Here is a 125,014-nt window from a genome sequence, read left to right as displayed (position 1 = left end):
ATAAAGTCAGGAAAAAAAACCCTAGTCAATTTAAAATAATTTGACAAACTTATAGCATGTAATATGAGATCAAGATAAATAAAAAAAATTCAAAATAATTATCTAGTAAAAAAAAAAAAACCAAAGTTCAATAAAAAAAAATTAAAAAAAAAAAACACAAGCTAGCTCGAGTTAAATTTACCATCCCACTTTCGGAATAACCATATAGAAAGAAAAGTAAAAAAATAACAAAACTCAAGGGCAAATAATTTAATGTAAAATGATAAAATTAAAAAAAAATTCATAAAAAATTAAGGAAAAAAAATATGAGTTAATCTGGTTTGGCTATATTAATCCGTCACCCATGACATGAGATCGGAATTAAAAAAAAAAAAAAACTTCCAAAAAAAGAACCTAACAAAAAAGACCCAAGTTAAAAAAAAAAAAATTATGAAAGAAAATGCAAGTTGACCCAAATTAGCTTAATTATCCTGCTCTTGAAATAACAAAATAGAAAAGAAGTGGAAAAATGACAAAGCTCAAGCACAAATAATTTAATGTAAAATGATGAAATTGAAAAACAAAATTAAAGTCAAAAAAAAATTTAAGAAAACAAAATGAGTTAGCCTAAGTTAAGTCAACTAACTCACCACTCACAATATGAGATCGTTATAAAAAATACATATACTTCCAAAAAAAGGACCTAGCAAAAAACCTAAAGTTAAATAAACAACATCAAGTAAGAAAATGCTAGCTAACCCAAGATAACTTGACTAACATGTATCCAGGATAACTCAATAGAAAGAAAATTGAAAAATCACATAGCTCAAGGGCCTATAATTTAATACCAAAGTATGAAAATGTAAAAAAAAATAATAATCAATTTTATACAAAAAACTAAGAAAACAAATATATAAAGAAGTCATGGTTAACTTGACTAACCTATTACCTGATATATGAAATCAGGATAACTCAATAAAAAAAAAGTGCAACAAACAATAAAGCTAAGGGTTTAATAACCAAATGTCAAATGATGAATTTGAAAAAAAAAATCAATTTTCAATAAAGGATTGCCCTGTTGAAAGGCAACCACGAAAAAATAATAAAGTAAAATATCTAACCATAAAATAATTTAAAATCCAAACAATGCATACCAAATATGCTATAAAAACAAAATAAAAGAAAATAATTAGGGCCTAAATTGCAAAAAAAAAAAAAAAAAAAAAAGATTAAAAAAATAATTGAAAGAATAAAACCAAAATTGAATAAAAAAAAATGAAATTATTAAGGGACAAAAAATAATTGAAAATGGCCGAAGCCAACCCAGTTAAACCTTTAAAACTTTTGACACAAACTACGAGGTTGAATCACATAATAAAAGGAAAACCCAAAAAAATAATAATGCAAAGTTCTCAACCAACTACAATAATTAGGGATAAACTTAATAAAATTTTAAAAAAATGATTTAAAAAATGTAGATTTCAAAAAGAAAGATAACCAAATTTGACACAAAAAAAAATAAAACCAAATCATAGTGGATGAAATTGAAAAACAATTCCAATTAATAAAATGATAAGAACAACTAAAAATAACAATGAAAAAAAAAAGAGTATCACATTTGATATAAAAATCAAATATTAATGAATGAAATTGAAAGACAAATTAATTTAATAAAGGATTCAAGACTAATTATAATTAAAAAAAAAAATCAAATCTAAAATAAAAATCAAATGTCAATGGATGAAATTAAAAAAAAAATAACTCAATAAATGTTTGAAGATCAAATACATTGCAATTAAAAGAATTAACATCAAATCTAATATAAAAATCAAATGTTGAATGATGAAATTAAAAAAAAAAAATTAATTCAATAAATGATTCAAGACCAAATACTTTATAATCAAAAGAATTGGGACAAACAAATAGCTAGACTTTAATGTTTTTTTTGTGTGCAATGGCCAACACATTTTTCTAGGAGGGAGGAAGGGAAAAACTTTTTGTCGAAGCTCCGCCAAGTTCTGGATGTGAAAACATGCCTCAACACCGTTGTTACTACCTAATTTTTGACCCAATATTGTCGGGAAAAAATAAAAACAAATAGCAAAAACCTAAAAAAAATATGTTCTTGATATATTTGCGTCGTTTTTAGCATTTTTAGCGTCGTCTCAAAATAATTTAATTTTTCAAAGGTCTTTTAAACGCGTTTGACTTTTAACGCACTATTTTTTAAAATAATTGATTTTCCTCATTGAGTAGATGTTGATATTGCTCATTTAAAAAAAAATCAAAATACAAATAAAATAAGAAAAATCAAAGTTTGCAAAAAAAAAAAAAAACAAAGAAAATTGAGGGATCAAGTTTGAGAACCTGACAACATTTTTAACTAATAAATAAAGGTCACAACACCTATGAACGAGAGGGCAATTTTGGGCACAAAATTAGGTAACCATAAAAAACCCTAAAAAAAACAATCTTTTTTAGAAGGTGTCGCCCCCTTTGGCTTTTGATTTTTGGCCTCATCGCTTCACTCCCTCACTCTCCTCTCTCAGACGCCCTTCTCTTCCAAAACTAGTGCCCCCTTCCCTTTAGGCCAAAACCAGATGGGCCCTTCACCTTCTTTACTAAGAACCGCTCACATACCTCTTTCTCCCTCTTTGGTTTACCCCAATTTCCCTTTGTCCCAGCCTCACCAGACCCTCCCTCTCATGGCTAATCACAACCATTTCCATCTTCACCCCCACTCTAATCTCCTGACCAACAAGAGGCCATACATTGCCCTCTTCTCTTCTTCAGCCATCCATGTCATTACCATAACCTCTTAAACCAATCGTCTTTCCCTTATCTTCCCTGATCAGACAACACAAAGCCTTCCCCCCCCCCACAGACCCAACATTCATTCTTCCCTTTACTTGTGCAATAACGCCGTCCTCACCAGATATCTAACAAGCCACGACCCTTCACCTTTTTATAATCAACTTTGGCATAGCACAACAGCGTCCACAATCATCTTAGAGCCATCAGCCACCAAAAACATGAAGAAAAATAAAGGAAAATAGACTCGAAAGAACCATATATGAAAAGGAGAAAAATAAAAACAATTGCTTGTGTTTCTCTTGTTGTAATTAGATTTTTTATTGCCATGGCTATTTTGAACAAAAAAAGGTGAAATTGATGGTCATAAAGTTTACGGAGTATGTATTGATTTGATGAGATCAGATTGTAATCAGGAGGAAGAGGAATGAGGAGCGATTCGTTCAAACTTGGAGGGAGATGAAAGTCTTGACGAGGAGACGATTTATGCCAAACCACTATTATATAGACTTATATATGAAGCTACAAGATTTGATTCAATGTTATAAGTCAGTAGATGAATATCATAAAGAGATGGAGATGATAATGGTTTGAGCCAATGTTGTTGAGGATAGAGAAGCCATCATGACTAGATTTTTTAATGGGTTAAATTAGGATATTACCAATATTGTTGAGCTACAACACTATATGGAGCTAGAGGATATGGTTCATATGGCTATAAAGGTGGGGAGACAACTTAGGAAGGGACATATTAGGCCAACGTTTAATTCGGGTTCTTCATCATCTTGGAATTTGAATATAAGGAGATAGGGTATTGTTCGGTCGAGGTCCTTTGTTCCTTCCAAAGCTAAACTAGTAAAGGCTAAAGTTGATGCCCTTACTAATGTCAAAGATAAATTTAAAAATCAACCTAAACATACTCATGATGTTAAAAGTTACAGGTGTCAATGACATGGACATTATGTTTTGGAGTGTCCAAACAAAAGAATCATGATGATTAGAGATAATGGTGATATTGAATTTGAAAGTGAAAAATATGATTGTGAAGGCATGCCACCATTAAAGGATAGTGATAGGGATGAGTTAGCATTACCGGTTGAGGAGTCCTTGGTTATAAGGCGAACAATCCAAGTATAAATCAAGAAAGATGAAACTAATAAATAAAAAGAGAACATCTTCTATACATGTTGCTATGTATAAACTAAGGTGTGTAGTTTAATTATAGATAGTGGAAGTTATGTTAATTTTTGTAGTACCACCCTTGTTAGTAAACTAAATTTGAATGTTGTTAAGCATGCTAAACCATATAGATTACAATGGCTGAATGATAATGGTGAAATGAAAGTGACTAAACGAGTTACGGTTCCATTTTTTATTGGGAAGTGTGTTGATGAAGTTTTGTGCAATATGGTACCAATGCAAGAAAGTCACATCTTGTTAGGGAAACCATTACAATATGATAGGAAGACAATTCATGATGGAGTTAAAAATAAGTATACCACTGTAAGAGATGGTAAAACCATCACTCTTGTACCTCTTATACCCAAACAGGTGTATGATGATCAAATAAAGTTAAAAAGTGAGCATGAGGCTATGGGGAGAGAAAATCAAGATGAGGAATAAGGGGAGAAAAGACCATCAGATTTGGCCAGGACCCAAAATACCACTACAACCCATTTGACCACCTATCTATTTACAAACAAATATTTAGCCAACACTTTAAACAAATCAGACCATCTAGCCACTATTCAAAAACACCCAAATATAGTCGAGAGTGGAGGTAAGATAAGAGGAGTTAAGAAAGTCAGGAAGGGTGATAAGAATTGTGTGGAAAAATTAAAGAAACAATCCAATTTTTATGCTATAGAGGACAAGGTCAGATCTATATTTTTCACTAACAAGCCAATGATTTTACTTGTGTACAAAAAGGCTTACTATAATATTAGCGATCTTGATCATATTATGTTTAGTGTTGCTTTTTATTTGTTGCAGGAGTTTGATAATTTGTTCCCCAATGATATTCATAACGAATTACCACCATTGAAGGGGATAAAACATTAGATTGATTTTGTACTTGGAGCTTTAATTCCTAATCGACTAGCCTATAGAAGCAATTATGAGGAGATGAAGGAGCTTCATAGGCAAGTTGGTGAGTTGATGGAAAAGGGGTACATTCGTGAGAGTATAAGCCCATGTGTTATACCCATGATACTTGTGCCTAAAAAGAATGGAACATGAAGGATGTGTGTTGATTGTCGAGCCATTAATAACATAATGGTAAATTATAGACATTATATTTATAAGCTTGATGACATGTTAGATGAGTTACATGGATCCTGTATTCTCTATAAAATTGACTTGAAAAGTAGGTACCATTAAATTAGGATGAAAGAATATGATGAATGGAAAACAACATTTAAGATGAAACATGGTTTGTATGAATGGTTAGTAATGTTGTTTGGACTTACAAATACACATAGTACGTTTATGTGTTTAATGAATCATGTGTTGCGTACATTCATAGGTAAGTTTGTGGCTATGTATTTTGATGACATTTTGATCTATAGCAAGAACTTAACTGAGCATCTTGATCATTTATGTAATGTACTTAGTGTGTTGCGTAGTGAAAAATTATATGCTAATCTTAAAAAATATACCTTTTGTATAGAGAAGATTGTGTTTCTTGGTTATGTTGTAACTACATAGGATATCGAAATGGATGAAAAGAAGGTTAATGCCATTTAAGATTGACAAGCACCCAAATCAATAAGTGAGGTAAGGAGTTTTCACGGGTTGGTTAATCTTTATAGGCATTTTATGAAAGATTTCAGTACAATGGTTGTACCCTTGAATGAAATTGTTAAAAAGTCAATCGGGTTTAAATGGAGGAGGAACAAGAATTGACTTTTGTTTTTTTAAAAGAGAAATTATGCTCTGCACCTGTTTTGACTTTACCTGACTTTACGAAAGCATTTGAAATATAATGTGATGCACCTGGAATAGGAATATGAGCTATTTTGATGAAGGATCGGAGACCTATTATGTATTTCTATGAGAAGTTAAGCGAAGCAACCTTGAACTATCCCACTTATGATAAAGAACTCTATGTGCTGGTAAGAGCACTTGAGACATTGCAACATTACTTATGACCAAATGAGTTTATAATCCATTCAGATCATGAGTCTTTGAAGCATTTCAAAATATAAGGTAAGTTGAATAAAAGACATGCAAAATGGGTTGAATTCATTGAAACTTTTCCTTACATAATCAAGTACAAGCAAGGTAAAGTGAACATATTAGCTGATGTACTTTAGTGTAGGCATGTTCTTCTAAACACCATGAATTGCTTGTTCGTGAAACACATAGGGGTGGTTTAATGGGTCACTTTGGGGTTGTGAAAATCTTATATGTATTGCATGAGCAATTCTATTGGCCAAAGATGAAAAATGATGTGCAACGATTCTGTGAATAGTGCAATGCTTGTAGAAAGGTAAAATCTAAAGTACATCTGTATGGATTGTATACACCATTGTTTGTGCCTACTGAACCTTAGGTAGATAGATATCTATATGGACTTTGTTTTAGATTTACCTAGGTAAGAGAAAGGTAAAGACTCTATTTTTGTTGTGGTTTGAGGTTTTTTAAAATGATGCATTTAATTGCAAGCCATGAAATAAATGATGCATCTTATATCACAAACTTGTTCTTTAGGGAGATTGTACATTTGCATGGCATTTTTAGGAGTATAATGTCAGATCATAATATTAAGTTCCTTAGTTACTTTTGAAAGACTTTATAGGGAAAGTTGGGAACTAAACTCTTATTTTTGACAACATGTCATCCTTAAACAAATGGATAAATTGAGGTAGTGAATATAACTTTATCCCAACTTTTACGTGTTGTTATTAACAAGAATCTAAAAAGTTAGGGAGAATGTTTGCTTTTGTTGAGTTTGCTTATAATAGAACTATGCATTCGACCACTAGCTTTTCTCTTTTTAAAATAATTTATGAGTTTAACCATTAACTTCTATGGATTTAATTCCTTTGCCTTTTGAAAAAAAGGTTAGATGGTGAAAAGAAGGCAAATATGGTAAGATAACTCCATGAGAGAGTTCGACTGCAAATAGAGAAAAAGAATAGAGAGTTCAACTGCAAATAAAGAAAAAGAACAAATTGTACGCTTCTAAAGCAAATAAAAGGTGTAAATAGGTTGTTTTCCAACCCGGTGATTGGGCTTGGGTGCACATGCGTAAGGAATGATTTTCTAATTGAAGGAAATCAAAGTTACAACCTCGTGGTGATGGTCTATTTCAGGTTTTAGAGAGGATCAATGATAGCGCATACAAAATTGATCTTTCAGGTGAGTATGATATTAGTGCTACGTTTAATGTTGTTACTCTTACTTTGTTTGATAGAGGTTTTGATTCGAAGTCGAATCTTTTAAAGGAGAGAGGGGATGATGTGGATTAACCTAGAAACACTAGCAAAAACCCATTACATGTTCCAAACGATTAAGAACCCGTTTGGCTACGTGGTAGCTTCCAAGTTTCATGCAGTTTCATTTTACAAGCTATTTGGTTAATTAACAAACGCTTGTTGTTGTTCATGGGTCCCACGGTCTGCTGCATTTGAAATGCAAGAAAAAGGGAAGCAGCTAGGAGCTGCTTCATGCGCAGACAAAATCCTGAACCGTGCTCTACTGTTTAGTAAATGGTGGAGCATGACTCCACTCTTCACTAAACATTTTTTTTTTTTTGAAAAACTAATGTAGTTAATTGATTTTACTCGCACTATACACGTGAACGTGAACAATATTTTAAAAAAAAAAAATTAGTTTAAGGTGAATTCAATTTACTCGTACTGTAATCTTAATTTTATTCCTGATAATATTTTATCTAATTTTGTAGTTCTTGTCGGATGAATTTTGTACGTAATGGAATTGTAGAAAGTTTTTTGTTAAAGTAATTATATATATATATAAAGTATGATTTGTTTCATAATATAATAGCAATAGTTAAATACACAATATTTAAATTAAAAACCATCAATATTAATATATATTTTTTAAAAATTATTTTATAATCTCAATTTCAAAAGCATTCTTAACCAAACACATTAAGCTATCTTTTCTTCAACCTCAATTTCAACCACAGTTTTAACGAAACACCTATTTTTTTCAAAACAACCTCAACTAAAAGTATTTTTTACAAAATAATTTTGTTCAAACCACAACCACAACAACTACTGCAATACCAAACACACTCTAAATGACTCAATCCAAGTTAAAGGCATTAAAAGAGGCATTTAATGCATTGGTTTTGAAGGTTTTTGTAATATCCCACATCGAGGGGTGAGGCCTTGGGGGAATGCCTTATAAGACGTGTTTTGGAGCCATGCGTGGCTGTCAAGAACAAATATGTGAGGCTCATGGGTCAAAGCGGACAATATCTTACTAGTAGGGTGGGGTGTTATATTTGGTATCAGAGCCCGGCTCATTGGTTGTTCGATGGTGTTAATAGGGTCGTCGGACTCCTTAAGGGGGTGGATTGTAATATCTCACATCAGCAGGTGAGGACTTGGGGGAGAGCCTTATATGAGCATACTCACCTTGACTAATAAAACGTGTTTTAGAGCCATATGTGGCTATCAAGAACAAATTCGTGAGGCCCGCGAGCCAAAGCGAACAATATCTTGCTAGTAGAGTTCAAGTTAAATTTGAAGGGTCCATTGGAGTATCAAGAAGAGGCCTTAATATATTTTATTTATGTGCAAGAGGGGCCTAATCCAACTTTATTTGGGCCATAAGGTGAGGACAACAAACACAAAAGAATTCTACTACAATTTGGAAACAACATGGGTGACTACCTTTTCCTTTTGTTTCTAGGATTAAAGAGTTGCATGGAAGGCTATAAATAAGCCTTGAATCAGTTCTGTAATATTTTATTTATTTTTCTTCTTCTCATGCTAGAACATGGATTTAATATTATGGACTTTATTTTTATTTTTATTAGTTACAACTCAAGGCTTGTTTGGGCTTAATTAATACTTTGTTTTTAGTTAGGACCCAAGGCTTGTTTGGATCAGGATATGACTTTTCAGTTTAGAGTTTTTGAGTCAGTTTTGTATATAGGTCAATTCAACCCACAAGGGTAGATCCATTAGGGTTCATTTTTAAGAATTATTTAAACAAATGTAACCAAAATTTTGGTAGTCATTGATGAATATTACTTTTGAATTTTTTTGGTTTTAACGTATGAGTGATTATTACATTCTTCAGTTCTTGAACGAATTGAATTTGACTTATCGAAGATTAACTAACTTCTTGGGGTCATTCTACTTCATTTCAATAGTGTTGGTACCTCGAGGTAGATTTTCATTGTGTCACACTTCTATTAGGCCTATTTCGGCTTTCCAAGATTATATCTCAATCTTGATTGTGGGTTGCGTGATTATGAGGTTTGCACCAAGTTAGGTATGATATTTGCTCCATATTACCATGGAGAATCTGAACTAAGTGATGACAAAAATTACCATCACATTTATAGAGTTGAGGTTAAAATTAAAGATAAAAAATATAGGAAAAATAAGGATGCTCAGTTAGTTGAGTTTGTTGATCAATATATGTCACCTCATGTTCCTAAAACATGGATTATGTGAAATTTGTTGATTATTCCTACTCCAACCTATAGTACAAAAATGCATATAGTCTTTATTTTCAATCATTGTTTAATATGCCATTGTGACCTGCATATACTAGTCTAGATGTAAATAGATATCCAACTAGATGGTGAGTAGATAAGGCTAAAAAAAAATTCACTCATCTACATAACAAAATGGATGCTAGAAAGGGGCACTCATTGGATAAATATGGTATATGTGGTTAAAGAGGTCATAATAGGAAAACTTGAAACTAAACAACATATGTTAGTTGTTGTATTTGTTCTAAATTATGTAAACATCAATTATTGCTTTTAATTCAACTATATAGATGTTCAATATTATAATGGCTAATAATTTTTTGATATATAACCTTGAAGGAGGCGTGGTTTTGACTAGAGAAGGTTCTATTGCTTCTAGGAATGTAAACAAATATTACCACTTAGTTGTTAAGACAAGTCTTAATGATAGGTTGGTTCTATATATACAGGATCAACATCGATCCAATAATATATAGAGCAAAGAGGTTTGATCTCTAAATTAATAATATTTTTAAATAACTATTTGAATTAACTAAATTGCTTGATTTTCAGTATAGTGATCTTGTAACACCTCGATGGTATACATTAATAGAGTTGCATGAGCATGTTCATATATCTGTCAACGAGGCAATTTTTTATGAGATCATTCAGCTATATAGCATACATCTTGACCACATATTAATTGCAACTTTGATTGAGTGATGGAGGCACGATACACACACACACACACCTTCCATCTACGTTGTGTTGAGATGACAACCACACTGCAGGATGTAACCATATTGACTAGCCTTCTGATATATGAAGCTCTTATGATAGGACATGGATGGTTAGTTGATAAAGATGCTTTATGTGATCATTTATTAGGAGGGGTGCCTACAACCAATCTTATATAGGTAACTGCATCAAATTAACATGGTTGGACATAAATTTTAAGACCCCTAGTAGATGTGATGAAGGACTAGTTGGTTATGTATGATCAGACATCGTATTACATATCTTATTTTCACGAGTATTGTAGATAATGCAATACCAATGTTTTTTTTTACACAGGTTGAGGACTTCTATGCCATTTCCAATTATAGTTAGTGGATCATGCTTGCATATCCATACCAGCAACTATGTGATACATGCTAGAAAAGAGAAGACAAATTATTGGGTACTACTATTTCTCTAGGTATGATTATTTTAAAAAAATTTATTGTTAAAATTTATGGGATTTTAAATACCAACTTAAAATTGTCAATGTTTATTAATATAGCTCTAGTCATTAAAGCATACTCATAAAGAGTTAGAGTAATAATATGTTAGACATTGTCACTTAGAGGCTAACATTCATTGGTTTTATGTAATAATAAAATAAAATAAATTCTAATCAACAGGTTATATATATAACGAGTTCTACCAGTATGAGTTGAATGTATGAAAACCACATTAGGTATGAGTTACAAATGTATTATATTTTTTTTTTGTTATTTGAACGTCAATTATTTAGCTTGGTACTTTAAACTTCGCCTATATGCCGCAAAGGATCTCTAACCTTTGACTAGCACGAGTCTCGTTGCACTACTTCGACATTGCTGCCATGTATTGCCTAGATTGAATAATGTGACGGTTTGTACTATCTTAGAATATACCAGATTATGTTGATATTAATGATAAGTTGCATAATATTAGTTGTCAAAGTAAACATAAGGGGAATTGGTTTCATACATCCTACTTAAATCTTTGGGATGCTATGAAAAATTATGTTTTTTAGGAGCGATATTCGATGATTGATGTAGATACCTACATGAGATGGTATCTGGCCATTACATGTCATTTTATTACACCTACCTAGTCACATTTTTTGAGGCATCCACACAATTTAATGTATTATGTCCCTCGATATTTGAGACATAATTGTTTGATATGCAATATTGTTTTACATATAACATTTATTGAATATTTTTAATGTTATTATATATAATGAGTACTTTTTACTTTTTTAATGTAAGTATATAGATTCATTACTTAGTACGAGGAGCTCAAAAGCAACAACAACTATTCGTGAAGACGTCAATAAGATGGAACGTATTATGGTTAATACTACACTTAATTTGTGTTGTGGCGAACTTTAAGAGGTCGAGGAGGTTGACCGTTTTGAAGCGACATTAACATAAGATAAGATTGCTTATTATGAAAGTGTTGGGAATGGTGGCCGGTCCATAAGCATATCAGGACCGTTCATAAGTTAGGGTGATATTGGTGTTGACACCTACACAGATCTGTCTTCGAGTTGGACTAGTTGGGGTGGTGGTGCAAGTATTTTCATGAGTGTCCTAAATCTGTCTACGAGCTTGGGTGATATTGGTCATCTTTACCTTTACATGAATGTTACAAACCCATCTTCGAGTTGGATGATTTATGGTGGTGCTCTGGACCCCTTCCATAAGTGCTCTAGGCCCTTTCATGAGTTGTGACTATTATTAGATATAATAACATGTTAGGAGAATTATAAATAGATGCATAGTTAATTATGTTTTAATAAAATATTATGTTATATTAATGATCGGTCTAATTTTATTAATTATTATTAAAGATGTTATGTGTTGTTTATATGAATTGTGTTTTGAAATTGAAAAATTAATTATTTGAATTATGGTTTTTTTAGATAAAAAGTCAATAATTGAAGAAACCGTGATGTGATTGTGTTTCTTTATTGACTCACAAATGTTATACACACAAGTCTTAAATGTTGTCAACAATTCTTTTTATTATTATTATTATTATTATTATTATTATTATTATTAGTGTCTGAGCCAGCTTGCATGCATCTCAACTAATCCTAATAGCTCTAAAGTTAACGATCATATAAGCCTCCAGTGGTCATGAGGTTTATGAGAGTCGAACCAGTGATCTCTAGGGAACAAATCTAGAGATTAACCAATTAAGCTACACCCTAAATTGATTAAGGGGGTATTTGAGAGTGAGATAACTGTTGTTTTTAAAGTTTTTTTTTGCTCGAAAATAAATTAAAATAATTTTTTTTTTATTTTTAATACCGGCACATTAAAAAAATATATATTTATAAAAAATGATTTTTTAAAAATTTACCCATCCCCGTTTAAAACAAAATACCAAATAATAGCTAAATATACAAGATTCCTAAATATTTTGGAGGTTTTTGTTTTCCTGCTAAGTTTCCGTGAAACTCCAGCAAAAACATAAGCAAGAAAAGACAAATAACAGAATCGTATACCATTCCACGTCATCCCCTCTTTCCAACAGAAAAAATCGTCATTAACAGCTATCAAAAGCATGCTGGCAGGTAAAAAATGCATACGTATCACCCCCTAACCTCTCTTCGACGCATCACCCACTCCACTCTCTCCTTCCCTCCTCGAGCATTCTAGGATTCCTCACCGCTCAAAAGAAAAAGGAAATAAAAAAAATTCCCTCCTAACGTGTTTTTTTCTCGGAATCCAAACACTCTCTCTCGCACTGAACTCTCACGTTAGAAACTACCCTCAGATCTGGATCAGAACAAGCAGAGCTCGCTGGAGTCTGTTGCGGCGATGGCGGAGTCACGGCGACGGAGCTCGTCTTCTTCTTCTTCCTATTCGTCTGTGAGAATCGAAGGCGAAATCGGCGTTGTTGACGAATCGGAGAGCAGAGAGGCAGCTGGTGTTGCTTCAGTTAGTAACGGTAATCCGAGTTTAAACCGGTTTGTTTTAACTGTGTTCGTTTCTGATTCCGTTAACATTGTTGAGCATGGTGTGAAAAAAGCTGTTGGTTTTATGAGCTTATAGATTTCTTTGTTAGGAATCAGAGGGGGCGACACTACGGCGGAACCAACTCCGAGTCAGCTCTCCAAGGTAGAAAGATCCAAAATCAAAACGAAGGGGCAAAGACATCAAAATATACTTCCTGAGGAGGCTGCGCAAATTTGCAACGACAAGATTCCTGTTCGGCAGAAGGTATTGATCTTGACTCTGCTTGAGCTCTTCATTTTCCTAATTACGATGAATATTCTAAATATCGCTAGTGTATTTAGCAAGCTTTGAGGCACCGGATTCGAACTTTAAGTGGTACTATTACTAGATGTGTATATAATTTTAAGTTAAATTTCTTCGTTATAACTTAAATTTTTGGAGAGTGATTAGTTTTTCCTAGTTGGTTTAGGATTTTATGTCCTAAAACTGCGGTGTTTAGGTTGTTGAAGATGATGGAGCTTTGCTTAGTGTTTTTATTTGATTTTTTAAAACCATGCAGCGTAAATTGTTGAAAAGAATAGCTAGTGTCAAACATGATGGAACTGTAGAATTTGAGGTTCCAGGGGATGTAGAACCCCAAGCTCCTGGTGTTGGATATGATGATGTATATAATACAGTAGTTGATGATGAGCCTCTTGATGCAACGGACCTTCAATATATACCACCACTGCAAATAGTAATGCTTATTGTTGGCACACGAGGAGATGTGCAACCGTTTATTGCAATTGGTAAACGTCTACAGGTTAGTTGTGATGCTTATTTTCTATTTTCAGCTTTTCATTCTGAGCTCTATCCATGAACATGTGTTTGAATGTTTGATCTTCAAATTTAATCATGTGTAAGATGTTTGCTATTTGTTCGGCAGAAGCTTTGAATAAAATATGAAGGATGATACAATTTCACCGTTGACCACTCTGTTGCTGCAGTTTGTCACCCTCATCATTTTTTGCTTACCTTTCTAATTGTCCTACTTATTTACAGTGCCTCGTTGTGTGCTTTCTCAAGTATTAGTTGTAGAAAAAGCTTGCTTCTTGTTTTGTTATGTAAACAAGAAAATCTGAAGTTACATTTTCTTTGTTAACACCATGATTATTTACGATGAAAGTTTGTATATATAAGGCTGAATTGTTGCAGAATATATTTTTAGGACTTTTCGTTTGCAAATATTGGTTCATTAACGAGCACTTTTTGCGCAGGATTATGGCCATCGTGTTAGACTAGCAACTCATTCAAATTTCAAAGAATTTGTCGAGACAGCTGGGTTGGAGTTTTTTCCTTTAGGTGGAGATCCTAAAGTTCTTGCTGGTTGTATGTATCAAGAAATGCCACTTTCTTTTAAAATTTATTAGTCCTCTCTCTCTCTCTCTCTCTAATCTTTATGTTTTAGTCTATTGAAATGGTTCCTTATTTCTTATGTCATCGATAGAGTTCTTGCAAAATGGTTTGCATTAATCACGTTGCAGCCTGTCAATGGTACTTTTGGGGCAAATATGCATTGCTGATTCACTATAACAAATCGAAATTTGTGTAATCTTTTGCCGAAGTTATAGAATTCTATTTGTGAATTAATCAGCATGGACAAAAAAGTTTAAGTTATACTAAAACAATAGTAGTAACCCAGCACCACTGGCGACAGATAATGCATGCTTTTGTTTTTGTATTCATTTCTGTATATATTATGAAAGAGTGCAGACAAATTTTTTGTTGCAAGAGTTTGACTGGAGAATCTTGGGGATTTATCTGAAATATCTTTTTTTTTTTAACTAGACAGCTTTCTAGCCACTGTAAGTTGCTTTGAGCACAAGCCTCTGTTAAGAATTTCTTAAAGTATATTTGAGACTGTAATTGTCCAAAAAATAACTTTGTTGATATGCAAGTCTGATTTGCTAGAGTTTATGCTTTATTGGATCTTTTCAAATTCAGATTATAAGCTCCTTCAGTAACTTTCATTGTTTTTCTTTGGCTTTAATGAGCAGACATGGTAAAAAATAAAGGCTTCTTGCCATCAGGGCCTTCTGAGATATCCGTTCAGCGAAATCAAATAAAAGAAATTATATACTCATTGCTACCTGCTTGCAAGGAACCTGATATTGATTCAGGCGTCCCTTTTAAGGCAGATGCCATCATTGCCAATCCTCCAGCATATGGTAAGAGACTTCTTACTTTGAATCTGCCATATGTTTTGTGCTTCAGTTGTAATCTGCTGTAATGTTCTTGCGTCAACTGGGATCATGATTTCCAAATGTTGCTGTCACTGTACCTCTGGATAAATTACTCCATTTTCCTTCCTTTGTTTATTCAACCTCAAATTTTCTCCATTCTTAAACTGTAAAAACCAATATAACTCCGCCTTTACCATCAAATTAAACCATTCAAGAGTTCTTAAACTATATTGTTGCCAGTCTAATTTGTAGTCTGCAAGTGCCCAAGGAAACTTATTCCTTTCAATCCTAGTTTACAAGACGCCCAGACTTTCATTACTTTAAATCCAAATTTTCTCAACTTTGAAGTACCTATCCCGCTACAAACACTGCTTGGAGGGTGACTTTTTGTAGCTTTATTGTAATTCTTCCTGGATAATTCTCTGCAACATCTCAAATGACTGTCTCACCTAATAGATTTTTCCACAGAATGCTGGTCATCTTCCTTGTAGATGTTTGAAATGTTGCTTCTATGATAATTTTGAGTTCTTTTTAATGATTTTAAAGAAGTTGTTCTTTGGTAGTGATTTTCGGTTTCATATCTAGCATTTAACTTGAATGTCTAAAATTGCTTTCCCTTCCCTTTTTTTTTTTTTTTTTTTTTTTTTTTGAGAAGTCCTTTCCTAATGCATGAAGATCAAGATATTGATAGCTCCCTCACTTGGCATTGTTCTCCCTTTTCTTTTGAAGTGGGGTTGAGGAAAGGAAGCGTTTTTTTATATCTGTAAATGACTTATATTTCTCTCTGTTTGCATATTTTTGTTCTATGGGAAAGACAATCTGCAATCCTCTTGCTCTTGTTCCTCCTGTAGTAATTATTTGTAAATTCCTTGGATGTGCATCCCCCCCTCTCAGTTTTCTTCAAGTTTTAGCCATTACATTACTATTCTTTATTGTTTTGCGTTGTTTTCTCTTCCATCTCTTCATCTCCCTTGTGTGTCTGCTCTCACCAAATTATCCACATTGTACCATGTTGTTTTTCTTTAGTATGCAAACCCCATTTGAATTGGGGTTGAGGAAAGGAAGTTTTTTTTATATTTGTAAATGACTTATATTTCTCTCTGTTTTCTCATTTTTGTTTTATGGGAAAGACAATCTGCAATCCTCTTGCTCTTGTTCCTCCTGTAGTAATTATTTGTAAATTCCTTGATGTGCATCCCCCCTCTCAGTTTTCTTCAAGTTTTAGCCATTACATTACTATTCTTTATTGTTTTGCGTTGTTTTCTCTTCCATCTCTTCATCTCCCTCGTGTGTCTGCTCTCACCAAATTATCCACATTGTACCATGTTGTTTTTCTTTAGTATGCGAACATACCTGGCTGTTTCTTGCGTGGAGATTTTCAACCTGTAAGGATATTTTCATGTTTGATACTATACAACTTACCCTTCAAATGTTTCTTCAGGGCATACTCATGTGGCAGAGGCACTAAAAGTTCCGCTTCATATATTTTTCACCATGCCGTGGACGTAAGTCTCCCCTGGGTAATGGAATCTTGCTGAGTTGAATTTTCATTGTTACTGTTCATCATATTTTCTTTTTCTCCCTGTTTCTATCAGTGTTTACTTCTATACATCATTTGACGGGTAAATCCTAAACTGTTTTAAGCAATTTTTTATCTTCTCTTGCCAGGCCAACTAGTGAATTTCCACATCCCTTGTCCCGTGTCAAGCAACCGGCTGGATATCGAGTGAGGCATTGAATTTTTCCCTTTTGGTTCTTGTTGTAGCTTTGATTCCTTTAGAATATCTTGGTTATTTCTGACTTACTCTGTCCATGTTCAATTTCTGTAGCTTTCATATCAAATAGTTGATTCGTTGATTTGGCTTGGAATACGGGACATGATAAATGATCTTAGGAAAAAAAAGTTGAAGCTACGACCTGTCACGTATCTCAGTGGTTCACAGGGATCGGACTCTGATGTCCCACATGGATACTTATGGAGTCCTCACCTTGTCCCTAAACCAAAAGGTGCTGCATACTGTGAGAATGTCAAAATCTTATATTATAGCTTACCGGCTTGTGCTGTTCTTCTGCAATACTAAGTAATTACAGCTATCATTCATAATGTTATCCTCTTCATATTGGGTGGTTGTCCTGATGCAGGACAACTCTAGGAGAATGTTTGTAGCTGACTGTTTAGTTTAGTTTTGTAGAATATGAAGTTTTAGGACTTTTAGGAATTGAAAAACAGAATAGATAGTAGAGAAATTGAGGGGAAAAAGAAAAAAAACTTCTACCCTCACACTAAATTTATTCAATAAAAACATTTCTCCCAAAAAATCTTCTAGTGGACTCACTCCTAGACTGAAAGCCATATTAGAAAAAGCTGCAATTTATTCAATAAAAAATTTCTCTACTAGAAATCAAAATACTACAAGCATATTTATAATGCTTGAGTGACTCCTAATCCTAATAGGACATGAATTCTTATATATGAAAACACAAGGATTTCAGCATCTGAATAGGAAAATATGTTAGACTCCTATTGAAATTTCAGCAACCCTACAATTCTGATACAGCTCTGCTGGAACTAAACAGCGGTAAAAACTCAAACGAACTTCTACTAGGAGTCTTCCTCTCCTTTATCCCGTTGAATTAAGGCTTGTGGCTTGAATATCTCTCTCTTCTTATCCCTTTAGTAGACCATAAACTGTTTTCTACCATGTCCACTTGTATGTCTTTCTTAATATTACACAATCAGGGTTATTGTTCTAGACAGAAGGATGATTAATTGACAGCACTGGAACCTTAAAATGTTTTGTTTGTTGCAGTTAATTCTATCCCCTTAGGTAATTGAACTAGAGTGCTTATGGCTAGCTAGCTTCTACTTCCTTCACTATGCTTTGAGCTTCCAGTGTCTTGATAAGCTTGAACATATTTCTTGTAATGATCTCTTTTTTCATCACTAAATGCTTTGCCTTTTATAAATTTTTGAAAAAAAAAAAAAAACGTTCTATTATCCAAGCTATAAGGTACCATTTTTTCTTGGCAAGGCTGTGAACAGAGTCAAGCTTCAGGCAGCTCGCACTTGGTTTGGTAAACTTTTTATCAAGTTTGAGCTTGAACCTCTCCACTTGAGTTTCCAAGAGCTGACCCAAGTTCATTCTATTTGAAATAATCTATAATTTAATAGCTAAGCTCAAACTCGTACATGCTTATTAAATAGTTAGGAGTCGTGAACTCTAAAATAGAAGACTTGCATATGCAGCTACCTAATATAACAAATCATAGAATGTTTCGAGGATGGTTCCTTCTGCAGTGCTGACTTTGTCCTTGTTCTGGTTTTGGCTCAAAGGGGTGTAATGGATATAAATAAGATAAATCAAAGTTCAAACAGCAATCTGTAAAATGAGCCTGATATGGACCATATAGTTCGTTTCTGATCCTTGCTATATAAATCAGTAGAGAGCTTGGTCTTATCCTAGCTTGGTTCCTTTACTGAATGAGTTTGTGGTCAAGTTTGAGTTAGTTTGTTAATATTCGTAAGTGACCACAAACAAACTTTTATCAGCCATGATTCATGATGTTTACAGATGGTTTGTTCATATTATGTACAAATTCTCTGCTTATCTCTCATCCCTTTTTGGTAAAGAAAGTGTAGTTTTACTATGTTATATGAAACAACCTGGTATTCGAGCAGGCATGACTTTTATTGGAAGGATGCTAATCCTAGTTTGTGTTTTTTTTTCTTGGTGAGCAGATTGGGGGCCTAAAATTGATGTGGTTGGCTTCTGCTTTCTTGATCTAGCATCAAATTATGAACCTCCGGAATCACTTTTGAAATGGCTTGAGGCTGGTCAGAAACCTATTTATATTGGATTTGGTAGCCTTGTGAGTTCATTTCCTCTTTCTTTCTTTGATTTTTTGTTTGGTTATTTAAAGGAAATATAAGGTCTGTAATTGATTGAAGCTTACTTTAGAATTGTAAATGTATGTTCTGAACGTGGGCATTATGGAATCTTGAACATAATTGTTATATATTCCTCTTATGCTGTTTTGTCAGGGGTATGATAGAGATTCTTGAACACGAAAGAGTACCTATGTGTTTGCTGGCTAAGATTATACTTTTTCATTTATATTTGGTTTGTTTGAAGTGAATAATGCAAGTTTAAGCAACTGCAGTTCAATAAAGATCACCAATGGAGAAACCTTTTCCTGGTCAGATAATCCTGTTTGATGTAATCTGTTGGGCGTCTCATGCGATAGAAGTAGTACATATTGTTGTTATAGGACTTGAAATGTGTTGTTTCCTCCCAGGGTTTTTAATTAAATGACCTTATGTGCAATAGTTTGTCCGTACTTAGGTCTCCATTATGTGTGGACTAGTATGTGGCTTGAAATGTAAATTGTATTTGTGTATTCGGTCTACATCGAAGCCAGTACCAATAATTGAGTCTTGAATTGATACCAAGAAGGTTGACTGTATATAAAAGGATTTCACTTGTTGAAACCAACCCCCCCGCCCCCACGATTATTCTCTCTATCTGTTTAGATGATTTCTTTCTCCTCACATTCTCTGTATTCATGTCAGCCTGTGGAAGAACCAGAAAAAATGACCCAAACAATTGTTGAAGCGGTGGAACAAACTGGGCAGAGGGGCATCATTAATAAAGGCTGGGGCGGCCTGGGTAACTGTAAGTTTCTGGTCCCCCCTTTAAACTTTTGTATGTTCACTAAAAATTCTTGCTATTTCCTTTTCATGTTGTATTCTGTGCACGGTATATGCATCTTCAGGGTCTTGCATGCCATCTATTTAGCTTATTTTGGTTCCTCTTTAGTGGCAGAGCCGAAGGACTTTATATACTTACTGGATAACTGCCCTCATGATTGGCTATTCTTGCAATGCAAGGCAGTGGTAAGGCTTAATTTTATAGCTTTGTCAGTGGGATATAATGCTTGAGAAACAACTGCCACTTCATCAAAATCCATAAAACATGAAAGATTTGGAAGTGGAAAAGTTGGAGTAATTGTTGATGATGTTGATTGAGTGTATTATTTGTTCTTCAATTTTTGTGTGTTCTTTTCGAACTTGGTGTCCCATTGTTACTAGTTTGCACTTTACTGTCAGGTTCATCATGGAGGTGCTGGAACAACAGCTGCTGGTCTTAAAGCTGCGGTAATAGCTGCAGCTTGTTTTTGCCATATATTTCCGTGTGATGTCCTGTCCATCCTTTTTCTTTATCCTTCTTCTGTGATGTAGTGCCCTACAACCATCGTGCCTTTCTTTGGCGACCAACCTTTCTGGGGCGAGCGGGTGCATGCGAGAGGAGTAGGTCCTCCGCCCATACCTGTTGGCGAGTTCTCCCGTACCAAGCTAGTTGATGCAATAAACTTCATGCTAGATCCCAAGGTAATGTCAAATCACCCAATCATGCTAGATCCCAAGTTAATGTCAAATCACTCGATATATATTAGCTGAGGATAACAAAAAAAAATAATGTCAAAATCTACAATCCACATGCAGTCTGCTACTTTTCCTTTCTGGCACGACGTCCTGTATGGACATTAAGAGGGTTCGAACTTGGGCTTATCTCCTAGCAGTCAGCTAGACTATATATTCTGTTTAGATCCCCTAACCTAGAATTAAAACTCAGTAGTTCATTATTATAGATTTCTAAATCCACAAACCAGCAGTGATCTTTCTAGTTTTGGCCGAATGCTACAGTTTGTGGGTTCTGGCACCAAGGAGCTAAAGCTTCGATGTGCATTATTTGGAGAGGAACCAATGAGTTTAAAAACATTAATAGTTATCTTCAGGTGAAAAGCAAACAGTAAAGCTTCTCAAAAAAATGTTGGAACTTTGCATCTACATTGATTCCAGTGGCTACGATATGATAATCACTATCATCAAGAACTAAAATAAACTTGTATTATTTGCAACAAATTCTGGGCCTAGAATTTACCCGATGAACTTTTAACATTTTAGGTCAAGGAGCGTGCCGTGGATCTCGCTAAGGCCATGGAGAATGAGGATGGTGCCACCGGAGCAGTAAAAGCATTCTTTAAGCATCTCCCTCCAAAAAAGCCCGAGCCCGAGCCGTCACCAGCACCATCAAGTTTTTCCTGCTACCGTAAATGCTTTGGTTGCGCCTGAATCTCAGCCGGGTCCATTTGCTATTTGTGGCGGTGTGCTCATCTAGCTGTATAGCATGATCATATTCCTCGGTAGTGGTGTGCCCACCGAGTACTAACCGGAGTATATACGTACCTGTTGTATGAACTTGCATTCTATATTTTGGGTCGCGGTAGACCCTAGATCGTGTGCGATCAATATGCTAATTCTGCTTTACCAAAATTTTGATAGCTTGCCCGTTCTTTGCTATGGGCTGGGTTGATTGTTCAAGTGTAAAAAAAACATGATTGAACGTTTTGAGTGTATTTTAAAAAAAAATAACAGAGAATTGAAAATAATAATCAATCCTCAAGAATTACAGAATTACAATGATAAAAGATAAAATAAAATAAAAATATCATTGAATAAAAAAAGTTAAAAATAAATACCCTGGTAAAATTTGATAAAGAGGTAAAAATCAAAATATTGAGAGTTAAAATTTTAAATATCATTAAATATTGAATTGAAAAGGAAAATTAAAAATTTTTAAGTCAATAAATTCTTAAAAGAATCCAAATAAAAAATAAAAAGTGTCAACAACTAAAATAAAAATTATGAGTGATGATCAAATTATAAAAAAATAAAATTAAAATACATCATTTGATGTTACAAGTGCTTGGACCTTATAGGTTGAGTAGTGATTCAGGGAATCCAAGGTCTAAGCCAGCTCAAGTTTCAAAAATAACTGAAACAAAGCATGGGAAAAACTTGATGCTTATATTTAATTTAAAAGCAAAAATTTCCCATAAAAAAAAAAAAAACTAAATTGAACAAAGTTTAGAAAAATACTTAAGGTGATAAGGTAACACATGTTTTTTTCAAAATAAATAGAAAATTCCATAAGAAATGAAAAAAAAAAGTAAAAAAAACATTTGAGGAAGAAACAAAACAAATGAGCTAAAATGGGGGGGTATAGGTAAAAGTTTTAAACCTAGGTTAGTCTCTTAAAATCACAAACCATTAAATTCCAAACCTAAACTTAATTAAAAAGCTCAATATAAAATAAATTCAATGATGAAGGGTGAGATAAATCAATTTAATTATATATTTTTTTTTATATAAAAAACAAGATCTAACAAAAAGCACCAAAAAAACCAGGGGGGCCAAGCGAATATGGCTTAACTTTTTAAACCCAGGTTAGTTGCAAACCATTAAATTCCAAACCTAAACTTAATTAAGAAGCTAAATTCAATGATGAAGAGTGAAAATAAATCAATTTAATTATTTTTTTTATATAAAAAAACAAGATTTAACAAAAAGCATCAAAAAAACCGAGGCAATGTCATACCAATTTAATATTGAAGCGTAAAATAAATTAATTTTGTTTAATTAAAAAAATTCATTCTAAAATAGATAGATCTAGCAAAGATAAAACAAAAGACTTGAGGCAACCCATTTTACTCTAAAAAAGTCAAACTAGTCCTATCAAAAGTGAAACAAATGGGAATAGCAAAACAAATTAATGCAAAGGATAAAAAATAGCAATAAAAAAAATGAACACTAAGTTGAATACAAAAATTAAATGAAATAAATACAAAGAGATGAAATTGAAACAAAAACAATTTAAGAAGCACTAAAATCAAAACAAATAGATATTAAAAAAATGATACCGACTTAAAACAAATATAAATCAAAGGATATAACTGAATTTTAAAGGCTTGATGCAAATATCAAAACTTAGGAGAGAGAGAAAAAAAAAAAAGAAAAAACTTTCATCGCCTTCAGTTTAATAGACTAAAACACAACTTCAATAGTTATGTCGCGATTTGACAAGGGTCGAATGAAATAGGATTTGATAGGTTTTGATCATCAGAACACCCCATATGCCTTCAGTTTGGCACAAGAGATGATGATATGCTAGTACGTGCGCGCATAGCATACACTAACATTTTATATTGATTTATTAATATTTTATTAAATTTAAATTACTAAAAAGCATTTAAGGGTATCATTATCTTTTTAACTATATAAATAAAATTAAAAACACATAAAAATCTCTTAATAAAAAGCTAATTATTAACTTTTAATGATAATAAAATAATTCTATTGTTTATAAAAAATATTAAAGGATAAAATTATCCCTTATAAATGATATTTTATACCCCTGCTGGTAAAAGTAGATGTTCGGTACAGTGAAGTACAAAAAGATCAATACATTATCTGAATTCACAGCATCACATGTAATCACTGAACCATTTAGTTTTTTTTTTTTTTTTCTTGTAATGATCTGAATCGAAGCTTTTAATGGTTGCCACGTGTGCTAAACCCAGCCCATGCATTGGTGGCAAGCATTGGGTTGTCTCTGGTCGGGGCATGACAAAGAGGTTTCAGTGCATGAGAGGAATGGGCGCAGAAGTGACAAATTGCATGGAATTGGCGGTGGAGAACGCTGGACTGGTGGCTGTGAGCCCATAACTATTTATAGAAGGCAGAGGAACGCGGCAGAAAAGACAGCCGTTTGCATGGACAGAGGGGCAGAGAGAGCTGACACAACCACCTACTGTGCTTCAGACCATGTGGGGACTGCTTTTAGCTTTCAAGACACCCAATCCTTCCACATTGGCCATTGAAGATCACAAACCTCATCGTCTAAGCTTAGCTTCTCTGACAAATCTGATTTCCCTCTCTGTTCACCTCTCTTGCTCACTTCAATTTTTTATTTTAAAATAGCATCTCTCTTTATTGAAAGCTCCTTATTGGAGGGTATTGGGGTCAAATGTTGAGAATAAAAATAATATATATATTTTTTAATTTTTTAAAATTTATTTTTGATGTTAGTATATTAAAATAAATTAAAAAATTAAAAAAATAATTTTAAATAATTTCTCTTAAAAAAATTAACAAAACACTATTTAAAACATAATTACAAACAACATGTAACTTTTACTTGACGGGGAGTGTTGAAATTCTGAATTCATGAGGGATTGATAAAATTGTTTTATATTGTTAGAGTTATATTATCAATATCTACTTGATAGTAAAAAGATTAAAAAGAAGAAGAAGAAGAAAGAATCAAATCTAGTCCTTTTTATTTCTATTTTTCTTTATTAAATTAGTTATATAATTATGATTGAATATCATAAAATTTATAAAGCTAAACAACTTGGATTAAAAAGTTTTTGAGATTGTAATAAAAATTGCTTTTTAAATTAATTTTTATTTGAAAATATATTAAAATAATATATATTTTTTAAAAAATTATTTTTTATATCAACACATCAAAATCATTCAAAAACACTAAAAATGACTAAATTTAAAAAAAAATCATTTTTTTTTAAAAGTATATGGATTGCAAAAACAAACACAATCCAAGAGCATATTTGAAAGTATAATAAAAGTTATTTTTTATAATATTATTTACTTAAAAATATATTAAAATAAATTTTTATTTTTTAAAATTTTATTTTTAATATTAATATATCAAAAAAAAAATTAAAAAAAAATAATCAATTTTTTTTTTAAAATCATGAGTAGAAGACAGTGCCAGAGGCCAAACAGAGGCTAAGCATAAATCAACGGGCTTCAGTTATGACAAGAAACTTCGTACCCATTTGCCCATGAAACTGATATTTGTCAGAAACAGAGTTTTCACTTCCCAATCCAAGCTTTGCTTTCCACCGATAACTGTCTTCACTCTTCACCTTAGCAACGCAGAAGCTTCTCCACCTCTCTCTCTCTCTCTCTCTCTCTTATCTCCTCTGTTCCCAAGCCCATACAGCACCTTGTGTCAAGACCCCTATTTAATAATGTTACAGAGACTCTTCACATTTTCCAACTCTTCTGAACTCTCTTTTCTACTGTTATCAAAGTATCAAACACCAACAAGTCAGCACATTTGGGCACTTAATTCATCCTGTTTCTCTACTTCTGCCATTCTTTTCAAGCATTTTATCTCCTAGCAGACATGGAACCTGCAGAAAAGGTTTCTCCGATCCATGCAGAAGAAGACACCACGGCGAGGGTATTTCCTTGTTTATTCTGTTCACGAAAGTTCTACAGTTCTCAAGCCTTAGGAGGCCACCAAAATGCTCACAAGAAGGAGAGAAATGCGGCGAGGAAGACAAGAAGAGTATCTGAATATGCACCATCCCCGCCACCAACATTTCCAGTTATTTTTTCCCCAAGTCATCATTTAGGCCTGTTGCACCCTTCAATGTACATAAGTACTGCTCATGCAGCCAACCGCCACTGTCATCCTACTCATGATCAGTTCTCTGACCGTCTTGGATCCGGTGGTGCAGCCAGGTTTGACAGTGGGGTACTGTTTTATGGCGGGAGTTGTTCAAGCGATAGGTATGATCATCACCAATATGACCAAGAAGATGAGCAGAGTTTGTTGAGTTGGCAAAGGAGCATAAGATGCCCTGGTTTCAATGGAGGCGGTCTCTTTCAATGGCGAATGGCAATCACAATATGGAGATCAGGAACGATAAAGATCAGAAACTTGATTTGTCTCTCCATTTATGAAGAAAAATATGGTGAGAGAATAGTCTTGATTTGAGAGAGGGAGGGAGGGGGTGTTTTACAAAATTACATGTCTTCTTGTACAATAAAAGATCTCCAATGGCCTAAAGGTTGAATTATTAACTTCAGAGTATTGAAGGAACAATTATATATCATGATTATTTTTATAGGTGAGAGGTAGATAAAGAAGAAATAGAATTATGAGAAATAAAAATTAAAAATAATTTTCAAGTTTACAATCAAGGATATATATATATGGAGTGATCATTTCAGGGTGCAAGAATGTTTCTAATTTGAATCTTACCTCTCCATATTTTCAATCCACGCACAAATGCACGCAAATATGTTTATTGATAAATCTCGAGTTGATAGACTCTCCTTGAGTTTATTTTAAAGTATTGTTGTAGTTATTTTTTAAAATATTTTTTATTTAAAAATATATTAAAATAATATATTTTTTTGTATTTTCAAATTATTTTGAAGTAAAAAAAAAAAAAAAATTTCAAATTTTTTTTAAAATTACTTTTAAAACATAAAAATAAATAGATCTTTAGCTTTTAAAAGTGATTGTATATATGTGGATGATGTTTAGAAGCGTGTCCAAAAAAAAAAATTAAATTTAAATGAAATATTAGAAATGATTTTTTTTTGTGTACTTCTCTTTAAAATGGATATATAAAATAACTATTAGTAGATATTAATTACTTGAATACTTAAAAATTATTGAAATAAAAATTGATAAAAACACTTTGCTACTTTTTAAGTATCATTATCATTTATTTCTTCATGTATATGGTGAAAGTCAAGGTAGGATTTTGACCCCGAGAGTGTAGACATTTTGACCTTGATGTATTATGTTTGTTTGAAAATGTGGTTACGATTGTTTTTAAAATATTTTTTACTTGAAATTGTATTAAAATAATATTTTTTTTAAAAAAGATTTTTTTTTATATAATCGCATCAAAATGATATGAAAACATTAAAAAATATTGATTTAAAGAAAAAAAAAAAAAAAATTTTAAATTTTTTAAAAACACTTTTAAAATACAAAAACAAATAACTACTGCCTTTTATTTTTATTTTTCTTCTATCCATCCTCTTTTAAAGAGAAATCAAATTAAAAACTAGGGTATCCAAAAGAAAAACCTTTCTCTGTTATTTTCAACCCATATATATTTTTTTTATCATGATAAATATATCATTCTTTAATATGTGTATAATATTGATGAATAAGAAAAGATTCTTAAACTTGAATAAGTTTAGGCATATAAAAAAAAGGAAAAAAGAATCGAATTTATTAATTGAGCATTTTATTTAATTCATAATCTAAGCCTAATGCTTGGTGCTTACATTCATGATTTATTCTCTTATCATTTTATTTCTTAATTAAGAAAGAAAAATTTACGATGCCAAAAATTTATAAAAGCTGTCTTTGGTTGAGCTTTTTATGTAAACAAAATTTGGCAATCTCTATTTTTAATCCTGCTTGTATTTTTGGCGAATATGATATGTCATAGATTTTTAGTAAAAAGGAGCTATTTGTTTTGATATTTAATGCTTTCTATGATTTATTTATAATTGAAGAAACATATAAGAAGGGCGTTTATATATATATATATATATATATATATATATTATATATATATATATAAAATAATCGAATTTATTAATTGAGCATTTTTCTCAACAAAAAGATAAACCGTTGAAGAAAATTCAATTCCAATAATATGAAAATGAAGTTGGTCGGGCATAGCAGGGCTGAAAAATTCAATGGGCTCAGCTTAAAAGGCCGTCTCATCAAGTTGCTTGTTTTGATATATATATTCTGTTTCGAAAAAATTGATTAAATTAAAATATCGTTAAAATTTTATTAACTTAACAATTATAAAAGGAATTTTAAAATTTCTACTTATGAACTTAATAGTTAAATTAATTAAATAAAATAGAAACTTTGATACCTGTTTTAATACCTTTTCCATATTAAAGATATTAACTTTGTTACACCCTGAAATTGCAACAACCTTAAAAATTTTCTTGATTATGAAAAAAAAACAGATGTTTGGCATTCTATTTTATTAGAAAAAAAGTGTTGTTCAAAGAGTCACTATCTAATATTATGATTACTAAAAACCTTAATTGGTCAACAGAGATCCTATAGTTTGAGACTGGTTACGCAAAAGAGAAAATATTATCATCCCTTAAAATTTCTGCCTAAGGTACAGACTTGTACATTGTTGATTTTGTCTTAAATTGCTAAACGTTTATTAGTTTATGCTATGATAGTTTGCTTATAATATTTCCGACTCTAGCGTTAGTGAATATTCAACTACGAATATTTCCAACTCTTGCGTTAATAAATATTACGTAGTTATAAAATAAATTTAGATCAATATTTTTATTGTTGACTCTAGTGTCAGTAAATAAAAAAATAAAATAAATTTATTTTTTTACACATGCGCATATATTTTTTTTAGCAAAATAAAATAAAATAAAATAAAAATTTAAATTTAAATCAATATTTTTATTCCTAACTTTGGTGTCAGTTAATAAACCAATAAAATAAATTTATATTATTTTTATTCATGTATACACTTATTTTTATTATTTTATTTTATTTTGGGCTAAATTCAGCCAGTCCGGTCCGGTTGCTAGCCTAAGCCAGTGACCTGGCTAATCCATAGAGGACGCACGTGATTTGCATCATGGGTGTACAATTAGGCGGAGAAGTTAACTTAGAATGCACTGAGTTATAATCTCAAAATGAACAATAAATTGTGAATTAAAATGAAATGCAGAGAACGAAAAGTCTACTTACCTAGTAACTTTGAAAAAGAAAATGTAAGGGAAGACTGGCCTGCTGAACACTTTTCTCCTTCTTTCTTCTTCGTTCTTGTTATTCTGTGAATGGTTGTATACTTCTATCCCTTTCTTTTGCTCTCTATTCTCTCTCAGCTTTCCATCCCCTGTCTTTGTTTTTTATCTCTGGTGCTGGAGATGAAGAAGGCAATGGTCCCTTTTCCTCTGTGGCTTTCTCTGGCTTTTATAAAGCCAGAGGATGGCCTCTATTTCTTTGAGAAAAAACAAGGGAACGAAAAGTCTGCTACCTGGTTTCTCTCGGCTCCCCCTACTCAGGATAAAGAAGATGGTAATAAAGGCATGATGTGCTGTTGGTTAAAAGGAAGCTCTCTCCTTTGTGTTTTCTCGTTTTCGTCTCTGTGTTAGGCTTGATTGTTGAAGCCCTGGTTCTGTTTTTCTTTCCCCGTCCTTTTCGTTTGTTTTTTTTAGCTTTTCCCCCCTTTTAGCGAACAATCATTCTTTGTCTTTTATAGCCAGAGAACAACGTCGTTTCTTCCAGCCATAGAGTGTGTTAATTGTAGGTGTAATGGTGGGAGCAGCGGTGGGCGTCGGTTTCAATCGTGAGGAAGATGAACAGTAATGGGAACCAGCGCCTTTTTTGTGCTAAATGGCTATTTGCATTTTGGCCCTTGCATTTTTTAAAGTTTTGTAATTAAACCCCTAGTTAAATTGTAATTGGACCCCTGTATTTCGACGCATTTTAAAAGGTAGTTCTTGCACTTTAATATATTGCAATTGTGCCCCCAATTAACCCCAAACTTTGGTATTTTTTTAATTAAGTCCCTGATTTTATTATTTAAATTAATTTCAAGCTCAATTAAGTCTCAAAACTTATCAATTCTCCAATTAAGCTCTTGATTTGATTAATAAAACTAATCCGAAGTTTATTTGAATACCAAAACTTCCAATCATGTTGCCCTTAACCCAAATTTTAATTCCTTCTTCAATTATTTCATCATTTTATTTTTTCCATCATCATTTTTTCTTTTTCTTTTTTTTTCCTTTTTTTTTGTTATCATTTTTTTAGGAAATAAAATAATAATAATTAAAATAAAAGGGTCAATTTAATTATTACCAAAATAATAAGTTTAATATTAAATTGTGATATTTTTTTTTCCATTTTCTTCTCTTGCTATTCACAATTATTCTCTCCCTGTATATAAAGTCTTATTCAATTTCAATGAAACTAAAGTGGTAATTCTCAATTTAACTAAAAACGAGTAATTATTTTTTTTCTTAGCAATCGTTTTATTACAAGGAGTTGTTTTAATTCTACGAGTTAATAAATTCTTTTATTATATAGAACATAACCTTTTCTATTTCCAATCTTTTTTTTTTACTTATTTTTTTTTTTAAAAGAATTAGATATTTGGTTGTATCACTAAAGTGTTCCTGTTTTGTGAAATAAATAAATATTTTTTTTAAAAAAAAAAACTCTTCCACATCTAAGTTAATTTATTTAGAGGGTGTTTGAAAATGTAGTAGCGATTGATTTTCAAAATATTTTTTACTTAGAACTACATTAAAATAATATATTTTTTATTTTTAAAATTATTTTTGATATCAGTATATCAAAACGATTTGAAAATATATATAAAATAATTTTTTTTTTAAAATTAAAAAAAAAATAATTTAATTTTTTTAAAATATTTTTAAAATAGTTGATCTTTTTTTTATATCCCAACAACCCATTTACTCCATAACTTGGCACCGAGGAAAGGATCAAAGGGCATAGAGTTTGGTTTCACTCCCTATCGCAAGGAATAAATAAATTTAAATCAAACTACTACTTGGCTAGTTATCAACCATGACATTAGGGTTACAAAATGCTTCACAAGAGCAATATGTTCTTAGCATGCAAAGTGTTTGGTGCTTATAGCAGTTAAGTTAGGTTGGCGTTAGGAAAACAATTACTCTATAACTATCTGATGATTTGATGAACCTAACGACACAAGGAAGTCTTGTAAACCTTTTGCCCTAGGTCAATTCCAACTGCTGCAAGGAAGAACATGATACACCATTTGGCTGGGAAAGAATAAACACAGTTTTTTATTGGGTTTATCTTGAATTTTGAGTTGTTTAAGTCATGATCATCTTCGTCGTTCCTTTTTTTTTTTTTTGTTGGTTTTCTTTGATCAGAATTAACAATGGGATAAAAAAAAATATAAAGACTTGAATAAAATGTAAACTTTTTGACAAAAAGGTTTCAAGAACATATTTACAAGTCATTCTCTTCTTTCCAATGGCAGGCCTAGCTAGTAAGGTGTTATCTCCCCCTTTTCATCTCTCTCCCAACACCTTAACTCATTAATTTGTTCATTTAATGTGAACTCCATCAATCTTTGCAAGGATGATTTTTTATTATTATTATTATTAATTTAGATGTCCGGCCAGTTTACATGCATCTCAACTAATTTCACAGGTTTTAAAAATAACAATCACATAAACCTTTAGTGGCTATGAGGTTTGTGGGATTCAAACTAGTGACCTTTAGAAAGTAAACCCAAGACTTGACCAATTAATTATGTTTTTATTATTTGTTTTATTCATATGAAATGTCTAGGTTACGTTGCGTATACTTTGACTAATCTCAACATATCCTAAAGTTATCGACTAGATAAGCCTCAATTGGCCATCAATATTAGCAATTATAGGGCTCAAATACGAGATCGGAGAGAAAATAATTTTTTTAATCTCAAGCACTTATTATTAGAATACTTATTTGATGACTGCAGTTGATTTTAATATTACTGTGGAAGGTGGGAGGAAAAATTATCGTATGATTTATGGGCATTGATTCTAGAATGACAAAGTACCGTGCTTGGTATTGTTTCGAGTTAATAACGGTTGCTCACTGTGTATAATACGCACGGAGAAGCGACTAATTTGGCCATGAGTTGGTGGAGATGAGCTTCCGATCACTATCATTACCAAAACCTATCAGCACAAATTGGCTGATAATATATCAAAGAGTTCAAATCAATGAATATAGTAGCGATTAATTTGTAGTGGTTAGGGATTAGGGAGGAAGAATAATATATCAAAGAGTTCAAATCAATGAGATTATTTAATAATTTTTTGAAATTGGAAATCAATATATTATTCTTCAACAATGGTTAGGGATTAGGGAGGAAGATGTTGTTGTGTCTTCTGGCTTAGAAACTGGAATGTAGTGGTAGCTCTATAGCTTCTATGACAATAGACATGGTTGTAACATTAATGCTTAGAAACAAAAAATGATTGATTACAAAAAAAAATTTAATTTAAAAACTTAAGTTTATAAGTAAGATTTTAAAATATAATTTATATATTATTCTCTAACACATCTCTTCAAATAAAAGTTTTTTAGATTTGAAATTTACACAGATTCACACTATTTTATGCTTAATTTTTATCAAATAAATCATAATGATAAATTTATACTCGTGATCGCTTAGTTATTAAACTTTGCCACTATCTTAAAAAATTCAATTCAATCAGATAACTTAAACTTTTAAAATGAGATTTCAATATATTATTTATATTATTTTAAAAGAATTTAGACATAAATAATATGAATAAAATGCCACCAAAAATTAAAAAAAAAAACTCTGAATAAAACGGGTTTTTGAATCTTGAACTATCGGGTCCCACCATTGGCTTTTGTTTTATTAAATAAAATACGAAAACAAAATAGGATTTCGCAACTTTTAAGATCATAGCCCTAATATACATTTTGAAATTTAATAATTCACAAAAACTTTTATGAAATATTTAACTTACAAATTATTTAAGCGGCCTAGTTAATGGAATTCAAATATAGTAAAATTCTAAAACCTAAATAGAAAAGAAATCCGAAAATAAAGAAATTAAGATCCCAAACAATATCTTCTATGCTTAATTTTAGCATGTTCTTGGTCTCGGAAGAAGCTAGCTGATGTACTCTAGAGAGAACAAAGCTTTGGTCATAAAATTTCAGTTTAATTTAATGATTATTAAAAAATTTTCATATTTTTATTAAAGCTTATTTTACTAATCTGGTCTTGTCTATATGATTCACAAATAATATTCCACGTCAATTGCTAAGCATAAAACATCACAAGATACTTAAAATTAACCTATTATACATACATAAAAAAAAAGGAAAAAAAAAAAAAACTCACACGTACAATTTAGAGATTTAAGAAACATGGTGGGATTAGCATTTCGTGTTAGCTCTAGCTCCCCTAATCAGCGGGGATCTTTTTAGCTCGCTGTCGAAGTCAAGATCGCACACCTAATAAACAGCAGACCGGCTGGTAACCTCGTCGGACCAAACCCAGCTGATATCTAATTAATACCCAATTTCTTGAGTTATTCAAATTTATAAGTGAAGTTGGTCGGAAGCGTTAACTTGAAACCTCCGGCAACATATTTTTACAAGACGTATTGATGCCTCAAACGATATTTTTGTACAAGCATTCATGTACCCGTATAGTTGTTTTTTATTTGTACAGACATAGTCTGATTTGATAAGTTTTAAATATCAATAATTTTTAATTTTTAAATTTTTATTTAAAAATAAAATACACAACTGTTTAAATAACAACTAAACTGAACTAACTAATTAAAATTCAAATAAAATAAAATCTTGAAACAAAACCAGAAAATGAATGTAACTAGAAAAAAAAATTAAAAAAAATTCTAAACAATATAGTTTGGAACTCATTTGGTGAATTTTTTTAAAAATATAATTATTTTAAATTACAAATTATACCTTTAAAAATTAAAAATATATATTTTTTTATATGCATCTCATAGAAAAAACCAAAACCATCTCCAAACTAAACACTATCTATCCATGCACTGCAACAGCATGTAAAAACACCAAGGGTGATTTTGTTTTCGTGGGAGATTCTGGTTTTTACCCGACTATAAAAATATTTAGTAATTAAATAGTTTCTGTTTTTTTTTATTATATTAATTTCATATATAAATGTTTTTTAAATTTTAATTTTTTAGAATTTAAAAACAATATGTTTTTTTATTTATTTTAATGTAAAATTCCATCTCAAAAAATTTTTAAAAAATATAACAATTAAAAATATTTTTCTTAATTAAATCTATTTTTAAAAGTATAATTGCAAAATCTATGATCACAATACAAATTGTATATTTAGTAAGATGGTGCATGATTTTTTTAATTAAAATTATATTAAAATAATATTTTTATAAATATTTTTATTTTTGATATCACTACATTAAAACTATTAAAAAATATATGAATTTTATTTTTTACAGGTAAAAACCAATTTAAAAAGTAAAATCTATCACTGTAACAAATGAATATTAAGTTTTTGTTTGATAGATATTATTTTTTAAAAATATTTTTTAATTGAAAATATATTGAAATAATTTTTTTTTATTTTTTAAAATTAAAATATCATGATAATATAAAAATAATTTAAATCTAAAATAAATTCAAAAATTTATAAAAGCAAATTTCAACGCAGTACAAAACCGTGTAAAAGCTTGTCCTCTCGCACCGCCACATCATGACAAGTCGACAGAACAGATAAGTCACAACTTAGAACAGAATTTCTAATGCCAGTCATCATGAAAGTTAATTAAATTAACACAACAGCAGTAGAGTTAAAAGTCCCAAGTCTTTTTCACCAAGCTCCAGAATTGAAAAAAGAACTTGAGGTCAACGGCGCCGTGTAGAGTCGAAGACAAGCTCCAGAATTGTATCTGAATTCATTGGTGATCAAGGAAGCCGACTAATTCATGATCATCAAGCTTACGTAGAAGCAACTTAAGAGTGAAACCAGCCAGCTTAATTTCCGACAGCAAAACCGGCATACATTGCTTCTACAATTTATATGCTTTTAGTTTTTGTTTTTGTCAAATAATAATCTCAATCTAATAAATTAAATTATTAAATAAAATTTTAAGATATGATTTATATTATTCTTTAACACATCATTTAAGAACCTTCTCACCTCTTACAAGTCATTTAACGAAAAAAACTTTTTAAATGGACTCTCAAATGAAAATTCTTTGTACTTAAAACTTACATAATTTCACATTATTTTATATTTAATTTTTATTAAATAAATAGGGATAATGAAATTTAAATTTATGATATTTAATTATTAAAACTCTGATATCATATCAAAAAATCAATTTAATCTGGTAATTTAAATTGGCAGGTAAGATCTATATATTTTATTATTTTCTAACATTTTTTTTTTTTTTAACATTTTTTAGCAAACCAATAACATAGAGATACAAGCACATCAAAGTGAGTAAAAGGTGGGCAAGCAAATTTACCAAAAAAAGAGGAAAAAAAGGTGGTCAAGCAAAAGATCAGACCTTTGTTGGGACAATCTAATTAACCTGGCTTGCATTTCAAGAGATTGGGTAATATGTGGGGTTCCATTTAAATCTTGCAATCATCGTTGACGTTTGATAGACTAACATTCTTCAGTGAAGAAAGGCGCCAAAACAGAAAAAAAGGAGAGGGGTGACCACCGGCTTTGCCTGTAGCTTGTCGGAGTTGCTTTTATAGCAGTTACAGAGGGCTAATTTAAAATGGGTAGATAAATTTAAAATGATATTATTTTAAAAAAATTCAAATTATATTTTTCTGATTTTTTAAAATTAAACTAGATTTTATTATATTTTAACCAAGTTGCGAATTTATCTATTAAATTGTAAACTTTTAGCCCACATGAAATTCAATCATGCCAGATCCTGGATCACCGAATTAATTTATGGGACCAGACTTAGGGACATAAAAATGTGAAAAGAGGTTACCTTTTTCTGTTATGATCAATGCATGGTTAATACGCTTAAATTACAACAATGTAGTAAAAGAAAAGTTGAGGTAATCACTCCTTAATGTTGATGATTATAGCCATCATTACTTTTTTTGAACAAAATACAGCCATTATTACAGTAATCAAGGGCAAAAATTCTCATGATTATGAACACAAGCGGTGACCGGAGCCAGGTAATCGTTGTCTCCCCCAATTTTGACCAGCAATAGGAAGGGGGTGAACTTTTTTTTTTTATATTCCGGGCTTAGCTAGACTATGATCTATCATGTGTTTATAACTTTATTAAAATTTATTTTTCATTTCAAAACTATATATATATATATATATATATATATATATATAGAGAGAGAGAGAGAGAGAGAGAGATCCGGACTCAAACCTCACGAAATATTTTATTTTGTTGGATGATAAGGCATTTGCTCCAACCAGCTGGCTTGCTTGCTTATGGCTCGTTGCATGCATAGCATGTAGGATACGCTATCGAACTGAACCGTTTGAATCCACGTACGTACCATGTAACTGGAAAAGACAAATGGAGACCCATAAGTCCATAACATGTCATGGGCACTGTACATTGGATGTCTAATCACACGGGTTGCTAAGAAGAAAAAGAAGAAAAAAAATAATAAAATGATTTGATTTTTATTTTTAATCCAAGCCAGATTTCGGATTGAAACTTTTTTCTACTCAAATTCAGTTGTGATACAAAATAATTGCTTTGATGAATTCAAGAATAAAATGAAATGAAATACAGTTTAGTTTATTTTTATTTTCATGAAAGCATGAGTTTTTCAAAATTATTATGTTTTAAAAAGCTAAGGGCTAATCATGATTGTATAAATGGTAGCGTTACCCCTGCAACTTGGGAGATTTAGGTGATGTTTGTTTTTATGGGTGAAACTATGTTTTGTGATTTAAAAAGAAATGGTTAGAAATTAAATTTTTTGGTGTTTTAAATAATTTTGATATATTAATATAAAAAAAAATTTGTCAGAAATTTATAAACATATTTTTCTAGAATTTCTTATAATTTCAGAACTAATTGAAAGTTCAAAAAGATTTTACGTTATATAGGTAAGAAATGCAACACTTTTTTTTTTTTTAATGACACAAAATAACAAATTTAATTTATCAAGATATAATTGATTTTGCATCATTTTTTTTATATTTTTTTTTATGAATTGATATTTATTAGATGCGTGTTTATTCCAATAATTATTGATGCTTTGTGTTATATTCCTATGAAGTTTAATTTTTTAATTTTTAAAATTTCTTTCTTTTTTTCTACACAAGTTATATAATCATATAAGCACAAGAATCACATCAAATCTCATATTTCACTAATAAAGCCATGAAAGTTACAGACTTTGATACTAAAATAAGTTAAACATTGATCTCCTTACTTGGTTAATTAAAAGGCTAACATTTTAGTTAGATAAAATACGTGCGAGCTGGCATATATATATATATATATATATATATAAACCTAAGATTCTAGTTATTCATCAATCAAGAAATCCCAACTTTATGATGAAAAGCTATTAAAAAAATAATATTTCCTTCATACTTATATTAATCATTTTACTAATTTAGCATAGCTTTCTTCGAGAACATCCTTAAATCTCTCTTCTTCTTCTTTTTTTTGCAAGTTGGCGTCATCATTTATTTCAAGCCTAGCTTGTTCGTATTTTGAAGGGCTAACAAGATCATAAGTCCTATTCGATTATTATTTTGCTTTTTTTTTTTTTTTTGCTGGGGTTTTGCACTAATCAACATCTTCAGTCCTATTCGATTATTATTGGGATTATTTTGCTTTTTACTTCAACAGTCTTCAAACTCCTCTGTTACTTTTATTTTTGTAACGAGGTTTGGAGGCCTACCACATTTGACATTGAGACCAACTAACATTTATATAATTTCATAGTATTTTTTTTTTTCCAGTTCAAAGTTTAGTTACGAGGTCCATTATGTTAGGACACCCACTAAGTAGTTGGTTTCAATTACACAAGATCAAGTTTCTCTTCGATTTGTAATGATACAACAACTATGTTCATATCTACCCCCAAGTCAGTAAAAATGAAACAGATTGAATTGCTTCAATATACGTGCCCACACTTTGGCAAAATATTTCACTGATTTTTTTAAATCTCATCAGAATTTTCATTAAAAAATCAAATAATAAATATTTCTTATTTTTTGTAGAAAAAAATTGATTTTAATTTTAATTATGAATTCCATAAGAAATTTAAAAAAAAAACTAATTACTCTAAATTCTCATTAGAGATTTAGCCAAAAGGTTATTTAATTATTATTTTTTGTTAGTATTACTTGTTATCGAATTATAGTAGTGAACATTCACTTATAAATGATTAAACTAGAATATAAGATACAGAATCTTGTTACATTCACTTATTAATCCATTTATAATTAACGAAATTAATATTTTTTCCAATTCAATTAAAAATTCAACTCAAATCATGCTTTAAATTTCATGTCAACATGCACAAGTGGGGCTTTACAAGTTTACATTTTACATGAGGAAATATTTGCATAAGGACACTAACAATAGTAACCAAGAACCTATAAGAATGTATATATTATTTATTAATATGGATGTTTAGATTAATTTGTGTATATATTAACTAATTTTATAAATTTTAAAATTAATAATTATATAAATATCCAGGAATTAGTGATATCTAATAAATAAATTAATATAAATCTAGTTAAGTTACATTTCAAAATTACCTATAAGAGTATACTTGTTAAACTTGGTATGAGTTCATACCTGCGATAGAGTCGAATCACCATGTTGTTGATTTAATAAATACATTAATTTTTTTTAAAAAAAATATTATTATTATTTTTTTAAAATATCATTGCTTCTGACCTGGTTAGATTCTAAACAAACCCGTGAATTTGATGATTCAACTCGCGGAGCCATTTAATAATTATGAATACGAGTCATTTTACCGTACTATGGAGTAGGACAGCTGTCAACGAGGTCCATTTTACAATCCACGGACAAATTCGTACGAAACCGATTCCAAAGAAGACCTTCCACTTGGCAAACAGCAACAGCAAGTATAATAACTCACCGCCAAGAGCTAGTCCCAAATTCCAGCATATCGAAATAAATATGCTGACATGGCCACGGTGATCCCCGGTGAATGCTAGCTGATGTGTCAGATAGGAAGGTGGTCAGGCACGTGACAGACCGACCGACAAGAGACGAGGAGGGCGCATTACATGATTTTTTAAAAACAATTTATTTAAATTTAATTATTTTATTATTATTTTGATATATAATATTAAAAATAACTTTTTTAAGATAAAAAATATTATTTTAATATAAATTTTTAAATAAAAACAGTTTAAAAAACAATTAAACACAGTAATCACCCTACTGTGAGCCTTAAAAGCTTTCCCACTCTCTCTGTTTTGCAACACGGAGTATAGTGAGATAAATACGGAATCAGTTAATAGCGGTTATAGATGTGGGGGTTGTTAATATTAGAAGGTTAATTGACTTAACTAGAGTTAAAATAGATGGTTAAATGAAGTTAGGCTAGAGTGATTTTACGCTTGAATTTTTTGCTATAAAAAAGGGCCGAGCTGCACTTCTTCCCTGTCTTCATTTATTCCTCCTCATCAGTAGACAGTAGGAGGAGGAAAGCTACAGAGAGAGAGAGAGAGAGAGAGAGAGAGAGAGAGTCCGCGTTTGTGTATTTTGATTCAACAATGGAGGTTTCGCTGAGAAGCTTTTGTGTACGGACAATGCTGGTTCTGGTTGTGTTTATTAGTGTAAACGCTGCGGAGGAGAAAGACGAGCAAAAATTGAGGTAAATTTTGATGAGAATTCGTTCTAGTAGTAGTGATTAATGGAAAACAGAGGTGCATGTTTTCTCAAAGGTTGATCGATCGCTTGCTTAAAGCAATAGAATTCTCCTTAGTTCTTCATTTCTAGCTCCAAATTGTTCTCCATAGATGAGAATTTCCTCTTTGCTTATCTGTCTTGTGCATTGAATTAATTAAGAAGAAAAATGTGTGGGGTGTAGGGTTAATTCGTTAATCAATGCAGATTTATGATTTGTTTATTTATTCTATCAGGTTGAAGGAAACGCAAGAGTTGTTGAGCTCAAAGAACTCGTCAATGGCAGACTGGTGAGTTGACAGAGCGGTTAAAATTTCATCAGGATCCACGTTGAAAATGGTGGAACTTGGGCCGTTGGATGAATTTCGCGCTGAATTTATCTGACTTCCATAAATTTAAATCATTGTGATCGTTTCGTGAAAATAAATCAGGAGCGTTCGTTGATTTTGTTATATTACTTAGATTTGTTAGAATCGCACGCCTTCTTTTCCCAATTCTCGAGAAACTAATTAAGTTCGAGAAACTAATTATTGCTCTTTGGATTTTTTTCAATTTACGAAAATGACCTCATTCACCGTCATGTAATTTAAATTTACTACGAAATCCATTGATCAAGCTGTAACTATATAGAAGAGATAAATATTATTATATTTGAATTCATAAAATATGATAAAAATATCTTATTCTTAAAAATCATTTTATTTTTATTTTTTAACATATATTTTCTGTATTATAAGTATTTATATTTTCACCACCGTAGAATCTCTCGTTAAATTAATTAGTAACTAAGAAGTGAAAAATATTTATGTTGAATTAAGATTCAGTCTTATTTCTTTCTTTTTTTTCCAGGTATGATGATGCATGGAGCGAGCATACTATGGAGGATCCGGAGGAAGTTGCGGCAATGGTTGACGAGTGAGTGTGTTTAATTCTCTGTTCTTTTTTTTTCGATCCCCTCTTCTATGAGAATTAATACGAGCCAATCTAAAGCCTGCTAAGCTATTAATTATTTTATTGGGAACATGGCATTCCATTTCCATAAATCTCGTGATTTCATTGAATAATTCTTATTGGAGAGCTAGAAAGAGATCACATGACTCTGCATATTTAAAGAGAACACATGCAGATGTCATTTTCACCCACTGGTGTTGAAATTCCAGTCAAACACAAATTAAAGAGTCAATGAATAAGTAGTCAATATATGCTTCATCATATATATTTGTTAAAAATTAAAAAAAAAATTATTTGAATATATTTCTAAAAAAAAACAATATATTGAATCCAACCTTGTATTGGTAACTTGTTTGGCTTCATCTGTGCTAATTATAGCTCGCTGGCTGTGCGTTTTTGGTTCTTTATGATAACTACAAGACGCTCTCAATTATTTTTAATGGATATACATGCCATTTATGGTTTGATGATTAATCAACCACCATGTTCTCTACTGTTGCAATCTTTCCACCTTTTAATCTTGCTGCCAGTTTATGCACATGCCTATGTCCTGATCAGATCCGAGCATCACGCCCTTAATTTATTTCCTGCCTCTTCTTTCCCTATCCAAATCTCATTCGCAAGTACACTAGCTTTATGTGCCTGTATCAAGTGACTACGTAATGTGATTCTTATCTCCGGATAATATAGTGTGGTCTTCTAAATTTTTTGAGTTCGAGTGTGCATTAAACTCAAAACTCCCCGTGTTGGTTTTTATTAAAAAAAAAAAAAAAAAAAAAAACCCAAGTTGTTTTATATTCTATATGATAAAAAAAAAAAAAAATCTATAGAAGATGCCATTTAGCACACTGCCTTTTGCTTTACTAGATTGCAGGATATCTCTAGCACACCAATCCCTTTTGATGATAGAGTGCATATCTTTTGTACTGAGTCCTCTGATTTTACTAATAAGCTAGTTTCTTGAATCAAATTGTGAGTGCGATTCCACTTAGTGCTACCTGCCACTAAATTCTAAAATCATTGTCACTCAAGTTCTTTGTCTAACTTCAGAGATAGAATGCTGTTCGTATTCTTTCACACCATTATAAATTCATAAATCTTTCCAATTAGGGCAAGACTCACGGTTTACTCGACTGTAATAATTTCGCAGCCTTGTAAGAAAACCAGGTGGGGGAAGACAACTTAAATTTTGCTCCCATTGTCCAGCCTGGCAGTAGATACAAAGCATATAGCACAGATCTGGTTTCATACCAAATGTTTTTATCCGAGTCCTTTTGTAGTTCCAGCAGCTGCTCCCTTTGTTCAATAGGGCCGCCACGAACTCAATAAATGACCCACATTTTATTGTCCACCGACACAGTAAGTACCCGACAGGAATTAGGTACCCCAATTTTGCATTTATTTCTTACACAGCACAATGAGGGAGAGAAAATCACAAACTTTTCCGTATGCTCCGTATACATTTCCCATCACATGGCCTACATGTTGAAGTGTGACAGCAAGATTCAACTTCCAAGTGACTGTTTAAATTTTGACACTACGTTGGTTTTGTGACTTTTAACACGCTAATGTTGTTACAGTAAGTATACATAACTGTTTGCATTTTCGTTCTGTATTGCTGCTAGACATGCTTGACTTAACACTTGTGACTTTGCGGAGACGTGTTTTTGGTAAACAGTAACCAGGGCCTGGTCACTGCTAGTTACTCGGTATATTAGGAACCCACAAGTCAATAGATTGAAAAAAGAAAGGAACAATTTGATTGATTGATTATAGGATGGTAATATAAATGTGATTTCTGATTTTACCAGGAGCATACGCAACAGCACAGAAAGGAGGAAATTGGGATTTTTCTCATGCGTAACCGGCAATCCTATTGATGATTGTTGGCGATGTGATCCCCATTGGCAACTCCACAGAAAGCGCCTTGCTAACTGTGGCATTGGTTTTGGACGCAATGCCGTAGGTGGTCGCGATGGAAGATACTATGTTGTTAGTGACCCTGGCGATGATGATGCTGTTAACCCAAAACCAGGCACACTTCGCCATGCTGTCATTCAAGACGAGCCTTTGTGGATTGTGTTCAAGAGGGACATGGTGATTACCCTCAAGCAAGAGCTCATCATGAACAGCTTCAAGACCATCGATGCTCGTGGAACCAATGTTCACATAGCCAACGGGGCTTGCATCACCATCCAGTTCATCACAAACGTCATAATTCACGGTCTCCACGTCCATGATTGTAAGCCCACAGGGAACGCAATGGTTCGTAGCTCGCCTAGCCATTATGGGTGGAGAACAATCGCTGACGGAGATGGCATTTCCATTTTTGGATCAAGCCACATTTGGATTGATCACAATTCTCTTTCAAATTGCGCTGATGGCCTCATTGACGCTATTATAGGGTCAACAGCCATTACCATTTCGAACAACTATTTCACTCACCATAACGAGGTCAGTTAATTAAATTTCCTATCCATCAATGTTTTTTATTGCATGGTTTATTTGATCTCGTGACTCTACAGGACGCCTAAATTTCTCTTCGAAAATGATAAACAGGTTATGCTACTGGGCCATAGTGACTCCTACCAAAGAGATAAGCAGATGCAAGTGACCATTGCCTACAACCATTTTGGCGAGGGTCTTATCCAGAGGATGCCGAGGTAACTGATATAAGATGACCATCGTAGCCCTTGCACGGTTTTCTCGTAGGATTTACAGAATAATTTTGATCAACGAGGCCAATTCATAAACCTTGCAGGTGCAGGCATGGGTATTTCCATGTAGTGAACAATGACTACACCCACTGGGAAATGTATGCCATTGGAGGAAGTGCTGAGCCCACCATTAACAGCCAGGGCAACAGATATCTTGCCCCTGCCAACGCTTTTGCCAAAGAGGTACCCTAAATAAATACGACTTCTTGTGATCCTAGTTATAAGACTCCTGTCCGGGTCGTAGATTAGATAAGTTGACTCGAGTAACCTAAACTTTGATCTTTTTTAATAGAAAAAAAAAATAATGATAATCACATTATTCATGATCATGAGAAAATTGATACTGGCAGGTGACAAAAAGGGTGGACACGGATGCTGGAGTATGGAAGAATTGGAATTGGAGATCAGAGGGAGACCTGCTGCTAAATGGAGCCTACTTCACTGCATCAGGAGCCGGAGCTGCAGCCAGCTATGCCAGGGCCTCAAGCTTAGGGGCAAAGTCCTCATCGATGGTCGGGGACATTACTTCAAACGCCGGTGCCCTTTCCTGCCGCAGAGGCCGCCGGTGTTGATTCTCATTAATCCCATCAACACTAAGAAACGAGAATACAAAAGTTGAGTACAAAAAAAAAAAAAAGGTCAAAATTCTTCCTTCCCCTATTATTGCTATAGCAGTATCCAGTGAGTTTGTAGCTATTCCGTTTTACAGCATTTCCTTCTCAGTATTTCTCCCCAATGCCCGCCCATATATTTGGCAAGTGTGCATTATATTACATGTGCCATACTGCTGTCACGCCAATATACAATATTCCACCTGTCACCTAGCCATTGATCGACCTCGGCCTGCTTTAAATGCTGCATTGTAGTTCGACATCTCTATTCCTCATAGAGTTAGTCCATTTGCTTCTCTGTTGTATAATTCAATCCCATATTGGATCGACCATGTCTCTGATATTGTCTGATTAATTAGCATCAAGGCTCCTTGCTTTAATCACCTGGTCTTGTAATTATGGATTGTCCTTCTTATCACCCCTGTAATTATTTGACACGTCAGTTCCACATAGATGGCACACGATGCAATGATGCATTCAGCTCTTCGCTGTGAAACCTAATTACCCATTGGTTGATCCAGAAACGAGTCTTGGTTAACGAAAATGCATCAACATGATTTATTATATTTGTTAAATTCTAGTCTTTTTTTTAAATCATATTGTTGAATCTTGTCCTCTTTTGGATGATAGTTACAACCTAATTCAGAATATACCTGATCAAAAGCTCAAGTGGTGGATTAGATATATTAACTTGAATCAATTTAAAAGTTTGTTTAATATTATAGTCTAACTGTATTTTTAAAAAAATTAGCTTTAAATTATTTTTTTTGTGTTTTTGAATCACACTAGCAAAGAAACACTAAACTTTAACTCCTTGGATACTTTGAACAAAGTTTAATAATACTCTAAACAAGTTTTAGAACTGAACTTACAAACTAAATTGGTAAAAACAATCAATGTAGCAAGAACAATCATAGTAAAAACATAGCATGAAAAAGAAAGGCACAAGTGTTGACCATATCTACCCTTAATAAATAAATCATTGGCAATTTAAGAAGTGCTACATCAGACAAACTCCATGTGAGACATAATAGAAAATTCAATGAAGCAAAATAAAATATGGAAACAGGACAATCTTGAAGCATGCTAAATATAGTTTGATATTGATTAGTTTCGAAAGAATCCTTAATGAAAAAAAATAACATAGTCCCACTATTTTAAAACACAATTGAACCTCGGACCCAACAAACGTCCCAGAAATGCAGCAGAGACAATCCCAAAGATTAATTCCCCGCATTAACTAAATCCCAATATCCTGGACACAGGGTCAAATTAAGTTGGTAGGAAAAAGAAGAAGTAAAGGAACACAAATTATATTTATGTATTAATGTGACAGGTGTATCAACTAGCTAAAATCTAAAAATAAGTTTCAACATGCCAAACATTTTTTTTTAACAAAAAGATCGTAACTCTAACTCTTAGAACGGATCTAAATCATTGAATTATTGTATCTCTCAATAATTTTTATTAAAACATCATTATTTCTAAAAAAAATAAAAATCTGCTGGATAAATTTGGTTTCACCAAAATCTTTTAATTCAGCTTTGAAACCATACTCAGGTCAGATTTCAAATCATGAATTTTCCAAGTCCGGTTTAATAACTACGTTTTAATAAATATTCATTTAGGTAGTATTTAAGATTGTAGTAGTGAGTATTGTTTAAAATGTTATTTACTTAGAAATGTATTAAAATAATTTATTAATTTTTTATATTGAAATGATCCAAAAATATATATAAAAAATTAATTTAAAATAAAAAAAACTATAATTTTCAAAAAACTCTTTTTAACATAAAAACAAACAAATGCTTAGGGGCGGAGCTGAAATAATATAATAGGGAGGGCCAAAACTTAAGATATATTTTATTATTAGAAATTTTATCTATATAAATTAAAAATATATTATGTTATATTATATTTAAACACTAAAAATATAAAAATTTAAAATATTTTTACAGGGCCGTCTCCCCCTGGTTCCGCCCCTGCACATGCTCTTCCTTCCATGAGCCCATGCTAAACTGGAAGTAGAAAAACAGGTTCTTAATCATTGTTGGATAAGAAGAAGAAAAGCAGGTCCTTAATCATTGTAAAAAGATGGGTGGCGTTTAAACCGAGTTTGTAAATATGCTATCTTTTTCAATAAAGTTGCAAACTTAAAGCATATCTTGCTATCTTGATAAGGATGCTTAATGCCATAATTCTCAATGTCAAATTGAGAAAAAAAATAAAAAAATATTAGTAGTAGTTTGTAGTGTTAGTAATAGAATACATGAAAAGAAAAGGACTAAAACGTATTCATATAAAGCACGGGATGGAAGGAAGTATAAGCAACACTAACTTCAGAGTATAGGTTGTCTAATTCATTCTAAACCTATCAACAAAAACTAAAAATAAGTATAAAATGACCACTGTAACCATCTGTCTAGTTTTTTTTTTTTAAATACATTTTTTTACATTTAAATTGTATAAAATTAAGTGCCAAATTAAATTATCAAGAAAAAAATATATGACTTCTCTTAAATTTACAATAATTTTTATTTTGATCTAAAAATTTATTTTATTTATTTTGTAGTATCTAAATTAAAAAGAGGAGAGATACTTAAATTTACAATAATTTTTATTTTGATTAAAAATTTATTTTATTTATTTTGTAGTATCTAAATTAAAGTAAAGTTGTGCAAATACTATATAAAAAAGAGAGGAAATGATTGGTTATCGGAATACTGATAACAAAAATAATCAAACTTGATGTTGATGGTTACATTTAATAAAAAAGTTTAGTGTATAGTTGCTTTTTTTAAGGCTCTAACGCTAAGCTACTCCAACCCACACACATGGCCTAACCTCTAAAAAGAAAAAAAAAAAAACTTTTAGCAATGATATTTTTATAAATCTTTTTTTTTCTAGTTTCATTTTTTAATATTAGGTTGAATTGATTTTAAATTAATTTTTATTTTTTTATCATATAATTAAAATATAAAAAATATAATTAACTAGAACCCAGGTGTTAACTAAGCTAATCAATCAATACAATACTTTGTCTAATTGTTAAAAAAAAGTTGTGAGCTTCAATTTTTCTTTTTAAATCTAAACCCTTTTTTAATGATTGTTCAAATTGCTTTTAAACTTTAGATATCAAGGTCTTAGTTTTTTATATTATTTTTTTTGTTTTTAATTTTTTAATTTTAAAATTATTAAGTGGTAGATACATTAAAATAACTCCCACCCGATCTAATTAGAAACTCAGACTTTATAAAAACCTTAACCCCAGATTCACCAGATTTAATTAATGAATATTAAAAAATTCCTCGCAACTTAGCATATCTTTTACGTTCAAAAGAAATTTAGTCCAGCCAGCGGCGCACCACAAGAAATAAACTAGTAAAATTGCTAGATGTTAATTATAATGTTATTGTGGACTCGTGGCGTGTGAAATTTATTGAGGAAAAACGCATCAATGATTACAGTAATCTAGAATTGAATAATTCACAAAACATGAATACAAATCTTAATTATTGTTCTAAGAATAATAATAAAAAAAACAGAAGCTAACAACTCATCATTCGACGAAGTCAAAGATGAATAATATTCCAACTTTGAATACTTGCCTCTCAAGTTACATGCACCTACCATGCCATTTTATTTGTCTCAAATTCATAATTCAATAACGCTCGAGTCTAATTAATAAACAGAAACAAATATAGTTAATACAGTCAGTCCACAAGCACATTTCACCTTTTGATCATAGTGATGGAACGAGCACAAGAAACAAAGAATAGGGACCATCTTGGCCAGTAATTGTAGTGCGACACAGGACACCTAAATAATTGTATGAACCAATGGCATAGTTCCCATTAGAGAGGGTGGGTCATGGTATTTTCTCATAGCACACAGAGTTCAAACAAATCTTGTCATACAGGACAGAGCTTACAGGGTGCGCATATCAGGCTTGAAAAGCAGGTCAAACATGGAAAAGCAGGACCTCTGCCACATGCATGCTGGTCAAAACAACATGTAGCGAGCACTGCATGTGGGATGTTTAGGGATCAAATACGCATATCAGACTTGAAATGCAGATCAAACATGGAAAAGCAGGACCACTTCCATATCAGTGTCCTTTAACCATGCACAGAACAAGCCAAAGGTAGGCAACCGAGCTTATCCCATGTTGTCCTGTCTATGCCTCCAAGTGACAGGACTATGTTCTATACAATAATTTTATGACATCGATGAAGCACATGATAAAACAAATGAATAGTTGTGCAAGAACATGCAAGGCAGTGTCCAGAAACCATGTCGGGCAAATTGGCAAGCAATCAAAACTGTGAGAAACTAGATCCTGGTCTATCTGGTTCAAACACAACGCTTTTTCACACAAATTGTAGCATATAGAATGTTAAGATTAAACATCCACCTAAATAAGTAAAGAGAAAAAAAAAAAAATAGGCTGTCTAGTTTTATTTACTACCTCAACCGCAAATCTCCTTCTGTGCAAACATTGCAGCAACTTCATAGGTCCTCTAGGTTAATGATGCCAGATCACCGGCCGGGAAGAATTTCATGGCAATGAGGCTGTAGGTTTACTTGACGCATAGATAACCTAAGGTATAGACTAATTTGCATTGTGCAATTTGGGGTCGTGAACCTACATAGGGCAGACCATCACTTCCCGTGTGGTAAGTAAGGCCAGCTTATGCTGATTGAATATGATTATCAAGAAACTCAAGGTCCTAATCAGACTGTTTCTATGATCCGAAGTTTTTGTATTCTTCTAAAACAGGCTAGATTCTCCAACCTAAAAATCAGTCACCCTTGAATCAGAACATTCTAAATTTTGAACTAGTCTCTTGGCTTAAAGAAAGGGAAAAGGGCTAATGTTTCTGAACAGGAGATAGGTTAACAGTTTGTAATCACGTCAGAGGTCAGCCCTTTCATGATGAGGGAAGGACAGATTATCAGGGAACAGGTAGGTAAAGGGTCATGGAGGATGAGTAAGTAAAGAAGTTACATCTGAGACTTTACCTGTCATATAAGTCTAGCTAGACTTAGCGGTGCATGGAAATATAGTACAGTTGAATATCATAAATTCATAATTCCTGAACCAAATTCTAAAACCTGAAAAACTAAAAGCTCAACTCATTTTGCCTAGCCAACCACCCAAACCCTGAAAAAAGCCTAGGAGTAGGGAAGATATATCTTGTTGCAGGATTCTATTTTCATAAATAATGGAGTCAAATCCTCAGCTCAAATTCTTTGACAGTAGAGACTCTCGAGATTTACACCTGAGCATAACAACATGAATACAAGCCAGTTAAAGAAAATGGAGATTACCAATTACTTAATGGATTAACCATCAGCTAAAGGCAAGACTGTAGGATGGAATCCCAAGAAAATACAGAGAGAAATTTAAAAAAACCAGGCTGAGAAGAACTGTGAAGTAGTAAAAACTCCATAACAATTGTAAATGGAAACGTATAATGAAGCTAGAAGCCTTTTATTCCCGAACTTTAATACATATATCTCTCATCAATCTAAGAAACTTACACCACAAAAAGTGACCCGATATGGATAGCACACATATTTTGTATTCATAGTACAACAAATTAACATATAAATTGAACTTATATCGAATGTATCACCTGAAATCACCTCAACCGAAGTACACCTGTCTCCCTTATCTTCTGTAGGCAGGACGCCAATTTTCATCATACCGCTGCCTCCTCAAATTTCCCCTTTCGACTCAATCAAATCCAAACAGCGTCCATGCCACAAGAGCTGGCTCTCCACTACTCTCCATAATAAAAGAACCCAAGCAAACACACTGGATGGAAGCATTAGACCTGCTAAACAGATTCTCTGCTGATGAAATTTACAAGATGAAATGGATAGCCCACAAGTAACCTTATCCGCACGCTACAGGAAATCCCTCCCAAAATTCTCCTGATCAAGTTCATATCTTAACTTCCCAGGTTGACTCTGCATGATAATTACAAAACATCAGACCAAAAAACACAAAATTGTCAAAAACATCACATCAAATCAAGAAAAAATGAATTTGTAATCCACACTATTCCGTTCAACTTTGCTGAATTTCCATGAAAAAATGAAGCTCAAAACCAAAAAGAATTGATTAAATCTTATCGTAACCAAATCAACTCAGCTAATCTTAGAAAATCAAATTAATAACAATTAAAAGCAATGAAACTAAACCTTGGCAACAGTATCAGCAATAAACTTCCGATGCCGAAGAGCTACAATTTCCCCATTACGAACAGCAACACAATCTCTGGGCATCTCAAACAAGGAAAGTGAAAATTGCTTAAAAACAACACCAACATCGAAATAAATAAGACCTGAACTCGGCACATCAACTCGAATCCCTTTAACAGGAAACCACAGAAACAATTCCTGCGACGAAATCCCCGATAAAGCTCCGATCTGCCCGTAACTCAAACTGCCCGTAACATTCATATCGTAATGCAATTCACTCTCAAACTTCGCATTGCAAGCCTGATCCAAGTGTACCTCGAAACGCCCCGTTTCATCGATCTTGAATTCCTTCACTCCCTTCGGTAGCAACCCTATGGGGAGCCCGTGCGCTTTTAAGACATCGTATATCGATTTTTCCTGATCGGAATAGACGGTTGTCATTGATATTACAAGAAATGAAAGGCAACAAATTAAACGAAGCATTTTATTTTTCTTCCTGTGGTTAGAGCATGGACTTAATTTAATGGTTATTTACAGTTTGGGGAATGTGAATCAGGGTTAGGGTTTAAGGATTTGTTTTTGAGAGAGAATGGTGGAGGAATGGAGGAGCTTGGAGAAGTAGTAGGAGGAGAAGAACAAGACAGCGGTGCCAGCTTGCATACAGCAATGATTAGGAGGATGATCAATTATTGGCATTGATTAGGTACTGTTTGGTATATTGAAAGTAATTGTTTTTTTATTATTATTATTATATTAAAATAATATTTTTTTATTTTTAAAATTTATTTTTAATATTAACATATTAAAATAATTTAACAATATAAAAATTAATTTAAAATATATATATATTTTTTTAAAAAAAATACAATGTCATTGTAAAAATAAACACGGCCTTACAGGACTCAACATACAATCATTCCAACCCAAGTTCTGGGTTATAACATAGTTAGTTGTAAAATTTAATCTAGAAATTGACACAAGGGAGCACTATTGCCAGGTTAACTTGAAAAAAAAATTAAAAAATTAAAGACATATTGTTTTTATAAAAAAAATTTCATTAAAAAGCTAACAAATTAAAAGTTGTGTTTTTACTAAATAAAGTTTGGATTAATTGAGTTAATTTATGTTTTTGACCTAGTCAATTAAATTTTATTTATTTATTTATTTTAGCCCGAATAGATTTAGATTGTAGGTTAACCGAGTCTAAACCGGACTAGATTTTAAGCATCGACATAAAAGGACTTGTAGATTTACATGATAAACTAGTTTCCTATTTGTTCTCCTCTACCAATAGAAAATTGCCATGTGTCATTGGAACGTCGTTTGGCACATGGATCGAGGAGTGGATGTTTAAGGTTTATTTAGAAATGTGGTGGAGATTATTTTTCAAAATGCTTTTTACTTGAAAATATATTAAAATATTTTTTTTTATTTTTAAAAATTTATTTTTGACATCAACACATCAAAATAATCCGCAAACACCAAACAATTAATTAATTTAAAGCTAAAAATACTAATATCATATTAAAAAAATAATATCTAGATTTGAAATATATATATATATATATATATATATTAAATGAAAAAATTATAAATATTATACATATATGTTTTATATTAATATTGAAATATGTATATATCATATTATATTAAAACAAATCTAAATGTTTTACAAATATATTTTTATAATATAAATATATATTTCGGGTAAGTTTGGGGTTGAGTTTGACAATAATCATGCCCTGTCCATTGCCTATCAAGACAATTAACCAAAAATACTTGATTATTTGGATTGGGTTGGCATGCATCTATTTTAGATTAAATTACCATCCATAAATGCTTGTAGAGAACATGATTTAACAAGCGGTGAAAAAAAATATTTATAGCATATATTTTTTTAAAATCTTGGTTTCATAAGAGAATTCAATTTATTTTTTCAATATAATAACATTGTTTTATATTATTTAAAAAATATAGTTTTTTGTCCACATCAAACTCAATGACCATGGATTAACTTGTAAGATAAACAAGGTTTTATTAAGTATAAAACTACAAGGTAAGGAGAAAATATTGTTTCCTCACACACTGATTAGTATTGTGTATTATAATAGTAATCTATAATATTTTTTATTTTGACCCTTTTTTTTCTTTGTTTATTGATTTTTTTTTAATTTAGTCCTTGTATGATATGTTTATAGGGATTTAAAGTTGATAATTTATTTTAATAATAATAATAATAATAATTTAACCTTTGACTTGATCAAGTTAAAAGTAATCTATCAATAGAGAAAGGAAGGGCGAGACACTACATGTGAAGGATGGAGATGTTTGGGCATGAAGTATGATTATGATTTTGTCTTCAAATGTAATAATAAACAATAATTTCGTTACTATTAATGGTAGAGGATTTATTCCTAAGCATGTCTCCATGAATAATTGTATTCTTATCATGTTGGTTCGACAAACGTATCATGTTTTGCTTCAACAACTTCGTTTGTTTGTAGAAATGTATATTGCTGGGCCCTACAGATCGATAATACTCAAGTTATTGAAATATATTTGATTTGAAAAAAATACTAAATTGATATTTTTTAAATATTTTTAATTATTTTGATGTATAATATAAATAAATAAATATTATGTACCTAAATATAATTTAAACTAAAATGATTGTACTGTCTTGTATAAAAGGAGGGAGTGGCGTAAAGTGCACAAGTGTTATGGTAAAGTTTTCCTTCTCTTTTCTCCTCCTCCACCTCATTAACTTTTATTAATTTACAGTGATTTAACATTAAAATTACTTGTTATGGTAAATTAGAGTTTATCTTAACATTTAAAAAAAAAAAAAAAAACGCTTAACAAACATGTGCAAATTACATAAAATATTTAACAATCACTAACAGTAAATAGATTAAGGGGTAACATTGTATGATACTCATTGTGTTTTTGGTAAAATTGGTAAAATTAAAAGGTTTGATAATTATTAATAGGCAATATAAGTTTCCTTTGCAAGATAAAAAAGATTAAAAAAAAAAAAACATAACTATAAAACTTAACTCAATCCATGACCCGACTCAAGGCTCGGATCATAGGTTATGTGAATTAATCCGAGTTGACTCGGGTTAATCTATATTTCAAAATCATTATGTTAAAATGATGATATTTTATTTTTAAAAAGAAAAGTTAAATTGAGTTTCACTTGAGACTCTCAAGAATGTCATTATGTTTAGTCTACTCTGAATAGTGTAATCGTTTATAGGTGCCTGGTGCAGCTGGTGGTCGTGACGCTAAGGCGTTGTGTGTTGTTGAGTGTGTCAGGACTTGTTAGGATGACAATGTCTAATTTTGCCCTTGGGTTGCCAATATATCCCAAATAAGGAGTTGCATTTGACTGGTGAGTTGTTAAAGGTTCGGTTGGGTAAAAATATTTATGGTAACATGTAGATTTGTCTTGCATCTTTACCCAAGCATGTCTTGATTGTGTGTCATGAAATTACATGAAAATGTTTAAAATAAACTTTAGAAACTAATGGTTTTTTTATCAATTCTTCACAAACAGTGCCAATTGATAAGAATCAAAATCTAAGATGGTTAGAAATAAGACTAATGAGTTAGGTAGTTAGTTAATATTTTAGTTCAATCAATTTGATTCTTTCTTCCTATGTAAAGTATCTAATGACTTAATATGAAAAGTTTAAGTGATTGGTTGTTAGTGGTGTCTTGTAAATTAAGGTGACTAGTAACTTGTACTTGCAAAAGGTCTCATTTAATGGATATGGAGACTTTCAAGTGTTTAAGTCAGTTACTTTATAGAAAGAAAAAGTACAATGATAATTTAGAGAGATAGACTCTAAAAATATTATGCTAAAAGTGTTAAGAATGAAAAGATTATGAACCTTGAATTTGAAAGATTTATAATATATTTATAACCTATGAAATTTGTTATTTTGTAGAAGGAAGATGTTAAAATGTAATTTTATTCTTATGATATTTTGAATTGTATTCTACTCAAAAAATATATTGAGGGATTCAAATGGGGTTCAAAAAAAACTCTTAAGGGAATGCCTTGCCCAAGCCTATTAAAAATGAAAAATAAATCTAAAAGAGATGCTATGATCCAAGCATGTTAGGCTCGGGCATGGTAGCCTAAGCGCACGGGGATATGCACCTTTGTAAAAGCTGAGCTCAGGTGGTGGGCTATCATTCTTGAGTCTATGCACCTTTATAAAAGCTGAGCTCAGGTGTAGCAGCTTGAGCCTATAGGGATGTTTTTGAATCTCTTTTAGAAAAAGAATTAAGGTTTTTGAAGGGTTTTTGGGGCCATTAAATTTGAATTTATCACCTTGTTAAATTCATGAAAAAACTCATTAATAATAACTATTTAACATGATCATAGCTCTTTTTTCTTGTCTCATAAATCTTTCAATTCCAAAATCATGTATTGAAAACCCACCAATCCCTTATATCACTCTTAATGATTTTTTGAACCCGGCTTATGCTGACCTTAATCTTTTATAGATATGTGGACCATATACTAACTGAGTACATATTTCATATTACCTATGGTAATCGATTATTACTTTTAGCCATAAGATTTTTCAGAATATACTTTTTTTTTTTGGTATAAAACCAATGAAACCCTTGCAATTTCAATTTTTTCCTTAGTAAGTTGGAAAATATTTAATGTATAATGTTTGCCATAATATACTTTAGAAAAATATAAAAATGATGGTTTAAATGGTATGATATAGGGCGCAATATGCTTTTTAAAAATATTTTTTTCACTTGAATTTTTTTTTTTCCAGATTGTTTCTTCTATTTTTTAACATCATAACATCGAAATCATAAAACATTTAAAAATAATATTAATTTAATATTTTTTTCAAATAAAATCTATTTTTAATAGGACAGTCATAAGTACAGTGCTAGTTCCATGGAAATAACGTGGCCAAATGTGTTGCTTGGAAGTGAATATTATCGAGCATTGAGATAACAACATGGCCACAAGATACGTGCGACATGGATTCTTACGTCAAGGTGGATGGTCATCCAATCGGTTTCTTCACTTCAATTTTAGTTAGGGATAATCATTTTTTATTTGATTTAATTTTTATCAAAAAAAAATAATTCAAACAAATTTTTTATATAAAAAAACTAAAACTGGTTCAAACCGATCGATTTCGATTCGGTTTTTATGAAAAAAACTAATTCAAACCAGTTTGACTCGGGTTTTTTAGGTTTGGCTCTATTTTTTTCCTTTTTTTTCGGTTTGGGGTTGGTTCGGTTTGGTTTTTTTGGTTTTAGACTTATAAAACCGAAACTGAATTAAACCAGTCGGTTTTTTAAAAAAAATTTAATCATTTTAATTAGGATTTTTTTGTTATTTTTTTTTTAGTTTTCTCAATTTAATTGATTTTTTAATTTTTTTGCTCATATCTAATTTTAGTTTGTTGGGCTTGGCTTAAAGCCAAAATATTTGGGTTCTGTTTTTTTTTTTTTTTTAATTTTTATGGAGTTGATATTTTTAATTTTAATTTATTTTTCAAACATAAATTAAAAAAGAAACAACTAAATCAAAACTAAAACTCAATTATTGAATTGAAGAAGGCGAATATTGAACAAATCAAACCGCTCTAGTTTGAAACATATTATCTTTTAGCAAAATATGAAATCTTAAATTTTAGTTAAAAATAGTTTATAATATATTATTAAATATAATCGCTATTGGTTTTTATATATAATAAAATAAAGGAGAATAACGTGTCTTTCTTACAAAATTGGGTTATGAATTTTTATTCAAGGAAAAACATTGATGAAAACATGCAACAATACAATAACACTTAAGTAAATAAATATTATGTACCTAAATATAATTATAAGAAAAGCTAAATGAAATGGGGAAAGCACTATTAACTTTTTTTATTTTTATGGATTGCTATAGTATTTTTTTTATATTTTTTTTACACTTGATTTTTTTTTTATGATTTTTTTCAAAATTATTTTTGTCAATTTTATTTTTTAATATTGAAATGGTTGAAAAATTATCTTTGTAATTTTTTTTCTTTTCTTTTTATGAGATTAGTATGGTTTGCGAGTTTGTCGAGGTAACCCAGATTATCTTAGTTTATGGATGTGATGAGTGTTTTTTAATTGAACTTGGCTTTTTTATAGTTTATTTTTTTCCTCATATTATTAAAACAAATAATTTTAGAGAAAACCAATGTTATTAAATTTTATAAAATAATAAACATTAAAGGATGCGAGGGAAATTATTGTTCACCCAACACCTATTGCATTGTGGATTTCATAATCCACGGTGTTTTGCTTCTTTTTTTTTTTTTTTAATTTTTTTTATGATTTTTACCATGAAAAAATTACGATAAAGCCCCTAAATGCAAGGCTAGAAAATTGGAATGGCATGGGTAATGACATAATTCTGTTGTTTGACCAAACATGAAAATACAAAATAACCTGTGTAGAAAGTATTGAATTATTTTATTTTAGGGTTAAATTCATTATTTTATTGTGAATATACAAACACAATTACTAAAATAACCCCAATCAATTCCCCAAAGGCATTCATGTCCTTTGAAAATCCTACACACGAAGCAAAGGTAAAAGAGAGAATGACCAAGGGGTAAGACAATAATTACACTATTGAAAAAACTTTTGCACACTTTTTTTTTTTGTTATGATTTGTTTTTAATATTTTTTTTGTCGAATTTTTTTTTTTACTATTGAGATAGTTAAGAATTTAGCTTTGTAATTTTTTATTTTTTTTATCTTTTCATGAAGTTAGCATGGTTTGCGGGATTGTCAAGGTAACCTAGGTTACCCCAATTTATGGATGTGATGGTTTTTTTTTAATTAAATTTAGCTTTTTATAGTCTATTTTTTTCATATTGTTAAAAAAATAGTTTTCAAGAAAAACCGTGTTATTAAACTTTATGAAGTAACATAAATTAAAGAAAGTGAGGGAAACCACTATTCACCCAACACTCATTTCACTGTAGATTGCACAATCCACAATGTTTTTGTTTCCTTTTTCTTTTTCTTAATTTTTTTTTATGATTTTTTTCAAATCTATTTTTATCGATCTCATCTTTTAAAATTGATATTGTTGAGAATTTAGTTTTATAATTTACTTCTTTTTATTTTTCTTTTATATAAGATTAGCGTGGTTTACGAGTTTACGAAGTTAACCTAGGTTGCCTCAGTTTACGAGTTTGGTGGGTTGTCTTTTTTTTTAATTGAACTTGACTTTTTTTATAGTTTTTTTTTCTCATATAGTTAAAAAATAGTTTTGGAGAAAAGCTATGTTATTAAACTTTATAAGATAACAAAAATTACAAGGTGTGAGCAAAACATTGTCATCCACGCATATTGCACTGTGAAAAAAAAATAATTCACAATGTTTTTCTTTCTTTTTTTTTCTTTATGTTTTTGAATTTTTTTTTATGATTTTTTTAAATTTTTTTTTTATCGATTTCATCTTTTAATATTGAGATGATTGAAAATTTGACTTTATAATTTATTTCTTTTTATTTTACTTTTCTATAAGGTTAGCATGGTTTGTGAGTTTGCCAGAATAACTCGGGTTTCCCTAGTTTACGAGTTTTCGTGGGGTGTCTTTTTTTTTTTTAATTGAACCTGATTTTTTTTATCGTCTATTTTTTTCTCATATAGTTAAAAAAAATAGTTTCAGAAAAAAAAAAGAGGTTATGTTATTAAGATTTATAAGATCCATGGACCTATTTACAAGTTTGACTAGTTAGCTTGGTTTATAGGTTTGACAAGTTTAACTTTTTTAATGAGTGTTTTTTTCTATCCTTAGATATTGGATTAATTAGAAATTCAGTTTCATAATTAGTTTTGTTTCGCTTTTTATGAGATCATCGTGATCTAAAAAAAATCTCGTTATTGAGTTGGTATTTGATTTTGCAATCATCTATTTCTGTTATCATATAGTTAAATTTGAAAAGTAAAATAAAATTATAATCCCAATAAAGTTCATAACTCAGTTCAATGGTTTGATGTACTAGCTCGGCTTATCCGATTTACAGGTTTGATGAGTTTACTCATCGATAGGATATGTTTTTTTTTTATCTTTTAATTTTTTTAATTTATTCATTTTTTATTTCATTATTTAATATCGAATTGGTTGAGAAATAGACTGCATTATTGATTTTTGTTTGCTTTCTAGGGATAATTGTCTCAAATAAATGTCTATTTGTAGGCTGGTGATTAATTTTACGAATATCTATTTTTATCATATAATTAAATAAAAAAATTATAAAAAAGTTATTAAACCAATAGAGTTTATAACCCAGGTCGTGGAGGTGCGAGGTTGATCCAATATGTTATTATCTCAATATTTTTTTAAAAAAATTATCAATTAGAAGTTTTTTTAAAAATTAACTCATGTTTTTATCAATCATCATCAAAGTTGTATTTAAACATATGAAATCAATCGATTTAAAGTCGAGCTAGCTCTCATATGATTTAATTAAAAACTTGAATTAGATAAAAAATTGAGTCGAGAGGTTTCAAAATTAATCCATTTAATCAAGTTTAATAACACTTTTAAAAAAAATTTCATACTCTTAATAGTTTTTTTTAAAATTTTTTTTTAAAATTAACCCAACTCATGATAAAACACAAGCCGATAAACTAAAATGATAATACTTCATAGTATAATTTTCTCTCTCTCTTTATCTTAACATTTTAAAAAAGACGTTTAAAAAATATGTGCAAATTACATAAAATATTTAACAATCACTAACAGTAAATAGATTGTATGATACTCATTGGTAACATTTTATGATACTCATTGTGTTTCCGGTAAAATTGCTAAAATTAAAAGGTTTGATACTTAATTAATAATAGGCAATATAAGTTTCTTTTGCAATATAAAAAAGATAAAAAAAAAATAGTATAATAAAAAACATCACTATAAAATTTAATTTAGCTCATGACTTAACTTAATCCCAGGCTCCGATTATAGATTAAATTGATTAATGACTAATATTAATTTTAAACAATATTTATTTCAAAATTATTAAGTTAAAATAATTATATTTTTATTTTTATTTTTAAAAAAAGTTAAATCAAGTTTTATTATGGTTTTGAATGAGTCAAATGGGTATCAAGGTGGATGATTTAACGAGTTAACTCGTAAGGTTAGACAAAAGGCACGAGGAAGGTGACTGGTGACTTGATCCGCATCGAAAAAACCAACCGTGCAGTTCACTGTGGTGAAAGCCGAAAGGCATAGAGACTGTTTGGAGAGTCTCCAATATAATAAATACAGTATACTCACTTTTTAAAGGAGAAGAAGAGTACAGAGAAATGGCAACATCATCTCTACACAGACTCTCCTCTCAAATCAACCGCATTCCTTCTCTCTCTCCCTTCACCAAATCCATCCTCACCCGCTCCTCCGCCACCACCACCGCCGCCGCCAAAGTCGCCGATAGAATCGTGAAGCTCTCTGCGATCGATCCGGACGGCCAGAAGCGAGAGATCGTGGGTCTTTCAGGTCATACTCTCCTCAAAGCCCTAACAAATAACGGCCTAATCGACCCAGCCTCGCATCGCCTGGAGGAGATCGATGCTTGCTCCGCCGAGTGCGAGGTCAACATCGCCCAGGAGTGGCTCGAGAAGCTGCCCCCGAGATCTTATGACGAGGAATATGTGCTGAAGAGGAATTCGAGAGCTAGGGTTTTGAACAAGCATTCAAGGTTGGGTTGTCAGGTTGTGCTTACCAAGGATCTCCAAGGTATGGTTGTTGCCGTCCCTGAGCCTAAGCCTTGGGATATTCCATAATCAGAATAATGCTGATTTAGCGGGGCTTCACAGCTTGTTTGTTTGGGATTAAATGATGAATAATGCTAATTTAGTGGGGCCAGACAGCTTGTTTGGGATTAAATGTTGAATAATGCGCACAATTGAAATGAATTCTTGTTTTGATTCAGTTGGATATTTGCAATATTTCCCTTCAGTTGGGCATCCTTTGAATTTATTTCTGCTGTTCTGATTCAGTTAAGGCTTGTGTTTTCTTTTGATTGCTAAGAAACTGCTCGATAGTAAAGGATATCTGGTGAATGTTATTTGTTGTTGCGGATATGAGAAAACTCATTTGTAAGTTTTAGGCATTGATACGCTGGTTGGGTTTACAAACTTACCGAGTTACCTTGAAATAGAGAGAGGTAGGAAAATTTAGAATCACCTGTCATCTGGATTATAAATTGGTTCAACTTTGTTCATTTAGCATATTGGTTGCAAGTTGATTTATTGAAGGGCCCTGTGTGTCTGTTTAATCAGGTTTCTTTTACAATAACCTTAAATCTTGAAATGACATTTTGGTTTAGAAATGCCATAGAAGCTCTGGAAATGGTTTTCTAATCAGGTTCCATCTTATACAGTTGCAGAGCTTGGGACTCTTGAGTTTTTTATATCTTTAAAGAGCAACTTGATAGAAATTCCTACTTTGGAGTGAGACTTTTTCTTGTAGTGTTGGATTATGAGGTGTCTGTTAGTATAGTCTGCAAATGAAGGTAAAGTAGGTTTTGTTCAAGAGAAGTGCTCCACACTGAGTTAAATGACCAAACTTTTCAACGAGAAACTAGTATGTATTGAATTATTTCTTAAGACCTGATTGCTTCTTCTAAAGTTTGTGATCTTAATCAACTAAAGTAAATTTTAGAATTTTTTATGATTTTTATCCATTGAAAGGGTTATGGAATTACTTGAGATTCTAACTTTAAGTGGTGTTTTGAGATTAATTGAGAAGTTCAAGATTCATAAAAAGTTTGACATATCATAATTCTTAGTTAGCATTGGAAATTCTGGTTGTGTGCACTTCTTTGAAGATGGGCCAACGTTTTTTATGCTATGGCATCTGCTGCCAAAGAAGTCCTAGACAACATGGAGTTGTAAGTCATGGGAATTCACATCAAATAACTTCAAGCATGCACATGCCGGGTTTTCTCATGAACACTGGATGTGTTTAATCATGAGCATATTTCCTATGCAGTTGAGGGTAAAAGAAAAATTGTAAATTTCAAATTTGTGGGATCATCTCCTTATTAAGGCTTACCTCGGGCGAGCACCAAAGTCACTTGGCACAATCCAGTCTAGGAAGTTTTCATCTTGCTTGCTTGTGCTGTTGCAGGTTCCTAGGTTGCCTGTATTTTTAAGTTGGTGAAGATACAATGGTAAATCCCAGTTGCCAATTCAAGTTATGGCAGTACAAATTGGATGAACTTGCGTGTTGATTTTGGAAAGGTTGATCGTTTTGTGAGAATCAGTTTGGGATGTCCAACAACCATAAATTGCCAGTATACTTCCTGGAAATCTTAATTTTATTACCCAGAAAAGAAAGGTAATTAAGAATGTTTTAGGCATGTGTAGGAAGAACGTCCTCTTGTGTGGAGGTCATTATAACAAAAACTAAAAAAATTAGTGTTTTACTTATGGACAGTAAGTGTTTTCATTATGGATTGGAGTAGTGTTTATCGAGGAGGAGTTGGTTGGTTTTTGCAATAAGTTGTATGAGCAGTACGTGTTTTGCCATTGCTAAACATAAGAATGTTTTGTAAGTGAAAGCCTAGAGTTCATACAAGTTTAAATATATAAAATATATAAGTATATAAAAGCAAAACTAATGGTAAATATGCTTTCAACACAAAAAATAATAATAAAATACTAGCATCTATACTAAGCATATATTCAAACTTGCAATAAATAAAAAATAAAAAAAAACCTAGCATGCATATTAATAATAAAATTAATTATGCTTAAATTAAAACAAGAAGGATATTTATTTGTTGAAGTACTTTAAATTAATTAATATTTGATTATTATCAATCATGAATTCTTAATTCTTAAAGTTTTATTGTTTATTATTTGTACAACTAGGATGTTTGTAATATGATTCCAACAATGCTATTTGATTTAGATGCAATTTTAAATAAAATTTTTAAAAAAAAATATGAAACTCAAATATTTTTTTTAAAGATAAATTTAAATTCTAGATTTGAGAGGAAAATAATAGACATAAAAAGAAGAAGAAGAAAAACACTAAAATCATGACACGGGGCTACCAAAACTATATTAGGAGAATATGCTTTAATTGGATTTACTTATAATTGTGCAGAATGTAGATGTATGTTGTGTTGTATCGTGTTTCTAAACAAATTAATTATTTTTATTTAAAATAATTTTTTTATGTTTTCAGATCGTTTAACATGCTAAATTAAAAATAATTTTTTTAAAATAAAAAAAAATTATTTTAATGAATTTTTAAACAAAAACACTTTAAACTGCTATCGTTATCGCTACCACAATATTTAATAGGCCTATAAAATCACACACATATATAAAACAATGGCATCATGCACATACATAGAATGAACTTTGCATAAGATTCTTAAATATATAAGAGAGCTTTTCTTTTGTTTTTGTTTGGGTAAAACATAATCATTAATTTGATGGAACATTTTATCATTTTAGTTGATACTTAGAGTGAGAGCCTATTACTCGCCCTCGCGCGCCATGTGTTTATCTATGCGCCTAACCGTGTTTGCCATGTAAAAAGCATAATTATAAAGTATTGTCAAGATGGAATTCAAAATTAGTTTGTGTTTTTAATTATGGCTAAAGGTTTTTTTCGGATATAATTTTGCACTTTGGTGATATTTTTTTTATCCTTTAAATACTATAGAAAAAAATTATTCAGATGAATACTTTTGTTTTCATGCCTAAACTCATAAAACTTGTCTAATTTGCTAAAGGACTTAAAAAGACCAATTTTGATATTAATGAATAGCTCGATAAAGGTGATTCTTATATTGTTTATGAATCGGCCGCAATATATCATGGTCTAATTTGCTAAAGGACTTAGAAAAATGTATCAGGGTCCATTAATTTTTTATTATTTGATTTAATTTTTTTATTTTTAAACTGAATAAATGGTGTTTCCAGATGAAAATAGAATTATTAAGGTTTTTATTATGCTTTTTTTAGATTGTTTAGGTGAAGAATGATTAAAATTTAGGTTTTGGATATCTCAAACTCGAATCCTAATTTTTTTATGTTTTAGTATAAAACTCATCTAATTTGCTAAAGGACTTAAAAAGATTTTTTTTATATTAATGAATTTGTTTTGAACATGGATAGCTCGATTAAGGTGATTCTTTTCTTTAACCATGTTAAAAAAATATATATAGCAGGGACCATAATTTTTTTATTATTTGATTTAGTTTTTTATTTTTAAATTGAATAAAGGGTGTTTTGATGGTGAAAATAGGATTATTAAGGTTTTTATTATGCTTTTTTTGGAATGTTTAGGTGAAGATGGATTAAAATTTAGGTTTTGGATATCTCAAACTCGAATCTTGATTTTTTTTATGTTTTAATAGATAATATATCTGATTATTTAAAAAAAAACCCAAGGGTCTGGGCTTCTAGGCTCAACATCATATCGCTATTATCTTGCAAACTTGTGCGCTCATAGGTTGTTTCTTAAAACCCATGTACACCTAGACTTGATTCCTTGGACCCATCAAATAGAAGTATTGAGATGATATTTAAAAAACATTATATGCTTATATCATGATTTTTAAATGAGTTTATTATGATAATATTAATAATTATATACGAACTTAATATGCATATTAAAAAAAATTACACATGAATATTCAATAAAAATAAAATATCTACTTTTAATTATTTATTTTATTTTATTTTTATAATTTTATCAAATTAATTTTTGAGACATGGTTTTTTTGTTTCATTGATTGAAACTTACTATTAAAATCATGATAAGTTTTTATTTAAAAAAACTATGCTTATAACAAAAAAGATATGTTTTTTTCAAGCTTTGGCATAAAATAGCAGGCCTTGAAGGTGTTATATATATATATATATAAGCTTAAGTAATTTCCCAATGGACATTGTTTTCCTCATAGCTTATGCTTTCTACGTCAGTAACTCTAATGACAGTCTCTATCAGTTGTGATATATACAATGACAATTTAACCCAAAGTTAATATTATCTATTCGAAACAATTTGAATCTGTAATTTTTTTTTAACAATTATATTATTGAATAAAATATAATATTTTCAAATACAATTTAAAATTTAATCTAAATCCTACCTACAATGTATATATTAGTACCATATAAATATATTTGTAAAACATTTATATTTTTAAATTTAATATAGTATATAAATACTCCAATATTAATATAATATGTGTGTGTGTATATATATATATATTATATTAAATATTAAATAATATTCTATCCAGATAATTATCTGAAACTCAATAGATGAAACACTAATATCTATTTTTTTTTTTACAAAAAAGATAATGAATAAGCTTATGTATATAATAAAAACTTCATCCATAGACACTCATTGCTATATCTATATGTCAGCATTTTATATATATTTTTATTATATTTAATTTCAACATTGATTTAAAATTTATTAAGTTATATATAGACACACACACACACACTTTTTAATATCTACCAAACATACTCGATACTTTATTCTTTAACCAATTTCTTACACCTCCACAACTTCTTCTAGAATCTTAAATTTTTAACCCCAACAAAACATAACCTAAAACTGTCAACCGTCTTAAACTAAGAAAAGTACCTTATATATTAGGGCGAGTGCTGCGGGTGCACCCATGCTGTCAAATAAAATGATGATTTTTACTTGAAAAATGCAGGTACAACTACACTCACGAATCGCGCTGCCAAGCTATTGATTAGGTGTAAGTGAAATCAGTTTTTTTTTTTTTTAAAAAAAATTATCAAAATAGTTTTTTTTTTAAATAATTAAAATTAGTTTAAATTCTGACCGATTTCTGTTATTTTAAAATAAAAATTAGTTTAAACCGACTAGTTTTGGTTTGGCTAGGTTTTTTTTAGTTGAGCTTGATTTTTTTAGCTTGACTCAGTTTTTTTTCGGTTTAGGCTCAATTGTTTTTTAATTTTTTTTTTGATTTGACTTCTGTTGGTTTGCTTTTTTCAGTTTCAGGTTTATAAAACTGAAACTGAACCAAACTAGTTGGTTTTTTAAAAATTCTAATAGGTTTAATCAGTTTTTTTCACAGTTCTGTTTTTTTTTATTATTTATTTTCTGGTCTTCTTGATTTAATTAGTTTTTTCAGTTTCTTGGCTAATTGGTTTTAAATAGAGGGTGGTTAAATTTTGAAAAAAATAAATTGTTTAAAAAATTCTAATCAATTTAATCAGTTTTTTTCACAATTCATTTTTTTTTATTTCTCTTTAATTTTCTTAGTTTAATTGGTTTTTCAAGGGTTTTTTTGCTCAATAATTAGTTTTTCTTTTAAATAGAGGGCGGTTAAATTTTGAAAAAAAAAAATATTTGTTTAAAATTAATATATATATATATATATATATATATATATATATATATATATATATGAATTATTTAAATATAATAACACCAAAAATAATTTTTTTTAAAATAACTATTATTAAACTTGAAAATACCTGCTAAATATAGTCTAAAAACAAGCTTACTATCACCTAACCTCTAGAAACAAGCTAGCTATTACCTAACCTCAATTTTATTACACTATTAATAACCTAAGACAACAGACTAGGTTTATTACACTATTAATAACCTAAGACAAGAAACCAGGTCTACCCCAATAATAGTAATGCCACCACACAACTTTGCTATTTAGAATTAATCAACAACTTCTATAAACAAAATCATAGAAAGCAGCAAAAATAGCTCGAACTTAACAAACAAGCAATGATCCAACGATGGTAGAGGAGAGTTTCTCCTGTTTTTTAGACCCCTCCTGCTTTCTCATTCATCCTATGTAACTACTCTACGTTTCTGTTTGTCTCCTTAATTTCTCAAACGTTAAATTTTCCTTTGTTTAATTTATGAACCCTACACCAATTGCTTAAGATCTCATCACCTCTGTTTTAGTCCTGTCTTTTTTCTTTTTTCTCTCCTCTTGATTTTTCTTTGAAGCAGCTTTCCAGCTAGCTAGCTAGCTAGCTAGGATTGGAAAACAAAAGGGATTTCCCATCTGTTGTTGCTCAAGGTTTTAGGTGTCTGTATCGAGAAAAAATGGATCCGGCAGAGCTACGTCGGGTATTTCAAATGTTTGATAAGAATGGAGATGGGCAGATCACAAAGAAGGAACTGAGTGACTCGCTAAAAAACTTGGGTATCTACATACCCGATAAGGATCTGATCCAAATGATCGAGAAGATAGATGTCAATGGAGATGGTTACGTGGACATTGAAGAGTTTGGGGCATTGTATCAAACGATAATGGACGAGAGGGACGAGGAGGAGGACATGAGAGAAGCATTCAACGTGTTCGATCAAAATGGAGATGGTTTTATCACAGTGGAGGAGTTGAAGTCGGTTTTGTCATCCTTGGGGCTCAAACAAGGAAGAACCTTGGAGGATTGCAAGAGAATGATAAAAAAGGTGGATGTGGATGGAGATGGCATGGTTAACTTCAGGGAGTTCAAGCAAATGATGAAAGGTGGTGGATTTGCTGCCCTAGGTTCAAGTTGATTTTAATGTTCATAGAGTGTGTTATTATCATCATCATTATTATTATATAGGAGACCCTTTTGCAGGAGACAACTGTTACCTCTTGTATGATTTTATTTGAAAGAATAAACACTGTATGTGTCTCTTCCATGGGTTTTCCGTATGGAGTATGTATACCCTTTTTATTTTTGTTTGTTTTTATGTGATGTTCTTTCCTTTGTTGATGTTAAATTATTAATTTTTTTTACAGAATAAGATTATATTCACCTCTCCAATATGATTGAACATATAGGTTCAATTTCATGATAGAATCAGTAGAATTTTATTTATTATTTTTTTTTAAATTGAACCCTAGAGAAGAGAACCAGCAAGAATTCTTGCTATAGATGAACAATACTGCAAGGATAATTCTGTTCCCTTTTTTTTTCATGTGTTTGTTCTTAAATTAAGAAAGAAGTAAGAAATATGGGAGTTGTAATAATATTCAGATGGCTACCAAAACAGTCTGTTTAGAGCAAGCTCTTGTGATCTGCCTTCAATGCATGGCGCGATAGACTAGAGGGAAGGTGCTAGGTATCCATGAAGAGAGCACAATAATCATGTACAGATCGAGGGAAGAACTATTCCCAATCACCAGCAGAGATTATGTCACCAGCTAGGGCCACTCTCTCCATATATAAAGAAGGTTGTTTTCCCTTTTCATTTTATTTTCCAAGGCTTTAATGAATGATTATGAAACTGTGTTTTTATGAATATCCATTGTCATTGCATCAGGTCTTCATGTAGAAACCACGCAATTTGAAAAATGTTTTATTTGGTAAATTTGAAGACTTATTTTTAAAGGAAAAAAAAATCAATATGTAAAAAAAAACAGTAATTTTTAATAACAAGATTGTTTTTTCTTGTTTAAAAATACAAATTATGAATCCATTATCATTTATACTTTATAAACTTTGTTTTCTTACTTGAAAGAGAGAAGTGGAGTTTTCATCCTTATAGTACTAATGAGAAGACAAATATTATTTATATATGCATTAATGAGAGACAAATATTTTTGACATAGGAATATATATATATATATATATATATATATATTAATGAAATGAGAATATGGAAGGCTATGAAAGACTCTTTAACAGATAGAGATGCAGATAAAAAATTTCAAGGGGTTAGGTGTTGGGTCCAGACTATAAAACAAGGCCCAAAAAACACCAAAATATGTAATGTGATATGGGCATGGCCTGGACTCGAGAAATGCTAGGTGTGAGCCTGGTATTTAGGTCTAAATATGATGTCTGGGCCATAGGTAACAGGGGCAAGCGTGCCTTAAGCTTAGATGCAAGGCTTGAACCCACAAGCTCCAAACAAGTGCAGGTTCGGGCTTGGTGCTTAAGCCTAGGTGCTAGTCATGTTCCTAGCGTCTAGGATCAAGCAATATACTCGAGCCCACGGGCACCAAGCCATGAGCCTGGGCTCGAAAAAGTTTAAACAATCTTTTAGGGTCTAAATCATTATTAAAATAAGCTTTTAGCCACCATAAAAATTATAAGAAAATACTGATAAAATTATAGTTCATTTCATGTTCATCACATGTTTCCCATAGTTTTTTCTCTTTTATAGAAAAAAAAAAAAAAAAGATGACTAATTTTTCTAATGGTTATCATTTCAAATGATAAATTCACTATGCTTTCTCACAATTATTAATATTTAATTAAGATCTATTTGAAAGTACGATAAAAATTATATTTTAAAGTGTTTTTATTCGAAAATACATTAAAATAATATATATATTTTTTCCTTTTTAAAATTTATTTTTAACATCAACACATCAAAATAATTCAAAAACAAAAAATAAATAATTTAAAACAAAAAAAATTCAAAATTTTTCAGATACATAATTTAACCACACTTTCAAACACACTAAATAAAAGAAACACACTAAATAAAAGAAGAGAGATACAATAAAAGAAAATAAGAATTATTAGTTCTAGTTCATACATGAAAAATTCATGTTTTTAGTATTATAGTTTATAGTGTTTTTCAAAAAATATTTTTTAATTAAAAATACATTAAATTAATATTTTTTTCAGATTTTTTTTAAATAAAAACACATGAAAATCATCCAAAAACAACCAAAAAAATCAATTTAATGGCTTTTCAAATAAAAAAGTAATTTAAAATGTACTTCAAATGAATAGATTGTAATGTAACCTAGCAATATTTGATGGTTGTCATTTTTTTCTTTCTGGTTTAGAAATTTGTGTGAACATTGTGCTGTAGCTTTTCTGATTTGAGTGGAAGAAGAATTTCAAACTTCAGAAAGACCTGCTCTGGTTCAGGATTGTCACCGAGTTGGTTTTTCTGGCTGGCCTTAAACGTAAAGTTCAGCTTATAAATAATAGAAATACCAGGCTCAAGTCCAGCAATTTCGAGCTAATGTTTGCTCTTAAACATTTCCTGCTGTTGGATTGAAACAGATTTCAAGATGTTTTTACTCCGAAGCATTTACTGATCTTCCAGTATTCTCACAATTATTACCTGTGTAACTGAAATTCTTTTCCGGCATCCAAAAGCATCCATCACCACCATGGCATCTTCTCCGGTATGTCAAACCTTGTAGCCAAGAAGCATTGGTCAGAACTGTCAACACTCTCGTCTGGCTTGCAGAGTTACCTACACTTGCACATCATGATGGATTCAGTGATTCTGTTGTCCTGCTATATAAAAAAATTGAGCTAGCTACCGTACCAGAGGGAGTCTTCGCCTGTTAGTTGCATGGACCAGTGGATAGCCTTGGATATTCTAGGAATGGCAGTCCACACAGAGGAACTGTCAATTATCAAAAGGAAAAAAAAATGCAATGTAACGATTCAATTAATATGAGGAACAGACCATTCCGTCCTTATATCTGTCTCCAAACACAACTACTCTCTCAAAACTGAAATCTACTCGGTTGAGTGGTTTGCCAAGGGTGAAAATCAAAGTGCATGGTATTCTTAATGATCCAAGTTAAATTTGAGTAGAAGTACTAGTAAAAAAGCAACAAGGAAAAGAATGAGCAAACTGTTTATTCTAGACATATTTGCAATCCGAATCCTCCATATCATTTTCAAGTTCTTTCACATTGTTAACAATATCCTGAACTTTATTTGACAAATGAATAGTATGTTCCTCAACATATGACAACACCATGCGTAATTGTTCCTGGTAAGCGGCACACCTACGTTTACATCGTTGCTTCTCATTGTTTAGCTCAATAGTCAGTTCTCGTATTCTTCGATCCTTTTCATCCTGGGAAACAAAATATCTTTTAAATAGGAAACAAATCAAATACGCTAGAGAAAAATGTTATATAAGCAGGATAATATTTGCCTTCAGTGGTTCATATGCTTGCGCCATAATCATCTTCCTAGCACTGAAGGTTTATGATAAACAGAGAACGATGAATGTTCACCAATCTTTGTTCAAAATTCATCTTCTAACCTAGGTATTTACATAACAGTTACCACAACAGTATGCATCCACCACAACATCCAGTTCTTATCAAACACATGACCCCCTGATTGACTGTGCCTAAAAAGCCCAAACACCAAGCTGAGACTACTCCAAGTTAGTCTGCTGAAAGACTGGGCATCAACTTTATGAGCTTAATCACCACTGAAGCACATAATTTTAGGACTATAGCACTAAATCGAATTGCTTGAGACAAATTACAACAAATAGTTCAATCATATAAATGTTGTATACAGCTTTACGCTATAGTCTAAACTCTAAACATCTTATGAGGTCTTTGCAATTGCAATGACAGAGCTAGTTAGGTTCTAGCTAAGGGGTGTGTCTTCAAGACTGTGGTTGAATACAGAATATATTCAAGCAAACATTGAGGTTAAGAAAAACTGGAGATATGGTGGTTTGGTGTCACAGGCAAAGGAAGGCAGAAGAATGCTGTATGGAAAGTGCCTTTAGAGAAAACATACCTCACTGACCAAACTTTTTGCAGATCCTCGCCATGGTACTTTACTAGGAGACATCAATTCATGATTGTGCTCTGCAATGAATTTGGTAACAACCCATGTAATCCCATCTTTTAAAGCAAGTCTTAACATTGCTTGACAGCCTTCTCGGGTTACAGGTGGTGGAGGAAGAACTCTATCTTTCCTGTATACATATTTCTTTTCACGAAATCCTTCTTTCGAACAAACAAAATCCTGACCAATGACCATATTATTTATTCGAGAACGCCGGTTATGATGGATACGCACTGTAAATCCTGCACGCCGTCCATAAGCAATATAAAATTCTCGTGCATCATCTCTTGACTTGAACTCCATGCCAGTGCAGGGTTCCATAGCATCATTTATTGAGCCTAAAGTTCCACTAGACTGTTCTATAATCTTGTCAACCTCGTCCAAACATAATTCAATATTTTCTGAAAGTTCATCGTCCACAAACTCATTTTCATCATAGTTTTCAACAACAAAACAACTTTCGGTTTCGTCCAAATCAAATGCTTGCTTAGAAGTGCTGTCCATTGTACTCTTCAAATTTAGACAAATCTATCCAACCATCCATCCATCAACTACATACAGATGAAACCAAAATAAAATCACTCCATTTACAAAATTATTTTGGATAAATAATTTATAAAATTCAGCCTTTCAGCAGAAAAAAAAGAAAAAAGAAGCAAAAGAAACACAATACTTGGTATAGAACAATCCCTCCTATACTCAGCTTTCATTTTAAAAGCAAAGGCTAAACAATATATTTCTTAAGCCAATATATATATATATATATATATATATATATATATATATATATATATTGAAACACAGTGAAATAACCTATGGTTACATTCTAGCTAATTTTCTAATCTAGAAAATTCCCTCTTTCTTTTCTCGGTAACCACACGGAAAAGGTCTAAGTAAATAGTTTCTTATTTTTTTTCAAAAAAAAGGATGAAAATGAAGGCGGTGATTAGCTTACCAGCAGAAGCAGTAGAAACCCTAGGATGGCAGAGTGTTGAAGAGGCAGCTCCAACATGATGCACCGCTGGTGTATGCGATCGATCACCTCCTTTTGTCTTTTTATCCAGCGGGCTGGGCTTCTCGGGCCCACTGTCACCTTCAATTTTAATTTCCCTTGCCCTAGCCCAACTCACAGAAAAATAAAATAATGTTTCTTTTTAAAATCACTACCAAGTTCTAGTGCATTCGGCATGGATTAAATCTCCTTTTATTTGATTTTAAAAAAAAAATTTTTAAATATTTTTAAATCAAAACATATTAATATCAAAAATCATTTTTTAAAAATAAAAAATATTATTTTAATACATTTCTAAACCAAAAAAACACTATAAAAAATATAATTCTTATTCCTTTCCCCTGCATTGCATTGCATTGAAGAAAGTTGCTGTGTGGATGAACCTGAGATGCATTGCAGCTAGTAAATAACTGAAAGTAGTACATTATTTCACCATAAAAGCAGGTAAAACATATACTTTTTTGCCTCCAGGATCGTAGAAAACAATGATCGTTTCTTCTGTGCTGCTAACCATGACATGGCTCACCACTATTCCAGCATTGATCCTAAGCACCTATAGTGGTAAGTTACCACACAAACATTACAGAAATCATGAGATGGCTTAGCCAACATATCTCTAAGAGTTCACTGGAGAAGATTACTATACAACTGGAAGAATCCCAACAATCAATTCATGTTGGTTCATCAATTAAGGTTATTTTGAGCACCAACATAGAGCTGTGTCCAGAAGTGTGTATTTCAGCTCTGGGCAGGCATAATGGCAATAGCCACGAAGTTCCAAGGCATGACTTGAGGGCCTAGCTCCATTTGGGCTGCTCCAGTTCCCTCTCCGGCGCTTGTCTCGTCTATTTTTGTTATCTACCAGCTGACAGAGAGAGAGAGAATTTAGAAATCATAACCAGCATTCATGTGAGTGTGTGAGTGGATATGCCTTAGACAGTGTGCTTTACATTGCATATAATGAATAATGCTACAAGGCCGAATCCTAAAACATCTTGAGCAAAATAAAGTGATTCTGTGGCATATTCTGAATGATCAGAAGCTTTCATGACCAGAAGTAAATACTAACGTTAAACGCCAGGGCTATCTACGGCGGGAAAAGTTTTGCACTTCTGATTCGACTTTCCTGATGTTGTCAACAATAAGTTGAATTTTTGAAGCCAGTTCTTCTGTTTGCTCCTCAACGCTATTCATAAAACTGACTAGTTTTTCACGATAAGTCACACATAAATGATCCTGATGCTCCAACTCTTTCGTAAGCTCTTCAATTTTCTTATCCTTGTCACCCTACATGCTCAAAAAAAGCAAACAATTTGCTAAGGAAACTGAATCAAATCACAGTAAAAATGTGAAACTCTACATAAATGTTTTGTGATTGCTAGTTCTGCCAAACAAAAGGAGCCACCAGAGGAGGATCAATAGACTGTCTACCCATACTACAAATGTGGTGGCCAACTAGAGACATCCCAGCAAAGATCGCACTCATAAAGCAAATCATCTAGCTTTCATTTATCCTGATGCGATGATTTAATTTCACGAAAACACACAGCATAGATAAATGCATACAGCTGTTGAAAGCCTGAAACACTTAATAAAGGCAATGGGTGTGGTACAATTAAGAGCTGCATCCAACAAAGCGAGTGATAATTAACGGATGTAAGAACAGCAAATAAGAGTTTTAGATATAGTTAATGGCATGGCTAAGAGTAAAATGCAATACAACAACACGGCCTTTTGGAGCAAGGACTGTAAATAGAACATCCTGTCATACTAAGATGGTGGTAAGCCTAAGGCCACCATACACCAGTCAAAACTTTTAACAGTACTTGGTTCAGAAAGAAAGGGGTCTTTCTACACACGCATGTAGTTTTCCGGTTTCTTTAAGCATTGAGAACGATAAAAAAAACTGCAAATCAGGCAACCACTACATGACGGGGATAATCATTATATACATGTAAGCCAAAACCTAACCCTCCCCACTAAACACTCTTAGGAGCAGCAAAATAGCGAAAGCAAGAGCTGTCTCCACAGCGAGATCCTTAATTTAATCCGTAGAAATGTACATACTCTAGCAGCGATTGGGATTTCAAAGAAAATTCCAGAAACAACTAGAGTTATTAATTACATATATGCAATTCATGTATTCCCATTTCGCACCCCTATAAAGAGTAATTCATGTATTCGCATTTAGCACACTACAAGGGATACAAACAAGAACATATTTCTACTATATAAACAAACTTAATGACTGTTGAAAACACAAATTATGCACAATCAAACAAGGTATGGTATTGATACTAACCGATGAAGAGAACCCAGAAGCAGTAACAACCAAAGGATGATTATGATCCTTTTCAAATCTAGTAACGACCCATTTACCAGACTTGTCCATTTTGACCAAGATGGTTGCTTTGCAACCTTCTCGCGCACTGGGCCTTGGCTTCTTGTCCGGACCAGGACCAACTATAGTCCTATTATTTGGAGAAAAACCCTGTTTGTTACATCCAAGACGACGAGCAAGAGTTCTCCCATCAATCCCAGAACGACGACGCTGCATAACACGCACAACAAATCCTAGCCGTCTAGCATACTCTGAGTAGAACTTCCTGGCAGCATCTTCAGATTCAAACTCCATACCAACACAAGGTTCTACAATTCCAGCCTCTTCTTCTTCTTCGACATCCACTGCAACGATAATTCATTAAAACAGCAGCAATAATCTCTTATTAAAAAAAAAAGACCAAAAATCTTTTAAAAAGATAAAACTCATATGATATCCGGCATTAATGGTAAGCTCCATCGATGGGTCGAAATTGGGCAATTGGGTAGAGGAGAGAAAGAGAGGCAACTTACTGAGAATCGAAAGAGAGGGAGCGGAGTTGAGGCATCCAAATTGAGAGTAGCCAAGCGATCTTCTTGTGAAATCAGTAGTAGTGTATGTGTTCCATTTATATTAAAATCACCACGCGTCCCTTAATTTTAACAAAATTAATTGACTGAGAGATTAAAGAATAATAACAAATGGGAAGTTATACCTCATTAATTTTTCTATACAAGGGTATGATTGAGAAACCGGACCAACACATCCCTGTTTTAAAACCCGGGTGTATCTTAGCTAATTTTCGTGGATTAAAAAAGTTAATTTTAAAATAAAAAATATTTTTTTTTATTAAAAAATTAATTAATTAAGAACTAGTTGTAGCATAGTCATCCAAGGTTGACCATGTTAATGAATTAATCCAAATTTTTTATTATATTAGTTAGATTGTTTTTATTTTTTCTAATCCGATCATTTGAGATCTCGAGTAACCCACCATGTTGATCAATATTTTTTTTTATTAACATAGTTATTCGAGTTAGCTTACGTGTCAGTTACCTTGAAAAAATTTAAACTTATAACCATTAAAATATTAATTCAAAACCTTGCCAGTTAAGCTTTCATTCAGTTTGCTAATCAATATTTTACAATTACTTGTTTTAGATTGTGGTTTTTATAATAATTAGTTGTTTTTATTTAGGTCATTTTGTTGAAGCCTCTTTTTTCTTTTCTAGTTCCTATAACCAGCTAACGAGCAATTTAAAATTTGATTGAGATGGTTATCCTCTCAAATCTAAAGCATGCATTTCATCTTTACCTTGATTGAATCAAGGGATTTCATAGCCATGAACAATTTCGAGATAGCATGAAAGGAATCAAAACTTCAACTTAGGCATGCATGTCTTTCTAAATTACTTCACAGAGGCCAATTCTTCCAATGGCCAAAAAGTTACGGTCATGGGGTTTTAGGCATTTCTTGTGTATATAAAACCTAGAGAAAGATGTAAAGATTCTAGAATTGACCGCTGAGCTACAACAAGATCGAAAACGATCTACAGCTTATCAAGAACAGCTTGTTATGGGTTTAAGAGATATGGAGGAGCACTCCATCACCTACTAAGAAACATTATTCAAGGTGTAAGAGAAACCGAATCGAAAAGGTAGCTTCTGTCGGCCTTGTTTGATATTCTAGTTGGCTTGTCTCTATAACAATGTCTTGGGAGATGCTTTACCTTTCTTTTATAATGTGGCCTGAACCTGTAGGTTGAGCTGAATCATCCTCTATTTCATGAAAAATCAATGAATTTGGCTAGATTTCTAGTCTTTCTTTGTTATCAGTCTGGCTTTTTCTAATTTTTCTCACCATGAGACCGATATCCCACTTACGTTTACCATCTGAGACACATTTATATAGTAGAGATAGATATGAACTCAAAAATCTTGAAAAAGAGCTTGATTCTTTTTTCAGTATTCTTGCCAAGAGACTGAGGGAGAATCTGATGCAATCTCTCCATGCCAATATCCCTACCAATGCAAGTCCTTGACAAGCTTATCTCTTTAAACCATGCCACTTGTAGTTTATGTTGTTCTTCCCTCATCCAAATGGATTTTAGGAAACCATTGCTCTATAAATTGTTTGAACTTTACGAATTATTTTGTGAAAACCTTGTTGCCTCTTCTACAGGCCCTCACAGATTACCACCGGACAAGCCATAGGCGTAAAGGAAGAACCCATTGCCACTACCTTCAAGTGAAAGAAACTTCCTATGCTAGCTTGTTTTTTTAAGACACAAGACTCTAAGTTACTGATTTATCTAAACTCTTGAAAGGTTAATTTTTCCTAATGTGTTTAGTTTTCCTACTTATAGATGAAAGGAAATATATCAATACAGGAAGTTCCTACGATGCAATTAGTAGTCCCAATGTTTATATATCTATATTATAGATATAGAAAAGACATAGATTAGTTTGTTTGAAAAGACAAAATATGGATATAAAATTGATATCAGTCTTCCATCTTTTCCTTCTATTCACGACATTCTGCCTTAGCGGTGTTGATGTCGTTCGTATTCTATCGTTATCAAACATGGATTTCTTTGACATTGAAAAAGATAGTTTCACTATTATGCTTAACATCAATTGGATTCTTCCAAACTATGTTTGTGTTTCCAATCCTTCAACTAGATTTTTAACTTTTCCAACTGAGATTGACTTTGGGCTTACACATCTTTAATTTCTTATCAGCAGAATCTTTTAGTTCTACCTTTGCAACAAGAGTGACACCATAAAAATCTGAAATCTTTCTCTTGGAGCTTTTACCCTTAACATCATTAGCTATTAAATTTTCTTTCTCTTGATCAAAATACTTGAGTGTGTTTGTTTTTGAGAAAGTTTTTATGGTTGTGGTTTAAAAAAGGTGTGGTTAGGTGTTGTTAGTTGGATTTAGATACGTGTTTGACAAAAATTATGGTTAATGTTTATATGCGGCAAAAAACATATATAAAATGTTTGGTTGTGATTGTTTTTCAAAAGTGTTTTTTACTTGAAATGCATCAAAATAATTTTTTTTTATTTTTTAAAAAATTATTTTTTGATATTAGCGCATCAAAATGATATGAAAATACAAAAAATAATAATTTGAAGTAAAGAAAAAAAAAAAAAATCAAATTTTGAAAAAAAATTCTTTTAAAACACAAAAACAAATCAAGTTTTACAGAATTTAGTTAAAAAAGCATATAAAAACTGTTTCATAAAAACTGCATTTCAAACTCAATTTTTGGATGGGCCCTATAATATAAAACATAGTTTGGTGTATTACCAAACATCTAACTTTGTTTTTTCCACTGCAAACCTAAAAACTAACACTAAACAAACACACCCCTTCTGCATAACAACTTCTTCCTAATTAAAAGATAAAGCATTGGATCCATAAAGTGGAGTAAAGTCTCTAACTATTGAAACTCTTTTTATAAGATGATAACTCTTTTGAACAAAATATTTAATTGGAATAACAACATCCATCTTTATAGATAATTGTTCTAGCTTTGCATTCAACTTTTATTTATTGTTTGAAAGGTTCTTTTAAAACATTGAAGATTCAGAATTATATGTCTTCTTCATCAAAACCCATTGCTACTTTCTTCTATATAACTAGATGAGACATTTTCATTACATACATACATCTTTGTGATAGATGCTTTAACTACTTAAGGTTTATCTAAATCATTAAAATCAATAAGCTCTTCTTCCATGTGTTTTTCTTTGTATGGAAGCATAAGACTTTTTAAACTTTGAACTTGTAATAGGAATTTCTCTTCCCAAAGATCAATAAAAGAGAATTTTTATTGATCTAACTCCTCGTCATGATCAAGATTATGGTCACAATCTTGGTCAAAATCACAATTCTAATATACTTTAAAATCATGTGGACCAAACAAGACATAATGGTTTGTTGATATTAATTGTGATGTAGACACCAAGCATTTCTTCATGCCTAAGACACAATTAACATCTTGAAGATGTACTTGATCAGAGTTATAATGATGCATGATTGTTGTCTTATCAAAATGAGTTATTGGTAATTTTGAGTTGTCAATTGTCATCACCACATGATTTTCTTAATTATAACTTGTCATGTAATTAGAACACCCACCATAAAAAATCAATCACTTATAATTGATTTGGTATTTAATTATTGTTGTCAATGCTAATTCCTTTTATATATATATATAAAAATGATGTCTCAACATCCAATTCATCTTCAACCAATTTTTCTGAACTTAAAATAGCAACATTGTTTTTTGTTGGCTTCTTAAACTAGTAGTTTTTCTTTATACGACTACTTTTTCCACAACTATAAAATATGCTCTCAAATCTTTTATTATTACCATAATTCTTTGAAGCTCCCCCTTAATGAAAGCTTCCTTTTGATAATTCTTCTTATCACTATCCTTATTAAATTCACCATTAGTGTGTCAATTGTGGTTTATATCTTTGCAAGTATATCATTGCTTACTCTTGTCATTGTTGGTATGGAGTGCTTCCTCTTCACTCTTTAACGAGACTCCTGCCATTTGCTTAACCATATTTTCTTGACTTATAAGAAAATTTTTAAACTCAACTAATGATGGTTGAGCACACCATTTTTGTACTACAACAACAAAACTTTGATATTCGAGTTTTAAACCATGGATAATTATTATATTCATCCTTGTTTCACTAATAGTTATTTCAAGTTCTAATCTTATTAAATCTCATTTTATCTTATTAAATCTCATTTTATCTTGTTAATTTTGACAACAACTCGCTCTAGAAGTTGGCATCATTCTTCTTTGAGAAGAGACAAGCAAGGGTGTCTCATACTTCTTTTGGCGTTGTAGCATCCTAGGTGTGCTCCAACATATCCTCTTCAATCACAGTTTTCAAGGCAAACATTGCTTTACCGGTTTTAATCTTCCACTTGCATAAATCTTCATTCATTTCTTCGCCTGGTTGCGTGTCTTCACTGTCGTTGTCTTTTCTGGCATCTTGCACGTTGACCATGTGCTGTAATTCAGATTGTTAAGCTTTTTGATCCCTCCAACAATTTGAAGATCTCTCATATCTGCTGCTGCAAAAACAAGTTACTGTTAAGTGTTAAGTGCTTTGTCTGATGTATTTTGCTGGAACTGTTGTGGACACTACTATTGTGTTGCTAATATGATCTGCTATTGTGATGAAAGGCAGCTGTTACGTGAAGGATCTGCTGCCACAACAGGTGTTGGAAGCTGCTGGGAGGACTGCTACAAGCTGCTTCGTTTGTTGTTGGAATCAAAAAATAATTGCATATGATCTACTCACTACTGCTGCGTCTGCTATTGTGATTTGCTGCGGGATGCTGCTGCCGTGGAAGCTTCAAGCTAGCTACAACAATAATGTAGAATGCTGTCACTGCTGCTAATTGGTGTCTCTTCTTTAAACAGCTGCTGAGGTCTTATCTGTCCAAGGGAGATGCTGTCACTGCTAGCTGAAAAAAATGCAGTTTGGTGTATTACTATTAGAGTATGTTTGATAGTGTGGTATCGGTTACTTTTCAAATAATTTTTCATGTTAAAATACATGGTAATAATGTTTTTTTATTTTTAAAAAATTATTTTTGACATCAACATATCAAAACGAGCCAAAACATACAAATCATATTAAATTTTAGTAAAAAAAAAATTAATTTTTTAAAAACACAATTTCAACCGCGTTCCAAAACAGTTTCTAAATATCTAACTGTGTTTTTTCTGTAAATGCAAAAACTAATATTAAACAAACGCATTGCATGACAAATTCTTCCTAGTTAAAAGATAAAGCATTGTATCCATAAAGTGGAGTAAAGTCTCTAACTATTAAAACTTTATTTTTAGAAGGATAACTCTTTTGAACAAAATATTTAATTAGAATAACATCTATTGAAGATTCAGAATTATCTTCTTCATCAAAATCTCAAGTTTTTTTTTTTAGAGATTTTCCAAAGACACTGCTGCTTCGCGTGTGCCTTTTCTTCTTCCCAACCTATTGGTATTGGTCTTCCTTTTCAACTATAGGATCTGCTGATACCAATTGTTGAACAAAACTCACATTGGTTTTGCTCTAAAAAAGCACTGCAGCTAACACTTTCTCTTTATTCCTATGAACCTATATCCTAGTTGTTATTGAACTCCAACACCCCCACCATGCATGTACTAATGATGTGTCAAGGGAGCTTTATGAAGAAAACGGACATAATTCTTAATCTAATTGTTGGATCAGATTGATTTTTTTCCAAACTCATCATTCTGCAGACCCAATTCTACAAGGAAACATGGTGACGGCAATGTTCAAGAACAGAAGATACGATTTTGTTTTTGTTTCAATATCTAAGGTTGAAACAAGCTAGGATGCTGAATTTAGATAAGCATTCATTGCCCACATCGCAAGTCATCATAGACAACGAGGTTAAGGAAGAGTTGTGCAAGTTGCAGAAATGAAGGGTAAGACAAATAATCATATCCCTTCCCTTGCAAGGGACTTTAGAAAGAAATACATACGAGTCAGGGCTCGAAGTTTCTCACATGACTCAGCAGCAGGTGCAATCACACACACAGACGTTTTTCATAAAACGCGATTCTTTCCTGATCACTCCCTGGATTTTGTTTCTGAAATAAACAGAGAAGAAAAGGAATTGAAGACATTGCATGCCCGTATATAAGGCCTTGCTAGTTCCTGGAAGCTGCCAGGATCGTCGCAATCAAACAATAAACAAGATTCTTGGAATTTTGATAAGCAACAGAAGCAATATCAACACAAATCTTTGAGAAATATATATAACTGTCAGCTAACTCATCTTGCCGGTAGCAAGGGTTGCTTCTCTGTTCTCATACCGGCGAAATCAACACACCTGCAGAGACTACAAGACAGACCATTCAGCAGGCACTGAATTTTCCACATTATCCATATTCAAAGCAATAGAAAGACTTAACAGATGAAGTGAGTAATGAGTATAGCTGTGACATAGACGAAAATCAGTTCACAAGTGCGCAAACCATTAGTCTAACTAGTACCACACCTCTTAAGGTATAGGGAAATATTAATGAATATTAATAAAAGATGACATCTCTTATATAAATATTAATAATAATAAAAAAAGAATCTAAAACATGTTTTTAATATTATTTTAATATATATAACACTTTAAAAATGAACCGTGCCACCGAAATAATAATCTATTCATCAATGAATCCAAAGGAAGTGCTAAAAATTGAGAAATTCTCATCAACCAAAAATATATACTCTTTGTGTCTTAGAAGTTGACAACTTGATACGACTTTCATAAAGCTAAACAATCTATCAGTGGAGAAAAGCATAGAAAGCAGTAGAAATATAGACCAAGAGAGCAGAAGAGACTAAAAGAACCAGAGCAGTCACAGCATGAACAGCACTCTTACTCCCACAAGACAGCAGCCCCAGCCGAATCTGAATCACATTAACCATTGACAGCATCAAGAACACACAACCCATGACCGAACCTATAGCCGACCCCATCATCCCGAACCTCAAGACCTTCAAATTAATGTGTGCTCTAAAAGCTTCATCCACGTCTTTACTGTTCAACAAATTGATAGCCAGTTTCAGGCCTTGTGCGACCAGAGAAGAGAAGAGGAAGAAACTGAAGGACACAACCTCGAAGACCAGTAGATTCTTGGCCATGTCAATGCCTGCATCGCAGGAGACGCGGTTTTCGAGGCTGCGTTGATTTGGTGTTGTAAGGGAGAGACCGACGAAGACAGCGACTGTAAAAAGAGAGTTGACGTTCACTATGCCGTCAAGGGCCGTCACATGCACGCTGGTTGTTGAAGAGGATACTCCTGGACTGGTGTTTTCTCTGTGATGCGAGTCTTTTGAACATGGGCTACATCTAGCAAAACAAGACAAAAAAGGGGTTAGAAAGATAGATTAATATCATGAAAGAGATTAGAAAACCGAGAAGAGAAAAACGAGTTCAAGATTAATATATGAAAGCAAGAAAGACAGAGATGATCATGAAGGAAATGAGTAACTCATCCATTGCTTAATTAATAATCCTTGATGCAGCTTGGTAACTTTATGTTCCTAATGGAGCTCTGCTTCACTGCTCTTTATGGTTGAGAAGGAAATTTCCTTTCCTTTTCTTGTGTTGAACATTGCTTGTGGGGTATGAGTTTGTTTTCCTTGAGGAGAAAGAGGGAGATGCCTTGCTTTTTCTCAGCTTTTTTCTTTCCTTTTCAGTTTTCTTTATGTGAGGTTCTTACAAAGGTTTAAACGTGTACGATAAGTGGATACGGATACGAGGAGTCCGCCTGGAAGCACACACGACAAAACAATCAAGTGGGTTTGGTTTCGAAAGGATCTGTCTTGATCTTGCGCTGGAGAACGATGATGGCGTTAGTAAATTCAAAATGACTAGATTGCCTGTTTGTTGATCCAGCAAGTTACATGTGTCATGTGGGTTAGGTGGGGTGAAAGATGATTTGTTTCCGCATGCAGCCAAAATTCGAACTAATTCCTTCCTTTGAGAACCTAACAAAGAAAATAATTGTGAAACAATGGGCATTCTTGCGATTAAAGACACCGGAAAATCCCAGAAATATATCATTTTAGTTTTTTTTTTATAAAATAAAACATCATTTTAAACATAAATTTCTTGAAGTTAACTCGACTGAGTTTCACTCGAATCTAAATATATAATCATTTAAATTTAACGAAACATTTTAATCTAAAAAAAACTCAACCTAAATTAAATTATAGGCTAACTCGATAAACTTAGATATTATTTAAAGCAAAGTAATTCAATCAAGATCTTAGGTTTTGTTTGTTTTTGAGATTGTAAAATATTTTAAAAAAAATTTAAATTTTTTTTTTTGAATTATTTTTTTATGTGTATATAGATTGTTTTGTAGTATTAATATTAAAAATAAATTTTTAAAAAAATAAAAAATATATATTTTTTTAATATATTTATAAATAATTTTTTTCTAAATAATCATTATTATAATATCAAAAATGCTCATCCAGCTTTCCCATTGTAATTCCATCAACTTGCAAGATCATTGTATAATTGACTTGGATGATCCACGCTAATGATAGTCATCACACTCAATCAACATTTTCAAACTGAAAAATTATGTAAAAGAATAACATTGTTGACTTTTTTATATATAAATATAGAAAGGTCGGTTTGAAAATGTAATAATAGTTAATTTTTAAAATATTTTTTATTTTAAATGTATTAAAATAATATTTTTTTTATTTTTAAAATCATATATTACAATCATTTGAAAATATTAAAAAAGTATTATTTTAAAATAAAAAAATAAAATAAAATTTTTATATTTTTTCAAAAATAATTTTAAAATATAAAAATAAATAATCCTCATACACTCACGAGTAGAGTCTGCAAGTTAGCTGAGGTATAAGAAGTTACATTTAAAGCAGGAGGACCAGTACAATCAACTTAACTTCATTTGTTTTTGTTGTGGGAAAATATTAAAAAAAAAAAATTATTTTTTTACAACATTACGACGGAGAACATGTTCTTGACCAACACAAACCAAATCTTTTTACAAATGGCACATCCAAATAAGAAGAAAACTCTGGTAATCCGAAAAGCCTAGTTACGAGCAATCAATCCTACACAAGAAACCAGGAGGCATGGCTGAAAGTTCAGAATAAAACTCGAGCCCGCATCACCCTTTCTCATTCTCAGGAATTATAGTGTTCATTAACCAAATAAACTAACATTTTAGGACAAGAATTCCTTTTTTTCCTTTTCCGGAGGAGGAGGAGAAGAATAAAAAAAGTCACAGTGCATAATAACATCATTTATAATCTTCATCTCACCAATAGTCCCCACAAGAACAAACCCCATTTTCAAAATGGTGAAATCTATTGCGATCCCTCACCACTATTTTTCTCATTGTAATATTTGAAATGAGCTTGATCGTCAAGTGACAGTCATTACATACCCTCAAATTTTTCACAACTCTTATTGTAGTCAATGGTTTAGTTGAGATTAGTCCATAACAGATAGCAAGCCTCTCACTATGTATTGCTAAAGCCCATTCTTTTTCTGATTTCTCAATATCATGCAGCACAACCTCTGTCGCTGGAGTATATCCTTCTAATCTTAATATTTGGTTCAACTCCTCCAACTTTTTGTAGATCTTTTCCTTTTGGGGGTGTCTGAGGTCTCCGAGAAGGAACTCGTGAATTTCATTGTTCACTTCAATGGAACTACACCCTGGTTCCTTTTCTATTCCCTCCTCCCTCATATTTGTTCTTACTTCTGCAGCCTCTTTCCATTTCCCTGATGAAGAGTACGCATTTGATAGCAAAATATAAGTTCCAGAATCTGCATTTTTGCAAGCCACCAAACTTTTTGCAACCCGTTCTGCTAATTCCAGGTTTCCGTGAATCTTACAAGCACTTAATAAAGCTCCTAGCATGACATGATCAGGTGCTACTTTCATCATTCTAATAAAACCGTACGCCTCTTCCAGTCGACCTAGGCGACCAAGAAGATCAACCATACACCCATAATGCTCAATTTGTGGTTCAATCCCATAATCTTTAGCCATAGAGTGGAAGATTTCGAATCCCAACTCAGCCAAACCCCCATGACTACAAGCATTCAACACTCCAACAAAAGTGACACTACTTGGGGTAAGACCTTGCTTTATCAATCCCCTAAACAACTCAATGGCTTCAACGCTCTTCCCATGCAGCGCAAACCCCATTATCATAGAATTATAAGTGATGACATTTTTCTCCTTCATTTGTTCAAAAACCCTTTGCGCTTCATCTATATCACCGCACCTGGAATACATATTGATTAAAGCACCACCAACAAAATGGTTGAGCTCAATGCCATGCTTGTCCATATAAGAGTGCACCCATCTTCCAAGCTGCAAAGCACCCAATTCCGAACAAGCAGATAAAACACAAACGATAGTAACTTCATTAGGCATTACATCCTCCCTTTGCATATTTCTAAAAACCTCTAGAGCTCTATTGCTCTCTCCATTCCTAACCAGCCCGTCAATCATCGCAGTCCAACAAACCGTATCCTTAATCCTGATCAAACTAAACACACTAGTGGCCTCATGAACCAACCCATGATCAAAGTAATAGTTTATCATGACAGTCGACGCAACAACATCTCTTTCAGGCATTTCATCGAAAACCTGCCTTGCATCGTCAAACGCTCCGCATTTCCCATAAAGTTCAATTAGTTTAATTCTTATCGATCTATTTGAACTTAAACCCAGTTTCAAGACCTGGGAATGAACCTCTCTACCTTCTTTCAAAGCCAAGCGGCACCCACAAGCTTTTAAAACCGAAGTGACCGCGTAGCTATCGGGCACAAGTGATGAATTGATCATTTGATAATATAAATGAATCCCGTCAGTGTAATAGCAAGATAACACCAACCCATCAATAAGAGCAGTGTAGAGATAGACGTTTGGGTTTTGAGTGTGGGAGAAGATCTTGGACGCGTAACCAATGGAGTTTAGATTGGAGCAAACACGAAGCAGCTCGAACACAACAAAGGGGTCTTGGTGATGGTGGTTCCTTATGATTTTAGCATGGATTGGTGGGATTTGGTTATTGTGTTTGCAATTTTGTAGAAGAGAGATGAAGTGTCTTCTTCTGTTTGGAGTGTTTTGGGGCTTTGTACCTGAGTTTGGCGGCAAAGCCGAGCACCCTGCAACAGGAGATAACATGGAAATGGAATGGTTCATCGGTACCTGGTGCTTATCAGACGTTTCGTCTTCTCATTTTCTGGGTGAGCCAGCCATGCGAGTGTGAGACAAGGTTTTTGTAGTTTTGGGTAATAAATTCCAATACTCCAATGGCTAGGGACTGCTGAATTGTATTGCTGGTTTCGGATATCAGAGAAACTCTCTTCTAAATAGTTACCAGACCAGTCCCAGGCTGATCCAATTTCAAGGCTAGGATAGTTGTTTTGTCATCTCAACTTTGAAACAACATCGAAGGATCTTGTTTTGAATAAAAACTAAAAAGAAATATCTTTATAATTAAATAATATTTGAAAAAATATATATAAAAAATAATTTATTTAAAAATATATTAAAATAATTTTTTTAAAAAAAAATACCCATGCAAAAACATGTCCACGAAATTATCAAATAGTATGCATAGCCCGATGTGATCCTCCCCGGCACGGCAATGCTACCATGTCCAGCGGAAGTGCCTCCCCACCTCCCGGCGAGGGAACTGAAACTTTCACCAGCATCACTTCGGAAAACCAGCCCACCATTCCTCTAACAAACTGCCAATTTATGGCCTCTGGTGTAAACCTGGCATAAAATTGGAATTGGAAATATATTTTTAATATTATATTGTTTTGGAAAAAGAAAAAAAAAACTCACAGGGGTTTTTATAGGGGTTTTTCCCGGTCGATCAGTCAACCCTGATTTTTTACTAACACATTAAGTCAATTTTTTCTTTATTTTTATTGAAACCAACGCAGCCAAAGCTCAGGATCTACGGAGTCCCGATCAACCCACCGGCAGGCCGGGTTTTAAAACAGAGATTCACGTACAAATATGGAATATATTTTTGCAAATGAATAAGATCCCGAGTAAACAAATTTATATTGACAGAGAGAAGTAACAACAAACAGAGCAAAAGGTCGATTTTTCTCTACTTAACGTAGTAAGGAAGGTTAATGACATAGAGAAGGAAATATGCCCAGATGACACCAGAAATTCCACCAAAGAAGAATCCTCCACTGAACTTGGCCCATCCATCCGAAGTTTGCAACTGGTCAGGCTCCTTCTTCCTTCCGGTCAAGGTTAGAGGGGCCGTGGATGGCTCTCCTTCAGTGAAGGATGCGACTCCATACATGGTCAAGCAAATGCTTAGTATCGCAACCAGACCACCTGCAGCCAAAGATCCAGCTGCACCTGCATACTCTGTGTTCCTCAGTGGACCAGCCTTGACAAATGGTCCTACCAGGAGGAAGCCATGGGCCAGTCCAACCTCGATTCCCCGGAGAAGTGGGCTGACTGCTGTCCTGTAGGCGGGAAGATTTGACAGGTACCATGCAATCAGTGGGCTTGATGTGATGGGAGTCTCAAGGCTTCCAATGAAGGGATCGCCATTGATTGGTTGTATCACCTGGTATGTTGGCTGCAAGATTTGAACAAGGGAACTATTTATCATGATTTCATGTGAGCTTGTCTAAACAACAGCAGTAAGCTAGACATGGTCAGCAAGAAAGGCAGGCAGGCAAGAAAAACAGAATTTGTCACCTTTTTCTGATTGAATGGCTTTGACAGTGAAGCTTCTCTTGCCGGGTGAAACCCTAAATGGAGCTCCAGATATGGCTGTGGGAATGACAAGTCTCCTTGCTAAAGATGAGGCAAAGCTGCTCTTGAGCTGGCTGGCCATTGGAGAAGCAGCAGTAGCCATCTGAGGGCCCCCTTTTCCTCCTGTGTTAAAAGAGCTTGGAGAATAGAGCGTACAGTTACGTAAGTAACGAAGGGAAGGAAGGAGTCTGATTTTCTGACTAGGCTAAAAGAGTGTCGATTGCTTTCAAACTTGTGACTGTTGTTGGTGAGGTGTCAAACGTGTTCGATTTCCATTGGAGGAATTTCGTTTGTGACCTTATCCTATCCACTGTTGCAAAACTTGTTGACATGGCAAGGCCAAGGAAATTGCTTTGTTTATTATTCTTCCTTTTATTTTTTGGATGGAGGAAATATCTTGGGCACCTTAAAAAAAATAAAGGCGAACGCATCATAAATATTATTTAAAAAAATAATATTTTTAATTTTAAAAAATAAAGTTCATTTGTATAGAACAAAAAAATAATTTATAAATGACTTAGAATAATATCTTGAAAAATCAAACACAAACAAAACAATTTTGAAAAACACTTATATTCTAAAAAGACATGCAAAACTTGTGATTTAGATTATGAGACCAGGATAAACTCATAAAAAAAAATTGAAGAAAAAAAAAACTAACATAAAAAAAATTAATGCAAAATGATAAGATTGCATGAAATCGAATCCCTAACAAATCAAATATTGAAAGATAAAACCATGAGAAAAAAATCACACAAAACGATCTAAAAAAATTAATCAGAGAACAAACAAGAATTTTCAATTGGAGGCTTAAATTTAATTGATAATAGCTTTAACAAAAGAAAAAAAAAAAAGAATGAGGGTTATATTAGCAAAATAAAAACAACTAAAACTTTGATTGAATGATGAAATTGAAAGCCAAAAAAACTTTTAACAAAAGAGCTATGAAAAAAATAAAAAGAATAAGGATTGAAATGAAAAACAAAGCATGTGAGAAATTGTAATTGAAGAACTAAATTGAAAAGAAAACTTCTATAAAAAAATAAGATATTTAAAAAAATGATGATTGAAATTGAAAAACCCAAAAAATAAGGACAATCTTGCATCTTACTTGGCAAGAGAGAAAAAAAAATGGGGGGAAGGAACAACCACATATTATATCATATGGAAGAGGACAAAGTAGCGCATCAAAAAATATAACAAAAGGTCAGGTTTGGCCATCAAATGGTGTCATATGCGCTTCTTGAATGACACAAACATCACTCATGCAATAACAATTTTTTTTGTTAAAAAATTAAAAAGTCAATGTGAAAATACTAAAACACCTCAATGACCTTTGTAATTACCCAAAAAACCATGTACAAGTATAAAAATACCCTCAACTATAAACTTGATTTTTAAAAAAAAATTCTAATGCTGAAATCGTATTTTAACTATACATAAATAATGAAAAAAAAAAAAAAAAAACTCTTGATCAATAGCCTAACAATTTTTTTATTATGAAGGTAAAGAAGTATTTTTATTGTTCAAAAGCTTATGAAAAGTCAAAAAAATATCTGGCCAACATCTATATGTTTTATTAACTCTAGGAGTAAAAAAATATTTTTACTGTATAAAAACAAAACTTTGGTAACCTTGAACAATCTTTTAATAATCAATGAGTTAGTAAAAAAAACCAAAGGATCCCCACCCTTGAGGCTTCTTTTTTCTTCAATTAAAGGTAAATAATTTTAATATAGCAGTGCAGAATAAACTGTCTATGAATATAGTAAAAAATCTACACACACACATAGGGTTTTATGTATTTTTTATATATAGTTTAGTGTATCGCGTCAATTTTATGAGATGCAAAACAAAGATCTTAGGAAATTAAATATTTTTTTATGGGAAAATAGAATCTAATTGATTAATTCTTATTAAAAAATGAACTTTTTTATTTTTTATTTTTCACAATTTTATATCTTTTTATATAGTTTGGTCTATCACATCAATTTTATGAGATGGAAAGCAAAGATCTTAGGAAATTAAATAATGTTTTATGGTAAAATAAAATCTAATTGATTAATTCTTATAAAAAAATAATTTTTATTTATTTTTTAACATCCGTGTCTTGTTTTTTCCAATAAAAAATAATGGATAAAAAAAAAAGCATAGATAAAACGGACAATGTAATTTACAATTAAAAAGTATAGATAAAAAAAAATAAAAAATAAAAAAAACTCATCGCCACCAACGATGATGGCGATAGAAATACTTGATACACAATAAATAAAAATAATATATCATTTTTTAAGAAAATACATTTACCTTCTTTATTTTTATTATCATCCCTCTATAGAAATGGAATGGAATTAACATTTAATTTTCGATCACATTCTCACTCTTCATTTTCATTTCGGATTACATTCATTTCAACAAAATACCTATAAAATTAAAATAAATATTTTTTAATTTAAAAACCATACACTACTTTTTTTTTTAGTTTAACGTGGGTGTCCGGGCCAGCTTGCGCGCACCTCGACTAATCCCATAGGCCCTAAAGTTAACGACCATGTAAGCCTCCAGTGGCCATCATATGAGCAACCCAGAGCTTGAATCTAAGACCACAGAAAAAATAAACCTCTTAGTCCCAAGCGATGGCTGCGGCGATGGCTGCACCAACAAGGGTGGTGAAGTGATCCTAGCACCTGTTAACAATCGAACTTGTGGTCCCCTAGCTTTATCAAGAGGTTAGCTGTCATACTCATTCGAGGACTAACTCAAAAAAAGCCTACGTCACTAGATCAACTATGAGCACATGAAATATTACCCGATGATAGAACCAAAAATGGTATTATGAAGCTTTTTACAACCCATATCATTGGTAAACTCGAGACAATTTCTGAAGCTGCCATGGAAGTATACAGAGGAAGCAGTGGGGGAGAATGTGGTTCGACCCACTCTAATACATGCTACTGATATTTCAAACTTATGCCACTGGACAAGCAGTAACACGGAGGTCCTATAATCATATCAAATACATGAGGGATCATAGCACATTAACAATAACATAAGAAAAGGAGATATTGGAATCAAAATTCAAATCCCATTGTTGTATCAATATGACAAAGTGATAAAATTTCTTGGCGGGAGACGATAGAGACAGTGGCGGAGCCACAATAGGGAATTAAGAGGGCAATTGCCCCCTTAATCCTTTTATATATATATAAAATAACTTAACAAGTTTAATTTTTTTTATTAATTACTATTTGATCCAAGCTTCTTTTTTTTTTTTGAATTATTTTCTTCCTTTTATAAAATTTTTCTTCAAATTCTAAACTATTAATTAGTTAAGTAATCTTGTATGCTTTATGCTTTATGTTTTAGGTGAGTTTCTTTTATTTTTTCTATTTATTCCATTGTTTAATTTTAGTTTTATTCCTTAATAATTAGTTATTAAAAATGTTAGAATTTATTATAATTTATAAATTTGTTAAATTAATAAGTAGATGAATAAATATTATATTATATGCATATGAATATGAATTGAAATGAGTTTTGATGAATTAATATGTATTTTATTATGAATTTCACATGAAAAATGATGATGATCAACTTACTAGTAATTAAAAATGAAGTACTCAACAACTTAAAAAATTAGAGACACAATAAAAAAAATTAAAAAAATATATTAATGTTTATATTTAACCCACTTGTATAAAACAAGTCAACAAAGAATTGTTGCCAATAATTTCACTAGCCCTTGAAAGATTTAGAAATAGATAAATGAAAGTTTAATTGTATATATTTAGAAAGAATATCTTTAATAAAATTAAGAATAAAATCATTATGAAATAGTTTTAAAATATAAAAACTTGAAAGAATAATTATAATATAAGGTTTTTTATTTTAAAAATATTCTTAAATTAATTTTACTTGACATGAGCTAGTACATGTATTTCAAATTAATTTCTCTATATATAACAATGTTTATATAGAATATAATATCAAGTATTTGTTAGTAATTTGCCCCCTCGTTTAAAATTTACTGACTCCGCCACTGGATGGAGTGCATAATGAAATGTTGACTTGCCACTGAAGAGGGAAAAAATGGTCTCCTCATGCTTTTAACAGAGTACAGAATCAATGGCTGCCAAAATAGAAAAAAGAATTAAATGCAATGGTAACAATACCAGAAACAAAGAGTTGCCCTCGTAGATCTAAAATGAGTTCCAGCCTAAAATGAGGAGGCAGTTCAAAGCAATGAACTTGCTGCGTTAATCTCATGGCTTTGACGGCGTTGGGGAAGATGGAGGTTTCAAATCTGGGTACTGCATAAAAAAAATTAAAAAGAAATATTAGTGATCACTAGAAAGAGTATTGCTTCTAAACGCAAAAGCAGTTGCCTGATGGTTATTTTGCTTCTTGGCAACATTTGCAGGCAATCTCAACCTGTTTCTTTCACCCTTTTTGAAAGGACAATTGACAACTGTGTCACTGTGGATACGGGCACCACATCAGAATTCATGAGATTTAAATACACTTTTACGAGGTTCAAAATGTGATCAAACTGGAGTGAGACATGGGTTGCTGAATTGCTGTTTTACTAGTATACTATATTTGCCTTGAGCGCTACTTATTTAAAACTATAGAAAAGAAACACCCTATTTAGACATTTGAATTCCCTGCTATTTTGTAAGTTCATATTTGTATTAGGTCTGTTTGGATATTGGAACTAGTGTGAAAATTGGCAACAGGAATATCAGATACTTCCTCCTTTACTTATTTTATTTTATTTTATTTTCAAGGCCAAATTCTGATAAAATTTTGTTATTTTTCTCCAATTCTCACTCCAACTACAGTCATACCATGTAATGTATCAAGTCAGGACTCCAGCTAGAACATCACCATTTATGCTTACAAACCACTGGCTCCAAAACATGGTTTACGGATGCTAATTTTTCACTTCAAACAGGGTTGTGATGCTCATCTCATGTTCTTATGCAGTCATACATAAGGGTTAGATAACCTGAAATCAATTTCCATGTGTGTTTGCACGTGTGTGTGTGTGTGTGTGTGGGTGAGGGAGGGAGGGAGGGAGGGTGTCTTACCTTAGGGTAAGGAGATCTGAAATCGATTTCCACATGAGGTGTGGATGTCATGGGCTTGTTTACATGCCCATTGTCCACACTTTGGCTTCCTTCAAGAGGGAAACTAGTAGAAGAGGGTATGCCATCCTCACCATCATTTTGCTGAGCAACTCCTCCATTAACTCCAAGTTGTGAAACTTTAGCCTTCTTTTTCTTCTTCTTAGGCTTCATATGTACAGAAGGTGGCAAAAGGGTTTCCTGTATTTCCTATATAAACCAACACAAATCTATGAATAGAAGAACAAGCAATTTCCAAAGGCAGATTTCTCCATCCTTCTCTTCATCTTCTTCCACATAAATAAGGACTAATAAAGAAATACATGCACAGAACAAACATTCACATCTGCTCATACAAAGAAAAAGAAGGCCTTAACACACACACCATATGCCTTTGGGCACTAAATTAAATGAGAAATCTTTAAGGCTTCACTCTGAAGGAAACAATAAACTGGAAGCAAGTATCAGGTTTGCCAGAAAAATGTCATCGAAGGACAGGTTTGTCAAACCTATATACCAAGTGATAAGATTGCTCTCTGTCAAGTGTCAACCCTCTTTTGTTCACCTCACAGAGGCAACCTTTTATGTGGTTCTCAAGTTTTCCAAGTAGGATTCCAACAATAATATGTAGAATTCAAACACGTAATTGTTGTCCGGACAATAAACCCTCAGCAAAATAACAATTGTTTCCTTTTCATGCTCACAGACTACTATTATGAATTGGCTGCAAATTGATGCAATAAATTCAATAAGCAAAAAACTCTTGTATCTTAGGTATTTTCCGAGTGCTGTCTCGAAGAGCTGAAAGCTTGTAAATGCCATGCAGATGCATGTAATCCAAGCCAGTCTCTCCAATTGTAGGGAGATAAAGATACAGTGACCCCAATGTTAATCTTAGGTAATGTTTCATAGGCTACAAGAAATCTATAATTACGGGTTAACAGATAACAAATATAAAATCATCGATATCGAAATAAAAACAGAGCTCTATGAGCAGAAACTATGATGTAAGCATTCAAAGCTAAAATATAAGAAAACATTAGAGGAAAAAATAACAAAAGAACCATACCAACCAGCCCTTTTTGCCCCTGACACCGCCCCTGATTGCATAAGCCTCTTTGAACCCGTTCTTGAACAGCAACTCAGCCACTCTCATTGAATCACCATCAAAACTACCTTACACGCAAGAAGCGGAAACAAATGACACATTAAAGACATGCTTCATGCAAAAGAAAAAAGAGACTAAATCAGAAACTCCAGTGCATAGCTCTATAATCCAGTCGACATTCAGAAGAGTAGAATAATAAAAACGCAAAGCAGAATTTAATGCTACACCAATCTTGCCATTGTATCTACATAAAGCAGCAAAATTCTAGTTCAAGTTAAAGAACTACCATGGCATTGATTATAGCACTTACTTGTCCAAAATACACAAGATGGTATTTGCTGGGTCTTGAATATTCTTCAAAACATTCTTTACAAACCCGCCTTCATCTCCCTCAGAGAACTCAACCTGAACCACATTCTTATTGAACATCTTCAAATTGGGAGACCCCAGCGCGACCACGCTCCTCCTGTCCCGAATATCCAAAAGCTGAGCATCCGGGTTATCCCGTAGTTTCCTAAATGCATCAATGGCAGAGACAAACTTGTACTTTCTCAAGTACTCTTCAGTAAGAGGTATAACAACAAGCCAAATGAATGTACAGCCAGCAACAAAAAATGGGTTTTTGTTGAAGAAGCCATCAATGGAGACCAAGATTGATTCCAAGTTTATTTTGTCTGAGACTTGCTCAGTTTGGGAGGTTAGAGTTTCAGAAGCTAGGCAAGGAAGAGAAGTGAAGAGCTGAATGGTAGTGAAAGAGAAAGTGGTCTTATTTGACACAAGTGAGAGAGGATTTTGGAGAGAAGACTCTTTGGAAAAAGTGAACTTGCTTAGATGAGAATTGGCTTTGGAGGTGGTAGTAGGTTTTAGGGTTTTAGGGTTGTTTTGGATGGGTGGAGAAGAAGACAGTAAAATGGAAAGAGACTCCATGATCGCCATGAGAGGACAGAGGAAGAGAGATGAGATAAGGGCGATTGCCAATGGATTGGGCCAACAAGAATAAAGGACCGGTGCTACGACTTGAGATTCTCAAATGGGCTGTGGCTGATGGGCTGGACTTCGCAATGAACAAATCGACACAACAAACCATGTTCTGATTGGATTTTTACAGTGTCAGACTGTCAGTTCGTATGGAGATTTTAGAGTTTGTTGGGAACATGGTGTAAAATGTATTTTTTTTAATTTTTTAATTTTTTATTAATTTTTTTTAAATTATTTTAACATGTTAATAACGAAAATAATTTTAAAAAAATAATAAAAAAATATTATTTTAATATATTTTAAATAAAAAAATATTTAAATCATAACCATTACAACAATACTAAATACAATTTATTATTAGTCCAAAATTGGTTTGAGCCAAGTTTTTTTTTTCAAATTTGATCCTATTAAATTGTTATGGGATATGGGAAAGTGTTTTTTAAAGTATTTTTATTTTTAAAAATTTATTTAATATCAATGTATAAAAACCGAAATAAAATCATTAAAAAAATAATAATTTAAAACAAAAAATAAAATAAAAATATTTAAAAACACTATTTAAACAAAAAACAAGACACTCTTAACTCCAGCGACCTGAACTACTATTATCCGGGTTAGATCCCAGGAGCTTGGGTGAGTTGGAGAAAGAAGGGAGCTGAGAGAGGTGAGTTAGCTTCCTTCGAGTTGAAGAGTGAAGTGGGGGGTGCTGGAATCTAGATGGGCTTGTCATTCACGATATTAGCTAGCAGAAGCAACAGCTGCTTTTTCTCCATTGAAGTTATACAAGGGGGATGGAGCTCATCGCTCTATCCTTTTTTAAATCATTTGTCTCCCAGATTGCTCCACTTCAAGCACACCATAGCCATCCCCAAATTGCTGTGTTCATATGAATTTTTTCGTAAAAAAAAGAGAGCTGGAGAGAACAAAACAAGACAGAAAATTGTAAACAGAAAATACACAGAAAACAGAGTGCATATATTAGAGGATCAAATTATCTCTAGTACAGCAAATTAACAGAGCAGGGTTTTTTTTTTTGGGTTTTTTTAGATACTAAATTCATTCATACAACATCAACGAGCTGAAGGGTTAAGGCTAGCAGTTAAAATGAGGATCAAGGTCACCTTTTCGCCATCTTTACTATCTAGTGAAGATACGGGGTCTGATACTGGTAGCCATTTCCAAAGTAGTTGCCATGACTGGGAGAGAAGTTGTAAGTCGCAGAACTCATGAGTGGGGGAACATGGTTGTCAGCGGGTCCAGAGTAAATATATGGCCTGTCATACACGTACTGTGGGTACCTATCAGGTACTCTAGGATAGAAAATCTTCTCAGGAGCATTGTTAGTGACGCGGGGCCCACATCCGACACCGCTGGCACGAGGTCTCTTGGGTTGAGGCTTGGCAACTTCATTTGCCCTCTTCTTGTCTGCCTTGGCCTTCTCTAGCTGATGAAGGCGCTTTTGGAGGGGATCCACAGGATACTGCTCCTCAAGTTTATGCTCTTCAATGCATTTGATCACAGCCTTGAGGGCAGTCAGCTCTCGTTCATTGACATCATTCTGAAGCGATAGAAAAATCCTTAAAAGAAAACTCCAAAGTGCTCAGAAGGGATGTTGCATGAATGTGGTTTTACAACAAAAGCCAAGATAAGGTTTCAATGGAAATTGTTCTTCAACATGTATGCATAACAAAATCATCTATCCTTTTCTGACATCCAACTATAAAGCCCATTTTTCATGTATAGTAAGCATAAGATTTGTTATAATTCATTTGGGTGGGGAAAGGCCTTAGCATTAGCAATCTATACCGCTCATATAGCAATAAGTTGGAATTATCAGACAGCAAATTATAAAGGAAACAACAATTTACTTAAAATACACAACAGCACACATCAAATTGCCAAGAGATAATTGTAGAAAGGAAAGGCCAATTCAATTAATGTAGCTGAGACAGAACATGCACCTGCACAGTGGTGGGAGATGCACTTCCAGGCTTGCCTGATGAAGCAACTTTTCTCGCCTCCTTCAAGTATGATTTCAGTAGAGGTACTGGTGAGAACTGCTCCATCAAGTCAAAAGCAAAAGCCAAGTTGACTGCATCGATTTGCCTTCCACTATTCACCAGTACTTCAATTACACCTGAAGAATTGATGTGTAGGAAAAGTTAAAATGACAGAATGTCAATGAGCAATAAGAAGTAGAAGAATTGACAAAACAAAGGAAACAAATAGCTTCTATACTCCTTGTATTTGCAAAAAAATTATTTGTCCAAGGCATGAGCTTAACAATTGAGCAAAGGCCAAGAAGATCCACGCAAGGTTGCTTTATATAAGAATCCAAAAAAGGAAAATTTGGATGCTTAGGTTAATAATACCAAAGTTAAGTCATTGAATCATCACAATTCTAATCTAACACAGCAGTTTCATATTTTCTCTGTAAGGGAAGATTTCATACTCTTCAGTAACAAGGTTTTTAACACGACTTGCCACAATTTCTGTGCATCATCTACATTTTCAAACTTAAACCATGATATGCTTCCTGCTACAATGATTAAAGTGCAGCAGGATTTCGACAAACCTGGCATTCTCTCTGATAGCCCAAGAAATCGACATAGTTCTGCTGCTTGGCGGCGACGAGAAACCATTGGTATTAGCCTGGATATTTCTTCCACATCAAAATCAGAAGCAATCCCAAATGTGGCCAGAAGTTGCAAAAAGGCATGTGCCTCCAAGGAGTTCCCGTTGTTAGCATCCACATCCAAAGAGTCCAATTTTGGCTTCCACTCTTCAGCAATTGCCTTTGCCTGATCTTTAACATCTTCTGAAATTAAGTCAGATACATAAACGAGATCTGTATACATTAGCAAAATGCTAAGGCATTCCATCAACATGATACAGGTTCGTCGGAGACCCAATAATGTTGAATCTTTCTTTCCATCAACATTTGCCACTTCCTTGGGGTAGAAATCTTCGAGAGAGTCCAACACCAACTGGGCTGGGTTTACTGCAGCCTTCAAAGCAAGTGGGATTTCCTCCTTGAGGACAGCAAGGTTCTTACGGTTATCAGATATAAATTTGTGCAGTCCTTCTGAGTCCATCTGTTCACATAGTTTGACTAACTGTGGATACTCCAAATTTCCATTTTCAGAGGGATCTATTATTTCTCCTAAGTTACTTTCAGCAGTCATGGCATCAGGTGGCTGGTCATCAATAGTTGGTGACTCACATTGGCCATCATAAGGCACAGCAGCAGGTTCTGCAGATGATACTTTCCTGTGCTTCTGTAAAGCATTTGCAATGGCAAAGACAGCAGCATCTTGTTTCTCTTGGAGCTTCTCCAATGAAGCTTGTTCCTTGGCCACAACAGCAGCTTCCCGCTTCTCTAATATTTCCCTGGCTCTCCTAGTTTTGGTTTCATACTGCTTTTCTTGATCTTCCAACTCATGAAACCGCCTCTTCAAAGATCTTTCAAGCCCATGGAAATGTTCCTCAAGTTCTTTCCATTTCAGGTTGAGTGTTACAGCCCGGTGACTTTCAAGTTCAGCAAATGCTTTCTGAAGTTGCTGAATCTTAGACGTTGTAGAGTCCATGAGTGTTGCAACTGGTTCAGTATCTTCCATAGCAGAAAGCTGAGGAGGAAAATGGGAGAAATGATGTTAGAAAACAAAAGAAAGGTTATTTATGATATTTTTTTCGGAAAAAGGACGTATATTGACAACTATCATACACATTAGATGATGCAGATGGCTTTCTGATAAACAGAACAGATCAATGCAATGCCCAAAGAAACAACTGATCAAACTACAAGGAAACAATAAACTGGAGAAAAAGAAATACATATATCAAGGTTCACAAGAAATGACAGGCCAGGCACTTACATAAAGTTGCTCATCAGTCATCATACTAAAACAGTAGCAACATTTCTTTCTAACATCTTTGAAGACCAAATTATGAAATTTGATGTCAGAATTCTGCACGTTTGGGTATTAAGTTTTACTCTAGGGTGTTACATGCCTACTCGGTCATGTGAAATAAACATGTACAACATATGCCATGGCTAAATTCATGAATCACTGTAAACTGGACACTGGCATCAGAACTACCTTCCATACACAACCAATGCCAACACACTGACTTTCAGGTTTGCTAAAATATGCATCAGGTAAGTGTATATATGATAGTCATAACATGTAAGTCCCCCTTACACAGCAGATTTGGAACAAAGCTGCTCCCATCCACAGACTCAAACAATCTGAGGAAGTAAAAACAGAGAATAAGATAGAATACATCATTCCAACCACTGCTTCTGATGCACTAGAGGGGAACCAGACTCAAACAGAGCACATAGTTGTTGTCAAAGGAGTTTTTTCTTCTATTATCATTTTTTAAGACATTTTATATGACCAGGGAACGGAAGAATGGCAGCACAGAAATCATTATCAAAGAACTTAAACAAATGCTGATTTGAATTTGAGGTTGGAGGCATTGTGCAGGAGCAGGCCTACAAACTTAAACAGATAGCTTTCCAAAACTATTATAAACTAATTTGAAACTAACAATTTAAAATCATTAAAGCACCAAGATAGTAGATGGAACCATCTAAGGCGCTTTGCTAAGCCTCATTTCTTATTCTCTTTGAACTACAAGGAATTTATTGAATGAGATAAACCAAAAATCCTTCAAATGATCCGACATGCTAACTCAGTGTCAATTTCATTAGAGACTACAAATCCAAGTGAATAGAAAGTAACAACCCCACAAATAGCTTTGTTAGAAAGAAATATAATGCCGTGCCAAGATTTTATATTACTTTTTAACACATTATATAAACAATTACAGGCCAATCTAGGTTCATAAAGTAATTTGTGTAACTTAAAATGATGACACACGAAAATAACATTACAATCTCTATGACACATCTCTTCCTAACCAGAATTGACAGTACATGCGAAGATCCAGTAAAGTCTTTGGTCGGACATAGCCTGAAACATTAGGCAAAATCCATATTTAGATCACTTTTTTCAGAGCTTTAATGGTCTAGCACAAATTGTAAAGGTCTTACAATTACATATCAAATTGAAGTAAGAAAATGTTGCCCACAATTTCATTTTTCATGAGCTTGAATGCCAAACAACTCCACGACAGAAATTTAACACCTCGGTCAGTAGTCAAGCGTGTGATAAGTTAAATTCAGTACACAAATGTCTACACACACCACCAGATATCTCGAAACTCTAAACAGCATTAAGTTAAACCTCCGACATGTTTAAGACTTGAAACCCAGTATAGTAACAGTAAGCGAAAGCAAACGCCAGCTCAAAATATATCAGACAAGCAAGAGAGCTTACCGCTGATTCTGCTGCACGCTGAAATCGACCCACAAGTAAGAGATGGTGCAAAATTAGACTAACAAGACGCCTGGAAACCTGAAGAAAAAAAGCCTTTACCATCAGAAAAACAAACAGAAACTTCAAACCCTGATAGAGTAACAGTTAATCTTCTTCCAAGTATAAGCACATCTGAGCTGAGAGGGTAGAAATTCGAGAAATTCCAGAGCTAATTTTGGTGCAAATAAACAAAGGCGATCTAGAAATAGTATTGTATCTAACAATCTAGAGAGATGAGAGTTGAAATAGTGAGTTACTTGCCTGGGTGAAATCGAGCAGCGAAGCAATCAATCCATGGCGGATTGGATTGGATTGGATAGTTTTGGGTGTGGGTACGGCTAGGCTAGCTTTGGCTGCTAACCCTTCAATCCCTAGAATAGAAATGAAAGAGAGGAAAGTTAAGAGAGGAGGGGGCAGGAAAAAGGCAGTGTGTGATATCGCAGCCTTCGCTTTTTCTTGTCCACTCCCTTTTTTGCTATTTGCACTACTATGTGTGCTTTGTCTTCACGTCTAGTGGACACAATGCTGTCAAACTCGATGTCGGGAAAAAGATATATTTAGAGTTCTGGTAAAAATTATTTTTAATTTTTTTTTTTTTAAAAAAAAAAAATATATATATATATATATATATATATGACCTAAAAATATTTAAAATTTAATATATATTAATATGACCTAAAAAAATTTAACAAATTAAAGTATAATTAAATAACAATACCAAACATTAGCCTCTGAGTTAACTTATAAATTATTTGTTTAACTTTATGTAAATTAAAATAATTTCTTTATTATTGACATTATTAAATTTAATCAAGACAGATAAATCATTAAAATTTAGATTTGAACAACTAAGTTTTATAGTTAGTCAATATATTTTTCAGATGTAGATTAAGAGTGTGTTTGGAAATTATGGTTTAATGTGTTTTTTTTTTTTAGAAAATGTATTAAAATAAATTTTTTTATTTAAAAATATTTAAATTAAAAAAATAAAAAGACAATTCCGACGCTATTCCCAAAGGACCCAAACACTGCCTCAATTCTAGACTATGTTTTTTAATTAACCTGTACCGGCCAATTTTAACAACTAATACTCTCACCTTTGCTTCTTTTTTTTTTTTTACTGTGCTAGTTATTTGATTTTAAGTTTTTACTGTGAGCGTACAGTGGAGAGTGCTCCTTCGTTGGATAATCTATTTTTTAATTTTTTTTAATAAAAAAATAGTCGTGGACCAAGACCAAGACCAAGACCATTAACCAACATTATAGAGTGAGGATATTTTGTTAGCAACCCAAATAAAATAATTAAATGCTGATGCCCAGAATAAATATTTTTTTATTGAGCATGGTTGATTGGGCTAATTTTCAAAAGGCATAATGGATAGGATTAAATTCAACACTTGGAAGGACAAGAATGACCAATTTGTAGAAAGCCATGACAAACTTTACCGTTTGGAATATAGTTTTGAAACCCGGAACCCGAGGCTAGAGCGGGATCAGGTTGAAAAAAAATAGAAACAAAAAAAAATCTAATTGACCTGGTGATATGGTTAACTCGGCAAGACCTGGTTAAAAACTCAATTTTAATCATTTAACTTTTGTTTTTCATTAAAACGATGTCATTTTGATTTTAAAAAAATTGAATTGACCCGAGTAACCCGGTTAAAACTCGAAACCTGGTTATTGAACCGGATCAAGTCTGAAAACTATGGTTTGAAAAGTATTTTGGCATCATATTCCATGGAATTAGGCATTTTTACTGGAGTTTAAATAGTAGACCGTTATTTAGGAAAATAATATTATAGCAAAAACTATATTATTAATCAGATTACTTTTTTATCCAGGTTTGTTTGGCCATTATCTGTAAATTTCAAGTTTTTTCTATCAAACTTTATTTTTTACAATTTATTTTTACTCAACAACCTATTGCTTTTTGTTTCGTGTAATCTATATCTTTCAGTACATCTTTCTGCTGTATTTTTTATGCAATTTATTTTCATAGTTTTATTGTTTTCTCTAGCTTTCTCCATTACTTTTCTTTGTATTTTTTTTTTTTTTGCTTTTTAATGTAGTGTCTATCTGTAATTATGATAGAGAGTATTTTTTTAAAAAATATTTTTTTGTTTACAAATATATTTAAATAATATATTTTTTTATTTTTTTTAAATATTTCTAACATCAACAAATAAAAAAAAATCAAAATATAGTTTAAAACTAAAAATAAATCAAAAAATTTTAAAAGCAAAGTTAAACCACAAAACCAAACCAATCCTTAAATGTTTTTAATCATATTCCACACACACCTACGGGTAGTTGTTGTTTTTTTTTTCTTAAGAATAAAAAATAATTAGTAACATAAAATTATTCAATAGAGAAGTTAAAAATCATATGAGAAAATATAAGCGTTTTTTTTTTAGAAGGAGTTGATGGTCAAATTAATTTTCTATTCAAATCCCTTTAAGATTGTGTTTATACACCGAATAAAACTAAACAAAACATTAACGAGTTTTGAAATCATCATACGTTATCAATTGTCTATTTATCACTCATTTTTTTTTTTAATTTATTTGAATAAAATTTGACTAAGTTTACCTATATTTTCATTAAAATTAAAATCTTAAAGCAAGGTCTTAATTGGAAAAAAAAATCAAGTAAAGATATCATAAACAAAAAAAAACTTCAAATCAGGAAAAACAAATGTCATAAAAATAGAAATTACACCATAGTTTTGAAACCTGACCTAGCAGGTCGATCCGAGACCAAGCTGACCTAGGACTGAAATCGAGTCGGATTGAAAAAAACAGGGAATGAAAAACTTGGCAAGTTAACCGGTGACCTGGTTAACCCGACAAGACACAGTTGTAATCCGTTGATTTTTTTAAAAAAATTAAACTATGTCATTTTGATTTTTTTAAAAAAAAAATTGATCCGGACAACTCGATTATCTGGTCAAAATCTGAAATTCAGGTCTTTATCCGGACCAGTCACCAAATCAGATCTAAAAATTATGAATTAAACACTAAAATAAATTATTAAAATGTTTCTCAAACACCAATTGAACTTTTACGAAAACTTCACGCGCGCACAACAAAAACACACTTATTCGTCCCATCTTATTTATCATCTTATTTGTGGAGGAGGAAAGAAGTAGAGTGTATCTTTTTTGTTTCAATTTTTCTTCTATTTGTTTTTCAATGGATTACCATGGAGCCAGTAGCTAGAGCTTTTTTTACAGGGAGCAAATTAATAATAAATATTATAATTTTTTAATATATATTTTTTTTTAATTTAATTGAGCTATATAACTTGAAGTTTTGAATAACTATTTATCCTTAAGGGATTTACACTTGAAATACTTTTATAGGTGATGTGTTAATTTAATTGATGAATCTAGTGATTTTATTATTATCATTAATGTCTTCATAGTAATTAACACAATAATAAAATCAGTTAAGTTATATAATAATTCTAAATCTTTCATATGATATTCATATCAAAATACACATCAATTTATCAAAACTCATTTCAATTATATATATATATATATATATATATATATAGTATGTTGATTAAATTATATTTAATCATTTCTAGACATTTAAATTATTTCTACACACACATAAAAGTTGTATAAACTCACTAAATTAAATATGTGAAACAAGTTTTAATATTATACTCTAGTTTCAAATAAGAGAAAATACTAAGAAAGAGAAAGTGTAACTTATGAGATTTAAATCCATACCCTCTTCTAACTCCAAGCATCTCGTTAACAATTAATTACAAATAAATTTGTGATATAAAATGACAATTAATATATGTACATTGTAAATTAAAATACCTCAATTAAATAATTAATCCATAATTATAGTGAACTAAGAGACCTTAGTTAAATAATTTTAATAATTTACTCTGTTAACACAAGAGATGTAAAAAATAGTGATTTTGCATGAACATTAATTTATTCATTTATAATAAAAAAAAACATTTAATTGATTAAATTAAAAAATTCAAACATTTATTTTGAATATATTTGAACACATTCATATCAAAACCCCTAAATTATCATAAACTCTAATATTTTTAATAACTAATTATAAAAAAATAAAAATAAAATTAGATAATAAAATAAATAGAAAAGATTAAAAAAATAAATAGAAAAGATTAAAAAAAAATCATACCTAAAACATAAAGCAAAAAAAGTTATTGGACTTGAAAAAAAAAATTACTTAAAAAAAAGAAGCAGGCAACAACAACTTAATAGGAAAAAAACTCTCTGTTAATTAGGGAAAAAAAAACAAAAAAAGGAAAAATTTAAATAAATGAGCTGGAAATATATATTATATATTATATTAAAATATAATTAAACAATAACTTTCCACTTTCCAATGTATCAAACCCTCCCCAAATTATTATATTAATATCCTAATACAATAAACATTTTAAAAAAAATTAAGGGGGCAATTACCCCTTTTTGCACCCACGTGGCTCCGCCAGTGCATGGAGCGTCTAGTTATTTTCCATGAATAATAAAAACGGTATAATAAAAATAAAATAAAAAGTATTTTTTATAATATATATTTTAAAAACATAAAAAATTATTACATAAATATTTTAAATATAAATTTATTTTATATATTTATCTTTATTTTTTTTATAGAGACATAATTTACTTCAATTGTGTGTATCACGATGTTGTTGCAGCAATTATTTTTTTTACCGGCAATTAAATATATTATTAAATAAGTTTGAACATTAATTAAAATTATTTTTTAAAATATAATTTTAATGGCATGGTTGCAATATTGATGAATTTAGGAAAATAAATTTTTATGGCATGGTTATAACAATCATTTTCAACCACACTCTCATTACATTACCAAACAGAAAAGCCTCATTAGCATGGTAATAAGATAATACAGCTTAAAATTTGGGTTGTGAACCGGATGAGTTAACCTTGTTTTATTGATTTTTTTAATGAATTGATGTTTTTTTTTAAAAAAATTATATAATTTTAAATAATTATAAAGAATATCTGGACTCAGTTCAAAAATAAATTTAATTAAGCCAGATTCTGAGTTAACAAATTACTAAATTTATCGACCTAATTGGATCGGATTTAACAAGAGGAGAGAAAAAAAAAGCAGGCAGGAATGCAATTGCAAAGAAAATTACATTAAATAATTCTTATGAAAAATACAATATTAAATAGGAGGAAAAAAAATCAACTAATCAAGTCAAAGAAACTGAAAACGCGAGTCCTTGCACTCGCAATTACATGGATTAAGCTCGGAAAAAATGGCCGTCCTTGGTTGACCCAAGAAAACGAGCACACAATCCCCTCCATTTCTCAGTTTCACACGCCTTAAAATTCATTGCTTTCGCGTTTACCCATCCGTATTCATTTCCTGCTTGCTCTCTTCTCTTAATCCTGTCATATATTTACAGACCTGATTGATTATCACTGTCTTTTTCTTCCTTTTCTCCGTGGAAAAACCGCTGCTTCAATGTTGCTGCCATGCAAAAAATTCTCAAACTTGAAGAAGTGTTTTCTTTGATCTCTTCTGGGGTTTAGGGGTCGTGAATATCTTTATCATCAGGTGCGTCTTTTATTGTTTTTATCGACATATATATCCAAGTCAACCCATCTGGGTCACTGTTGGTTTTCAGTTTCTCTGCTTTACTTCTTTCTGCTGCTGCTGTTGATATCTCTATCTGTTGTTATGGAAGCTGATTTTTTTTATGTGGGGTGGACCCTGAATTTTTGCTCTTCCTTGCATTGATCTTGACTTTTTTTTAGGTATTACTGTTATGGAAGCTAGGACTTTGTGGAGCTCTGATATATGCAACTTATAGCTATTTGGGGTTTTTTTATTATTCTCTTTTTGACAAGATTTGAGGAAATCTTCGTTGAAACGATGTTGATCAGTCGAGTTTTTAAGGTAGTTGTTGTTAGTTGCCTTTGGTTATTGCTTAGCTGTAGTCTGAGCTATGGTACCGAAACTGATATTGCTTGCTTGAAGAGCATAAAAGATTCTCTCATGGATACTCGTAATTACTTGAACTCTTCATGGAACTTTCAGAACGCTACCGAAGGATTCATCTGTTCCTTTCTGGGGGTGGAATGTTGGCATCCTAATGAGAATAGGGTCTTGAACATCCGACTTCCGGATATGGGTCTCAAGGGCAGGTTCCCTCTTGGTCTTACAAATTGCACCTCCATGACGGGCATAGATCTCTCCAGCAACGAGCTCTTTGGATCAATTCCACAAAATATCTCTAAAATAATTCCTTATGCCACGTCTCTCGACCTCTCTTCCAACAATTTCTCGGGGGAAATTCCATCAGATCTTGCAAACATTTCCTTTCTGAATGTCCTTAAGCTCGACCACAACAAGTTGACAGGCCAGATTCCTGGACAAATTGGGTTTCTAGACCGCTTGAAAACTTTTAGTGTAGCTAATAATCTTTTGTCTGGGCCAATCCCAACTTCTTTCAATTCCACTATCTTGACCGAAGAAAATTTTGCAAACAATCCAGGACTCTGTGGGATGCCTTTAAGCTCTTGCCCGTCCATTTCAAAGAAAACCAACACTGGAATTATTGCTGGGGCAGCAATTGGCGGGGTTACCATTGCAGCAATAGGTGTGGCAATTGGTATGTTCTTTTATTACCGTAGAGTGTCTATGATGAGGAAGCTGAAGAAGGATGATGATCCCGAGGGGAATAAATGGGCTAAGGGTTTGAAGGGAGTAAAAGGCATCAAGGCAAGTTGTTCTAACACACTTTTCTTTCATTCTTTTTATTTTTATTTTATTTTTCTTCAAGTCAGTTGAGATCCTGTGTTCTATGTTGAAAAATGCAATGACCATCCCTATATTCCTTCTTGGCATACTTGTGGACTTGCTATGTGTTGATTAAGAAGATTTTGTGATTCCAGGTTTCCCTGTTTGAGAAATCAGTTTCTAAAATGAAATTGAGTGATCTCTTGAAGGCTACCAATCACTTCCACAAAGAGAATATCATCGGGACAGGAAGAACAGGGGCTGTGTACAAAGCAGTGCTAGAGGATGGGACTCCTCTTATGGTTAAGAGATTGCAGGATTCTCAGCACTCGGAAAAAGAATTTGTATCTGAGATGGCTACTCTGGGGAGTGTGAAACATTCTAATTTGGTTCCTCTTTTAGGTTACTGCGTGGCTAATAAGGAAAGGTTTCTGGTTTATAAGCATATGCCAAATGGCACTCTCTATGATCACATACATATTGCAGATGAAAGCAGGAAGCCAATGGAATGGCCTCTGAGACTCAAAATTGGTATAAGGGCAGCAAAAGGATTTGCATGGCTCCATCATTACTGTAACCCTCGCATCATCCACCGAAATGTAAGTTCCAAGTGCATCTTGTTGGATGCTGATTTTGAGCCGAAAATTTCTGATTTTGGACTGGCCAGGCTAATGAATCCAATTGATACACATTTGAGTACATTTGTGAATGGAGAATTTGGGGATTTGGGTTATGTTGCTCCAGAGTATGCAAGAACATTGGTGGCCACTCCAAAAGGGGATGTCTACAGCTTTGGAACTGTGCTGCTTGAGCTGGTGACAGGGGAGAGACCTACCCATGTGGCTAAAGCTCCTGAAAGCTTCAAGGGGAGTCTGGTTGAATGGATCACACAGCTGTCAAGCAATTCTCAACTTAAAGATGCTGTAGACAAATCTTTGGCTGGGAAGGGTGTTGATAATGAGATTTTCCAGTTCCTTAAAGTTGCATGCAATTGTGTATTGCCAACGCCCAAAGAGAGGCCCACTATGTTCGAAGTATATCAGCTTCTAAGGGCAATTGGGGAGCAATACCATTTTACCACTGAGGATGAGATTCTGATGCCTTCAGATGCTAGTGGCGCTGATTATATGGAGGAACTTATTGTTGCTCGAGAAGAAAGGGAAAATTATTAAAAAGGTACGAGGTAGATAGGGTAATACTTGCATAATTTTTATGTAATAATCTTTTGTTTTGTCTGTTTTAATAAATTCTAATATTTACATATGTGCTTTATTATTATTATTATTATTATTATTGCACTCTATTGCTTGGTAGTGTTTGGTTATATAGACGAATACAGTGGAGACATGTCTCTTGTACTTCTTATTTGTTTTGAAAAAATTCACTCCCAAACCATGTTAGAGACAATCCTGGTCTCTCCAACTAAACATGTTTTTGTATCTTATGTTTTTGTCTATTTTATATTGGGATACCAACCAATCGCATCCTTAGTAACGGGTAATGCCTTGGGTTTGCCAGTTTGAGTCTCCGAATGGCCACTTTGTGCAGAAATGCTGAAGACATGATCATCTCATAATCATCACGAGGAGTTCCACTTTTGTGGGATCTTAACTAAATAATGGCCTTTTCTCTTCCAATTAAGAAGTCACATTCTTGCCATCAACATATCTATCTAGCTCCATTTCATTGCTGTATCATTAAATAGTTCTCAATATCGCAATTTTGTTTTAAGAGTGTCCTTTACTTTCATGGGTTGAGTATAGGATTTCTCATCACAAGTTGTTCCACAGCCCGTGTAAAATGTAATATCTCCGTAATTGTTCTTGGAATTACGATCTTGTGTATTAAATATGCGTCCTTTTCTTTCTCAGATTCATGTTGGCTGTGCTAATAGCCTTTGAAATATTATGTTTAGTTCTGCATTTATTTGGATGGTCAGTTAATCACAATGAGCTGCCAATAAAGTTTTCAGAGATTTTATAAACTCTGTAACAGATGGGATGGCACCATGTTCAACAGCTTGGAACACTTGTCAACCTGTAGCATTTTCACCTTGCTTTACCATGCATTCCTGAACTCCGGATGATCGGAGATGAAAAGGTGTTCTAAACTGCAAAATGCCACCTGAGGTGCGTTTTACAACGTGTTGAGGAAGTATTTCATCACATAGCAACCACTTATCGATAAAACTCCTGATAATCAGAGATGAAAAGTTGTTCTAAACTGTAAGAACTCTCAGGGGTGTTTGGGAGTATGGTTGTTGTTTATTTTTAAAGTATTTTTCACTCAGAAAAACATGTCAATAATATTTTTTTATTTTTAAAAAATTATTTTTGAGATCAATACATCAAATTGATTTAAAAACATCAAAAACATATTAATTCAAAGTAAAAAAAAAATTCAAATTTTTTCGGAAACACTTTTAAAAAGAACTCTCAAATAGCCTCTTGATACCGAGTCCTTAGCGCAACCCGGCAGTGGAATTCTTGTGTTGGGTGGGAGATTCGAGCATGGTTATGATAACTGGTTCGAGACCCAGTCTTGAGCTGGGAAAAAAGAATTAAAACATCATTTTAGATAAAAGTTTTAAAATCATTGATCAAGTTTCACATCCTTCGAGTTTGACAAAGTTAACTTAACCTTGGAGGCTCGGACTGAGTTGATTAACCGAGTTTGATAACTGTGAATTCAGGGCTCTCGAGAATGACTGAGCCTTTATATCAGACATATCAGCTATTGCTATGTTGTCATAATTAGTTAGGTTTAGAAAGGGCATTTCATTAGGATACGAAATCGAGACAGGACTTGTTGCTCAGAAACGCTGCCATTGCTACTCTCCTTGAATCTCCTTCTACTTCAGCACCCCATTGCCAAAAGCTACGGAGGTTGGAAGTGATCCCCGAAGACATTAGCTCGAGCTCCCAACAGTTAGTTAAATAAAACAACCTTAAGCATTCGGTCAATGTTGCGTTTGTTTTTAACTGGATTTTATATTTACGGTGAAACAAACATATTTATAATAAATTAAATTATATTTTATATTACAAGATTCATTAAAAATTTAAGTTTGAAATATAATTTTTATGCATTAGTTTTTTTAACCGAGTTTTTAAAACCCTGTTTGTTTCTGTATTTCAAAAATGTTTTTTTTAAAAAAAAAAATTTATTTTTTTTTTTTTCTTTAAATTGATATTTTTTTTTGTGTTTTCGTATTATTTTGATACGCTAATATCAAAAATAATTTTTAAAAATAAAAAATATATATGATTTTGATGCATATTCAAGTAAAAAAGCATTTTAAAAAGCAACCGCAATTATGCTTCCACCAAATATTTTATGCATGTTTTTTGCTACACATAAACTTCAACCATAATTTTTACCAAACAAGTAAAATCTATACTTTTTAAAACTTTTTTTTTTTAATCACAACTAAAAGATACCTAAAAATCAAACACACTAAAAAACATGAGTGTTTGGTTGGAAAGATAACGAGCATTTAGTTTGTCATCGTTTATCCAATTAGTATTCAATTGGTCTGCACTAAGCAGCGAGTTGGAGCAAACAAAAATTCTAAAATAATATTCTAAATGCAACAAGAAAATAACAAAGCATGATAACATGTTTTTATTTAACTATATTTTTATTTAATATTAAAATATAAATATATTAGACATGGGTTGACATGCAAGAGCATGGAAATAATCTTGAAAAAAACAAAATAAAAAAACTTAATTCTCAATCAACTCAATGTTAAAAAACAAAAATAGTAAAAAATAGCATTTAACTAAAAATTATTAAGTGAACTTGAGTCAACCAAGCAAACAAGTAATGCAAGTTATGCATGTCATTGGATTCAATGAATTTTTTATATTAGAGATTATTTTTCATTTAATTATACAATGATAAAAAACATAAGAATTGTTTTGCATTAAACACTTTTTTAAAGGAAAAAATTGTGATAGATACTTGTGGCTGAGATAACAAAAGTAAATCATTACTAACAAAGGGTGATTTTTTTTTTATATAGTTTTGAGTTAAATTAAAAAAATAAATCATAGATAACAAATGGTGAGATTATATATTTTTTTAAAATAAAGAAAAAAAATAAATATTAAAAAACAAATAATAACTCGAATGTTGTGAATGAACCCATTAAACTTGCGACCCGATTCTTAAACTCTACTAGATTCAACAATTTCTTTTATCAATTTTTTAACCCAAATATAAAACAACAAAACTTAAAAAAGAAAAGAAAAAGAAGCCCAAGCACGCAAGACCAAAAAAAACTAGTCCAACCTCCGCTCCTATGCCTAGATTTATTTTTTAATGGGGTGGACAACGTTTTAAAAAAACAAATAAGACAACAAATGATGCATTGTTTGTTTTGTGCAGAATCTAGCAAAGAGAGGTCATCAAGAAAAAAAAAAAAAAAGGTGTCTATTTCTTTTGGTATAAAAACTCATCTTTTTACTCTAATACCTAGAAAACACTCTAAACAAATTGATAAACCTATCCATGACTTCAAAAAATAGCTCAAAAATTAAAAACTAACCTAAATTCAAAAACATTCATGCAATTATATTTGCATCCTCCCTCAAGCAAGGAGAAGGATAAAAACATCAAGGTAAAACTCCTCTTATAAAAATGAGACTTATTGACACCAATTTCAACCATTTTAATGGTTATAATCATCTTCAATGATCACTTTTTCTCTATTTTCCAGAATTTAGCGGTCTTCTCTCTCTTCTTGCAAAAAAGGATTGAGAGAAATGAATTTTGATATCAAAATTGAATTTTTAAAAGCTAAAAGGACCAATAACCTATAAACCAAAACACTTTTTATATAAAATTTTAAGCAACCATTTAATTTAATAATGTCTTTTTCACTTTGATTCTTTTATCTTTCAATCATCTCTTAAAAAAAATACATGCCATTGTATGCTAATTTGGGCTCAAAAAAGCTGATTTCTAAAAGAAAAAAAGATTGAAAACCAAATTTAAAATTTTAAGAAAATCAATGTTTCAATCAAATTTTTTAAGCTATATAACTCACTCTGTACATGGAACTCATCCATTCTATCATTGTGTTAAGGTCCATTAATTATTATTATTTTGGAGGCCCGCATCTAGGCCCTAATAAAATGGGCTAGATAGGGGTCCAATAACACCTAACCTTTTTTAAAAAAAAATAATAATTAATGCCTTTTTTTATTTTAAAAACTTAATTATTTTTACATTAATACCCTATTTTCTCTTTTATTTTGTTTAGAAAACCTTTTTTAAATGATGATGATATTTTGGTTATGCATTTAATTTTCAAAGAGATTTTTCTAATTCATCTATGTTTTCTTTTTTATCTTTTGTATATATGAACTATATATTTTTTTAAAATAAATAATATTTTTTTAGATGATATTTCTAATATGTATAGTCTTGCATATTATTCATGTTTTCTTTTTATTTTATTTGTTGTAACCTATTTTTGGATCCCTGTATAAATAAAGAGAAAATATATATATATATATATAAAAAAAAAAAAAGAAAGAAGGAAGAGAGCACGAAACAATACCGTTTTAAATGACATTGTGCTTCTTCTTCCCCTACACATGCAGAGGGAGGCGAAGAAGAAGTTTCTCTGCCCTGCAACGTACCCTCTCTCTCATTCCCCTGACTTGTCCCCTTACTAACACCACCCACACTCGCATGCATTGTCACCACGCCAAAAGAAGAAGAGAATCATGCCATGCAATGGCAGGGGTCAACGGTGCAGAGCTGCCTCACGCCACCCTGCCCTGTACCATGATAGGACAAGGCATCGTCACTGTCGTTTCTGCTGGCTATAAATACTAAGAGGTATAGAGAGAAAAGGAGGATGGGGGGCAGAGGAGGAGAAATTTTTTGGAGAAAAGAGGGAAGTAAGCTGCAGAAACGAGGAAGGAAAAAGGAAAAAAAAAAAAAGGAAACTAGAGGGGGCAAAACTTTCAGGAAACGAACTTGAAGAAGAGAACCGGATAGAAAAAAAGAAGCAAGGGATTGTTTGAGAGAGGAACATAGATTGTTTTGAAAACAGGGTAAGAACAGAAAAACAAAAGAATAGGGAAGAAGAATAGTAACTCATCTCTCTCTCTCTCTCTCTCTCTCTCTCTCTCTCTCTCTCTCTTTCTCTTTCTGTGTGTGTGTGTGTGTGTGTGTGGTTTCTCTCCCTCCACCGTTGGAAGCTGCGCTACCATCATTATGCCTTGTCACCAACAGCATCACCAATGATAGCAGCTCCACCATCGTCAGAAACCAAAGAAGGAGCAGCAGAAGCGAGAGCAACAAGAGAATAGAAACAGAAGAAATGCAGATAAACAAAAGAGAAAAGAAGAATAACCACCGCGAACCACCTGCTGTCCGCATAGTCCATTGTGACCTCCTGCCACAACCACCAGAGCCACCACCAGCTGCTATCGTCCCTCCCAGTCACCCCCAATAGCACCATCATCGTCAAAAAAATAGAAGAAGAAACATAGAGGTGGGGGGAAGGAAAATACAAAAATCATAGAGAAATATAGGCTTGCACCTTTGCACGGGAAAGAAGAAAATAAACTGCAGCAAACATCGCTTACTTGCCTCATTGCCACAACAACAATTCCTCTGCCACTAGCGGCGCCGCCAACAATAGCTGCCACCAACAACAACAAAGGAGAAACCAAAACAAAACAGAGAAGGAGAAAGAACAAGAGAGAGAGAGCGAAAACAGAGGTCGAAGAAAACACCGAGAAAAAAAGACCACCGGCCACCCTCAGCTCTCCCCAGTTTCCCACCGCCACCAGCATCACCGCAGCCATAACAAAACAGAAAAAAACAGAGAGCCAAAGAATAAAAGGATAGAGGAGAAGAGAGCCGAAAAACATAAGATAGACAGGGAAAAAGATAAACACTGTAACATCTCTCTGGTCTCTTTCTCTCCGTTACTGGAAACACTTCCTGCCACCACAACACAGCCGCTGTCCACCACGACAACAACGCCACCACCAGGTAATTCTTCCCCCTCATCTCTATTTCTGGTTTTCTTCTTGCGTGCAGAACGTGCACTGTGCACATTCTGCAAGTAAGAAAATAATTACCTGGTTACTGTGCTCATGCACAGTACGACTAATTATAATTAACTGGTTATTGTGCATGCAGTCCAGGTTGGATCATCAACCCAGTCCACGTGACTAGGCTAAGTCCAACCCAATATAAGATAGTTGGTATTTATTTGGGTCGGTCCCAACCCAATTTTATTCTCGGTCTGGCCTAGTCACAAAAAATTTCAAAAACTATTTTCAGAAAAATTTGTGATTTTTCCACGTATTTTGTTATGCAATTTTGCTTAATATTAATTTGTATTTTTATACTGTAAAGATACAAATGCAATATTAAAATACTCGGTTTTCATCAAAACCTTGAAAAAAAGAATGTTTTTTTTTTTTTCATGTATATGGCCAAGCCTCTCAAAGAAAAAAAAAATCACATCATATTTTCATACAACAAAAATTAAAAAAAATGTATTAGCATGCATCTTAACTTTAATAACTAATTTATTAAAGTCACGAGAACTAGGCCAATATTTTAAAAAACACCCAAAAACTATTTTGTTTTCTTTTAATATCCCGGATTATGAATTTATACGTAAAACATACTCTCGTTATTAAAAAGGTAGTTTTTTTTTATTTGACGTTAGCACAGTTAGGTTTTTACCCGATAATATAATGACCTTCTTACCGAGAAAGATTTTTCTTAAACCATAGACAGATAAAAAATTAGAAAACACGACAAGATCTTAGTTTTTATTAGACAATAAAGCAATGCAACTTACCTTAGGTATGACATATTTGGAGTGCTAATATTTTTCCTTTATGCAACCAGTCTCCGTACCCAATCTCTGAGACTAGTTAGGGTGCCTAGTGACTAAAATATTAGGTGGTGACTCCCATTTTATTTTTTCATTGATAAGAGACAAGAATTCCTTGTCTCCCCATATTTGACAAGATAGACACTCCACATCTAATGAGGGTGGTGGACGATCGCCGCGACAACACACATGTGCGACATTGTTCAGTCAATTTAATATATTTTTCTATTTATATTATCATTTATTTAAATAAATAAAATCTTAATAAACAATAATTAAAAAACATGATTGGGTAAATATGTCGCCTTACAATATTAAATATTTTGATTTATATCTATTTTTTTATTTTTTAAGTTTTATTTTTAGGTGTCGTTAATACTTTTTTATTTATTTATTAGTGTATATAATTCTTGATTATATGAATGTATAAATTGTTTTATTTATATTTAATTTTTTTGAATTAAAAATATTTGTATATATAATTATTTTCAAGAAAAATAAAAATATTTGACCGATTGAAAGTTACACAATTAGCGGAGGAGGAGACCGTGTAGTTTTTCACCAAACTATAACACCAAACCCTTTGGTCTTATTTGATCTGTGAATCAAAGAACCCATTTGAGGAATCCAATTCCCAAAATTTAGAAGGAAAGAAAGGAAGAAATGGAATTCAATTGCTCCTCTCCAAGAACCATCCCTGTAGTCTCCACATTTGCCAACCCCTTTGACAACAACTACGACGACACCAATTCCCTTACTGGTGTCAACGGCCAAACACGGAAGCCCATAGCTTTATGGCCAGGGATGTACCATTCACCAGTAACCATTGCTCTGTGGGAAACAAGGTCCAAGACCTTTGAAAGATTTCTCGACCCTCCTAAAGATGCACCTCCACAGAGTGAATTGTTGACAAAAACTCCAAAGCAGAGCCGTACTAGTATCTTGTATGGTTTCTCTGCTGATCATATCCTGAGAGAGCAGTATAGGGATCCTTGGAATGAGGTCAGGATTGGTAAATTGCTTGAGGATCTTGATGCTTTGGCTGGCACCATCTCTGTTAAGGTACTCCAATTCTTCCTTTCTTTTTTATAATAACAATAGAAAATAATATCTGGGCTGTGCTTCAAAGTTAATTTTCTGAACTGGGTTTTCTGGATTTTTCTGGAATAATAGCACTGCTGTTGAATTGTTGCTTGCTATGTTATTTGATGAATTTTGAGTTTCAGTGGTGTAATGTATCATGGGTTTGGAGCGTTTTGTAGATATCCCCTTTTGTTGGTCTTGTAGGTGGATTAGGCAGTAGTGAAATTTCCAACCTTTTTCTCTACCTAGAGACCATAATTTGATTAGTCTGCAAAGCAAAATTATGCCTAATCTTTTTGATAATTTTAGAGTTAGCAATGTTGTGTGTAAATTGGCTTTTGGCTAGGACACGGGGAAAATGGATAGTAGACTGTATCATATGCTTGGTTTGTTGATTTTCTGTAGATGCATTAATCTTCTATATCATAGTTTTTGACGTGCAAAGAAATTTGATGTGGAATCCCCATCTGTACATTATATTTTTGGATGATTGCATTTGTTAGTTGAGTAAACTTTCAAACCTGATAATTTCAGTTATGGGAAAAGAAAAGGAACTTGTTTCCTTCAATGCTTTAATATTTTGAAATGTATTGCTAGTTCATGTAATTTAGATGAAATTTTCATCGTAGTGAACCATGCACTAAATCTTCATTTCATTTTGTGATTGAATGTTTATCGGTGTATTAGCACTGTTGCGATGATGATAACACAACAAGGCCACTGCTGCTGGTCACTGCTTCTGTTGATAAGATTGTCCTAAAGAAGCCGATTAGTGTTGACATCGATCTTAAAATAGTTGGTTCTGCCATATGGGTTGGGCGGTCATCAATTGACATTCAACTGGAGGTCCTTCAGTCTACTAAAGGTAATCTACTCTGGAACTAGCTTTAGATTGAAGATGTAATGTTCCTTGACTTTTAGAGAGAGAGAGAGAGAATAATAGGCAGAACTGATGCTGATAGAGTGTTCTCAAGTGGGTGCCAAGCCCTCTAGATGTAGTATTCCTTGACTGGCAGAGAAAAAAGGGGTAAAGTTAGAATTGATCCTGATGGAGTTTTCTCAAGTTGGTTGAGTGTTAAGCCCTCTAGTTATACTATTAGTATGAATTAGTGATAATATGTTTTGTGTGATCATTCAATCAGAATACTTCAGCTTATGTTTTGAAGAAGTGAAGGAAGAAATGCATTCAGGATGCCAATTATATTTTATTATCTCAAACTACCTGGAAGTTTTAAAATCTGGCTTATTGAATGTGTTCTTGACAATCCAATAAAACGTCTTGTTTTTGTGCTCTTTATATTTTCTCAGTTGTTTTGCAGAGACCTCTGACACTTCAGACTCAGTAGCTTTGATAGCCAACTTCATATTTGTAGCCCGTGACTCCAAGACTGGGAAAGCTGCTCCAGTGAATCGGCTGTCACCTGAAACTGAACAAGAAAAGTTACTTTTTGAAGAAGCTGAAGCAAGGAGCATGCTGAGAAAGAAGAAGAAGAAGGTAGAAGAAAAGAAGGAATTTGAGAATGGGGAGGTAAATAGACTTGAAGCATTGTTGGCTGAGGGACGAATATTCTGTGACATGCCAGCCTTAGCAGATAGAGACAGCATTCTTCTAAGGGATACACACCTTGAAAACTCCTTGATTTGCCAGCCACAGCAAAGGAACATCCATGGTCGCATCTTTGGAGGTTTCTTGATGCATCGGGCTTTTGAGTTGGCTTTCTCAACTGCTTATGCCTTTGCTGGATTGGTTCCTTACTTTCTTGAAGTTGATCATGTTGATTTCTTAAAACCTGTGAGTGCCAGCATCTTTTCTTTCACCAGTTATAAGCTTTTTGCTTCTCTCTCATGAAATATAAGCAACTGCTCCAAACCCCTCTAGTATCATTTCCTTGCATTACTGACAGTGTCAGTTTTTGCTACATGCGAAGCTAAGACATGATTTGTTCATATATTTGTCTTGAATTTGAAACAACCAATTTTCTACACAGTATTTGAAATTTAAAATGCAGATGGTGATTTCTTTGCATGGGTTGTGATTGAGTTTGTGCGTGTGTGGTAAGTCTCAGAGAGAGAGAGACAGAATTCATAGGTATATATCAACTACAGAAGCTGCATATGCAAACTGCCATCTCCATAGTTCATGCAGTCAATTTTAAGTCATGGTTTACATCAAGAAATTATGTTTGATGAACAGGTTGATGTTGGAGACTTCCTGCGTATCAAATCTTGTGTTCTTTACACAGAACATGAAGACTCAGAAAAACCACTGATCAACATTGAAGTTGTTGCCCATGTTACCAGGCCTGAGTTGAGGTCCAGTGAGGTAGGTGTCCATATTCCTTTCAGAGTAATTGCTTCTCCTTAAAAACGGCCCCTGGCTAAAACTTTTACGGTATGAATTTGATATATTAATTGACACGTGAAACTTTCCTTACACATTACCTATCCTTTTGATTTGTATGTTTCCATTTGCATTTGTCATATTTCAAACAGGTATCCAATACATTTTACTTCACTTTCACTGTGCGTCGAGAGGCAAAGGCAATGACCAATGGATTTAGGATCCGGAAAGTGGTTCCTGCAACTGAGGAAGAAGCACGCCGTGTTTTAAAGCGGATGGATGCGGAGTCCTTGGAATCCAACAAAGGCAAAAGCAAATAGGAATATATATTACAAATTCAAGACAATAAATTGCCAAGTATTTGGCATAGCTCTATTTTCACTCAACTGGTGTCCAGTTCCACGCATTGTAGGGGCAATCAATCTCACATGATATAAAGATTAATCAAGTTTGCTATATGTAAAGATTTCCTGATAAATATAGTATTCCTGTCACAAGGATATGAACTCCTGGGTTGAAATTTACCCTCCTGTATTTCAGTACCTTACTGTAAAATAAGAAATGCTTCCCCTCCCTGATTTAATGTTGCTTTAACTGTTACTTATTTGCAAGGGAAAAGAAATTGTGATAGTAATTGCATGGAAATCTGGCTCCAACTTCTAAGCACAGCAGCTCATTTTCTACTTTCAACTGAATTTAGAATTCCATCAAGATAATTTAAAAAAAAAAAAAACTTGGTACAAAAGCTACATAAGAGGGTAAGTTTACCAGGTTTGAAGTAAATATAATGCTTTTGCCAAACATTTGACATGAAGTATAATGAGGTCAAAACTACTAAAACAGACAATATTATACAGTACAGTAGAGCTTCTTCTATGTAACAGGAATATATTTTGTGGTCATGACTTGTATAAACTCAGCAGCTTTCCTATAATTGAAGTTTTCTGACAAGCTTACATGACATTGCCATTTTTGACTGCGAGTCAGCATATTGCCTTGTTGCACCCAAAGAAAACCTCCTCGTATACTAGCTATATGACAAGCATGTTACAAAATCTTTGTCATGGATTTATACACAGAAGAAAAATAAATTACAGAAATCAGGCAAGGCAGCTTCCGGTCCATGATGACCCCAACCAGCCCAGTTCACTTACCATAGGCATTTTCTGGCTAAATGCAACAATAAGTTTACCCTGATAGAACCGGAGCCACAAATATTAAGGTGATCCAGTCTCGTCATCAAAGGAATTATACTGTTTGCTTGCATTGGATCCAGAAAGAACCTGTGGCAGCGTTGGATTTACAGGAACCGGAAGCATTGGATTTACTGGAACTGGAAATTTAAGGACAGAACTAACAATTGTTCGCTCATTTATCATGCCAACTTCTTTGCAGACACGATCAAGGACACTAAGAAAGTCTCTCACCACCATGAAGATTCTGAAAGGGTGAGCCTCTTCCTTGGCTGAATTACCATGGAAGTACTCTGTGATCTCCTTTACTAGCGATAAAGCAACACTTTCTTGGGCTTGAATCCTTATAATCTCCTCCTCAGCCATTTTCATGAACATTGTCATTGACTCTGAAAATTTCTGATTGCTTTCCACCATCCCCAGTTTTTCAATTAATCGCACCACCTCACTGATATTCTCAGTGCCTCTAGAAAGCTTGGAGACATCACTGCTAAGCACATCAGAATCCATAGCAGCTGCTTTCTTCACATGGATGAGCTCTAAACTAAGACCAGAAACAACTTGCAGGCCAAGCCTCCTCCACTTGGCATCTTCACTGGAAATGGAGTTTGGAGTTTGGTTGGTCCTAGAAAGACGAGCACCTTCCGTTCTTATAATTTCCTGCACGACAAAATGCAAGAGTGTGGTCTTTCCATCTGCACCCTTGACATCAACAAGCTTAAGGAGCGTGTCAAGCTTGAAGGCATGGGCATCACCCCGGTTAGTGCCAACATTCATGCGGTTCCCTGTCTTGAGCACGGCTTCTAAAAGTTTAAAAAACATCCTGCTATTTCTCAGCTCTTCACAGGCTGCCTGTAAAAGGAAAAATCAATGAGATGCGGCCTGTGACATCTCAGATCCACCTACACCATACGACCAGCTTCACCAAACAACAATGACAAGAAATCGCAGGGAATAATTTAAGAGTACAGAAAGAAGCACCGGGACTGGTGGCTGCTTTGTGAAGTAGTGCACACATAATTTTCTATTGGATAGCTGACAAGGTACCTAGCAACTTTAGGTCATTCGACAATCATCCACAATAAGTTCAATCAGACTATCTTGAGAAGTGAAGAGCCAGATGGATACTAAATGCTCGTAAGTTTTGATGAATTTCCAAACACATAAATTCTAGGCTTGATGACTACAATTATACCACATGCAAAAAGAAGCAACACAAATATCGAAGGAAAAGGATTAGAATACTTTATTTACCTCTAGAGTTTCAAATGACTTCTTGAGGTACTCAACCTCAGACTCAAAATTGGCTACGTAAAGCATTGCATCCACTCGTTTAAATGCAAAAGGTACATCAAGCACCGCCCTCAGAAATTTCTCAGCATGACCAAGCTTCGTTGGAGAACCGTCTTTGTATTCTTTCAGTTTACGCTCCTCTTCTTTGGTAGGAGCCATCTTCAATAAACTTTCTAGAAGCTCGGTTCCAAGAGTATCAACATTACCTGCATAACAAGCGGGACTTACTTGAGTTGCTGGAACAGTAATTCAGAAAATGGAAATGTCACTGCACGCTCATGATACAAATAAAAGAGACAAAAAGAAGAAACTCCAACAGAAGCAGTGGTGGAGGATGGAAGAGACAGATCCAGCACAAAATGACAAGATGAGGCATTTACTGAATTAGAACCACAACTTGGCAAATCCCAGATGCGGTCGAGCATGGACTGGTAAGAAAATTGCTCTAGGCAGTCTAACATATCCGTAACAAGTTTATTTTATATCAAGCAGTGCCAGAGAATGAATAAATCTATAAGCAGGAATAAGCATCTCCACCAGTATTTATGAGTCTAGTTCATAGCACTCAATACTCTATTATCCACCATTGTCAACTAAATTTAACCCGAGTTTCATTTGAAATCTGACTTTCAGAAGCAAAATTCAATGCTTTGAAATTCCGGAGGCCAGAAACAATTGAATATCTTTTCTAAATTAAGCAAGGCAAAAGAGACTTCAGCAATAAAATACTGGTTCATCCGAAGCATCAGATAGAAAGGGTATTTTCTTGCAACGAAGGAGATGTGCCAGGAATTCATTCCCAGATAGAACCCCAATAAAGGAAAGAAACCAATAAGCAGCACAGCAATATGCAGGCTCTTGGAGCATGTCTGCCATATCAATGGACATTTACCTTCTAGAAGGCCTTCACAGACTTCCTCAATTGTCACATTGAGTGCCCTGAGCAAAATTGCAATGTTCTGTGCCTTTTTGGGATCGAGTACCCTGTTCTCTCGGCTAGTTGTTGGACTCACTGAATTAGGAGAAGTTGCCTTTGGTTTTGGTTTGTTGACGACAAACAGTGTTTCAATCATTTCTTCGTTCAATCTGCAAAACACCCAATTCAACCAACCAATTCATACAGGAGAAAAGAGAATATATTACATGTTATACTAAAAAAATAAAATAAAAGAGCACGTATATTTAATGTGCATACACTCATATTTCACCGTGGATTCACATTGAACAATTACTAGTTTACTCTTAGTTGGCAAACTCACAAAGCTTGAGTTTAGGGGTAGAAAGGTATTTTTATGGAACCTATTAGTCATTATAGGAAAAGAGGGGGTTAATCAGTATTTTTACATCGTTTATCCACAATATAATTACTTAATCACCCTAAAGCAAAAAAAAATGTTTTTCCTTGGCTAAAGGAGCTTTTCGGGTTTTTTGATTTTTTTGTCGGGTAAAATACGTAGATGTCCCTAAAAATAATCTTTTATGGCTTTGAAAGCAAGAACACTTTAGTTATTTTGTTATGGTATTTTTGTTATTCTCATATGGGGTTTAGAGGTGATTAGGTCTTTTAATATTTATATATAAAATAATATTTTAATTAAAAAGTGGTCGGTGCGTGCCTAGCATGTTCCAGCAAGTGGACGTCGCCCATGCCTTTCGGGTGGCGTATGCTGCACCGAAACAACTCTAAACACCACCGCTAGGTACGACATTCGATGCGTTTCACCACCCCCGTTATGGTGGTGAGACACGTGCAGTAAAAAGATCAGCGATTAAGCTTCGTCAACACATTTTTTCTTCCCTCCCTCTTTCCTCTCCCCCCTCATAGAAAAACATGCTAGTTATTGCAAAAAAATAAGAAGTCTAGTTATTTGTTTGTTCATTCAAATTAGATCCTCATTCTTTTAATTACAAGGTATTTGGTCTTGAGTCATTTATTGATCCTCATTCTTTTAATTGTAATGTATTTGATATTGAGTCCTTTATTGAATTATTTTTTTCAATTCTATCTCCTAACATTTTATTTTTATATCAAATTTAGTCTTTATTTTTTTATTGTTATTTTTAGTTTTTCTTATCCTTTTCTTAATTGAAAATGTTTTTCAATTTCATCCCTTATGATTTTTTTATGTCAAACTTAGTTCTCATTCTTTTCAAATCTATATTTTTTTCTTTTTTATCCTTTCTTTTTTGAATTTTTTTTTTTTTTAAATTTACCCCTAATTATTTTGATTGGTTAGGAATTTTACGTTGTTATTTTTTTTGTTTGCTTTTTATGTTGTGTTCCGACCGCATGATTCATGTCACAAGTTTTAAAGGTTGGACCGAATTGGTTTCGAACATTTTTAATTTCATCCATCATCATTGAGTTTGATGAAAATTGATATTCTTTGTTTTTTTACCTTTTCTTTTTATAGAGTTATCCCGATATTATGTCTCGGGTCATTGATTCAGTAGGTTCACCAAGTTTGACTCGGTTTTTTTTTCATTGCTTTTTAGTTTTTTTTTTTTTTTTTTAATTTAGCCCTTCAATGTTAGGTTGGTTTAAGAATTGAGCTTCATGATTCTATTTAGTTTGTTTTCCACGAAGTTATCCCAATCTCACAACAAGGTTATAGATTTGGTCTGATTTTTGCTAAAGCCGGATAATAAAAAAAGATTTCATGTTTGGTTCTTTCAAATGATGTCATTTTTAGAATTCACCTATGTTCATAACTCAGACATACTCGAGTTAATTTTTTTTTTTTTTTAAAATTTTTTTCTTTTTAATTTTATCATTCATCATTTTATTTGTTGGAATTGAGATTCATTTTTCTTTCTATGCAATCATCTCATTCTAATTTAATTTTTACATTTTAACAAATAAGTTTACTTAGATATTTTAAGAAAATTATAAACATATATTTTCATAATATTAACATGCATTTTTCTTTTACATTGAATCTTTTTTTTTTTTTTTCTGTTGATGTATTATTTATTAATTTTATTATTAAATTAACTGAATTTATTAATTTCATTTTCTCCATGACTGTAATCGTAGTTTTTTTTTTTCATTTTTTAAATATTTACATTGTTTTAATTTTTTTTTTCTAAGAAAAAAAGTCCCACAATGATAGATAATCTATTTAGTTAGAACTTAAAAAAAAGAAACACAAGAAAATAAGTAACAGAGGGTTAAGCGTCTTACTTAAAAGAGCTAGACTTGAGATGATCCCACACCATTTCGCGATCAGAGCTTGCTCTAACTTTGTCCCAGTGCAAGGGCTTTAGCTTTGGTTTAGGAGTTTCCCCGGCATCCTCAGTTGTTTTAGAACTAGGTGGCAACTCAATTGGCGACACATTGGTTGTGCTTTGTAATACAAAAGGCCTTGAGGGCGGTATAAGCGCCGGGGGCTTTGAAATTGGTTGGTCTGTTGGTGTGGATGATGCATCAACACTGGGAGCTTCCCATTGTCTTTGTGGTTGCAGTATTGATAGAGGAGGAGGAGGAGGAGGAGGTGGTGGTGGTGGTGGACCTGACATAGGCTGCTCCAAAACATTACTAATTCTTGCATTTAGACCTAAAACACTAGAAGTCATTCTTGGTGATGCATCTGGGCTCTTTCTATATGGCGAAGAAGAAGCTGAAGATAATAATGTAGGAGACATCTTATCATGATCCGAAACATACGAAATTCTGGTAGATGAAAATGAGCTCTTGGATGCTGACAAAGAAGGAAACATCATCTGAATTCGACCCAAAACATTTGAAACTATTGGAGATGGAGGTGGGCTCTTCTCGAGACCTCTTTCTGGTGAAGTAGAAGCAATAGACAGTGAAGGAGACTGAGCAGTTTGATCCAAACCAAATGATATTATGAGGGGCGGGGTCTTCTCCAAAACTCCGTTGCCAGGTGATGTAGAAACAGAGGACAAGGACGGAGACTGCGCGTTAAATGGAGCTGAATCGTTCAGTGCTCTACCAGGTGAAGAAGAAACTGAAGATGGTGAACTGGACGGTGTATTTTGGGACAAATTGTTTTTCAATATTCTAGCTGGAGATAAAGATGGAGACCGCAGAAGCACATTGTTTCGATGCGATACTCTAGGAGAAGTAGAAGCCGAAGACAGCACATTTCTAGGCGAAACATCTGGAGATGAAGCCGAAGGAGGAGATTTCCTCTCATTATCAACATCCATCATTGGTGGTGGCGGCGGCGGCTGTGATTGAGCAGCAAGTAGAGTATGTGATTTTGGTGTGGGACTCAAACTTAGTGGCGGTGATATACTGAGAGACTGCGACCGAGAAGGAGAAGCTGAAGTGGAAGACGAATACGAGCTCGATGAATCAATACTTTTTTCATCAAAACCTACAGCAGCAGCAAACACTCTTCTAGACCCGGATCCTCTCCCACTGAAGCTGTCTCTACCGCCTATAGATCCTCGCGGTGAGTAAAACTCCTCCTCCTCCTCCTCACGCCCATCCCTACTATTAGTGGTAGTGGTACTAATATACCCAACTTCTCCATTTCC

General features: G+C 32.6%; 16 protein-coding genes across 30 annotated transcripts in view; 7 read left to right on the top strand and 9 right to left on the bottom strand.

The window, feature by feature from the left end:
• The first annotated feature begins 12,803 nt into the window (after positions 1-12,803).
• On the top strand, positions 12,804-21,860 carry LOC118050046 (sterol 3-beta-glucosyltransferase UGT80A2). 3 transcript variants are annotated; one of them, XM_035060266.2, is made up of 14 exons: positions 12,804-13,196; positions 13,302-13,449; positions 13,745-13,987; positions 14,442-14,526; positions 15,222-15,392; positions 16,849-16,912; positions 17,076-17,133; positions 17,237-17,414; positions 19,147-19,277; positions 19,978-20,080; positions 20,225-20,301; positions 20,515-20,562; positions 20,647-20,796; positions 21,373-21,860. In XM_035060266.2, exons 1-14 carry the CDS (start codon positions 13,048-13,050, stop codon positions 21,538-21,540), a joined length of 1,773 nt encoding a protein of 590 aa, XP_034916157.1. In that variant the 5' UTR covers positions 12,804-13,047; the 3' UTR covers positions 21,541-21,860. The 3 variants fall into 3 exon arrangements, with proteins under 3 accessions (XP_034916157.1, XP_034916155.1, XP_034916156.1); XM_035060264.2 differs by having other exon boundaries at positions 14,442-14,553; XM_035060265.2 differs by having other exon boundaries at positions 12,806-13,177; positions 13,295-13,449; positions 14,442-14,553.
• Positions 21,861-25,462: 3,602 nt separating this feature from the next.
• LOC118049995 (protein LATE FLOWERING-like) lies at positions 25,463-26,025 on the top strand. Its single transcript, XM_035060195.1, is given in 2 exon segments — positions 25,463-25,961; positions 25,964-26,025. Coding segments are annotated over 2 exon segments (561 nt in total).
• Positions 26,026-39,306: 13,281 nt separating this feature from the next.
• On the top strand, positions 39,307-44,211 carry LOC118050057 (probable pectate lyase 8). Its single transcript, XM_035060284.2, has 7 exons — positions 39,307-39,520; positions 39,789-39,842; positions 40,402-40,467; positions 42,315-42,957; positions 43,063-43,166; positions 43,265-43,403; positions 43,571-44,211. The coding sequence occupies exons 1-7, from the start codon at positions 39,420-39,422 to the stop codon at positions 43,790-43,792; spliced, it is 1,329 nt and encodes a 442-aa protein (XP_034916175.1). The 5' UTR covers positions 39,307-39,419; the 3' UTR covers positions 43,793-44,211.
• Positions 44,212-48,835: 4,624 nt separating this feature from the next.
• LOC118050049 (uncharacterized protein At5g01610) lies at positions 48,836-50,709 on the bottom strand. Of its 2 annotated transcripts, XR_004687798.2 has the most exons (3): positions 50,042-50,709; positions 49,471-49,807; positions 48,836-49,113 (listed from the first exon to the last, which is right to left on the bottom strand). XR_004687798.2 is itself a non-coding variant. In XM_035060268.2 (2 exons), exons 1-2 carry the CDS (start codon positions 50,522-50,524, stop codon positions 49,745-49,747), a joined length of 546 nt encoding a protein of 181 aa, XP_034916159.1. In that variant the 5' UTR covers positions 50,525-50,709; the 3' UTR covers positions 49,270-49,744. The 2 variants fall into 2 exon arrangements, 1 of the variants encoding a protein (XP_034916159.1); XM_035060268.2 differs by lacking the exon at positions 48,836-49,113 and having other exon boundaries at positions 49,270-49,807.
• An 8,585-nt stretch (positions 50,710-59,294) lies between these two features.
• On the top strand, positions 59,295-60,062 carry LOC118050058 (uncharacterized). Its single transcript, XM_035060285.2, has one exon. It carries the CDS (start codon positions 59,390-59,392, stop codon positions 59,864-59,866), a length of 477 nt encoding a protein of 158 aa, XP_034916176.1. The 5' UTR covers positions 59,295-59,389; the 3' UTR covers positions 59,867-60,062.
• A 6,077-nt stretch (positions 60,063-66,139) lies between these two features.
• On the top strand, positions 66,140-66,629 carry LOC118050059 (calmodulin-like protein 3). The gene has a single exon (XM_035060286.1). It carries the CDS (start codon positions 66,171-66,173, stop codon positions 66,627-66,629), a length of 459 nt encoding a protein of 152 aa, XP_034916177.1. The 5' UTR covers positions 66,140-66,170.
• Positions 66,630-68,979: 2,350 nt separating this feature from the next.
• On the bottom strand, positions 68,980-71,850 carry LOC118050051 (protein FAR1-RELATED SEQUENCE 5). Of its 6 annotated transcripts, none has more exons than XM_035060275.2 (5): positions 71,592-71,848; positions 70,586-71,187; positions 69,833-69,899; positions 69,357-69,437; positions 68,980-69,281 (listed from the first exon to the last, which is right to left on the bottom strand). In XM_035060275.2, exons 2-4 carry the CDS (start codon positions 71,138-71,140, stop codon positions 69,376-69,378), a joined length of 684 nt encoding a protein of 227 aa, XP_034916166.1. In that variant the 5' UTR covers positions 71,141-71,187; positions 71,592-71,848; the 3' UTR covers positions 68,980-69,281; positions 69,357-69,375. The 6 variants fall into 6 exon arrangements, 5 of the variants coding, with proteins under 5 accessions (XP_034916166.1, XP_034916168.1, XP_034916162.1 ...); XM_035060277.2 differs by having other exon boundaries at positions 69,357-69,410; positions 71,592-71,847; XR_004687799.2 differs by having other exon boundaries at positions 69,357-69,899; positions 71,592-71,845.
• A 198-nt stretch (positions 71,851-72,048) lies between these two features.
• LOC118050066 (protein FAR1-RELATED SEQUENCE 5) lies at positions 72,049-74,656 on the bottom strand. The gene is made up of 4 exons (XM_035060292.2): positions 74,502-74,656; positions 73,951-74,333; positions 72,718-72,935; positions 72,049-72,513 (listed from the first exon to the last, which is right to left on the bottom strand). Coding segments are annotated over exons 1-3 (588 nt in total). The 5' UTR covers positions 74,503-74,656; the 3' UTR covers positions 72,049-72,513; positions 72,718-72,731.
• A 6,144-nt stretch (positions 74,657-80,800) lies between these two features.
• Positions 80,801-82,361, bottom strand: LOC118050065 (uncharacterized). The gene is made up of 2 exons (XM_035060291.2): positions 82,029-82,361; positions 80,801-81,886 (listed from the first exon to the last, which is right to left on the bottom strand). Exons 1-2 carry the CDS (start codon positions 82,034-82,036, stop codon positions 81,319-81,321), a joined length of 576 nt encoding a protein of 191 aa, XP_034916182.1. The 5' UTR covers positions 82,037-82,361; the 3' UTR covers positions 80,801-81,318.
• Positions 82,362-83,676: 1,315 nt separating this feature from the next.
• On the bottom strand, positions 83,677-86,010 carry LOC118050060 (putative pentatricopeptide repeat-containing protein At5g59200, chloroplastic). Its single transcript, XM_035060287.1, has one exon. It carries the CDS (start codon positions 85,746-85,748, stop codon positions 83,844-83,846), a length of 1,905 nt encoding a protein of 634 aa, XP_034916178.1. The 5' UTR covers positions 85,749-86,010; the 3' UTR covers positions 83,677-83,843.
• Positions 86,011-86,586: 576 nt separating this feature from the next.
• On the bottom strand, positions 86,587-87,528 carry LOC118050069 (photosystem I reaction center subunit XI, chloroplastic-like). Its single transcript, XM_073407789.1, has 2 exons — positions 87,285-87,528; positions 86,587-87,161 (listed from the first exon to the last, which is right to left on the bottom strand). The coding sequence occupies exons 1-2, from the start codon at positions 87,442-87,444 to the stop codon at positions 86,674-86,676; spliced, it is 648 nt and encodes a 215-aa protein (XP_073263890.1). The 5' UTR covers positions 87,445-87,528; the 3' UTR covers positions 86,587-86,673.
• Positions 87,529-91,394: 3,866 nt separating this feature from the next.
• On the bottom strand, positions 91,395-94,766 carry LOC118050052 (rhodanese-like domain-containing protein 4A, chloroplastic). Its single transcript, XM_035060278.2, has 4 exons — positions 93,886-94,766; positions 93,537-93,639; positions 92,432-92,677; positions 91,395-91,651 (listed from the first exon to the last, which is right to left on the bottom strand). Exons 1-4 carry the CDS (start codon positions 94,509-94,511, stop codon positions 91,604-91,606), a joined length of 1,023 nt encoding a protein of 340 aa, XP_034916169.1. The 5' UTR covers positions 94,512-94,766; the 3' UTR covers positions 91,395-91,603.
• A 741-nt stretch (positions 94,767-95,507) lies between these two features.
• Positions 95,508-100,400, bottom strand: LOC118049864 (FRIGIDA-like protein 3). Of its 2 annotated transcripts, XM_035059999.2 has the most exons (5): positions 100,199-100,400; positions 99,899-99,976; positions 97,129-98,179; positions 96,515-96,690; positions 95,508-96,111 (listed from the first exon to the last, which is right to left on the bottom strand). In XM_035059999.2, exons 3-5 carry the CDS (start codon positions 98,168-98,170, stop codon positions 95,695-95,697), a joined length of 1,635 nt encoding a protein of 544 aa, XP_034915890.1. In that variant the 5' UTR covers positions 98,171-98,179; positions 99,899-99,976; positions 100,199-100,400; the 3' UTR covers positions 95,508-95,694. The 2 variants fall into 2 exon arrangements, with proteins under 2 accessions (XP_034915890.1, XP_073263661.1); XM_073407560.1 differs by lacking the exons at positions 99,899-99,976; positions 100,199-100,400 and adding an exon at positions 98,756-98,800.
• A 4,754-nt stretch (positions 100,401-105,154) lies between these two features.
• Positions 105,155-108,977, top strand: LOC118049866 (probably inactive leucine-rich repeat receptor-like protein kinase At5g48380). Of its 6 annotated transcripts, none has more exons than XM_035060003.2 (4): positions 105,155-105,531; positions 105,732-106,698; positions 106,872-107,892; positions 108,712-108,977. In XM_035060003.2, exons 2-3 carry the CDS (start codon positions 105,775-105,777, stop codon positions 107,886-107,888), a joined length of 1,941 nt encoding a protein of 646 aa, XP_034915894.1. In that variant the 5' UTR covers positions 105,155-105,531; positions 105,732-105,774; the 3' UTR covers positions 107,889-107,892; positions 108,712-108,977. The 6 variants fall into 6 exon arrangements, with proteins under 6 accessions (XP_034915894.1, XP_034915893.1, XP_034915892.1 ...); XM_035060002.2 differs by lacking the exon at positions 108,712-108,977 and adding an exon at positions 108,588-108,697; XM_035060001.2 differs by lacking the exon at positions 108,712-108,977 and adding an exon at positions 108,235-108,586.
• Positions 108,978-115,124: 6,147 nt separating this feature from the next.
• On the top strand, positions 115,125-118,602 carry LOC118049868 (acyl-coenzyme A thioesterase 2, chloroplastic). Its single transcript, XM_035060008.2, has 5 exons — positions 115,125-115,657; positions 116,366-116,543; positions 116,998-117,470; positions 117,873-118,001; positions 118,172-118,602. The coding sequence occupies exons 1-5, from the start codon at positions 115,259-115,261 to the stop codon at positions 118,337-118,339; spliced, it is 1,347 nt and encodes a 448-aa protein (XP_034915899.1). The 5' UTR covers positions 115,125-115,258; the 3' UTR covers positions 118,340-118,602.
• A 189-nt stretch (positions 118,603-118,791) lies between these two features.
• Positions 118,792-125,014, bottom strand: part of LOC118049867 (formin-like protein 1) — a 7,131-nt gene continuing 908 nt past the window's right edge. The window contains exons 1-4 of the mRNA XM_035060007.2: positions 123,690-125,014; positions 121,398-121,591; positions 120,467-120,711; positions 118,792-120,064 (exon numbers count right to left, since the gene is read on the bottom strand). The exon at positions 123,690-125,014 is cut by the window's right edge and continues 908 nt beyond it. Of these exons, the coding sequence (XP_034915898.1) occupies positions 119,237-120,064; positions 120,467-120,711; positions 121,398-121,591; positions 123,690-125,014 (2,592 nt within the window). The 3' untranslated portion in view covers positions 118,792-119,236. The remainder of the gene's footprint in view (positions 120,065-120,466; positions 120,712-121,397; positions 121,592-123,689) is intronic.

Source organism: Populus alba, chromosome 2, assembly GCF_005239225.2.
Source record: "Populus alba chromosome 2, ASM523922v2, whole genome shotgun sequence".
Taxonomy (NCBI): Eukaryota; Viridiplantae; Streptophyta; class Magnoliopsida; order Malpighiales; family Salicaceae; genus Populus; species Populus alba.
This window is presented reverse-complemented; position numbering and strand designations above follow the sequence as displayed.

What these genes read in the sequence shown, in the direction of transcription:
- LOC118050069 (XM_073407789.1), bottom strand. Translation starts at nt 87,444, where the DNA reads ATGGCTACTGCTGCTTCTCCAATGGCCAGCCAGCTCAAGAGCAGCTTT. An exon ending in AGCCATTCAATCAGAAAAAG is followed by an intron (nt 87,162 to 87,284) that starts GTGACAAATTCT and finishes AAATCTTGCAGC; the next exon opens with CAACATACCAGGTGATACAA.
- LOC118050049 (XM_035060268.2), bottom strand. Translation starts at nt 50,524, where the DNA reads ATGCTTCGTTTAATTTGTTGCCTTTCATTTCTTGTAATATCAATGACA. An exon ending in TTGCTGATACTGTTGCCAAG is followed by an intron (nt 49,808 to 50,041) that starts GTTTAGTTTCAT and finishes ATTATCATGCAG; the next exon opens with AGTCAACCTGGGAAGTTAAG.
- LOC118050059 (XM_035060286.1), top strand. Translation starts at nt 66,171, where the DNA reads ATGGATCCGGCAGAGCTACGTCGGGTATTTCAAATGTTTGATAAGAAT.
- LOC118050058 (XM_035060285.2), top strand. Translation starts at nt 59,390, where the DNA reads ATGGCAACATCATCTCTACACAGACTCTCCTCTCAAATCAACCGCATT.
- LOC118050060 (XM_035060287.1), bottom strand. Translation starts at nt 85,748, where the DNA reads ATGAACCATTCCATTTCCATGTTATCTCCTGTTGCAGGGTGCTCGGCT.
- LOC118050052 (XM_035060278.2), bottom strand. Translation starts at nt 94,511, where the DNA reads ATGGCGATCATGGAGTCTCTTTCCATTTTACTGTCTTCTTCTCCACCC. An exon ending in ATCTTGTGTATTTTGGACAA is followed by an intron (nt 93,640 to 93,885) that starts GTAAGTGCTATA and finishes CGTGTAAGGTAG; the next exon opens with TTTTGATGGTGATTCAATGA. An exon ending in TCAGATCTCCTTACCCTAAG is followed by an intron (nt 91,652 to 92,431) that starts GTAAGACACCCT and finishes TTTTTTATGCAG; the next exon opens with TACCCAGATTTGAAACCTCC.
- LOC118049868 (XM_035060008.2), top strand. Translation starts at nt 115,259, where the DNA reads ATGGAATTCAATTGCTCCTCTCCAAGAACCATCCCTGTAGTCTCCACA. An exon ending in CTGGCACCATCTCTGTTAAG is followed by an intron (nt 115,658 to 116,365) that starts GTACTCCAATTC and finishes TCGGTGTATTAG; the next exon opens with CACTGTTGCGATGATGATAA. An exon ending in CTGAGTTGAGGTCCAGTGAG is followed by an intron (nt 118,002 to 118,171) that starts GTAGGTGTCCAT and finishes TATTTCAAACAG; the next exon opens with GTATCCAATACATTTTACTT.
- LOC118049866 (XM_035060003.2), top strand. Translation starts at nt 105,775, where the DNA reads ATGCAACTTATAGCTATTTGGGGTTTTTTTATTATTCTCTTTTTGACA. An exon ending in AGGGAGTAAAAGGCATCAAG is followed by an intron (nt 106,699 to 106,871) that starts GCAAGTTGTTCT and finishes TTGTGATTCCAG; the next exon opens with GTTTCCCTGTTTGAGAAATC.
- LOC118050057 (XM_035060284.2), top strand. Translation starts at nt 39,420, where the DNA reads ATGGAGGTTTCGCTGAGAAGCTTTTGTGTACGGACAATGCTGGTTCTG. An exon ending in AAAGACGAGCAAAAATTGAG is followed by an intron (nt 39,521 to 39,788) that starts GTAAATTTTGAT and finishes TTATTCTATCAG; the next exon opens with GTTGAAGGAAACGCAAGAGT. An exon ending in GTTGCGGCAATGGTTGACGA is followed by an intron (nt 40,468 to 42,314) that starts GTGAGTGTGTTT and finishes TGATTTTACCAG; the next exon opens with GAGCATACGCAACAGCACAG.
- LOC118050051 (XM_035060271.2), bottom strand. Translation starts at nt 71,140, where the DNA reads ATGGACAGCACTTCTAAGCAAGCATTTGATTTGGACGAAACCGAAAGT. An exon ending in CAAAAAGTTTGGTCAGTGAG is followed by an intron (nt 69,900 to 70,585) that starts GTATGTTTTCTC and finishes TTTGTTTCCCAG; the next exon opens with GATGAAAAGGATCGAAGAAT. An exon ending in TGAGAAGCAACGATGTAAAC is followed by an intron (nt 69,282 to 69,832) that starts GTAGGTGTGCCG and finishes GTGCAAGTGTAG; the next exon opens with GTAACTCTGCAAGCCAGACG.
- LOC118050046 (XM_035060264.2), top strand. Translation starts at nt 13,048, where the DNA reads ATGGCGGAGTCACGGCGACGGAGCTCGTCTTCTTCTTCTTCCTATTCG. An exon ending in TCCTAAAGTTCTTGCTGGTT is followed by an intron (nt 14,554 to 15,221) that starts GTATGTATCAAG and finishes TTTAATGAGCAG; the next exon opens with ACATGGTAAAAAATAAAGGC. An exon ending in CTGGGGCGGCCTGGGTAACT is followed by an intron (nt 20,081 to 20,224) that starts GTAAGTTTCTGG and finishes GTTCCTCTTTAG; the next exon opens with TGGCAGAGCCGAAGGACTTT.
- LOC118050066 (XM_035060292.2), bottom strand. An exon ending in CTTCTGGGTTCTCTTCATCG is followed by an intron (nt 72,936 to 73,950) that starts GTTAGTATCAAT and finishes TTGAGCATGTAG; the next exon opens with GGTGACAAGGATAAGAAAAT.
- LOC118049864 (XM_073407560.1), bottom strand. Translation starts at nt 98,785, where the DNA reads ATGGGAGCAGCTTTGTTCCAAATCTGCTGT. An exon ending in CTTTGTTCCAAATCTGCTGT is followed by an intron (nt 98,180 to 98,755) that starts GTAAGGGGGACT and finishes TTTCCTCCTCAG; the next exon opens with CTTTCTGCTATGGAAGATAC. An exon ending in CATCTCCCACCACTGTGCAG is followed by an intron (nt 96,112 to 96,514) that starts GTGCATGTTCTG and finishes CTATCGCTTCAG; the next exon opens with AATGATGTCAATGAACGAGA.